Source organism: Haliotis cracherodii, unplaced genomic scaffold, assembly GCF_022045235.1.
Source record: "Haliotis cracherodii isolate W230 unplaced genomic scaffold, xgHalCrac1.p SCAF_6, whole genome shotgun sequence".
Taxonomy (NCBI): domain Eukaryota; kingdom Metazoa; phylum Mollusca; class Gastropoda; order Lepetellida; family Haliotidae; genus Haliotis; species Haliotis cracherodii.
The window spans coordinates 66858202-67002380 of NW_027266319.1; the positions used below are offsets into that span (position 1 = coordinate 66858202).

General features: G+C 42.2%; 6 protein-coding genes across 8 annotated transcripts in view; 1 reads left to right on the top strand and 5 right to left on the bottom strand.

The window, feature by feature from the left end:
- LOC139446622 (uncharacterized) overlaps nt 1-8103 on the bottom strand; it is an 11771-nt gene extending 3668 nt beyond the window's left edge. Inside the window, exons 1-4 of the mRNA XM_071227903.1 lie at nt 7919-8103; nt 1384-1421; nt 1107-1137; nt 742-916 (exon numbers count right to left, since the gene is read on the bottom strand). Of these exons, the coding sequence (XP_071084004.1) occupies nt 742-916; nt 1107-1137; nt 1384-1421; nt 7919-8103 (429 nt within the window). The remainder of the gene's footprint in view (nt 1-741; nt 917-1106; nt 1138-1383; nt 1422-7918) is intronic.
- A 5375-nt stretch (nt 8104-13478) lies between these two features.
- On the bottom strand, nt 13479-22361 carry LOC139446623 (uncharacterized; the record flags this gene model as incomplete). The annotated part of the gene is made up of 6 exons (XM_071227904.1): nt 13479-13712; nt 16063-16208; nt 18209-18420; nt 18919-19072; nt 20088-20259; nt 22327-22361. Coding segments are annotated over 6 exons (870 nt in total), but the record flags the coding sequence as incomplete, so codon positions are not given.
- Nucleotides 22362-29879: 7518 nt separating this feature from the next.
- Nucleotides 29880-48011, bottom strand: LOC139445108 (uncharacterized). Of its 2 annotated transcripts, none has more exons than XM_071226200.1 (8): nt 47913-48007; nt 46454-46491; nt 44789-44819; nt 43412-43583; nt 39661-39814; nt 38951-39162; nt 33494-33639; nt 29880-30113 (listed from the first exon to the last, which is right to left on the bottom strand). In XM_071226200.1, the coding sequence occupies exons 1-8, from the start codon at nt 47918-47920 to the stop codon at nt 29963-29965; spliced, it is 912 nt and encodes a 303-aa protein (XP_071082301.1). In that variant the 5' UTR covers nt 47921-48007; the 3' UTR covers nt 29880-29962. The 2 variants fall into 2 exon arrangements, with proteins under 2 accessions (XP_071082301.1, XP_071082302.1); XM_071226201.1 differs by lacking the exon at nt 29880-30113 and adding an exon at nt 32279-32429 and having other exon boundaries at nt 47913-48011.
- A 6396-nt stretch (nt 48012-54407) lies between these two features.
- On the bottom strand, nt 54408-69812 carry LOC139445300 (tRNA-dihydrouridine(20a/20b) synthase [NAD(P)+]-like). The gene is made up of 9 exons (XM_071226427.1): nt 69690-69812; nt 67541-67792; nt 66643-66764; nt 64474-64549; nt 60300-60341; nt 59491-59631; nt 57516-57724; nt 55977-56062; nt 54408-55266 (listed from the first exon to the last, which is right to left on the bottom strand). Exons 2-9 carry the CDS (start codon nt 67696-67698, stop codon nt 55102-55104), a joined length of 999 nt encoding a protein of 332 aa, XP_071082528.1. The 5' UTR covers nt 67699-67792; nt 69690-69812; the 3' UTR covers nt 54408-55101.
- Nucleotides 69813-70010: 198 nt separating this feature from the next.
- Nucleotides 70011-97215, top strand: LOC139444794 (conserved oligomeric Golgi complex subunit 5-like). Its single transcript, XM_071225755.1, has 22 exons — nt 70011-70051; nt 71238-71377; nt 72665-72722; nt 73529-73583; nt 74062-74131; nt 75005-75125; nt 76138-76268; nt 76816-76978; nt 78428-78537; nt 79734-79811; nt 81141-81228; nt 83824-84025; nt 84608-84769; nt 85706-85805; nt 86698-86808; nt 87484-87546; nt 87863-87966; nt 91114-91242; nt 91648-91833; nt 92319-92445; nt 94897-94976; nt 96507-97215. The coding sequence occupies exons 1-22, from the start codon at nt 70015-70017 to the stop codon at nt 96625-96627; spliced, it is 2436 nt and encodes an 811-aa protein (XP_071081856.1). The 5' UTR covers nt 70011-70014; the 3' UTR covers nt 96628-97215.
- Nucleotides 97216-97951: 736 nt separating this feature from the next.
- On the bottom strand, nt 97952-117345 carry LOC139445088 (4-hydroxybenzoate polyprenyltransferase, mitochondrial-like). Of its 2 annotated transcripts, none has more exons than XM_071226171.1 (8): nt 117289-117345; nt 115684-116257; nt 114117-114283; nt 113047-113168; nt 111206-111291; nt 104125-104258; nt 99591-99779; nt 97952-98282 (listed from the first exon to the last, which is right to left on the bottom strand). In XM_071226171.1, the coding sequence occupies exons 2-8, from the start codon at nt 116243-116245 to the stop codon at nt 98118-98120; spliced, it is 1425 nt and encodes a 474-aa protein (XP_071082272.1). In that variant the 5' UTR covers nt 116246-116257; nt 117289-117345; the 3' UTR covers nt 97952-98117. The 2 variants fall into 2 exon arrangements, with proteins under 2 accessions (XP_071082272.1, XP_071082273.1); XM_071226172.1 differs by lacking the exon at nt 104125-104258 and adding an exon at nt 108224-108354.
- Nucleotides 117346-144179: the final 26834 nt, after the last annotated feature.

The window sequence follows — 144179 nt, forward strand, 5'->3', positions numbered from 1 at the left end:
CTAAATCGCTTATATTTACCAGTTATAATGGGAGCGCGTCGTTTGATTAACGTGGAAGCTTTTATGACAGAATTGTATTGTGCACTTTTGCACACATTTATTTGTCTGATGATCCTCTGTGAAGCATGTCAAGGGATGATGAAAACAAGGCATTCCACTGTTTTCTTAAACGAGCCAAGGATGTGGGACATTATTTCAATGTCAATGTTGATTTTGTTGATGGTTCTGTACTGCTGGACCGTACAGAAATGAGTGTCAACCAAGCGAAGTGCCATATGAAATCGGCCCAGATATTTGTTACATATGACCACTTTCTAAATGGCATTGTGTATTCATAGTTTCATAGTTATTCATACACTTGTCAGAGGGGTACACAAAGTACGTGATCAAGACTACCAGTTGTCGGACTTTCATTTTTGTGGAAGCTGAGTGGGATAGATCGCTGACTTTGAGTGCTGACGATGAGGTGTGTGGGTTCGAATCCCGGATGGGACTCAACCCACAAAAATACTAGAATCTGTACTTTACTAAGAAAGTGTTATTCCAAATATAACATGTGGTACATTTGATCGTTTTCTAAATGTCATTGTGTATTAAATAGAATATACAAGAACCAGGTATCAATAATAAGTGTTCAATCGTAGATTGAGTGACAGATATTTGGAATGACACCTCACAGCAAAGGGGAACAGAGAACAGGTAATTCCGACCACCATGTGCTGGAACACACACAGACCTCACCTCATATACTGCACTGTCCGAACAGTGTGGACTACCTGCAATTTCAATCCAGTGACCAGAGGATTGTTTAGAGTCCTTGATGACCCCGCCTTCACCGACATACTTGACCTTGAACCCTGCCGGAAGTGCTACACGAGGTGAAGGAAGGCGCTCCAGAAATGTGTAGTCCTCTGAACTAAAACGTAACATGGAAGACGTCAATCAAGTTAATAAATACGTTACAGAAAATGTAGATTAAATTAACACCAGAAAAAAACCTATATTTTCTTCTCTAATGTACACACTCCGTAGGGTTATCGATGGTTAAATTTAAAAAAAAAACCCGTCCTTCTGGAGCAAAGAGGAAAAAATATGTTTTGTCTCACCTGAGTCTCGGTAAACCTTGCGTCAAAGTACCTACATGAGAAAATGAAAAAAAATCATAAATAACATTTCGTCAGTATTCAACAACCAATTATGTATTAATGTGTATGCGTAAGCGATTGACACCTTATATCTTAATGGACGTGGAAAAGTAAAGTAAGAGTGTTGAAATATATCTTTCTCAGTCTTTATTCTAATCCGTCCAACTTTCAAATTGTGACCGACCATGCAAGTACGACGACCATGTTAACCACGATCTAAAGAAAAGCAGGCATTTACCAGCAACGGTGGCGAGAAGCACACAAACAATCAGCAACCTGCAACAGACAACGAAACCATTTGCAGAGAAGGTTAAAGGGTCACAGTAATGTTACAAAAATATATCAAAGTGACATAGTGTAGTTACACACATATCAAAGTGTCACGGTGTAGTTACACACATATCAAAGTGTCACAGAGTTCTTACACACATATCAAAGTGTCACAGAGTTGTTACACACATATCAAAGTGTCACAGAGTTCTTACACACATATCAAAGTGTCACAGTGTTCTTACACACATATCAAAGTGTCACGGTGTAGTTAGACACATATCAAAGTGTCACAGAGTTGTTACACACATATCAAAGTGTCACAGAGTTCTTACACACATATCAAAGTGTCACAGTGTTGTTAGACACATATCAAAGTGTCACGGTGTTGTTACACACATATCAAAGTGTCACAGTGTTGTTACACACATATCAAAGTGTCACGGTGTTGTTACACACATATCAGAGTGTCACAGTGTTGTTAGACACATATCAAAGTGTCACGGTGTTGTTAGACACATATCAAAGTGTCACGGTGTTGTTAGACACATATCAAAGTGTCACGGTGTTGTTAGACACATATCAAAGTGTCACGGTGTTGTTACACACATATCAAAGTGTCACGGTGTAGTTACACACATATCAAAGTGTCACAGAGTTGTTACACACATATCAAAGTGTCACGGTGTTGTTACACACATATCAAAGTGTCACAGTGTTGTTAGACACATATCAAAGTGTCACGGTGTTGTTACACACATATCAAAGTGTCACAGTGTTGTTACACACATATCAAAGTGTCACGGTGTTGTTCGACACATATCAGAGTGTCACAGTGTTGTTAGACACATATCAAAGTGTCACGGTGTTGTTAGACACATATCAAAGTGTCACGGTGTTGTTAGACACATATCAAAGTGTCACGGTGTTGTTAGACACATATCAAAGTGTCACGGTGTTGTTACACACATATCAAAGTGTCACGGTGTAGTTACACACATATCAAAGTGTCACAGAGTTGTTACACACATATCAAAGTGTCACGGTGTTGTTACACACATATCAAAGTGTCACAGTGTTGTTAGACACATATCAAAGTGTCACGGTGTTGTTACACACATATCAAAGTGTCACAGTGTTGTTACACACATATCAAAGTGTCACGGTGTTGTTCGACACATATCAGAGTGTCACAGTGTTGTTAGACACATATCAAAGTGTCACGGTGTTGTTAGACACATATCAAAGTGTCACGGTGTTGTTAGACACATATCAAAGTGTCACGGTGTTGTTAGACACATATCAAAGTGTCACGGTGTTGTTACACACATATCAAAGTGTCACGGTGTTGTTACACACATATCAAAGTGTCACGGTGTTGTTAGACACATATCAAAGTGTCACAGTGTTGTTACACACATATCAAAGTGTCACGGTGTTGTTCGACACATATCAGAGTGTCACAGTGTTGTTACACACATATCAAAGTGTCACAGTGTTGTTACACACATATCAAAGTGCCACAGAGTTGTTACACACATATCAAAGTGTCACAGTGTTGTTCGACACATATCAAAGTGTCACGGTGTTGTTAGACACATATCAAAGTGTCACGGTGTTGTTACACACATATCAAAGTGTCACAGTGTTGTTAGACACATATCACAGTGTCACAGTGTTGTTAGACACATATCAAAGTGTCACAGTGTTGTTAGACACATATCAAAGTGTCACGGTGTTGTTAGACACATATCAAAGTGTCACGGTGTTGTTACACACATATCAAAGTGTCACAGTGTTGTTACACACATATCAAAGTGTCACGGTGTTGTTCGACACATATCAGAGTGTCACAGTGTTGTTAGACACATATCAAAGTGTCACGGTGTTGTTAGACACATATCAAAGTGTCACGGTGTTGTTAGACACATATCAAAGTGTCACGGTGTTGTTACACACATATCAAAGTGACACGGTGTTGTTACACACATATCAAAGTGTCACGGTGTTGTTAGACACATATCAAAGTGTCACAGTGTTGTTACACACATATCAAAGTGTCACGGTGTTGTTCGACACATATCAGAGTGTCACAGTGTTGTTACACACATATCAAAGTGTCACAGTGTTGTTACACACATATCAAAGTGTCACAGAGTTGTTACACACATATCAAAGTGTCACAGTGTTGTTCGACACATATCAAAGTGTCACGGTGTTGTTAGACACATATCAAAGTGTCACGGTGTTGTTACACACATATCAAAGTGTCACAGTGTTGTTCGACACATATCAAAGTGTCACGGTGTTGTTAGACACATATCAAAGTGTCACGGTGTTGTTACACACATATCAAAGTGTCACAGTGTTGTTAGACACATATCACAGTGTCACAGTGTTGTTAGACACATATCAAAGTGTCACAGTGTTGTTAGACACATATCAAAGTGTCACGGTGTTGTTAGACACATATCAAAGTGTCACGGTGTTGTTACACATATATCAAAGTGTCACGGTGTTGTTACACACATATCAAAGTGTCACGGTGTAGTTACACACATATCAAAGTGTCACAGTGTAGTTAAACACATATCAAAGTGTCACAGTGTTGTTACACACATATCAAAGTGTCACAGTGTTGTTAGACACATATCAAAGTGTCACGGTGTTGTTACACGCATATCAAAGTGTCACGGTGTTGTTAGACACATATCAAAGTGTCACGGTGTAGTTACACACATATCAAAGTGTCACAGTGTTGTTACACACATATCAAAGTGTCACAGTGTTGTTACACACATATCAAAGTGTCACAGTGTTGTTAGACACATATCAAAGTGTCACAGTGTTGTTACACACATATCAAAGTGTCACGGTGTAGTTACACACATATCAAAGTGTCACAGTGTTGTTACACACATATCAAAGTGTCACGGTGTTGTTACACACATATCAAAGTGTCACGGTGTTGTTAGACACATATCAAAGTGTCACAGTGTTGTTACACACATATCAAAGTATCACAGTGTTCTTACACACATATCAAAGTGTCACGGTGTTGTTAGACACATACCAAAGTGTCACGGTGTTGTTAGACACATGTCAAAGTGTCACAGTGTTCTTACACACATATCAAAGTGTCACGGTGTTGTACACATATATCAAAGTGTCACAGTGTTGTTAGACACATATCAAAGTGTCACGGTGTTGTTAGACACATATCAAAGTGTCACGGTGTTGTTACACATATATCAAAGTGTCACGGTGTAGTTACACACATATCAAAGTGTCACAGTGTAGTTAAACACATATCAAAGTGTCACAGTGTTGTTACACACATATCAAAGTGTCACGGTGTTGTTAGACACATATCAAAGTGTCACGGTGTTGTTACACACATATCAAAGTGTCACGGTGTTGTTAGACACATATCAAAGTGTCACGGTGTAGTTACACACATATCAAAGTGTCACAGTGTTGTTACACACATATCAAAGTGTCACGGTGTTGTTACACACATATCAAAGTGTCACGGTGTTGTTACACACATATCAAAGTGTCACAGTGTTGTTACACACATATCAAAGTGTCACGGTGTAGTTACACACATATCAAAGTGTCACAGAGTTGTTACACACATATCAAAGTGTCACGGTGATGTTACACACATATCAAAGTGTCACGGTGTTGTTAGACACATATCAAAGTGTCACAGTGTTGTTACACACATATCAAAGTATCACAGTGTTGTTACACACATATCAAAGTGTCACGGTGTTGTTAGACACATACCAAAGTGTCACGGTGTTGTTAGACACATGTCAAAGTGTCACGGTGTTGTTACACACATATCAAAGTGTCACGGTGTTGTACACATATATCAAAGTGTCACGGTGTTGTTAGACATATATCAAAGTGTCACGGTGTTGTTACACATATATCAAAGTGTCACGGTGTTGTTACACATATATCAAAGTGTCACGGTGTTGTTAGACACATATCAAAGTGTCACAGTGTTGTTAGACACATATCAAAGTGTCACGGTGTTGTTAGACAATATCAAAGTGTCACGGTGTAGTTACACACATATCAAAGTGTCACGGTGTTGTTAGACACATATCAAAGTGTCACGGTGTTGTTAGACACATATCAAAGTGTCACGGTGTTGTTACACACATATCAAAGTGTCACGGTGTTGTTACACACATATCAAAGTGTCACAGTGTAGTTACACACATATCAAAGTGTCACAGTGTTGTTACACACATATCAAAGTGTCACGGTGTTGTTACACACATATCAAAGTGTCACGGTTTTTGTTACCCACATACCAAAGTGTCACGGTGTTGTTAGACACATATCAAAGTGTCACGGTGTTGTTACACACATATCAAAGTGTCACGGTGTTGTTACACACATATCAAAGTGTCACGGTGTTGTTAGACACATATCAAAGTGTCACGGTGTTGTTAGACACATATCAAAGTGTCACAGAGTTGTTACACACATATCAAAGTGTCACAGTGTTGTTAGACACATATCAAAGTGTCACGGTTTTTGTCACCCACATACCAAAGTGTCACGGTGTTGTTAGACACATATCAAAGTGTCACGGTGTTGTTACACACATATCAAAGTGTCACGGTGTTGTTAGACACATATCAAAGTGTCACGGTGTTGTTAGACACATATCAAAGTGTCACGTTGTTGTTAGACACATATCAAAGTGTCACAGTGTTGTTCGACACATATCAAAGTGTCACGGTGTTCTTACACACATATCAAAGTGTCACGGTGTTGTTACACACATATCAAAGTGTCACGGTTTTTGTTACCCACATACCAAAGTGTCACGGTGTTGTTAGACACATATCAAAGTGTCACGGTGTTGTTAGACACATATCAAAGTGTCACGGTGTAGTTACACACATATCAAAGTGTCACGGTGTAGTTACACACATATCAAAGTGTCACAGTGTTGTTACACACATCAAAGTGTCACGGTGTTGTTACACATATCAAAGTGTCACGGTGTTGTTAGACACATATCAAAGTGTCACGGTGTTGTTAGACACATATCAAAGTGTCACGGTGTTGTTACACACATATCAAAGTGTCACAGTGTTGTTACACACATATCAAAGTGTCACAGTGTTGTTCCACACATATCAAAGTGTCACAGTGTTCTTACACACATATCAAAGTGTCACGGTGTTGTTACACACATATCAAAGTGTCACAGTGTTGTTACACACATATCAAAGTGTCACAGTGTTGTTACACACATATCAAAGTGTCACAGTGTTCTTACACACATATCAAAGTGTCACAGTGTTGTTACACACATATCAAAGTGTCACGGTGTAGTTACACATATATCAAAGTGTCACAGTGTTGTTACCCACATATCAAAGTGTCACAGTGTTGTTAGACACATATCAAAGTGTCACGGTGTAGTTACACACATATCAAAGTGTCACGGTGTAGTTACACACATATCAAAGTGTCACGGTGTTGTTACACACATATCAAAGTGTCACAGTGTTGTTAGACACATATCAAAGTGTCACGGTGTTGTTACACACATATGTTTAAGTGGAATGATGTTCTCAAACGTGTGGTTATGTGTTTTACGTGTATGTTAAAGTATAACAGCGACCTTACACTTATATAAAAGCGTAACAGTGTTCACATATGTGTGGTTAAGTGTAACACTGTTTCTACGTGTATGTTAAAGTATAACAGCGACCTTGCACTTATAGAAACGTGTAACAGTGTTTAATGTTTAATGTATATGTAACAGTGGAGATAAGATAGACAGATATATTTTTCGTTTGTTGTTTGACGCTGCACTCTGCAACATTCCAGCTATATGACGGCGGTCTGTAAATACTCGAGACTGGACCAGACAATCCAGTGATAGACATTATGAGCATCGGTCCATGCAAATGGGATACGGTGTCATCAACCAAGTCATCGAGCCTGACCACCCAATCCCGTTAGTCGCCTCTTACGTCAAGCATAGTCGCCTTTTACGGCAAGCATGGGTTGCTATCTTCTAGATAGATAGATAGATAGATAGATAGATAGATAGATAGATAGATAGATAGATAGATAGATAGATAGATAGATAGATAGATAGAAATTTACTTGAGACTGAACGCTTAAGCATGTTTCTTCCCAGCGTGTCTTCGTGAAACATCTGCAAAGTATTTCATCACATTATGTCATAAAGCATTTACCAGTAAAACGTCTTTTAATTTACATGCAATTATGTCAAAAGCTAATGTCATGACACATAACCAAACATACTGTGCATCCTTTCACTGACAAAAAAAGACATTTTTGAGATGAGTATTTACCATTCCATGCTGAACGACTCCGGCAGTTCTGTCTATCTTGATAATCAGCGCTGATTAACACACCTTTCACGTGACTTGTAGATAACGACAATGTTTTGTTTTTATCAAAATGGCACTGGGCGTTGTCGGTTAGTGTCATACTCTTGCAACAGATGTGCCATCTGTTCATCCACGTTCCATTTAAAAAAAACTCGTGTGGTTTCCGTCGAAGGGAAAGTTCCCAGCATGCAGTGTTTGTCTGTGTGCCTACTGAGGAGCATCACCTGGTCAGGTGGTGACCTGAATGATGTTGTGATGTCTTCCCGACGGTGCTGGCCGCCGCTCATGTTGCAGTCACTGACTTCCCTGGTCAACATTACATTACTGATAGGCCGCCATTATACAATTCATGGTCGAATTCTTTATTCTTATGGAACCACAAACGGTGGCACAAAGGCGTATTTTACCGACAAATGAATGTTCAAACAAAAGTGATCATTCAGACCGGAAGAGTAAATTTACGTATTATTTCATATTCTATATATATTATACAACTACTTTGTACAACGAACATGGCAGAATTGAAGAATTTGAAGTTTTGTCTACAAATACTTATATATACTGAGTCAAATTAAAGAATTCACATTTTTTAAAGTAATATGATATACAACGGACAAATGTATCAGGGAAGGTTATTTTTAATCATTAATGTCCAAAGAAGGATTTTAATTAACGGTGGTAACCATAATTTGTTCCAAGCACCTACGGTATTCGGTAATAACATCAACAGTTTAAATCATAAGTCCCAAGCACGAGAATCTGATGGCACACAAGTTCAGTAGCGTGTATGGCCACCATGTTGACAACTGCCAAACAACGCCTCCGCATGGACCTTGTGATGCTTGTGAACACATGATTGGGAAGACGACGCCATTGTTGCTGCAAAATGGTGCCAAGATCTTGCAAATTCTGCGGTTGGTTCTGGAGAGTGCGCAGACTTCTGCCAAGAGCATCCCAGACGTGTTCGATGGGATTGAGGTCGGGAGACCTTGACGGCCAGTCCATGACGTTGACTCCCGCATTCTGAAGGAAATTCCTTGTCATAATTGCTGTGTGGGGTCTGGCATTGTCGTGTTGGAAGATCAAACCGGGTTCATGTGCTGCCATAAAAGGCAGAAGTTCTGGTGCCAGTACCTGGTCGCGGTAAGCAGAAGCGTTGAGGTTGCCACGGATGACAAGAAGCCTGGAACGTGCATTGCCACAGAAAGCACCCCACACCATGACACTTCCGCCTCGAAATCTGTCAACTTGCTGTACACAACACTGGGCGTAACGTTCATGACAGCGCCTCCACACCCTCGCCCAACCATCAGCAAATCGAAGATTAAATCGGGAATCATCACTGAAGACGACTTGATTCCAATTCCTCTGAGTCCATCGTAAGTGTCGATGTGCCCACAATTGACGTTGACGTCTGTGTAATTGAGTCAGAATCGGCCCGCAGTATGGCCGTCGTGCGTGAAGGTAAGCAGTTCTCAGACGGTTTCGAACAGTTTGCGCACTCAGTCTACCCCTAAACAGTTCATTTCTGGTTGATGTAGCCGTCAAAAATCGGTTACGGAGGTGACGTAAGACAATCTGACGATCCTCTGCATGTGACGTCACACGTGGTCGACCTGGCCGAGGGCGATCAGCGGTGCTACCCGTTTGCTGTAGACGCGTCTGTAAATCATAAACAGTCCGTCGACTACAACCCATCGTCCTTGCGACTTCAGCTACGGACGTTCCCGTCTGCAACATGCCGATGGCACGTTCACGTTGCACATTTGATGGGCGTGGCATGACAAATGGCCGTAAAGACTTTTGTTTTCTTGTGTTTTTCTTTTTTTGTTAATGACTGCTAAAAAGTATAGCTGAAAACACGTGCGGTATTATGGCTGTGACCAGTTTCACTTGAAAAAACACTTTTGCCATTATAGTGCTGTGCACATGATTTTGATCGATTCACCTGCACTAAAACGGGTGTTATCTGAAGACAATACGTGGCCATTACTGTTTAAAAACACAATAAGAGCCCACAATGATAACTGGTCAAAATGTTAAAATTTTAGGATTGTGAAGTTTTTAATTTGGTTCAGTATATATATAGTTTGAGTTCGGGCAATTAATAGAAGACTGAGGGCTTCTGCAAATGATAAGGTCTGAAAAATAGCGTTACCGTTAATATAGCTTAAATTGAAAGAATTTGTTATCAAATAAAATTAAAAACAATAACATTTACTGCAATCAACACACAACGATTGTCACTGACCTACTTTTACAAATTCTATATATATTAGCTATAATACTCTTTAAGTGGCATTTAGAAGTTGGTATGGGGAACAAGGAAGACAGTCCTATGGATATACAACTTCTTTAGTATAATGAATGCGACGTTTCGGAGTAGATACTAACACCGTTATCAAGCACTTGAATTTCATTGCATTCCTGCATTGTATTAGTTATCAGGAATGTAGTACTATTTATTGTAAACAGTGATGAGGAAGTTATCATATTTAGATGCTTCAATTATATTTTAACGTCCGGAATAGTATGGATGGATGTCAAGCGTTATACAAACATGTCGAATATTCTGTGATGTTCTAGTGACACTGAACTGGTCAGGCACTGTGTGAAAAGTGCTGAAAGCTAGTCAGACTACTATTTAAGTGGAACGGGTCCCTTCCAGTCATCTGACATTTCATCCAGACCAGCTTTTATGTGAAGATCATTCATCATCCCGGATTCCCAGCCCATGCCTATCTCGGAAGCTTGACCACTGCTGCTGCTGAGTCAATATATCATTATCACTGACTTTTGCCATCATCACTGTTTTTGTATACTGACCTATCATATCATATATTGCCATTAATTATTGTACCCTACTGCATACTGCCATTGTAATTGCTGTACAGTAAATTGTACTGATTTGTAAAACCTAGTTGGTTGTGTAAAACAATTGTTGTTTGTATACCTTTTGTTGTTTGTTTGTTGGCTTCACACTAAATTATTTTACGTACAGATATATTTCTGGGTTAATTCAATTTTATACCGGAAACAGTTCAGGGTCTTTCACTCCGATGAGTACTCGTGAGAGGGTCAATAACACATTGCTGGAAACATTGAGAATCTCTACCGAATGTCTTCTTTAAGGGGCATTTAGAAGCTGGAGTACGAAGTAAGGATAAGATATATGGATGAACAACTTCTTTATTACAATTAGGAGCGACCGTTCGGTCTAGGTTCTAACACCGTTATCAAGCAAGTGATCTACCAGATGTCTTTAGCTATCAAATATATCAACACGAGTTGACAACAGTTGAACTTCCTTCAGGAAGGGATCGCCATGGAGAAGGATAGGAACCAATGATATGGCCATCAGCCTGACGAAGGTGTCCCTGGAGACGGACAACGGTCAGTGTATTTCTGACCTTACATCATCGCCTGTCACGTATTCTGTTGGCCTTGGCTGGAGTTAATTGGCGGACCATCTCGCTCTGAGATTTCTGCATATATTCTGCATATATTCTGTATTTGTGAATATTTCTGTATACGGTATGTGTGGCTGTGGCGTTGCTGGGCGGTACACCCGGACCTGAATGAACTCTTGCTTTGATGTGGTGTAATATTTAACTAGAAGTCCCTTGTCTCATTTCCAAAAGTTTGTGTAGGTAAACATCCACTGGACATCCGAATCTCGGATGGGACTCAACCCAAAAAAGAACACGAATCTGTACTATACTAAGAAAGTGTTATCCAATATATGACTTTAGTTGAATTTGACCACTTTCTAAATGGCATTGAGTATTCATAGACATCCAAAGTTACTATATCAGTTATGTTAATGAACTCGAGCAGCATTTTTCCACCATAGACAACTGAAATCCAGATTAGCTTGGCTCTTGGAGCAACACAAAGGACACTGGTGATTGCAATGATTGCTAGCTTGAAATTGCTTTTGCGTCTTTCATATCAAACATCTACGATGTCGAACTCTCAATATTCCAGCTATGACGGCAGGCTGCACCAGGCAATTACCAGGCAAGTCCAGCAACCACAGACAGCATCTCTTGGATGAGATGCAAAGACGCTTTGATGAGGTGAGTCCCAGGCACAGAACAGCGAATGACCTTGAACTTGCCTTAAGGCCAGATGTGGGCAGACATCATCAGGGAGACGGTATACGTCTTAATGCCCCAACGATGTGTCGAGGTATTTAACGCCGATAGTGGACACACTCGATATTGACTGATGTCTTACTTGAACAAGGCCTGCATATTAAAACAAAAGAACGGCTGAAACAGTTCCATGAATTTTTAATTCAAACATATCAAGGTACAAGGATGCAGTTTAGTTTTCTGCGGCTTCTCCGTCCGACAATGCGTCCGTGGCTGTCGACTGCAAGCTAGGATGTTGACGTCAAATGACGGTGATGTGCTAGTGAGGTCGAAACAATGGGCACGAGTCAGCTCGGAGGTCCATTTTCAGCGGAGATGGCCGATCATGTTCAGAGTGACCCGAATGGAGACGACTTAACGTTACAGAACTGCCGGACTTTGCCTTTGTTTGCAAGCATACGTGCCAGTATCGAAATCAAAGCCAGTGGAAGTCTTCCGGAACGATTTACAGATTATTGTGTCTAATAGTGAATATATCCTTTACAAGGAGGAGTATGACGAACAAATGAATATTTATTATAAACTTCAGTGTGGAAGACTGAGTTTTCTGAAGTTGGGAAAAGTGACATTTTTATTGCAGTGAACATAACACTTGATATTTCACTGCAGTGAACATAACACTTGATATTTCACTGCAGTGAACATAACACTTGATATTTCACTGCAGTGAACATAACACTTTGACGGAACAATTGTCATACAAGAGTTACCTCCACTCAAATTGTCTCCCTTTATCGTAAGTGTCTAGCCAGTACACAAACTGTTGACGTTCTTTTAACGTTAGTTCCACACTGACAAGGCAAAATATCAGATGGTCATTTATGGAGTTAATATCGCTTTTTGCCGTTTGTTATTCTCTTGAAAATGTTTCGTTATAAACCGTAAACTTCTCATTTTCCTCGGCAATCGAGATTGTTCGTTTCGCAAAGTACCATTTTGTTACTTGACCAGCTTGTATTTTTTCGATTCCAACAGCTGTCTCGTAGTTTTCAAGAATATTTTTGTTAAAGTTGATTTAATCATGTATCATGTATATGATCATATCTAAATGTATGATAAAGAATTTTTCTCAAGGGTGGTGAAACGTCCCTGCGTGTAAGGTATGGAGAATCTACGTTTCAAAGTTTAACATAATTTTCCAGTTCGAAAACTGCACACAAAACATATAATAAATAGGATAATCCATGTTTCTCGTGAAATATCATGTTTCTCTCATCTTGTTGTTGTTTGTTGTTTGACGTCCCACGAAGCAATATTCCAGCTATACACCGGCCATTTTGTTTGAAGCAAATGCAAGGGATACGAGGGGTGGACTCTGATTGGTCCATAGGAGAGGCATAGAAGGGACATAACTCGTAACAACAAGTGGTGGGGCTACGATCGAGTCCGGGAATTCAAGCCTAGTTCGGCAGGGTTGGAAACTGAACAATTAACTCTCTTGCCTCGGGAAGATGACACATTGGCGACAGGATGCGCAACTCACTCACTTAAATGAAAAAAACACGTTGTACATATCAGTGATATTTATTTGCTATTGGAATCACCGAGAAGCCCGTGTAATAGATTCGCTCCCCTGACAAGTTCACCCCTAGCTCCTCTGGCACACAGCCAGCTGGCTGGGCGTCTCGGGATGGTTGTTGGTGAAGACGTAAGTGAGGACGCTGTACAGCCTGTTGTCGTGGTGTTTGAGGTAGTTCCGAGCCGCAGTCTCACTGGTGCAGTAGTGGGTCCCGTCGCACCTGTAGTCCAAATTGACGATTGTACACCTCCCATGTATTTCTTATAAGCGACTGCCACCGTGGTCTAATGGTAGAGCGTCCGATCCCCGGCCGCGTCTTACCAAGAGACGTTAAGATCGTACTTTTGTTACCCTGGCGCTCAGCATTAAGGTGCTTCCTGACACTTGATAATATTACTTAGATACTTTGTACAGATATAATCTGACACTTTGCATTCTTTCTATTTGGGCCTAAAGTCGCACGTGCAGTGAACATGCCATGGAAAAATCCTTCCCTTCAATAAAGTAGTTATTTACCATCCAATTATTAATAGGTTTAGAAAAGATCAACAATTTTTACGAACCAATAGCACTCCATCATTGCGTTTCACAAAAGTTTCACATAAAAATCAGTGATGATATTTAGTATCTATCTATTTGATGATTGCCATTTTGAATTCTGGTGTTGATTCTAATGTTTGTTCCACTGGATGTGTTGTCTACGCCCGGCGTTCCTGGTTTAGTATCAGAAAAGTCATCCATTTATTATATCTCTGGTGTACCCCGCCATGATATTGCTGGGATATTACTAAAAGCGGCGTAAAACCATACTCACTGACTCACCCCTACAAGAACCTAGAACTTACCAAGTTTAGGAGACGTACACTATAATGAGACAACTTCGTTTGTTTGGTGTTTAACGCCTCACTCAGCAATATTCCAGCTATATGATGGCGGTCTGTAAATAATCTGTCTGGATCAGACAATCCAGTGATTGACACCATGAGCATCGATCCACCCAGTTGGGATACGATGACATGCATCATCAAAGTCAGCGAGCCTGACCACCCGATCCCGTTAGGCGCCTCTTACGACAAGCATAGTCGCCTTTTACGGCAAGCATGGGTTCCTGAAGACCTATTCTACCCCGGATCTTTAAGGGTCCAGGAACATGTAGAAATTGTATTCAGATGAGACTGATATGTTCAACAGTTGTTTTTTCTTAGGAGCAGAGTTTTTTTCAGTGTGAGAGGAGAGAAGGGCCGATGACAAAGATACCTCTTGGGATTACTACAGGAGTGTCTATCAGATGTTATAGCTAAAATGGATAGAATTATCATTAAACCGCCCGCACGTTATCAGAAATGAGCGGGCCACTGTAACTTGATAATGCCCTCATATTGCTTGACGACGGGCCATTATCACGCCCGTTGTTAGGTGACGTCATAGGATAGGGATGGGTGACGTCACGTTCAATAGTGACGTCTGGAATTGATCGCACAGATATGTTCGATACAAGTTACACAGGAGTGTAAGAAAAAATTAGCTCACATTGACGGTGTCAAGGTGATCTAACTCAAACCCGCCTATTTTGCTCCAAAAGAGTATTTGACGTGGCTTCATCAAACATTGAAGTCTACTTCTACTGTTTGGCCAACTCACTCACTCACTCAAACATTTGCCTCCAGCGTTGGCCTCTTAGTTGACAGTAAAATATGCCGTGGCCCACTCACTCACTCATTCACTCACTTGTCCATGCCTGCAGCGCTGGCCTCCTGGTTGACGTTGAAGTAAGCCGTGGCCCACTCACTCACTCACTCACTCACTCACTCACTCATCCACTCACTCACTCACTTGTTCATGCCTGCAGCGCTGGCCTCCTGGTTGACGTTGAAGTAAGCCGTGACCCACTCACTCACCCACTCATTCACTCACTCACTCACCTGTTCATGCCTGCAGCGCTGGCCTCCCGGTTGACGTTGAAGTAAGCCGTGACTCACTCACTCACTTACTCACTTGTTCATGCCTGCAGCGCTGGCCTCCCGGTTGACGTTGAAGTAAGCCGTGACCTACTCTCACTCACTCACTCACTCACTCAGTAGTTCATGCCTGCAGCGCTGGCCTCCTGGTTGACGTTGAAGTAAGCCGTGACCCACTCACTCACTCACTCACTCACTCACTCACTCACTCACTCACACACACACTTGCTCGTTCCTGCAGCGCTGGCCTCCTGGTTGACGTTGAAGTAAGCCGTGACCCACTCTCACTCACTCACTCACTCACTTGTTCATGCCTTCAGCGCTGACCTCCTGGTTGACGTTGAAGTAAGCCGTAACCCACTCACTCACTCACTCACCTGTTCATGCCTGCAGCGCTGGCCTCCTGGTTGACGTTGAAGTAAGCCGTGACCCACTCACTCACTCATTCACTCACTTGTTCATGCCTGCAGCGCTGGCCTCCCGGTTGACGTTGAAGTAAGCCGTGACCCACTCACTCACTCACTCACTTGTTCATGCCTGCAGCGCTGGCCTCCCGGTTGACGTTGAAGTAAGCCGTGACCCACTCACTCACTCACTCACTCACTCACTCACTTGTTCATGCCTGCAGCGCTGGCCTCCTGGTTGACGTTGAAGTAAGCTGTGGCGCCCTCCGCGAAGTATTCCTCGTAGTTGGCCATGGCGTACGCCGACAGCACCCACAGGTTCGCGGACTTAGCGTGGTTGTAGGCCGCATTGATCTGCCGGATTCACGAAAACAGATTCGTGATCTTCGTGGGAAACCCAATTTTCGTTCAACAGAATTTATACGGTTGAGTTGGTGGGTGGGTGGAGGGGTGGGGAATGTGGTGATGTGGAGGGGGGTTGGGGGTAGGGGGATGGGGGTGGGTGGGGGGCGGGGGTGCTGTGTGTGTGTGTTTGTTGAGTATGTGGAGTAGGGTTGTGGGGTGTATTGTGTGGGGTGTGGTAGTTAGGAGCACAGCTTCTTTGAAGATGTGAATTTGTTTAATTGTTTTAAATTAAAATACATAATGGAATTAGAACCCGGCCGGAATTGCGTTTGTTTAGTCAAGAAATAATCACGTAACTATTATTTTTGTTGAATGTGTCACCAAATGATTAAGTTGTATGATGTTTATTTCGGTAGCTAGTCGTTGGATTATTCGTGTTGGAAGGTGAGGTGAGGTGAGGTGAGGTGAGGTGAGGTGAGGTGAAATGGGGTAATTGCACTTATATAGCGACGTACATGCACGTGTGTGTGTGTGCTTGTACTGGTCCGGACTGATGCCGATTTATAGTGGTAGCACATTGAGATACCATGCCACGATATGGGTTTGACGCTGACAACTTGTGACCAGAAACATAATCAGGGCGAAGCTAAGATCATACAATTCTGTCATACAGACGCTGAAACAAATATATCCAATACAGCCCGTGCAAGTCTATAATATTTGGCAAGTATAGGTTACTGCAGTATCTGAAAATGAAGAAAGTCTCTGGGCTACTTTTAATATATTATATTATATTTCATCAATTGTCATTTAACAACTGTTGTTTTTCTGTAGTACAGTTCATTTCAGAGACTAGATATAGATTAAGCATGAAACATATTAAGCACCTAATCAATCTGACACAGGGCCATCAATACCTATGAATAGTGGTGGGAATCAATACCTGTGTATAGTGGTGGAAATCAATACCCGTGTATAGTCGCGGAATTCAATACCAGTGTCAAGTGGTGGGAATCAATACCTGTGTATAGTGATGGGAATCAATACCTGTGTATAGTGGTTGGAATCAATACCTGTGTATAGTGATGGGAATCAATACCTGTGAATAATGGTGGGAATCAATACCTGTGTATAGTGGTGGGAATCAATACCCGTGTATAGTCGCGGAATTCAATACCAGTGTCAAGTGGTGGGAATCAATACCTGTGTATAGTGATGGGAATCAATACCTGTGTATAGTGGTTGGAATCAATACCTGTGTATAGTGATGGGAATCAATACCTGTGAATAGTGGTGGGAATCAATATCTGTGAATAGTGGTAGGAATCAATACATGTGTATAGTAATGGGAATCAATACCTGTTAATAGTGGTGGGAATCAATATCTGTGAATAGTGGTAGGAATCAATACCTGTGTATAGTGATGGGAATCAATACCTGTTAATAGTGGTGGGAATCAATATCTGTGAATAGTGGTGGGAATCAATACCTGTGTATAGTGATGGGAATCAATACCTGTTAATAGTGGTGGGAATCAATATCTGTGAATAGTGGTAGGAATCAATACCTGTGTATAGTGATGGGAATCAATACCTGTGAATAGTGGTGGGAATCAATACCTGTGAATAGTGGTGGGAATCAATACCTGTGTATAGTGGTGGGAATCAATACATGTGTATAGTGATGGGAATCAATACCTGTTAATAGTGGTGGGAATCAATATCTGTGAATAGTGGTAGGAATCAATACCTGTGAATAGTGGTGGGAATCAGTACCTCTGTATAGTGGTGGGAATCAATACCTGTGAATAGTGGTGGGAATCAATACCTGTGTATAGTGGTGGGAATCAATACCTGTGAATAGTGATGGGAGTCAATACCTGTGTATAGTGGAGGGAATCAATACCTGTGTATAGTGGTGGGAATCAGTACCTCTGTATAGTGGTTGGAATCAATACCTGTGAATAGTGATGGGAATCAATACCTGTGAAATATCGAGGGAATCAATACCTGTGAATAGTGATGGGAATCAAGGCCATGGTGGTGGATGGTATGGGTGAACTCGTGAGCCAGTATGTTCTCATGATGATAATAGGGATCACGTGACGTACACATCACGTTGTCGTCAAGGATCACGGCCCTCGCTCCGCCGGCTCCAGCAACGGTGCTCCACTTCCGGCCGTCAAACGTACAGGAAGCAGAACAATGTCCGGCGCAGCTTCCTGAAATTTTTAAAACAACAATAACGGTTAATAACACTCAAGGCTCAGAGGTCACTAATTGTCGATATTCGGAGAAACCAAGGTTTCTGTTCTACGGCAGATCGGCTGGTACTGTGGTATGTGACGCTGTGTTGCTTCCCTTAGCCGTTTCAGGATCCGCTGATAACGTGAGAAGAACGGATTCGGCCTGCGATTGGTCAGTGGTCTATCGATGGGTTTCTCCATTGTGATAACGCAGTGACGTTTCCTTCCATATTCAGCTGGCATGCTATTTTAATACTCCCTAGAGCGACCTTACACCAATATCACTCACTCACTCTATGCCAGATCAGTAAATCAGAAAAAACAACAACAAAAAGGAAGCACAGAGTTACCAAACTACTTCAACTCATGAAATTAAACTTTTAAATATAATTCCAGATTTAAAAGTTAGCATTAAAGTAGGCTGTATTTGGCGTTACGTTTCGAAAGATTATTCTATGTATCTAAAGGGGTTACCATGACAGGCGGGCGTGTCCTTCAGTCGATAGTATTCCGGGTAGATGGCGAGTGTCTCTGTCCGTGTGAACACCCCCACAGACCCACCCGCGGAGAGCTTGGAGAATACTGCCGAGGGCATGTGGCGTGTCATTTTACTCACGATCAGTGCCGCCTACGTGGAAATATAATATTTACATATATGCTCTTAAAAAAGAAGGGATATACGGAAATAACTTCATATTTCCAACATTGTAAGAGATGTTAGTTTCTAGTAATAGTTGTATGGTAATTATGAACGAATTAGGAACACGTTACAACCGGTAGTGAAGTATGGCAGATGTTATGAGCGCCAACGATCTTGAAGGATGTGGGAAATTTCAAAGTTGACGTTTCTCAATCAGTCGTGCGTGACACCGCCACAATTTGTCAAACATCCATTCACCCGACGTGGCGTACTGGTTGGGAGTCTCTAAGTGGCGATTTGAGGGAGTCTGTCCCACTCCTCTTGCAGCGCCTGGCCAAGTTCAGTCACAGTGGACGGCACACGTCCCCCTATCATGTCCCAGACGTGTGCAATGGGGGAAAGGTCTCGGCTCATCTTGGTATACCTAATAGGTGCCAGTTTCGGACACAAGATGTCATATTACCTGATACTGTCAAGGCTCAGACACCCGGTGTTAAATTACCTCACAGTGCCAGGGTTGAGACACACAGTGTTAAATTACCTCACAGTGCCAGGGTTGAGACACACGGTGTTATATTACATCATGGTGCCAGGGTTCAGACGCCTGGTTTTATATTACCTATTTGTCCAAAGTTCAGACACATGTGCCATATTACATCATAATGCCAAGGTTCAGACACCCGGTGTTATATTACCTCATAGTGTCAAGGTTCAGACACCTGTATCATATTACCTCATAGTGCCAAGGCTCAGACACCTGTGTCATATTACCTCATAGTGCCACGGTTCAGATACCCGGTGTTATATTACCTCATAGTGCCAGGGTTGAGACACCCGGTATTATATTACCTCATAGTGCCTAGTTCAGACACCAGGTGTTAAATTACATCATGGTGCCAGGGTTCAGACGCCTGGTTTTATATTACCTACTTGTCCCAAAGTTCAGACACATGTGCCATATTACATCATAATGCCAAGGTTCAGACACCTGGTGTTATATTACCTCATAGTGACCAGTTTCGGTAGTTTTGGGACTCGCGGCGACCTCCAACCAGTGGCCGGAGGATTTGGTGTTCTTGATGACCCCTCCGCTACCCACATACTTGTATTTGAAGCCCGCGGGGAGGGACGCTCGGGGGGACCCCAGGCGGAGCAGCGTCTCGCGGTCCTCAGGGCTGTTCGTGAAAATACATGTGTATAGTGTCATTGATGGCTAGATAGATCAAGGTGTCGTTGTACAAGACAACCTTAGCTCTACGACTGTCGTAAGTCTATGTTACGGTATGGGAGTTATGATCACCTAAGTGCTAAATCGCTTTGTACAACGGCCCCAAGAAATCGTTCTTGCGCATCCATTACTCGGTCATGTGTAAAAGAACATAGTGATCAACAAACAACAGCTTTTGTTTGTTTGTTTGTTGTTTAACGCCTCACTCAGCAATATTCCAGCTATATGTCGGCGGTCTGTAAATAATCGAGTCTGGACCAGACAATCAAGTGACTGACATCATGAGCATCGATCCATGCAATTGGAATACGGTGACATGTATCAACCAAGTCATCGAGTCTGACCACCCGATCCCGTTAGTCGCCTCATACGACAAGCGTAGTCGCCTTTTACGGCAAGCATGGGTTGCTGAAGACCTATTCTACCCCGGGTCTTCACGGGTACACAGCTCTCGGATCAAGACATTTACAAGTCAGACTTTAATTTCTTGGCTTACAGATTTGCATGTGAAAAATGCCGATCTTTAGACGGGAAAATATTTTGAGTTAGATTTAAATTTAGATAAATATTATTTGTTTGTTCTTCAAAATGTTTTCTGAATATGTTGCCTTGCGGTGACGGGTTGTAGCTTGTCTCCATGGTTACCCACAACTAACCAATTGTTTTGCAGTTTTTAACTACTGTATACACAATTGTTTTGAGGTTAACATGTAATTTTGCATTCGTCACAATATAAAAGATCCCTTTCATTTTCTAAGGACGGCGGAATAGGTAAACCAAAAAAGAAAATCTCTCCTTAGAATTGTGTAGTCTCAATGAAATGAACTGCCCTGTTTTGACTATAAAGTAAGTCGACTTATTTTTCTGAAAGTGTTAACCGTTTAACACATAAACGTAAATTGAATATATGCCATCTCCTTTAGAAACATAAGTCCAGTCTGTGGTTAATGTGGATAGCTTTACTACTTTGATATCTGTGCGTGAGTGAGTATGGTTTTATGCCGCTTTTTGCGCTATTCCAGCAATATCATAGCTTGGGACACTAGAAATGGGCCTCACAAATTGTACCCATGTGGGGAATCGAACTCGGACCTTCAGCGTGACGGGCGAACGCTTTAACCACTAGGCTACCCCACCGCTCTTGCCACCATGTTCACTGCACAGACGCTATGTCGCCGATCAGATCCAGTAATGCATGTACCAGTGTGTGTCCAGGTAAGTAGCGTTCAATGCACGTCTCCCTCCCTACACACGCACACACGGTAGATATAATTGGACCAAGTGAGACCACATCATTCAAAGAATATTACATCCATTTTAACTGCAGAATATTTGTTCACGTTTAATCCCTCGCTAAACTTGCATAAATCGCAAGTACCTAAGGGAAATATGCAAATCCTGCTCGGGGACCATGCAGGTAGCCGAGGTATCATAAGTCCCCTTGTTTTGCTTGTTCAAGTCACAGTATGACTGAAATATTGCCGACGTTACATAAATTTAAATTCACTCTCTCAATGCTTGGACCAAATAGGTTCGAAGAATATTCATCGATTTGGAGACACCACAAATCACAATAACGAGTTGCGTCCTTTGTGAGTGCCAGAATCCTATGATCGCGATTCGCGCCAAGATTCGCTCTTTTTGTTTCTATATTTGTCAGCATCCTTCCCTTGATTGTTTCTAAGACCCGCATCGCTTAGGGCTTTCCTTCCTCATCAAGCTGATAATTCTTAATATGACTGAAATATTGTACAAAACGATGTTAAAATAAAATCACTCACTCACTTACTTCAATATGTGCGTCCTATAGTCAAGAGTACAATGAGTGAGTGAGTATAGTTTTAGGCCGCTTTTAGCACTATTCCAGCAATATCCCGGCGGGGGACACAACAACTAGGCTACCCGACAATGTGGCCTTTGTACATAGATGCTGGCTGAGAGAGGGTGATCCAGATCTCTGGTGTTAACTGTCCACGAAAAGGGCGAACTGCTCGGACACGACGCCAGTACATACCTCAACCGATGAGGGACGTCCCCAAACACACCTGAAGAAAGTAGAAAAAGCGATTACATCTTCTGTGTTGTTTTTTTGTTGTTTGTTCACCGTCACAACATAACCAAACATCAGTGTTCACCGTCACCATTTTACAAAATATGAGTGTTCACTGTTACAGCTCTAACAAACATCTGTGTTCACCGTTACCGCTCTACCAAACATCTGTGTTCACCGTCATCGCTCTACCAAACATATATGTTCATTGTTACACTCTACCAAACATCTGTGCTCACCGTTACCGCTCTACCAAACATCTGTGTTCACCGTTACCGCTCTACCAAACATCTGTGTTCACTGTTACTACTCTACCAAACATCAGTGTCCACCGTTTCCACTCTACCAAACATCTGTGTTCACTGTTACTACTCTACCAAACATCTGTGTTCACTGTTACCGCTCTACCAAACATCTGTGTTCACTGTTACCGCTCTATCAAACATCTGTGTTCACTGTTACCGCTCTACCAAACATCTGTGTTCACTGTTACTACATAACCAAACATCTGTGTTCACCGTTTCCACTCTAGCAAACATCAGTGTTCATCGTTACCGCTCTACCAAACATCTGTGTTCACCGTTTCCACTCTACCAAACATCTGTGTTCACTGTTACCACTCTACCAAACATCTGTGTTCACTGTTACCGCTCTACCAAACATCTGTGTTAACCGTTACTACATAACCAAACATCTGTGTTCACCGTTTCCACTCTAGCAAACATCAGTGTTCACCGTTACCGCTCTACCAAACATCTGTGTTCACCGTTATCGCTCTACCAAACATAAGTGTTCACCGTTACCGCTCTACCATACATCTGTGTTCACCGTTACCGCTCTACCAAACATTAGTGTTCACCGTTACCGCTCTACCAAACATCTGTGTTCACCGTTATGGCTCTACCAAACATCTGTGTTCACCGTTACCGCTCTACCAAACATCAGTGTTCACCGTTACCGCTCTACCAAACATCTTTGTTCACCGTTACCACTCTACCAAACATCTGTGTTCACATTACCATTCTACCAAACATCTGCGTTCACCGTTACCGCTCTACCAAACACCTTTGTTCACCGTGCATAACTAGAGATGGTTCCCCACTGACCAACTCAACTGCTGAGATAGACATACCTGTAAAACTGACTGCCAACACGCTGATCCACGCCAAGCTGAAACAAACAGATTCCAGTGGATGGTGAGGATTTGGGACTTTCTGAGCATTATTGATGTTGTCGGCTCCTTCAACTAGCGTGGGGTTGTGGGGGCCAAGGTAGGTCTAGTATCTACACTGTGCGTTGTTTACTCCTTCAACTAGCGTGGGGTTGTGGGCGCCTTATAGTGGGTCTAGTATCTACAATGAGTGATGTCGGCTCCTTCAACTAGCGTGGGGTTGTGGGCGCCTTAGTGGGTCTAGTATCTACAGTGGATGTTGTTTCGGTTCCTTCAACAAGCATCGGGCATTTTATACTGTTTCTGGAAGTGCATTTTAATGGTACCCGAAAAATCTTCAGCGATTTTTCACTGCTGCACGTGCATGATCCAAACCAACGGGGTTGTGTTTTCGACATTTTGCAGCCTTGTAACGTTTTGATAACATTTGTAATTTTTTGTCAAATCAAATTTTCGATCATATACGTTCTTTTGCCTTGCAGTATATATTTCATTCAACGCCTCATTTGAATCGGTTTAAAAGCGAAATCTTTATGCCATAATAAAATAGATTTACTATGGATAATCACGAATGGCCACGAAATATTTGATCTTTTTCGGAAAGTCAACAATAAAGTTTTGTGGTCATGAGTGTTTATTACTTTTGTATAATGAAGTAGTTCTTGATAAAATAATGTACATCATTAGAGTAACATTCGAGAGAAATGTAGTTTTCTTCCAACACCTACCCAAACATGCTGAGCGTCCTCAAGTTCAATCCCACTAGCCAAGCAACAGCTGGAGTTTTATCCTGAGATAAATAACATGCGATGTCGGTATGTAGGTGTCTAAGTATAGATAAAACATTTGTAGAACAGACAGATAGGCGCGTTTATTCAGTTTCTCGGCCTTGTTGTCCAGAGTACAATACAGTGAACAGAATAAAGTTGGTAGCTACGTGACTGACAGGGAATTTGCTAAATTAGCAACTCTTTGAGATCTTGTAGAATTAGTGTTTGATAAACATGGCTACTGACTTAATAGTATGTACATCATTTGAGGTGAGAAAAGTGTACATCACTTGGTGATTTACATACGTATTTTCTGAATGTGGAAAATATTTCTTTCTTGGGGAAGCAAAGGCATCGCAGATAAACAGAACATGGAAGTCAGATTTACAATATGTACAAATAATATTTCAATAGTCTATGTCTTTGTTCTTCCTAATATATTGTATTTGTAAACAATGTAAAGAGATTCTAAACGTCCACATCACTCGTTATCATTTGATGTCAAATATTTCTCAGGTTCAAACACAAATTTAATGGAAGCATAATGTGAAAGAAATTGAGGGGATCTAATTCCTTTCGACCAGTTTTGAACGAAAATATCAACGAGTCCTTGTTTAAAGGTAGTAATAAATTATATCTTATTCTCAAAATCTTGATCAATCTAAAACAAAGGAAAGCACACAAGAAAATAATAGTGTTCTGATATCAGATGCCCATGTGTGTATGTTATTTAATTTTAGAAATATTGACTTTCCTTTGCGTGTGTTTGTGACGAGTGCCACCGGTTGGGCAGGATATGCTCACCTATTCGCGAACATCTGGTATCATTTCTATTTGATCGTGATTCATACACACATACTCATGGTATACAAGCGACTCTGCTTGATGCTTTATGCAGAGATTTCTATTGGAAGTGGAAATGTTTTTGTCGCTTTATCTAAAGATACCAGTTTAGTGCTATAGTTTTATTTGAAGCCAACTTTCCAACAGCAAGAAATATTTTAAAATATGACACATGAACCTTTTCAAATTCTTCAAAATTCCTGGTGCCCAAAAACTCTGCACCATATACACGAATTTGTGATATGTTTTTTTTAAGAACGGATACTGGCTGTTGAAAATGTAACGAACTTTTTTTCTCTTTAAATAAATTAAGAAGTAGAACTTTCTTGGTCTGAGCAGAAAGCGTTTTGCAGGTCATTGACCAGTTTAAACGCAATGAAATAATAATAAACTTAATAATTATAATAGGAAACAAGTCGAACGAACATTTTTCCTTTTGCACAACTTTACCTCCATTTCCAAATACAACTATATTTGACTTGTCTAGGTTAAGCTCTAGCCCCCAAGTGTCACAAAACCGCTGTAGGGCGTTCAGTTGCTATTGTAGACCATTCACAGGATATTGAAAACATAACTATATCACCAGCAAATAAAAGTAAAAGTAAATCATGAACTTCTTGAGTTACAAATATCCATTACTGCATTTCTGATATATAACATCAACAAGTTCATTTATAAAGAAAATGAATAGTAGTGGACTCAGGACGCAGCTCTGTCGCACACCTGATGTGGTATTAACCGTCATGTCGTACCAGCGTTAGCTTTCACACATGCAGCCACTGACTCATACATGCTCTTTTTTTAAGTTACAAAAGTTTTTTTCTGTCTACAATTCGAATTCCTTCTGAAAGTCTATAAAGGCACAGCAAAGGATTGGTATCATATTGCCTTCACCCCACTTTGCCTACAGTCTTATAACAATAATTTATGGTCTGATAGTCACACACACGTCTACCCTTTGTGAAGAATGGACGGGATCATGTGGTATTAGACAAGAAGACAAACAGTGGGTATTAATGTAAGATATTTTATTCTTTATAATGCATAAAATAAATATACAACAATGATCATGGTCTAACAGAGAGCAAGTCACAATAGTTCAAATCACTAGTCATACACAAAGTCATTTAAACTTCAATAGATGGCCGGCAGCATCAAGGGACTGAAGTGGTGTCTTTATTCCAGTGGCAAGGTGCTCCCACAATCTCATATGTCTCTTGGACATGTGTAGAAGGCACCATCCAAGTAGACAGTGTATAGAGTCCGAGAGAATGTCCAGCATCTCTTTTGGCGAACGCGGGTATCTTGTTTACTGAGAGGATCTTTGGTAATGGAGGTAGAACCTCTCTGTGATGTCGGTAGAGTCTGGACTTCATGCTGTCCAAGGAGCGACGGTGGCAGCTGAAGGAGCATCGAGTTTTGACTATTCATCTTCGTAGATCTGCTGAATGGATGTTGTGTCTTCCTCCACACGTTGCCTAAGTCTGCTGGTGAGTCGAAACAGTTCTTCACGCTCAACTGATGGATGACTGTGATCATGGACTGATGAGACATGATCTCCAATGGTAGTTAGTCGACCTTTGCATCTACCGAAGACACACTTCCAATGGACAGCCAGCTGACGCCGGACGTTAGAATGATAGCGAAAGCCATCATGTAGGACCTGTTGACCACCACGCTGTGAAGTTTTGTATTCATCTCGCTGAAGGTTCGCCATAGTGAAATGAAATACATGTTTGTTGTTGTTGCTTTAAGTGTTTAGGAGGTCGCCTTTCACATTTTCGGCTGACCTGTCCCTCTTTGAGATTTGTGTGCGAGTTTGGTATACAGAATTTCTGTACTTGTATTGATTTCTATTTTCGTATATTGATATAATTTCAATTTTATCTTTGGCGGCTCTGTTTATATAAACTGACGTCCAAAAGAAACTTTACCAGAGTTTGAAATCACTCTTGCTCAAAAACAACAAAACATACATGCATGACGTAAAGTGTATTGAGAAGATCAATATATCAACATAATCAACACTGAAAATGACAATCATACCGCGACCGAGAATGACGTCAGAGTCCCCAAAAGTTGGGTGTGGTACAAAACTCGAGCTTTCAGAATCATGGACAATAGACACAGTACATAAACAATCGCTCACGTTCAATAACAAGTCATTAGTAGCGTGTGTGACCACCAAATGCCTCAATACACGCAAAAACTCTTCGACGCACAGAAAAAGTCAGTCGTCTGATGAGGTCACGTGGGATTTGACGCCATTTTTCTTGGAGGGCCAAGATCAGTTCTTGCCGATTGGCTGGAGAGTGTGGTCGTTGTCGAACACGACGATCCATCAAGTCCCACAGGTGTTCTATGGGGGACATGTCGGGTGAGCGTACAGGCCACGGCAGAACGTTGACGTTGTTGGCTGCGAGGAAGTTAGTGACAATTCAGGCTGTATGGGCTCTAGCGTTGTCATGCTGATAAATGACACCACGTGGCTGCTGTTGGAGAAATGGTAGGACAACTGGACGAAGAATGTTATCCATGTACCGCTGAGCTGTCAAGTTTCCGTCAACGATGACCAGCGGTGTCCTCTCCTGCCCGGTAAACCCGGCGGTAAACACGTTGTCTTCCATCAGCCCTAAACATACAGAATCGACTTTCGTCAGTGAAGACAACCCTCGTCCAGTCACGTCGTTGCCAACGTCGTACAGTCCGGGCCCATCTCAATCGCAGACGACGATGTTGCGCTGTCAATAGCTGTCCTCTGTATGGTCTAAAAGCCCTGATTCCATGAGCCCTGAGTCTCCTGGCCACTGTCTGTCGACTAACCCTGTGACCTAAGGCATTTGTCGCCGATGACGTCACTGTCAGGAAGCGATTTCGGAGGTGCAAGGTACGCAAGTATCGGTCATCATGGGGCGTGGTCACCCTGGGTCTGCCTGTTCTTGGCCTGTCAGCGGTCCGCCCTGTCTGTCTGTAACGTTGCATCAAGTTGGTAACGGCAACACGGGAGCAACCGAAGGTTCGTGCAATATGGGCGTGGGTTGCTCCCATCTGTAACATACCCAGGGCTCGTTCACGTTGTTCGACTGTGAGTCGTGGCATTTCTTTTGGTTTTTTTATCACTGTGGATGTCTGACTTGCCGTTGCAATCGTTTTATACCCTTACCCGCACGTGCATTTTCAGTTGTCCGTGGTGCACGTGTTTTTCACTTTTTCGCGTGTTATCTCGCAAACATGTAACAGACGATTAACTTTTTCTGCATACACTATTGTTGTATTTAGGATATGTGTTTTAGATAGACTTCGTCGAAAAAAAATTACTTTGTCTGAAATTTATATTTTCAGTTGGTAAAGTTTCTTTTGGACGTCAGTTTACGTTCGAGTAGCTGTCCATCTCTCAGAAATAGAGTTAGTTTGGCCTTCGCTATTGCATCTCTTGGCTTTAGGAGATCTATGACAGATAGCGGATCTAACTGCAATTCCTGTTTTAACCTAGCGCGGGCTGGGGCATGGTCTTGACATTCTAGTAACACGTGAGCAATGGTTTCAGCCTGATTGCAAGATGAACAAACCTTGTCACAGTGCTTTTTATGACCGAGTCTGGGGCGTAAGATGCCAATTTCAGCTTTCCTTTCATTTGAGTATGATGATGGCTTTTGTAGGACCTTGGGTTGAATGTTGTATAGCCATCTGCCGATCTTACTTGAGTCCCATTGAGCTTTTTATCTTTCTGCTATAGAGGCTTTGATTTTGATTTTTATCTCTAGTTTACTGAATACATGTTGTTGTTGCAGTAAGTGTTTAAGAGATCGCCTTCTGCCTAAGCAATATCGGCTGACCTGTCCCTCTTTGGGACTCCATAATTTCTGTTTTTGTATTGATATATACTGAGTCAAATTAAAAACTTCACATTTTTAAAAGTAATCCCATATATGATATACAACGGACAAATGTATCAGAGAAGGTAATTATTAATCGTTAGTGTCCAAAGAAGGATTTTAATATAATTAACGGTGGTAACCATAATGTATTCCAAGCACCTACGGTATTCGGTAATAACATCAACAGTTTAAATCATAAGTCCCAAGCACGAGAATCTGATGGCACACAAGTTCAGTAGCGTGTATGGCCACCATGTGCGTTGACAACTGCCACACAACGCCTCCGCATGGACCTTGTGATGCTTGTGAACACATGATTGGGAAGACGACGCCATGGTAAAGATGTATGATAAAGAATTTCCATGACCCTAAATATTTTTTGATACTTTTTAAGTCGCAATTGCAAGGGGTGGTGAAATGTCCCTGCGTGTAAGGTATGGAGAATCTACGTTTCAAAATTTAACATAATTTTCCAGTTCAAAACTACACAAAAAGCATATAATAAATAGGATATTCCATGTTTCTCGTGAAATATCATGTTTCTCTCATCTTGTTGTTGTTGTTTGTCGTTTGACGCCGCACGAAGCAATATTCCAGCTATACACCGGCCATTTTGTTTGAAGCAAATGCAAGGGATACGAGGGGTGGACTCTGATTGGTCCATAGGAGAGGCATAGAAGGGACATAACTCGTAACAGCCACTGGTGGCGCTACGATCGAGTCCGGGAATTCAAGCCTAGTTCGGCAGGGTTGAAAACTGGACTTTAAAGTCAATTAACTCTCTTGCCTCGGGAAGATGACACATTGGCTACAGGATGCGCTACTTGAACTCACTCAATTAAATAAAAAAACACGTTTTACATATCAATGATATTTATTTGCTATTGGAACCACCGAGAAGCCCGAGTAATAGGTTCGCTCCCCTGACCAGTTCACCCCTAGCTCCTCTGGCACACAGCCAGCTGGCTGGGCGTCTCGGGATGGTTGTTGGTGAAGACGTAAGTGAGGACGCTGTACAGGCTGTTGTCGTGGAGTTTGAGGTAGTTCCGAGCCGCAGTCTCACTGGTGCAGTAGTGGGTCCCGTCGCACCTGTAGTCAAAATTGACGATTGAACACCTCCCATGTATTTCTTATAAGCGACCGCCACCGTGGTCTAATGGTAGAGCGTCCGATCCCCGGCCGCGTCTTACCAAGAGACGTTAAGATCGTACTTTTGTTACCCTGGCGCTCAGCATTAAGGTGCTTCCTGACACTTGATAATATTACTTAGATACTTTGTACATATATAATGTGACACTTTGCATTCTATCTATTTGGGCCTAAAGTCGTACGTGCAGTGAACATGACATGAAAAAATCCTTCCCTTCAATAAAGTAGTTATTTACCATCCAATTATTAATAGGTTTGGAAAAGATCAACATTTTAACGAACCAATAGCACTCCATCATTGCGTTTCACAAAAGTTTCAAATGAAAGTCAGAGATAATATGTAGTATCTATCTATTTGGCGATTGCCATTTTGAATTCTGGTGTTGATTCTAATGTTTGTTCAAATGGATGTGTTGTCTACGTCCGGCGTTCCTGGTTTAGTATCTGAAAAGTCTTCCATTTTTTATATCTCCTTCTCAAATATCAGATCAACTCAAAATGCAACAAACACTTCGTATCAATCAAAAGGGTCATCGCTACAACATCGACATATTGCAACTGCCGCCTCCAGGGGCGGTCGGGTAGCCTTGTGGTTAAAGCGTTCGCTCGTCACGCCGTTCGATTCCCTACATGGGTAAAATGTGTGAAGCCCATTTCTGGTGTCCCCCGCCATGATACTGCTGGAATATTGCTAAAAGCGGCGTAAAACCATACTCACTCACTCACCCGTAGAAGTACCTGGAACCTACCAAGTTCAGGAGACATACACTAAAATGAGATATCTTCGTTTGTTTGTTATTTAACGCCGCACTCAGCAATATTCGAGCTATATGATGGCGGTCTGTAAATAATCTGTCTGGACCAGAAAATCCAGTGATTGACATCCACTCAGTTGGGACACGATGACATGCATCATCCAAGTCAGCGAGCCTGACCACCCGATCCCGTTAGGCGCCTCCTACGACAAGCATAGTCGCCTTTTACGGCAAGCATGGGTCCCTGAAGACCTAATCTACCCCGGATCTTTAAGGGTCCAGGAACATGTAGAAATTGTATTCAGATGAGACTGATATGTTCAACAGTTGTTTTTCTTAGGAGCAGAGTTTTTTTCAGTGTGAGAGGAGAGAAGGGCCGATGATAAAGAAACCTCTTGGGATTACTACAGGAGTGTCTATCAGATATCATTTATCTTACGAGTTGTTTCAAAACCGATCTAACGAGCGAAAGCTGTAAGATAATGGTATCTGACAGGCACGAGTGCAGTAATCTGCTTCTTACACATCTTAATATCGCACGTTTTTATCATGTTATCGATGCAGTTTTTTCTGTTCTCATGATCGCAATGGGACATCAATAGCTATTTTGTAATTGTAGTCACCGGTAGTGATGTCATGCGGACGTAAACATTTTGTAATTTCTTGCAGGTGAAAATGATAAACTTGGCATACAACTGGTCAATTCATGTGCTTTTGTCTTATCTAGTTTGTATTAGCATATCATCGCCTTGATAATCCACAGATACGTAGTGTGTAGTGTCACATTATTTCTGGGTAGTAAGCAGTACTCATGATCGTTGTGTTATGTATTAATGCGCCACTGCGTTTATGAGATTAGACAAATGCATCGATTCGATGCTAAAAGGGTACGATTTTAGGATGTGAAAGAACGAGATTATTGCACTCGTGCCTGTCAAATACAATTTGTATTACAATTCTTGGTATCTAACACGCGAAGGGTGATTTAGTAGTGTATACAAATAGTGAGGCTTCCGATGAACCTAAGTTTCTGAGAACATTTTCAATAATCTTGATTTGCCTAAAATGACAGTGGAGGATATCACAGAAGAGGGAATTTCCCACAGAATTCAAAGTGGTGAAGTGTATTAGTGTGCGTGATGTGTAGGATAAAACTCGTTCCGATGTTTTGGTTGAAAATGTAAACCCGCCTGGGAGGGAAGATCCTAAGGGCCGAAAGCCCGCAGCTGGATCTTTCCGACCAGGCGGGTTTACATTTTAAACCAAAACCGAGGATAAGTGTTTTATCTGACTTATAAACCGAAAAAAAAGAAACTAAAATCAACATTTATCAACATTTTTATGTTTCGAACATATTTTCCATGAACCTTAGAAAACGCGCGTAAAATATCTGTTGCTGGCGTACGGATCTTGAAAAGGACATTCAGTGAGGCTTATCAACACCTCTGTAGCCTCGTGGTACACTCACTGGGCTACAGATATGAAGGTTGCGAGTTCGATCCTCGGGAATATAAAGAAAACATTTGTCATTTGATTTTACATTTCATTACATGTTACAATCTGAACGGAAGTTATATTAATAAAATACCCAGGACTCTTACTTAATAGCGATCCCAATGAATAGGTTTATAAATAACGATGAAAATCAAGTCCCCGGGTCTTCCACAGTAAGTCCGGGGTTTCTACGCAAGTAAAACCTCATGTGGGTCTTTCTCAAGTTTGAAGAAACCTAACGATCAATACAAATGAACACTCTGAGGTTTATAAGTAATGTTATTCGAGGGTTGAAGAGGCGGGACATCCATGGCCCCCTGGCCTCCTGGGGGTTAACACAGACGTTGGTGAACATTCGACTGAAGCACGACTAACTTATCAATGACTGTGCGATAAGGAACGAAGGCCGTCATAATCTGACCTCAGGTCATCACCATGGATTAGCCAATCACGGGTCTGGAATTAATCTCACAGATATGTTCGATACAAGTTACACAGGTGTGTATGAAGAAATGAGCTCACATTGGCGGCTATTTTGCTCCAAAAGAGTATTTGACGTGGCTTCATCAATCATTGCAGTCTACTTCTACTGTTTGGCCAACTCACTCACTCACTCAAACACTTGTTCTTGCCTCCAGCGTTGGCCTCTTGGTTGACGGTAAAATATGCCGTGGCCCACTCACTGACTCACTCACTCACTGACTGACTGACTGACTGACTGACTGACTGACTCACTGACTCACTGACTCACTCACTCACTCACTTGATCATGCCTGCAGCGCTGGCCTCTTGGTTGACGTTGAAGTAAGCCGTGACCACTCACTCACTCACTCACTCACTCACTCACTTGTTCATGCCTGCAGCGCTGGCCTCTTGGTTGACGTTGAAGTAAGCCGTGACCACTCACTCACTCACTCACTCACTCACTCACTCACTCACTCACTCACTCACTCATTCACTCACTCACTCACTCACTTGTTCATGCCTGCAGCGCTGGCTTCCTGGTTGACGTTGAAGTAAGCCGTGACCACTCACTCACTCACTCACTCACTCACTCACTCACTCACTCACTTGTTCATGCCTGCAGCGCTGGCCTCCTGGTTGACGTTGAAGTAAGCTGTTGCGCCCTCCGCGAAGTACTCCTCACGGTTGGTCATGGCGTACGCCGACAGCACCCACAGGTTCACGTACTTAGCGTGGTTGTAGGCCGCAATGACCTGCCGGATTCACGAAAACAGATTTGTGATCTTCGTGGCAAACTTTAGTTCAACAGAATATATAGTTGGTTGAGTTGGCAGGTGGGTGGAGGGGTGGGGAATGTGGTGATGTGGAAGGAGGGTGGGGATGGTGTGTGTGTGTGTGTGTGTGTGTGTGTGTGTGTGTGTGTGTGTAGTAGGGTTGTGGGTTGTATTGTGTGGGGTGTGTGTGTGTGTGTGTGTGTGTGTGTGTGTGTGTGTGTGTGTGTGTGTGTGTGTGTGTGTGTGTGTGTGTAGTAGGGTTGTGGGGTGTATTGTGTGGTGTGTGTGTGTGTGTGTGTGTGTGTGTGTGTGTGTGTGTGTGTGTGTGTGTGTAGTAGGGTTGTGGGGTGTATTGTGTGGGATGTGGTAGTTAAGAGCACAGCTTTTTTGAAGAGGAGGGTGTGTTGTTTTAAAATAGAATACATAATGGAATTAGAACCTGGCCGGGATTGCATTTGTTTAGTCAAGAAATTATCACGTAACTATTATTTTTGTTGAATGTGTCACCAAATGATTAAGTTGTATGATGCTTATTTCGGTAACTAGTCGTTGGATTATTCGTGTTGGAAGGTGAGGTGAGGTGAGGTGAGGTGAGGTGAGGTGAGGTGAGGAGAAATGGGGTTTAACGCCGTGTTCAAGATTATTGCACTTATATAGCGACGTACGTGCACGTGTGTGTGTGTGTGTGTGCGTGTGCGTGTGCGTGTGTGTGTGTGCTTTTGCTGGTCCGGACGGATGCCGATTTATAGTGGTAGCACATTGAGATACCAAGCCGCAGTTTAACATGAATATCCCACTCAGAAACAGTATACTGACTCCGAGCCGACCAGTCCTTGTTTCAAACCCTTAATGCCGAGCGCCAGACAGGGTAACAGCAAGTACCATCTTTTCCCGCTCTCTGGGCGGACGCTCTTCCACTAGACCACGGAGGCGGTCTCGTGTTGGAAGGAATAATATACCTGTATGCTTTTACACCATTAGCTCTTCTGTCCGTGTGGCAAGCTCACGGAAACTCTTACACGTCCTTTTTTCTCAGAGAAGACGCCACTGGGAGGTGAAAATACACGCCTACACAAAACATGGTGAATGAGTAGGTGGGTGCGTGAGTGCGTGAGTGCGTGCGTCGCTTGACGCGGCTTAGAACATTGTTTCAGCTGTTCAACTCTAAGAGGTGCAGCTCACGATGTCCATCACTGGATTGTCTTGTCCAGACTCGGTTATTTACAGACCGCCGTCATATAGCTGGAATATTGCTGAGTGCGGCGTTAAACAACAAACCAACTAACCAACCAACTTTCGTGAAACCCACGATATGGCTTTGGCGCTGACAACTTGTGGCCAGAAACATAATCAGGGCGAAGTTAAGATCATACAATTCTGTCATACAGACGCTGAAACAAATATATCCAATACAGCCCGTGCAAGTCTATAATATTTTGCAAGTTTAGGTTACTGCAGTATCTGGATGAAGAAAGCCTCTGGGCTCATTTTATTAAATTATATTATATTTAATAAATTATCATTAAACAACTGTTGTTTTCTGTAGAACATTTCATTTCAGAGACTAGATATAGATTAAGCTTGAGACATATTAGCACCTAATCAATCTGACACACGGCCATCAATACCTGTGTATAGTGGTGGTAATTAATACCTGTGTATACTGATGGGAGTCAATACCTGTGTATAGTGGTGGGAATCAATACCTGTGTATAGTGGTGGGAATCAATACCTGTGTATAGTGGTGGGAATCAATACCTGTGTATAGTGGTGGTAATTAATACTGTGTATACTGATGGGAGTCAATACCTGTGTATAGTGATGGGAGTCAATACCTGTGTATAGTGGTGGGAAGCAATACCTGTGATTGGGTGGGAATCAATACATGTGTATAGTGATGGGAAGCAATACCTGTGTATAGTGGTGGGAATCAATACACATGACTAGTGGTGGGAATCAATACCCATGAATAGTGATCGGAATCAATACATGCGTATAGAGGTGGGAATCAAGACAATGCCTGTGTATAGTGATGGGAATCAATACCTGTGTATAGTGGAGGCAATCAATACCTGTGTATAGTGGTTGGAATCAATACCTGTGTATAGTGATGGGAATCAATACCTGTGTAAAGTGGTGGTAATCAATACCTGTGAATAGTGACGGGAGTCAATACCTCTGTATAGTCGTGGGAATCAATACCTGTGTAATGTGGTGGGAATCAATACCTGTGTATGGTTTTGGGAATCAATACCTGTGAATAGTGGTGGGAATCAATACCTGTGAATAGTGGTGGGAATCAATAGCTGTGTATAGTGGTGGCAATCAATACCTGTGTATAGTGGAGGCAAACAATACCTGTGTATAGTGGTGGGAATCAATACCTGTGTATAGTGAAGGGATTCAATACCTGTGTATAGTGGTGGGAATCAATACCTGTGTATAGGGGTGGGAATCAATACCTGTGTATAGTGATGGGAGTCAATACCTGTGTATAGTCGTGGGAATCAATACCTGTGAACAGTGGTGGGAATCAATACCTGTGTATAGTGGTGGGAATCAATACCTGTGTATAGTGGTGGGAATCAATACCTGTGTATAGGGGTGGGAATCAATACCTGTGTATAGTGATGGGAATCAATACCTGTGTATAGTGGTGTGAATCAATGCCTGTGTATAGTGGTTGGAATCAATACCTGTGTATAGTGGTCGGAATTAATACCTCTGTATAGTGATGGGAATCAATACCTGTGTATAGTGATGGGAATCAATACCTCTGTTTAGTCATGTGAATCAATACTTGTGTATAGTGCTGGGGAATCAATACATGTAAATAGGGGTGGGAATCAATACCTGTGTATAGTGGTGGGAAGCAATACCTGTGATTGGGTGAAAATCAATACATGTGTATAGTGATGGGAAGCAATACCTGTGTATAGTGGTGGGAATCAATACACATGACTAGTGGTGGGAATCAATACCCATGAATAGTGATCGGAATCAATACATGCGTATAGAGGTGGGAATCAAGACAATGCCTGTGTATAGTGATGGGAATCAATACCTGTGTATAGTGGAGGCAATCAATACCTGTGTATAGTGGTTGGAATCAATACCTGTGTATAGTGATGGGAATCAATACCTGTGTAAAGTGGTGGTAATCAATACCTGTGAATAGTGACGGGAGTCAATACCTCTGTATAGTCGTGGGAATCAATACCTGTGTAATGTGGTGGGAATCAATACCTGTGTATGGTTTTGGGAATCAATACCTGTGAATAGTGGTGGGAATCAATACCTGTGAATAGTGGTGGGAATCAATAGCTGTGTATAGTGGTGGCAATCAATACCTGTGTATAGTGGAGGCAAACAATACCTGTGTATAGTGGTGGGAATCAATACCTGTGTATAGTGAAGGGATTCAATACCTGTGTATAGTGGTGGGAATCAATACCTGTGTATAGGGGTGGGAATCAATACCTGTGTATAGTGATGGGAGTCAATACCTGTGTATAGTCGTGGGAATCAATACCTGTGAACAGTGGTGGGAATCAATACCTGTGTATAGTGGTGGGAATCAATACCTGTGTATAGTGGTGGGAATCAATACCTGTGTATAGGGGTGGGAATCAATACCTGTGTATAGTGATGGGAATCAATACCTGTGTATAGTGGTGTGAATCAATGCCTGTGTATAGTGGTTGGAATCAATACCTGTGTATAGTGGTCGGAATTAATACCTCTGTATAGTGATGGGAATCAATACCTGTGTATAGTGATGGGAATCAATACCTCTGTTTAGTCATGTGAATCAATACTTGTGTATAGTGCTGGGGAATCAATACATGTAAATAGGGGTGGGAATCAATACCTGTGTATAGTGATGGGAATCAATACCTGTGTATAGTGGTGGGAATCAATACCTGTGTATAGTGATGGGAATCAATACCTGTGTATAGTGGTGTGAATCAATGCCTGTGTATAGTGGTTGGAATCAATACCTGTGTATAGTGGTCGGAATTAATACCTCTGTATAGTGATGGGAATCAATACCTGTGTATAGTGATGGGAATCAATACCTCTGTTTAGTCATGTGAATCAATACTTGTGTGTAGTGATGGGAATCAATACCTGTGAATAGCGGTGGGAATCAATACCTGTGTGTAGTGATGGGAATCAATACCTGTGAATAGTGTTAGGAATCAATCCAAGTGAATAGTGGTAGGAACCAATACCTGTGAATAGTAATGAGAATCAATACCTGTGTATAGTGATGGGAGTCAATACATGTGTATAGTCGTGGGAATCAATACCTGTGAATAGTGGTGGGAATCAATACCTGTGTATAGTGGTGGGAATCAATACATGTGTATGGTTTTTGGAATCAATACCTGTGTATAGTGGTGGGAATCAATACCTGTGTATAGTGGTGGGAATCAATACCTGTGTATAGTGGTGGGAATCAATACATGTGTATGGTTTTTGGAATCAATACCTGTGTATAGTGGTGGGAATCAATACCTGTGTATAGTGGTGGGGATCAATACCTGTGTATAGTGATGGGAATCAATACCTGTGTATAGTGGTGGGAATCAATACCTGTGTATAGTGGTGGGAATCAATACCTGTGAATAGTGGTAGGAATCAATACATGTGAATAGTGGGATGAATCAATACTTGTGAATAGTGATGAGAATCAATACCCGTGTATAGTGATGGGAGTCAATACCTGTGTACAGTCGTGGGAATCAATACTTGTGTATTGTGATGGGGGTCAATACCTGTGTATAGTCGTGGGAATCAATACCTGTGTATAGTGATGGGAATCAATACTTGTGTATAGTCGTGGGAATCAATACCTGTGTATAGTGGTGGCAATCAATACAATACCTGTAAATAGTGGTGGGAATCAATACAATACCTGTAAATAGTGGTGGGAATCAATACCTGTGAATAGTGGTGGGAATCAATACTTGTGTATAGTGATGGGAGTCAATACCTGTGTATACTGATGGGAATCAATACCTGTGTATAGTGGTTGGAATCAATACCTGTGAATAGTGGTGGGAATCAATACCTTTGTATAGTGGTGGGAATCAATACCTGTGTATAGTGGTGGGAATCAATACCTGTGTATAGTGATGGGAATCAATACCTGTGTATAGTGGTGGGAATCAATACAATAGCTGTGAATAGTGGTGGGAATCAATACCTGTCAATAGTGGTGGGAATCAATACCTATGTATAGTGATGGGAATCAATACAAGTGAATAGTGGTAGGAATCAATACCTCCATGGAGTGTTGGGAATCAAGGCCATGGTGGTGGATGGTATGGGTGAACTCGTGAACCAGTATGTTCTCATGGTGATTATGGGGATCACGTGACGTACACATCACGTTGTCGTCAAGGACTACGGCCCTCGCTCCGCCGGCTCCAGAAACGGTGCTCCACTTCCGGCCGTCAAACGTACAGGAAGCAGAACAATGTCCGGCGCAGCTTCCTGTAAATTTTAAAGCAGCAATAACGGTTAATAACACTCAAGGCTCAGAGGTCACTAATTGCGGATATTAGGAGAAACCCAGGTAACTGTTCTACGGCAGACCGGCTTGTACTGTGGTATGAGACGCTGTGTTGCTGCCCTTAGCCGTTTCAGGATCCGCTGATGACGTGAGAAGCACGGATTCGGCCTGCGATTGGTCAGTGGTCTATCAATGGGTTTCTCCATTGTGATAACGCAGTGACGTTTCCTTCCATATTCAGCCGGCATGTTATTTTAATACTACCTAGAGCGACCTTACACCAATATCACTCACTCACTCTATGGCAGATCAGTAAAACAGAAAAAACAACAACAAAAAGGAAGCACAGAGTTACCAAACTACTTCAACTCGTAAAATTAAACTTTTAAATATAATTCCAGATTTAAAAGTTAGCATTAAAGTAGGCTGTATTTGGCGTTAGGTTTCGAAAGATTATTCTATGAATTTAAAGGGGTTACCATGACAGGCGGGCGTGTCCTTCAGTCCATAGTATTCCGGGTAGATGGCGAGTGTCTCTGTCCGTGTGAACACCCCCACAGACCCACCCGCGGAGAGCTTGGAGAATACTGCCGAGGGCATGTGGCGTGTCATTTTACTCACGATCAGTGCCGCCTACGTGGAAATGTAATATTTACATACACTGAACAACAGAAGTTCCTGTGACATTGAATAAGATTTAATGCAACGTTATGTTTTTTACCAAATCTGAAACAATTTCGGTTTGCAACAGATAAAAGACTCCTGTAAGTGTTCAAATGGTTTAATTTGCCATACTGACTGCGTGATTTCATAAAAAACAAAAACACATGAACATGCAAAAATATCAATTTACAAATCAATAGCGTGTGTGTCCACCTCTGGTTGCGATGCAAGCAACACATCTTCGTCTCATAAAATGGACCAGGCGTCGCACAAAGTCCTGTGGGATATCTGTCCATATCTGCTGGAGCATGTTTCGAAGTTCTTGGAGTGTCTGTGGAACACGTGGTTGACGTCGAAGGCGTTGATCCATCTTATCCCACATGTGCTCGATTGGTGAGAGATCAGGGGAGCGAGCAGGCAAGAGGGTGACATTCACGTTGTTTTGTTGAAGAGAATCCTGAACAAGTCGAGCAATATGAGGTTGGGCGTTGTCATGTTGAAAGGTAATGCCTGGGCCATGACGACGCAAAAATAGTAGAACAACAGGGCTGATGATCTCGTCGGGGTAGCGCTGTCAAATGAGATTTCCCTCTACCACTATCAAACGGGTCCTCTGTCTTGCTGTAATCCCACCCCATATCATAACGCTGCCGCCCCCGAAACGATCTTCTCCCATGACACAATGATTGGTGTAACATTCACCTCGACGTCGGTACACTCGAATCCGTCCATCGCTGTGGCTGAGGTGAAAACGAGACTTGTCAGCGAATAGAACTTGTCCCCACTGCATGGCCGTCCAGCGTAGACGCTGTCTACAGCACTGTAGACGTGCTTGACGGTGGTTTCCTGTCAAAATGGGACGTCTGGCGACAATCCCTGCACATCTGAGGCGACGACGTACGGTTTGTGAAGATATTCGTCAAATGCCAGGGATGCTTCTTGCAGTCACTGTTGCTGGCTGGAATCGATTTCGTAGGTGTGTTGTTCGAATCCAGTTGTCTTGTCGACTATTGGTTACGCGTGGCCTGTCACTCCGAGGATGGTCTCTGACTGCATTCGTCTGTTGCCAACGTTGCCATAAACACCAAATGGTGTTTCTGTGAACGTTAAATTGTCTTGCAACATCACGTTGACTCGATCCTGCTTCAAGCATGCCAATGGCTCGCAGTCGCTCATTGTCGGACAGGCGTGGCATTTCATACTGTTGAATACTTGCGTAATTTTGTTGTTTTTCTGAGTGGTTGTTGTCAGCACGATGCTTAACAATGCATATGGAATCCCGTTAACTTACATGTTTTTATACCCATTCTTGGGTAGTGAAATGCATGGGGCATGCATAAAAGTCAACTTTTGCATGGAATGCATGCATTTATGTAGCAGTTGCGTTTTTGTGACTTGATTCCATACATGTACTACAATACTGAAAACCAAACTTTACTTGTTTGAAAAATACACTCAAATATTGGTGTCACAGGAACTTTGTTGTTGAGTATTAATACTCTTAAGAAAGAAGGGATACTCGGAAATAACTTAAAATATCCTGAATTGTAAGAGACGTTAGTTTCTAGTAATAGTTGTATGGTAATAATGAACGAATTGGGAACACGTTACAACCGGTAGTGAAGTATGGCAGATGTTATGAGCGCCAACGATTTTGAAGGATGGTGGGAAATTTCAAAGTTGACGTTTCTCAATCAGTCGTGCTTGACACCGCCACGATTTGTCAAAAATTCATTCACTCGACGTGGCGTACTGGTTGTGAGTCTCTTAGTGGCGATTTGAGGGATTCTGTCCCACTCCTCGTGCAGCGCCTCGCCAAGTTCAGTCACAGTGGACGGCACACGTCCCCCTGTCATGTCCCAGACGTGTGCAATGGGGGAAAGGTCTGGGCTCATCTTGGATGTCATATTACCTAACAGTGACCAGTTTTGGACATACGGTGCCATATTACCTCATAGTGTCAAGGTTCAGACACCCGGTGTTAAATTACCTCATGGTACCTGGTCCAGACACCCGGCGTTGAATTACCTTATAGTGCCAAAGTTCTGACAACTGTGTCATATTACCTTTTGGTGTCAAGGTTCAGACACCTGTGTCATATTACCTCATAGTGTCAAGGTTCAGACACCTGTGTCATATTACCTCATAGTGTCATGGTTCAGACACCTGTGTCATATTACCTTATAGTGTCAAGGTTCAGACACCTGTGTCATTTTTCCTTATAGTGTCAAGGTTCACACACCCGGTGTTAAATTACCTTATAGTGCCAAAGGTCTGACACCTGTGTCATATTACCTCTTAGTGCCAAGGTTAAGACACCTGTGTTGTGTAACCTCATAGTGCCAAGGTTCAGACACCTGGTGTTATATTACCTTATAGTGTCAAGGTTCAGACACCTGTGTCGTGTAACCTCATAGTGCCAAGGTTCAGACACCCGGTGTTATATTACCTCACAGTGTCAAGGTTCGGACACCCGATGTTATATTACCTCATAGAGCCAAGGTTCAGACACCCGGGGTTATATTACCTCATAGTGCCAAGGTTCAGACACCTGTGTCATATTACCTCATAGAGCCAAGGTTCAGACACCCGGTGTTATATTACATCATAGTGTCAAGGTTCAGACACCCGGTGTTATATTACCCCATAGTGTCAAGGTTCAGACACCTGTTTCATATTACCTCATAGTGTCAAGGTTCAGACACATGTGTCATATTACCTCATAGTGCCAAGGTTCAGACACCTGTGTCATATTACCTCATAGTGTCAAGGTTCAGACACCTGTGTCGTGTAACCTCATAGTGCCAAGGTTCAGACACCCGGTGTTCTATTACCCCATAGTTTCAAGGTTCGGACACCCGGTGTTATATTACCTCATAGTTCCAAGGTTAAGACCCATGGCGTTATATTACCTCATAGTGTCAAGGTTCAGACACCTGTGTCATATTACCTCATAGTGTCAAGGTTCAGACACCCGGTGTTATATTACCGCATAGTGTCAAGGTTCAGACACATGTGTCATATTACCTCATAGTGCCAAGGTTCAGACACCTGTGTCATATTACCTCATAGTGCCAAGGTTCAGACACCTGTGTCATATTACCTCATAGTGCCAAGGTTCAGACACCTGTGTCATATTACCTCATAGTGCCAAGGTTCAGACACCCGGTGTTATATTACCTCATAGTGTCAAGGTTCAGACACATGTGTCATATTACCTCATAGTGCCAAGCTTCAGACACCCGGTGTTATATTACCGCATAGTGTCAAGGTTCAGACACCTGGTGTTATATTACCTCACAATGCCAAGGTTCAGACACCCGGTGTTATATTACCGCATAATGTCAGGGTTCAGACACCTGTGTCATATTACCTTATAGTGCCTAGTTCAGACACCCGGTGTTAAATTACATCATGGTGCCAGGGTTCAGACACCTGGTTTTATATCACCTAATTGTCCCGAAGTTCAGACACATGTGCCATATTACATCATAATGCCAAGGTTCAGACCCCCTGGTGTTATATTACCTCATAGTGCCATGGTTCAGACACCTGGTGTTATATTACCTCATAGTGCCCAGTTTCGGTAGTTTTGGGACTCGCGGCGACCTCCAACCAGTGGCCGGAGGATGTGGTGTTCTTGATGACCCCTCCGCTACCCACATACTTGTATTTGAAGCCCGCGGGGAGGGACGCTCGGGGGGACCCCAGGCGGAGCAGCGTCTCGCGGTCCTCAGGGCTGATCGTGAAAATACATGAGTATAGTGTCATTGATGGCTAGATAGATCAGGGTGTCGTTGTACAAGACAACTTTAGCTCTACGACTGTCGTAAGTCTATATTAAGGTATGGCAGTTATGATCACCTAAGTGCTAAATCGCTGTACAACTGCCCCAAGGACTCGTTCTTGCGCATCCATTACTCCATCATGTGTAAAAGAACATAGTGATCAACAAACAACAGCTTTTGTTTGTTTGTTTGTTGTTTAACGCCTCACTCAGCAATATTCCAGCTATATGTCGGCGGTCTGTAAATAATCGAGTCTGGACCAGACAATTCAGTGACTGACATCATGAGCATCGATCCATGCAATTGGAATACGATGACATGTATCAACCAAGTCATCGAGTCTGACCACCCGATCCCGATAGTCGCCTCATACGACAAGCATAGTCGCCTTTTACGGCAAGCATGGGTTGCTGAAGACCTATTCTACCCTGGGTCTTCACGGGTACACAGCTCTCGGATCAAGACATTTACAAGTCAGACTTTAATTTCTTGGCTTACGGATTTTCGTGTGAAAAATCCCGATCTATAGTCGGGAAAATATTTTGATTTAGATTTATATTTACATAACGATTATTTGTTTGTTCTTCAAAATGTTTTCTGAATATGTTGCCTTGCGGTGACGGGTTGTAGCTTGTCTCCATGGTTACCCACAACTAACCAATTGTTTTGCAGTTTTTAACTACTGTATACACAATTGTTTTGAGGTAAACATGTAATTTTGCATTCGCACTGCCAGAATCCTATGGTCGTGATTCACGCCAAGATTCGCTCTTTTTGTTTCTATATTTGTCAGCATCCTTCCCTTTCAAGGGAAACCTTCAAGAAGGTTTCTAAGACCCGCATCGCTTAGGGCTTTCCTTCCTCATCAAGCTGATAATTCGTGATATAACTGAAATATTGTACAAACCGACGTTAAAATAAAATCACTCACTCACTAACTTCAATATATGCGTCATATAGTCAAGAGTACAATGAGTGAGTGAGTATAGTTTTAGGCCGCTTTTAGCACTATTCCAGCAATATCCCGGCGGGGGACACAACAACTAGGCTACCCGACAATGAGTCCTTTGTACATAGATGCTGGCTGAGAGAGGGTGATCCAGATCTCTGGTGTTAACTGTCCACGAAACGGGCGAGCTACAACGCCAGTACATACCTCAGCCGATGAGGGACTTCCCCGAACACACCTGAAGAAAGTAGAAAAAGCGAGTACATCTTCTGTGTTGTTTGTTTGTTGTTTGTTCACCGTCACAACATAACCAAACATCAGTGTTCACCGTCACCATTTTACAAAATATGAGTGTTCACTGTTACAGCTCTAACAAACATCTGTGTTCACCGTTACCGCTCTACCAAACATCTGTGTTCACCGTCATCGCTCTACCAAACATATATGTTCATTGTTACACTCTACCAAACATCTGTGCTCACCGTTAGCGCTCTACCAAACATCTGTGTTCACCGTTACCGCTCTACCAAACATCTGTGTTCACTGTTACTACTCTACCAAACATCAGTGTTCACCGTCACCATTTTACCAAATATGAGTGTTCACTGTTACAGCTCTCACAAACATCTGTGTTCACTGTTACAGTTCTAACAAACATCTGTGTTCACCGTTACCGCTCTACCCAACATCTGTGCTCACCGTTACCGCTCTATCAAACATCTGCGTTCACTGTTACCACTCTACCAAACATCTATGTTCGATGTTACTATTCTAGCAAGCATCTGTGCTCACCGTTACCGCTCTACCATACATCCATGTTCACTGTTACCACTCTACCAAACATCTATGTTCGCTGTTACTATTCTAGCAAGCATCTGTGCTCACCGTTACCACTCTACCAAGCATCTGTGCTCAACGTTACCATTTTACCAAATATGAGTGTTCACCGTTACCGCTCTACCCAACATATGTGCTCACCGTTATCGCTCTACCAAACATCTGTGTTCACTGTTACCACTCTACCAAACATCTGTGTTCGCTGTTACCGCTCTACCAAACATCTGTGTTCACCGTTACCACTCTACCAACCATCAGTGTTCACCGTTACCGCTCTACCAAACATCAGTGTTCAACGTTACCGCTCTACCCAAGATCTGTATTCGCCGCTACCGCTCTACCCAACATCTGTGTTCACAGTTACCACTCTATCAAACATCTGTGTTTACCGTTATTACTCTACCAAACATCAGTGTTCACATTTACCGCTCTACCAAACATCAGTGTTCACCGTTACCACTCTACCAAACATCAGTGTTCACCGTTACCGCTGTACCAAACATCTGTGTTCACCGTTACCGCTCTACCAAACATCTGTGTTCACTGTTACCACTCTACCAAACATCAGTGTTCACCGTTACCATTCTACCAAACATCTGTGTTCACAGTTACCACTCTACCAAACATCTGTGTTCACCGTTACCACTCTACCAAACATCTGTGTTCACCGTTACCGCTCTACCCACAATCTGTGTTCACCGTTACCACTCTATCAAACATCTGTGTTTACCGATACTACTCTACCAAACATCAGTGTTCACCTTTACCGCTCTACCAAACATCTGTGTTCAACGTTACCGCTCTACCAAACAACTTTGTTCACCGTTACCACTCTACCAAACATCTGTGTTCACCGTTACCATTCTACCAAACATCTGTGTTCACCGTTACCACTCTACCAAACATCAGTGTTCACCGTTACTACTCTACCAAACATCTGTGTTCACCGTTACCATTCTACCAAACATCTGTGTTCACCTTGCATAACTAGAGATGGTTCCCCAATGACCAACTCAACTGCTGAGATAGACATACCTGTAAAACTGACTGCCAACACGCTGATCCACACCAAGCTGAAACAAACAGAGATTCCAGTGGCTGGTGAGGATTTGGGACTTTCTGAGCATTATTGATGTTGTCGGCTCCTTCAACTAGCGTGGGGTTGTGGGGGCCAAGGTGGGTCTAGTATCTACACTGTGCGTTGTCGGCTCCTTCAACTAGCGTGGGGTTGTGGGGTTGTGGGGGTCAAGGTGGGTCTAGTATCTACAGTGAGTGTTGTGGGACCCTTCAACTAGCGTGCGATTGTGGGGGTCAAGGTGGGTCTAGTATCTACAGTGAGTGATGTCGGCTCCTTCAACTAGCGTGGGGTTGTGGGGGTCAAGGTGGGTCTAGTATCTACAGTGAGTGTTGTCGGCTCCTTCAGCTAGCCTTGGGTTGTGGGGGCCAAGGTGGGTCTAGTATCTACAGTGAGTGTTGTCGGCTCCTTCAACTAGCGTGTGGTTGTGGGGGTCAATGTGGGTCTAGTATCTACAGTGAGTGTTGTCGGCTCCTTCAACTAGTGTGGGGTTGTGGGGGCCAAGTTGGGTCTAGTATCTACAGTGAGTGTTGTCGGCTCCTTCAACTAGTGGGGGGTTGTGGGGGCCAAGGTGGGTCTAGTATCTACAGTGAGTGTTGTCGGCTCCTTCAACTAGTGGGGGGTTGTGGGGGCCAAGTTGGGTCTAGTATCTACAGTGAGTGTTGTCGGCTCCTTCAACTAGTGTGGGGTTGTGGGGGCCAAGTTGGGTCTAGTATCTACAGTGAGTGTTGTCGGCTCCTTCAACTAGTGGGGGGTTGTGGGGGCCAAGTTGGGTCTAGTATCTACAGTGAGTGTTGTCGGCTCCTTCAACTAGTGGGGGGTTGTGGGGGCCAAGGTGGGTCTAGTATCTACAGTGAGTGTTGTTGACTCCTTCAACTAGTGGGGGGTTGTGGGGGCCAAGGTGGGTCTAACATCTAAAGCGTATGTTGTTTCGGCTCCTTCAACAAGCATCGGGCATTTTATACTGTTTCTGGAAGTGCATTTTAATGGTACCCGAAAAATCTTCAGCAATTTTTCACTGCTGCACGTGCATGATCCAAACCAACGGGGTTGTGTTTTCGACATTTTTCAGCCTTGTAACGTTTTGATAGCATTTGTAATTTTTTGTCAAATCAAATTTTCTATCATGTACGTTCTTTTGCCTTGCAGTATATATATATATATATATATATATATCATTCAACGCCTCATTTGAATCGGTTTAAAAGCGAAATCTTTATGCCATAATAAAATAGATTTACTATGGATAATCACGAATGGCCACGAAAAAGAAATATTTGATCTTTTTCGGAAAGTCAACAATAAAGTTTTGTGGTCATGAGTGTTTATTACTTTTGTATAATGAATTAGTTCTTGATAAAATAATGTACATCATTAGAGTTACATTCGACAGAAATGTAGTTTTCTTCCAACACCTACCAACACATGCTGAGCGTCCTCAAGTCCAATCCCACTAGCCAAGCAACAGCTGGAGTTTTATCCTGAAAAATAATGGAGCTTTCAAACAATGGAATGACGTCACAGATGTGTTCTAACCTGAGATAAACAACATGCGATGTCGGTATGTAGGTCTCTAAGTATAAATAAAAACATTTGTAGAACAGACAGATAGTCGCGTTTATTCAGTTTCTCGTCCTTGTGGTCCAGAGTACAATACAGTGAACAGAATAAAGCTGGTAGCTACGTGACTGACAGGGAATTTGCTAAATTAGCAACTCTTTGAAATCTTGTAGAATTAGTGTTCGATTAAGATGGCTACTGACTTAATAGTATGTACATCATTCGAGTTGAGAAAAGCGTACATCACTTGTTGATTAACATATGTATTTTCTGAATGTGGAAAATATTTCTTTCTTGGGGAAGGAAACGCATCGCAGATAAACAGAACATGGAAGTCAGATTTACAATATGTACAAATAATATTAAAATAGTCTATGTCTTTGTTCTTCCTTATATATTGTATTTGTAAACAATGTAAAGAGATTCTAAACGTCCACATCACTCACATGTGGGATCGATGACATGCATCAACCAAGTCAGCGAGCCTGACCACCCGATCCCGTTAGTCGACTTTTGCGACAAGCATAGTCGCCTTTAACGGCAAGCATGGGTTGCTGAAGACCTGAAGTCTGATGGCTTGAAGTGCACTTATCGAGTCTGATAGGACTGCCTTTGCTTCCGGAAGTTCCGGTATGAGTTTGAGTGCATGATGAATTGCCTCCAATTCAGCCGTGAATACTGACTGACCATCAGGCAGGCGAACTGAATGTGCTTGGGGTTTGGAGCTGTGGATGGATCCCGTAACCAGCACTTTTGGTGATAGGATTCTTGGATCCATCAGTGTATATATGGGCCCAGCTGTCCCAGGTAGTTTTTTAGCATTTTAGTGATAGCTACCGATCGTGGTAGGGTTGGGTTTTCTTTTTTAGTGACTTCTGATGTTAAAGCCAGAAGGGTGTAACCCTTTGTAATGACTTTCTGGAGGCTGAATGTCATCACAATTGTGACTTCGGATGAGTTCACGTACAAATATCCCAGATGGCTTTAGTGAGGGATTTTTTCGAGCTAGGGCTTCATCTCGAGTGTTTTTGTCTTGCCATATCTTTTTAACCAAAGGGTTTGATGTTCGTCCCCAGCTCAATAATATTGCCTGCTCTCTTCTTAGTTTCAATGGACCGCCTCCGTGGTCTAGTGGTAGAGCGTCCGCCCGGAGAGCGGAAGGTCCGAGGTTCGATCCCAAGCCGCGTCATACCAAAAGACGTTACAAGATGGTACTTGTTGTTACCCTGTCTGGCGCTCGGCATTAAGGGGCTAAAACAAGGACTGGTCGGCTCGAAGTCAGTATACTGTGTCTGAGAGGGGTGTTCATGTTAAACTGCGGCATGGTATCTCAGTGTGCTAGCACTAAAAATCGGCATCAGTCCTGACTAGTACAAGCAGCCACACAAACACACATACACGTCGCTATGTGTGCAATAATCTTGGACGCGACATTAAACCCCATTTCACCTCACCTTAGTTTCAATGGGTGTTCTCCCGTTTCTACTTGTAGTGCTACTAGTGAGGTGCCTGTTGCTGCACCTGTGGCCAGCATTAGGACTTTGTATTGTATTCTGTCTGGGCGGCTCAAGTCAGTATTTGATGCTACGTGAAAGGCTGAGAAGAGGCCCAGCTGAGTGTCCCTTGTTGTGCCACAAGATGTGCCTGAACTTGTCCGTAATATGTTCACGTCTTTTTGACATCTGTTTTCCACATATTCTATATGTTTGCGTGAAGTGAGGTGTTGATCAAGGATCACCCCAAGAAATATTGCGGATTTTTCGAATTTGATTGGTTTGCCTTTGAAGGAGACATGGGGTATCATAGCATCTTTCCCCCGGCGTTTGAATAGAACTCCCACAGTTTTTTCACTTGAAAGGATGAACCCCTATTTATTGCACCATTGATCTACTCCGTCCAGGGCTGACTGGAGTTTTTTTTTTTTTTCTGATTTGTGAAATATCTCTGTGCTTTACCCATATTGCTCCGTCATCAGCGAATTTAGAGGTTTGGGTAGGAGAGCTGACATGGTCAAAAAGATCATTGATCATGATGTTAAACAGGGTTGGGCTTATAATGCTGCCTTGCGGCGTGCCATTGTCCAGTGACATAGGATCAGATCAATTGTTCCCTATTCTAACTGATAGCTGTAATTTATTTTTTACTGTGAGTTAAGCTGTATAAACAGTCAATTTTTGTTGTCTTATCTACTGTGAAATGTTTTAATGAAATATCGGGACAGTCTATTTTTGACATAGGGGTGTGCCAAATCGCCTACATAAAACCTATTGGCGTATTGAAGCGTAGGCGAATTGGAGTGTAGGCGATATGGGAGTAACCCCCCGCAAAACAAGTCTTTGGTAGTTTGGGCCTACAGAGATATTTAGAACACAGAGCTTGGAACTATATATACTGTTGTATCGAAGCTAGACAGTAACATTGTATCTTTAATTTAATAATTCCTTATATATACCGTGGTCCTGTGGTAGAGCGTCCGCCCGGAGAGCGGAAGGTCCAGGGTTCGATCCCGGGCCGCGTCATACAAAAAGACGTTAAAAGATTGTACTTGTTGTTACCCTGTCTGGCGCTCGGCATTAAAGGGCTAAAACAAGGACTGGTCGGCTCGGAGTCAGTATACTGTGTCTGAGTGGGGTATTCATGTTAAACTGCGGCATGGTATCTCAGTGAGCTAGCACTATAAATCGGCATCAGTCCGGACTAGTACAAGCAGCCACACACACACATACACGTGCATGCACGTCGCTATATAAGTGCAATAATCTTGGACGCGACGTTAAACCCAATTTCACCTCACCTCACCTCCTTATATATAACGATAATATGTGTGTCGCAAACAGTGACGTTTTGCTTGACAACACTTACATAATACAGGGCGGTCGGATAGCCTAGTGGTTAATGCGTTCGCTCGTCACGCCGAAGACCGGGGTTCGATTCCCGACATGGGTAAAATGTGTGAAGGCCATTTCTGGTGTTCCCCGCAGTGATATTGCTGGAATAATGCTATAACCGTCGTAAAACCACACTCATTCGTTCACTCGCTTACATATAACTGTTTCCATGGAGACATTATGAAGATTATTTCCACAAATGCATATCACATTTTGCTGTACTTTGTGGTTTAAATAGAGGGCTTAATCTGTACGTAAGCCTACAGACTACTTCATGATATTTAAACACTGATAATGGAGATAGCCTTACAATACCTTTAAAAAAACACCTGTAGATAAATATATTTTGGAACACGTATTAATGTTGAGCATGTTTGGAAACATATGTCAGCTTTGACTTTTTTTTTAATACGTGTATGGTTTCTATTCTAAAGATTGTCTTGTGCAGACTCGATTATTTACAGACCGCCGTCATATTGCTTGAATATTGCTGAGCGCGTCGTTAAACAACAAACAAACAAACACAAAGAAGTGGTGTCTGTGAAGAGAAACTGAGAACTGTTGTCATACCTTTCTGTGATCAAATTGTAGTTGTTGTTGTTCGTTTAACGCCTCATTTAGCAATACTCCAGCTATATGACGGCGGTTTGTAAATAATCGAGTCTGGACCAGACAATCCAGTGACATCATGAGCATCGATCCACGAAATTGAGATACGATGACATGCATGAACCAAGTCAGCATGCCTGACCACCCGATCCCGCTAGTCACCACTTACGACAAGCACAGTCGCCTTTGACAGCAAGTACCCCGAATCTTCACGAGTCGATCAAATTGTAATTAAAATCGTACTAACTATCTTAGACAAATAAAAAATACACAGAGTCAGACAGGGATTATACGCCAATGATGTACTTTGATATCATAGAGATGCCACCCCTGAGACTTCGTTCCGACATAAGGTGCATATCTAAATCCATCAAAAGCTCAAGCTATGCACGCACGTACACCATTTTTAGCCTTGCGACCAATCTCGGACCTGATGACGTGGAGTGATGAGGCGGATCAAGCGAGAGTATTCAAGGGTTTTTACCCCTAAAATCTCAAACCTAGGAGGAAGGTGAGGTGAGGTGAAATGGGGTTTAACGTCGCGTCCAAGATTATTGCACTTATATGACGCTGTATATGCTCAAGCAGTCTGTTTACACCGTAATACCTCACGTGAACATGTGACAGGCATTGAAAGCATACAAGCACAGCAACTTCTTAAGCTAACATGAGGTGGGGTGAAATGGGGTTTAACGTCGCTTCCAAGATTATTGCACTTATATAGCGACGTGCATGCACGTGTATGTGTGTGACTGCTTGTTCTAGTCCGGACTGAGGCCGATTTATAGTGCTAGCACACTGAGATACCATCTAATCATGGTCACGAACTTTGTCCAAACCAAGTTTTTTCTGAAGCAGCGTGATGTTTCAAACGTTAAATTTAGCAAGGTTAAATCTACACGTAACCTAGCTCTACATTAAAAACACTATTCTACCATGACTAAATAAAACGCGAACTCTTTGGTGCTAGCAAATATATTGAGTGAAGCGGCATGGGTTGAGTCCAGTGTTTTGAGATTGTCGACTTTAATTACGGATTCACCGCCAACATCCTTCAAAAAAAATATGGCGCTGTATATGCTCAAGCAGTTTGTTTACACCGTAATACTTCACGTGAACATGTGACAGGCATTGGAAGCATATAAGCACAGCAACTTCTTAAGCTAGCATGAGGTGGGCACCCCTAAAGAAAACTAAGCAAGCTTTGCAAAGCTTTCGTTCTAGACCGCCGCGCGTCACCATTATGACGTCATATCGCTCATTGTGATGCCAACGTCACCATTATGACGTCATACTGCTCATTGTGATGCCAACGTCACCATTATGACGTCAAATCGCTCATTGTGACGCCAAACATATAACGTCAGTCACTGTCAGTAAAGCGCCAAATTCCAAGTTCTCTGTTGTCCCCAAAACATAAATATGTTCTCTCTGTTGATTTCTATGGTGTTTCCTGCACAAAATGTATTGCCACGCATCCTTTGAATTTTGTAGTAACCACAACTTTGCATTTTGTAACCTGTAATTGCAGGTATAATTTAAATACGCCTACTGACAATGACTAAAAAAAAGTACTATTCTAGGAACATTAGCTTCTGCGGTGATGTGGCGTCAAACCAGCGGTTTCAATCAGAGGGGGTTTATTGTGATTTAAAAGCCCCTGATTGACCAATCAGAATCGAGTAATTTCCAAATTCATGGTAGAATAGGGCTTATGTTCCCCTAAAAAGAACAAAATAATGCAACTCAAAATGAATTGTGTTATTGTAATTCATTTTGTGTGTTTTCCGCAAATACGAACCTTATCTGGAGCACTGGGTGGACCTGTACACGTTTTCTAAAATGAACAAGCAATGGCATAGTGCTGACAGACCAAGGACCACATCTAGGATTCGAACCTAGAACCACCACATACTCACACACTGGGGACATATAGCCTCAGTGGCCCCTTATACTGTTGGGCCATCAACCACTGATTTTTCCAGAAAAGAAGTAATAAAACAAGAATTGATTACTATTTTTTTATACTCACAACATATATATATATATATTTAGTTTGCCCTGATTATGTTTCTAGGTTTGTCAGCATCATACCCGTGCTCGTGGGTTTCACCGAACAGGTAAATGTCTGAGACCTGCATCACTTCGGGCTTTCCTCCCACATTAAGCTGACACGCCGTGATATAACTGGAATACTGTTAAAACCAGCGTTAAACCCAACTCACTCACTCACTCACACACTGTCTGTATAACATATAAGCATTTATACATGAAAACAGAACATAAATAGCAGTGAAGTTGATAAAAAAAAACAATGTTTTTAAAATGTGTACAATAGAATGATCTTATGTCAGTGACGATACCCGATAGGGCTGTGAGGGGTAGCTCGAATACACGGGGCGGGGGAGTATCGAGTAGTACCCACAGGACTACCCAGTTAGTCACATGATATATTGTTTAACGACAACAATTATCTAAAACTCCATGGTTACACTACAAGTACTAATGTTCGCATTTCTTTCTGACTATGCACACATTCCTTCTGACTTTCATGTTTGAATAAATATACAACTTCTGTCAACTTCAGTGTATGCATGACCAAATCGTTTAACTAAGACGTTTACATCTAAATACATTTTTCACAGTATGGTGATTTTGTACCTATCTCTTAATTGAGAGCGGGTATCCGGGTAAGGTAGGGAAATAGGGGTATGGGGACTCGATAGTAAATTTAGACTCGTCCCAGCCCTAACACCCAAAATCTGCCATACATCCTTCTAGTCTACAACCATACAATCATAAAATCAACAAAGCCCTTTCCATATTCATGAGAAATCTATTCATGTCTATTGTACAATTCTGACTATATCGTGAGCATGTGTATATGAATGACTATGAAATAGTAATGATTCGTTTAAATCATATGCATCTATACATTATACAAGATACATAATTCCCTTGATCCATTCAACCCCAAACATTACGTCCAAACGAAGGTCGCTGCATGTGTGCTAATAATTATAGAGTGAAAAGCAGCCATTCCCACGATATGGCATATTACTTACAGTTGTGAAGGAGATATTTTTTTATCACTTCTTAGGTATTTGCACACAGGAAGCTATCTTCATTAATTAATCAATCAATATTTCGTCATTCTATTAAGAGTGGCGAGGGCTGACTCTCTGTCACAATGTAGACAATCTGAATAGTGGCTGATTAACAATGACCTGAACAGTTTTATATTCTGGTGCTACGCTACTACTCTCCAGAATGAATTAATTTCAAGTTTACAGTGTTTTCGATTCAAGTCCTCGGTCATTACCCTGAACAATGGGAGGAAACTATGGTGCACTTCCGACACCAGTTATCAAAATACAGGATGGTGTCCACAGTGGTTGTCTGGTGGCGCCACAGTTGGTGTCAAAGCCCATGGTAGTCAGCTTCTGGACCTGGGATAGTTGTTCTTGGACCCGCTGTGGATGACGTGAGAAGCCTGATGCCAGAACCCGTAGTAGTGCCAGAACCCGTAGTAGTGCCAGATGTAGCTGGTGTCAGGAGACGCTGTAGTTGGTGTTGAGGAAGTCGAGGACGGATGACATGCTGGTGAGGGAGTTGAAGTAGCGCCGCTCCGCCCGACACAGGTTCTGCTCAAGCATGTACATGAGGTGGTGGTGGAAGTTGGAGAACGGTGCTCCCAGACTCAGCCCCAGGTCCACCTACAAGCAGACACTGTAAGTTGCAGCAGCATCACGAGGGGTACATGGGGTTTTATGCGTCCCTCGTTAGGTTTTATACCACTCGCCTCCGGCTCAAACTTATCTTACCGACATGTTTTAAAATGACATTGAAAAAGAATGAAAACAAACTAAAATTTGATAGAAAGCAGCTGTTTGATTGAGATGAGGTAACTTGTGTTATATCACGTGACTTACATTGACTCGGAAAAAATGCACAGCCTTTTGCTTGGAAGTGGGGTTGAGGGATTTATTCTGCCTCTCAGCAAAAATAGTTCAGCCTGATTTGCTCGTGGCGGGGTAAAAGGGATTTAATCACCCGCTGAGAAATGTATTTCCCTTAAAGACGAGAAACATCCTAAGGGATGCAACAAGTGAGTAAATGTTTGTTTGTTTGTTTGCTTGTTTGTTTGTTTGTTTGTTTGTTGTCTAACGCCACACTCAGCAATATTCCAGCTATATAACGGCGGTCTGTAAATAATCGAGTCTGGACAGGACAATCCAGTGATTGACATCATGAGCAAATGTATCTGAGAGAGTAATATGTGTTTCATTAGAGTACAGATGGAGGCCAGACATCACCGAGATGAACAACAGCATTATCCTACTGAGGATCTTTAGCACGTTCGGGACTTTAGCAACATATTCCATATAGGAGACGGCAACCATGACAGTGAGACGAGGACACCTACCCACTCCCTGACACACTGCAGGGGGGTCTCCTTGTGGCCGGCATACATGGCGGGGTTAGACAGCATGCCCCGCGCCGACATCACACCTGCAACAGCATCGCAACAACATTTTCAACATCAACATCACAACATCATCACATCACAAACACCAAATCACAATCTACTCCTGTCTTGTCACAGACATCAACTCACCATCTACTGTCTTGTCACAGACATCAACTCACCATCTACTCCTGTCACAGACATCAACTCACCATCTACTCCTGTCACAGACATCAACTCACCATCTACTCCTGTCACAGACATCAACTCACCATCTACTCCTGTCTTGTAACAGACATCATCTCACTATCTACTCCTGTCACATACATCAACTCACCATCTACTCCTGTCACAGACATCAACTCACCATCTACTCCTGTCACAGACATCAACTCACCATCTACTCCTGTCACAGACATCAACTCACCATCTACTCCTGTCTTGTAACAGACATCATCTCACCATCTACTCCTGTCACAGACATGAACTCACCATCTACTCCTGTCACAGACATCAACTCACCATCTACTCCTGTCACAAACAACTCACCATCTACTCCTGTCTTGTCACAGACATCAACTCACAATCTACTGTCTTGTAACAGACATTATCTCACCATCTACTCCTGTCACAGACATCAACTCACCATCTACTCCTGTCACAGATATCAACTCACCATCTACTCCTGTTACAGACATCAACTCACCATCTACTCCTGTCACAGACATCAACTCACCATCTACTCCTGTCTTGTCACAAACAACTCACCATCTACTCCTGTCTTGTCACAAACAACTCACCATCTACTCCTGTCTTGTCACAAACAACTCACCATCTACTCCTATCCTGTCACAGACATCAACTCACCATCTACTCCTGTCACAGACATCAACTCACCATCTACCCCTGTCTTGTCACAAACAACTCACCATCTACTCCTGTCTTGTCACATACATCAACTCACCATCTACTCCTGTCTTGTCACAAACAACTCACCATCTACTGTCTTGTAACAGACATCAACTCACCATCTACTCCTGTCTTGTCACAAACAACTCACCATCTACTCCTGTCTTGTAACAGACATCAACTCACCATCTACTGTCTTGTAACAGACATCAACTCACAATCTACTCCTGTCATAGACATCAACTCACCATCTACTCCTGTCACAGACATCAACTCACCATCTACTGTCTTGTAACAGACATCAACTCACCATCTACTGTCCTGTCACAGACATCAACTCACAATCTACCCCTGTCTTGTCAGCAGACATCAACTCACCATCTACTCCTGTCTTGGCCCAGACATCAACTCACCATCTACTCCTGTCTTGTAACAAACATCAACTCACAATCTACTCCTGTCTAGTCTTAAACATCAACTCACCATCTACTCCTGTCTTGTCACAAACATCAACTCACCATCTACTCCTGTCTTGTCACAAACATCAACTCACAATCTACTCCTGTCTAGTCTTAAACATCAACTCACCATCTACTCCTGTCTTGTCACAGACATCTAACACATCATCCATGGACTTGATGTCGCCATTGGCAACCACAGGTATGTTGACGCTCTCCTTGATGGTCCTGATGGCGTCGTAGTGGACAGGTTGGCAGCGTTCATCCTTCGTACGACCATGGACGGATATGAACGAGGCCCCGGCTCTCTCAACCTTCTGACAGAGGTCCACTGTATCCCTGGGAAGGAAGGCACAAGGTTTAACGAGACACACAAATGTAGAGAAGCAGAAAAATTATATACTGCGTCCAAACTCCCGAGGGATGCATAATAACATTCATTCTACCTACATCACATCAAGAGCAGTTATGGGTGTCTGTTATTTCATCCTCAATCATGACCACTGTCCACATGATCATTGATTCTGTCCAGGCTCTAAAGTAATTATCTAAAGATACAGTACACTACATCATTCCATTACTTCACAGGACCCTCATCAGAGCTCCAGATAAGCTTTTGGTGTTGTGGGTATTTTACCCATGCATTTTAAAATCACTGGGTATCAGTGATTCTATCTTGGTATTCAAATTTCTGTTACCCACTAGTTTTTACACATGTTGGTATTTAAGTTAAATATTTAAAAACACTATTCATCTAGTCCCTGCAAACTGGTGTTGTATGGGTTCGAGAGCTTTATAGGACCCAAAAATACCACGATACTTCCACAAGAAAGTGTGATGGCAAATGATCATGATGTAACTGTCATCGTGGAGTTTGGCAAGGTTGACGGAATGCCCGTTTATAATTTCAAAATAAGTTGCTGATTTGCTAATCGAATACGCAGAGTTACTTCACAATATTTTGATGACAAGCACAAGTTTCATTTTTGTAGTGTATCTGTAAAGTTCATTGCGTATTTGATATGCTTGGATTTTATTTTACTGCGTATTTCTGCATTTCTGATGCGTATTTCACGCAGATACGCAGCTTATCTGGAGCTCTGCATCATATTGCTTACAAGGACTCCTGGATCCCGACTTTTGAAAATCAAGGTAAAACCCAGCAGGTATATCCCAGGCGGGTCCGTGACCAACAACCATGTACGTGGTCACGATGGTCGATATAAACTTCCAATTAGAAGCAATCCAAACTTGCCATTATGCAGAACCTAATCATTTGCTAGCTGTCTCAACTGAGTGAGTGAGTGAGTGAGTTGGTTTAACTCTGCTTTTAACAGTATTCCAGTTATATCACGGCGTGTCAGCTTAATGTGGGAGGAAAGCCCGAAGTGATGCAGGTCTCAGATGTTTACCACTTCGGTGAAACCCACGAGCACGGGTATGGTGCTGACAAACCTAGAAACATAATAGGGGCGAACTGGCATTCGAACCCACAATCAGAGGTTTCTGGAGTGTTCAAGGGACGCAACTCTGCACAGCGAATTGCGTCGCCTTAGACGACTGGGACACCCGTGCACCCCTATCTCAACTGAACTCTACAGATGAGTTTATTGTTTACGGAGACTAAAACCAGTCTATAAAAGAGGAGTGCATGTAGTGAGTGAGTGAATTAAAATATTATGCCTCATAGGCATATTTCATCCATATAGCGACGAGAACAAGTTGATATATGTACAATTGATTCATGAATACAAAGTAATATTTGAAATACATATTTTATCATAACAATATTATTTACAACTGTAGGGAGTGAATGGAAGGAACACTCTGGCATGCACTCAAATCTCACAATAAATCAAACTTTTTTTCTCCTTTCATCATCCACCCGACAACACATTATTAATACCAACAACACCAATATTTTGTTTCCAAAATATCGGAAAACCACACTATCAAGAAGGATGAATTTAGGTTGTCATATTCCCCACAAGGTATTGAGTAACTTCTTACACATGAATGACAGTGTATGACTTGGTATGACACGACACACAGTTCCATGTGCATTGTGGGTTTAAGTGCGGACAGACAACAACTCCTCAAATTACCTGATATTTTTATGGATTCGTATCTTCACTGACACTGTAAATTCTTCCTGAGGTACCCTGGCTCTTGCTTCCTTCACGATGTCACACATCAGCTCGGGTTTGTTGATGAGGCAGGCTCCGTAGCCATCAGCCATCGCCCATCTGGAGGAGAACAATGTCACACAGGTCTTTGATAGACATTTAGAAGTTGGAAGAACACAAACACATGAAACTTTAATGATTGTAACAGGACAGCTTAAAACATATTACTCCTAATCACATTGTCAGCCCTCATCCAGTTAGAAGTACCATATTCGACGTAATAAGTGCCCAGAGTGTTCTCAAAATTAGAAATAGGGGGCTCTTATTAGAATATTATTTTGGTAAAAAAGACAGAGTTGAAAGATTGTTAATTTCGTGGTTTATGCTGACGGCCTGAAATGTTCATATACGACAGATAAATTTTTCCAGATTTTAATTGCCTATAATTAAGGGTGCATATAACACACGAGTGCGTATTATACACGAATAAATAAGTCTTGTGTACATTGATCAATCGGAAGGGGTGCTAATTGGGATTGTTCACTAGCCAATATATTAGCAAATATCGCCGTGGGCACTTATTACGTTGAATACGGTAATTTATTCCTTGAAAGCATAAACATGATCCGTGCCAACATTAAGTGTAGCAGGGAATATAATATGATTATGAAAACCACAACATCTCGACTGAATGTAGCTTGCAAAACAAACAATTAATTGAATCAGAATAAACAGCAGGCAGGTCATGCACCTTTCGTCTGCCACACATGGAATCCACACATATTTACCTTTGAGGACAGCCACAGTTGAGATCAACACCATCGGCATATCTTGAATAGAAAACCATCACAGTAACGTTATACTTAAACACAGCAGATCCAAGTCAGTATAGAAGTGCTCTTATACTCAAAAGCATGGTGACTGCAGAGTTTTATAGGATGCACATAAGCAGAGTTACAGATAAACTGCGTATTTGCATTAAAAAAAAACCAAACTATTCAAAACCCAATTACTTTCATTTACCTTGCGTACAGAAACGCATGCATTAAATGGAAAACGCAATTGTTTGAAAACAGCAAGCGTAAATACCGATAAAATGTTTTCAGCATGCGTACAACAGAGTTAATTTGCGACACAATTACGAGCTAATTTACTTTCCAAGTCAAGCCTCTACTTAGGACAGTAATATACATCTTAAACATTATTTCATTATTTTTTTTAAAATCATGCTGTGATGAATAGATGAGTGAAAATATATCAGTTACCCAAAGAAAAATGTCATAACCCAATTAAAATAGAAACCCTAGAGTAAAAACTCAATGGCTCAAAAAGATATCTGGAGCTCTGACATATGTGAAGAATGGATGCAGAGAACAAATAAACTGCATCCTGAAAGATGCACAAAGATTTATGATACAGTACAGCAACAGCAATTATGGGTGTCTGTTATTTCATCCTCAATCATGACCACTGTGCACATGATCATTGATTCATTCCAGGTTCTAAAGTTATTACTGTAAATCGGCATCTATGAAGCGACCCCACTAGAGGCGAATATAAAAAATATTGCATAAAATTTAAAAAATAGATTACAAACATAATTCCAGATATATGATGAACATTTCTTATAACCAGACAGTGTAATTACATGACCAGTTTGCGTACTCCAGTACAGATTTGTTGACATGTTATTTCCGGTGTTACGTGCTCACAGTAATGTCTTTGTGCTGGGGAAAAAAACATCAAAACACTTCAACCCTGTGTATAAGACGACCCCCCTTGAATGCCCCCTAATTTGAGGTACGGAAAAATTGCCTTATACACAGCGATATACGGTATCAAAATGTCGGGTGCCGAATCACCGGTAGATTCCAAGAATCTAAGAAAACGTGTGTACAGCTGATTGCTGTTTCCGGCTTGGTTTACGAGAAAATACACAGGGTAATCTTAATCCCTGGATGTAAAACAATGCCTTATAGAACAAAAAAATACAATCTAAATGGTAGATCAATATTCAAATTTGTTCTGACCAAGTTTCTTATCACCGTTCATTTACCGGAATTCGCTGAAGTTGTACGGTGTATTATTGTTTCTGCCCATAATATTCAAATTTCTATTTTTTCAAAATACTGAATCTGCTAGATGGGGTGCGCATTATACTCAGGTGCGCACTATACTCAAGAAAATATGGTACACTATGCCATTTCGTTACTTAACAGGACCCTTATATTGCCTGCAAGGACCCTAAAAATAATTATTGAGGTTCCCTGGACCCAACTTTTGTCAGTCAACTGCAACTGTGACAGGTTCTTCACATTGTGTCGCTTCACACGCACACACCTCAACACTGGTCTGTTTTCTGTGAAGATGTAAAGCATACTACTAGTCACGAACTGAGCTCAAGACAGATCTCCATAAATTTCAGTTTTATTATTCAACAAAAGTTTGATTAAGTTCTGCCTTGCAATTAAAGTGTTCTTACTGTTGTTTACTCAGACACAGACTACTTTCCTGTCAGTTATTCCCACTGAAAGATGCACAACAGTTGGGAGGGAGAGGCATCATTTGAGGAGTGACCATAGTGAGGTGAGGTGAAATGGGGTTTAACGTCGCGTCCAAGATTATTGCACTTATATAGCGACGTGCATGTACGTGTATGTATGTGTGTGGCTGCTTGTACTAGGCCGGACTGATGACGATTTATAGTGCTAGCTCACTGAGATACCATGCCGCAGTTTAACATGAATACACCACTCAGACACAGTATACTGACTCCGAGCCGACCAGTCCTTGTTTTAGCCCCTTAATGCCGAGCCTCAGACAGGGTAACAACAAGTAACATCTTTAAACGTCTTTTGGTATGACGCGGTCGGGGATCAAACCCCGGACCTTCCGCTCTCCGGTGGGACGCTCTAGACCACGGAGGCGGTCGGAGTGACCAAGGAAATTTGTTCCTGACCCCGCACTAAAACCACGAAAAACAGCATCCAGCTTCCGAAGCCTGTCTTGTAAGGTGCTTTGTTACGTCCACCCAGGCATATAGGAACTAGTCCATATCCAGGGAATTATCTACATCTGATCAGAGTCTGATATTCGGCACCAAGTCTGCAGCAAAGGTCAATACAAAATCCTACTCTGGAACTAAACATTTCGAAAGTAATGATGCTATATACTGTAAATCTTGAAATTAACGCGAGCGTGAATTAAATGTGAAAAATGCGAGTGTCTTTGCTTGCATTATTAAACATCGCATTTATATCAACAATAAGACATTTGGATAGCAGAAATACCAACTTAGACATACGCTGAAAACAAACAACTATGTATTCCACATCACTGTTTAATGAGCAGCACTTGTAATAAGTATATAAACAATGTATATAAAACACTAATTACATCCTGTGAATTGTCACTGCTGAGGTCGAGACAAGCGTTCTACTCACTCATGTCATCAGTGATCACACCTGCAAGTCCAGACAGATGCCACCCATACAACACAGTGTCTTTGCTCTTTGTGACTGCATCAAAGGCCGACACGAGCCAGCGCTCATGTATTGTTTTAGCGGAAGTACTCTACTCAGCGCTAATAATCGGTGCTATTTGGTGTGTGATTGGATCAATGTAAGGTTGGATTAAGGTGAGGATTCTCCTGTAAACCTGACAGAGGACATTTTGTTTAGATATAAATCCACTGATGCTTGAGAGGAGGGTGTGTCGCATTCATATTGAGTCACATTTTTGGCTAGGGGCCAGCGGTTCTTTTGGAGACGCATTAATTTCCAGATATAAGGTAGTCGTAACTATTGTTGTGTTTTGTTTCACTGACAGCAAGACCGATAAAGTGGGGGAGACCTTAGTCAGTTAATGTTTAGTTTAACATTATTGCATTGAAAGTAATATTACATGTATATTAAAAAGTTAAAATACCTTCAAATATAAGAAAAAAATATCTTTTCAAAAATCACACATATTCAACATATTACCATGACTCTTATGAATCACCAGATATAAAAAGAAGGCTAATGCCTCATTTGATAAATGATTCTACCTTAATTCTGTTAAATACTTGATTTTGATTGGTCAGTTTCTGTGAACACAGCAGACTAATCTGGAGTGGATTGTTTGTGATATTATGACTGTTTTATCTCCCACATATACAGTGAGTGAGTGAGTTGGGTTTAATGCCGCTTTTAACAGTATTACAGTTATATCACGGCGTGTCAGCTTAATATTGGAGGAAAGCCCGAAGTGATGCAGGTCTCAGACGTTTACCACTTCGGTGAAACCCACGAGCACGGGTATGGTGCTGACAAACCTAGAAACATAATCGGGGCGAACCGGGACTCGAACCCACAATCGTAGGTTTCTGGCGTGGCCAAGGGACACAACTCTGCTCAGCGAATCGCGGCGCCTTAGATGACTTGGCCACCCGTGCCCCCCCTCCCCCCCCCCGCTTATAGAAGTTATAACACTGTTGTACTTCTGTATGACTTGTTGTATGATCAAAAAAGGTAATTCATTTCTACAGAAATCTGACTCGACAGTCAGTCTTGTATCTTCAAGTCACTTCAAATTTCAAAATGGGTCAATCTCGTACAAAGTGTAAGAACCCGCCCATCCCCATCATTCCAAACATGACAATTATTTTAACAGTTTTGGGTAACAGATTCAGGATAACATACATTAACTATCAGGTCGAGACCTGGACTCGATATGTTCACCCTGGAGTCCCCCTTTAAATGTGCTCTGCATTTGGTGCACATGCACCATGCTGGAGTCCCCCTTTAAATGTGCTGCTGCATTTGGTGCACATGCACCATGTGGGAGTCCCCCTTTAAATGTGCACCACACTGCACATCAAACAGGGTACATGACAGCACTTGTGCCTTATGAAGTGTTCTGTTTAACATCTACAGACGGTACACAGTGGCACCTTGACACACACTCAACATTAATACATACGGGGAAACGACTTCTGCAGCATCAGCAAAATCTTTGGGTTTACTTGCAGCAAACTGTACAATCAGGGGGCGGTCACCTGCAAAACACACTCAGTGAGATCATCCTCAGTGGTCAAGTGTATTATATCTCTATGTTGATTAATACCCTGGGCTTATTCGCCGTGATAGCCCAGTGAAGATTCTGGTTCGACTGTCAGGGCAATACGGATTGCACTCATTCAACTTACTCTCGAAAGCGTGAGTAGTCCTGTGCTCAGATTTAGAAAGGATTGATAGAAGTGGCAAAGTGGCGATGGCACATTCGGAGAATGAGTCCTGTAGGGCTGAAACGGTATCCCGGGACACAGATGCATCGCGATTCACTCCATACGATACCTGCACGATTTGTCAGGTGCTTTATCTAGATTTTTTATGATATGTTTTTTTCAATAAACTTTTATCCCAGATACGTTTAAAATGTGTTTTAATGAATTTCAAATTCGAATCGAGTCTTCGAAAACACAGCAGCTATTCTAGCATTGTATATCAGAAGCAGTTCAAGATTTCTGATAGGCTGAGCGGTCCCTTACTCCAACAGGTCGGAAAAAGCAGGCACTTGTCCTTTGCTAGAGAAACCACCGGGGACTTACTATGAAAATGGCAAGTTACTGGTACTTATCTACCAAATGGCAGATGATTCATTAAGTTAAAATACTCATTGCAGTATATATATGTTTTATGACTCATGAACATTCATTCACTTTTATTTAATTTTTCATTTTAATAAACTAAGTTTTATTCATTTATCTCTTGTCTTCTCTTGTCACTATGTGTATTGTAGCGTATCGAGATACGTATCGAATCATGATGTAAGTATCGAGATACGTATCGTATCGTGACCTAGGTGTATCGTTGCAGCCCTAACATCCTGTGAATTTATCAAAGTATAATGGAGATATAATCATGATAATACAATGGATAATCGAGGATGCAATGACAGTATTAATACTTCCACTTATATGCACTTAAATGAACTGACATCATGTACGAGCAATTGCTTGTGGAAAGGGTGACATCACGTGTATCGATCATGTGTGTTAAATTTCAACCTCGCAGACGATATTCGTCACCCGAGTAGAAAATGAGACCTCTTGCCAACATTGTCACATCCTCCGTCCACAATGCACTCACGACAGCAACATGTTATCATTAAGGGTCAAAAGGTCGAGTGTCATGAGTGAGAGAGTGAGTGAGTGAGTGAGTGAGTGAGAGTATGGTTTTACAAAGCTTTTAGTATTATTCCAGCATTGTTTGATCGGCATTACTTAGAAGTAGACCGACGACAAAGTAGACACAATTTATGGATTACAACTTCCTTAACAGTAAAGGCGATGTTTAGGTATAGATCTGTATGCAGTTGTCAAGCACGGCATAAGGAGCTATACCAAAATGTAGTCTGTATAGTAAATAAAGTTGTTATCCATAAATTGTGTTCACTTTATAATATTCCAGCAATATCACGATGGGGGACATCAGAAATGGGCTTCACACATTGTACCCATCTGGGGAGTCGAACTCGGATTTTCGGTGTTACGAGCGAACACTTTAGCCACTAGGCTACCCGACTGCCCCCTTAAGTGTCATGATGGGATAAAGCACATGGGATATAACGTCACACTGACGTCTTCTCGAAAACAACATATGATGTCATCCATTGTCCACAACATCGAAAATTGATAACAACACATCATGTTAACAATAGACAGGCTTCAGTGAAGTTTATCTGTTGGGTTGGTTGTTTGTTTGTTTGTTTGTTTGTTTGTTTGTGTTTAACACCACACTCAGCAATATTCCAGCTCTATGACGGCGGTCTTAAATAATCGTGTCTGGACCAAACAACCCAGTGATTGACATCATGAGCATCGATGCACGCAATTTGGATATGATGACATGCATCAACCAAGTCAGCGAGTCTAACCACCCGATCCCGTTAGTCGTCTGATACGACAAGCATAGTCGCCTTTTACGGCAAGCATGGGTTGCTGAAGACCTATTCTACCCCGGATCTTTACGGCAAGCATGGGTTGCTGGAGACCTATTCTACCCCGGATCTTCACGTGTCTGTTGTGTTGACATTTCAAGTTTCTAATATAGGTTCTAAATGGTAAAATAATTTGTCACTGAGACTTACGTTGACACGTTGTGAAGTCACTGTCCCTGGCCTTCTGGGACTGTATGAAACTGTCAGAGATGATCATGGGGGTGAAGGCCACGTCGCAGTCGTACTTCCTGACCAGCAGCCGGAAGGGGAGCCTGAGAACACGAGGATGACACATCAATACATTGGATAACAGTTCTTATGCCCATGATTCCACCTTGAGATGTGAGGTAATTGTATGTATACATGTTTCCCACTTACGATAAGACCAGTTATAGTCTGGAAGGTAATTTAAGGTACCGACGTTTACTGCAATGTCTGAAATACTATCGGACCTACTCCAGTCAAAGTTGGTATGAGATTATTGGGAATCACGCACGCACGAATATGGTGTTATCGTTGGGCGTCTCAACGTGCGGGATTCCCGTGCAACCTTTCGAGTTGAGTTGATTGGTTCAACTGTGTCATATGGCCCTGTGACGCAGGGGTAGCATTATGCAGATGGCTGTTTTAATGAATGCTCATTCCACCCGTGACGAACAGGTCTGGTTGTTGATGAAATATAGTGATAGCTAAATAGACAGATTTTTTATTCATGCATCGATTGTCTTTAAATGTAATATCCAGTTATGTATGACTGTTTAATAATCTCAGACCAACTTTGACTTAAGTAGGTCCGATGTTTTTTTCAGATATTGTAGTAAACGTCGGTACCTTCTCTGTTGTTTCTGAGCGCTATGGCATCCACACCCAAAGCGAAGATAATCGAAGAAACATTTGTGTTCTGTGTGGGTTTCCATTTGTCTTAAAATCAAACTTTCTGAATCGAGAATAAAGGATTCTTAGCAGGTGTCCTCATATCTACATAAAGTGAGGTATCAGATTGGATTAAAAGACTGTAAAGAGAAAGCAGTATGATTGAAATACTTACTTGGAGTATCTGACCATGGGGGCACACATCTTGACCACTTTCTTCTCAGAAAACAGTTCAAGTGGTTTCTTCCATGTAAATTCTTTTTCCAGATCGCCATGGTTACCATTGTCACAGCCCAGGGTAACACCGGACATTTCTGTCCTTAAATTTTCCATACTCGTGGACTACTGGAGCAGGTGTTGTCTACGTCTTCCTCATGTTCCCCCTCAATCATTCCCCATCACAAGGAACACCTGTCATCTGTAACACCTGCAGCAACACAAAATACATTGCTTCAGTAAGTTGCAGGGGGCACGGGTGGCCCAGTCGTCTAAGGCGCTAGATTCACTGTACAGAGTTGCATCCCTTGGGCACGCCAGAAACCTATGATTGTCGGTTCGAATCCCAGTTCACCACGATTATGTTTCTAGGTTTGTCAGCACCATACCCATGCTCGTGGGTTTCAACGAAGTGGTAAACGTCTGAGACCTGCATCACTTCGGGCTTTCCTCCCACATTAAGCTGACATGCCGCGATATAACTGGAATACTGTTAAAAGCGGCGTTAAACCCAACTCACTCACTCACTAAGTTGCAGTGCAAGTGGTGACATAGACTGTCACAGACAGAAGTCTGACACAGTTACAGCATATGTACAGCTTGAAGTGATTAACATGTGTTGCCATGGTTGCTGTTGGTTTGTTGTTTGACGTCACACTCAGCAATATCCTTGCTATATTAGGGCAGTCTGTAAATACTCGAGTCTGGACAAGACAATCCAGTGATTGACATCATAAGCATCGATCCCCGCAATTGGGATACAATGACGTCTATCAACCAAGTCAGTAAGCCTGACCACCCGATCCTGTTAGTCGCCTCTTACGACAAGCATAGTCACTCTTTAGGGCAAGCATGGTTTGCTGAAGATCTATTAAGCCTGGGTCTTCACAGGTATTACCGTATTCGACGTAATAAGCCAAATTCGTCCAGGGCGCTCTCAAAATTAGAAATAGGGGGCTCTTATTAGAATGTTATTTTGGCGAAAAAAACAGAGTTGAAAGATAAATTTCGTGGTTTATACTGACAGCCTGAAATGTTTATGTACGACAGATATATTTTTCCAGAATTAAATGCCCATAATTAAGGGTGCATATAACACATGAGTGCGTATTATACGCGAATAAATAAATCTTGTGCATATTGATCAATTGGAAGGGGTGCTAATTGGGATTGTTCACTAGCCGAATACGGTACTTATAAGTGAATCAGGTTCAACATATCTAGTATGGTCAGCCTACCATAGAAGGAAAATATAACTTAACTTAAATTTAAAGCAAAGATGTTTTGTGGGATTTAAGGGCACAGTGTGAATGATGCAGGCAAGGGCCGCCACGCAATGGTCCTACCGCAGATCCATTACACGTTTACAGTCCCTATCGTGGGTCAAGCTGTTCCACCACCGAGTAAGGCAGACAGGACCCAAACTAAAGATCCTGTCACTCCCCTCGCGTAAAGAGTTGGCAGAATTTGGCTTTGGACCTCTCTATATTTAACAGGCACCCAAATTGTCATACCAACACCAGCATTTGCACAACTAAAGCCCCATTTGAACAATAGCCACCTTACAATATTATACCAAATTTAATAATCAAATATTTATATCAAATTTAGATAACAGTAATCAGAATATCATACATGTACAAATGAATAATATTGTGCTGACATACCCTGCAATCATGGACACTACCTCTGCGATTCGAACCCACTGACAATGCTATTGATTGCAACAACTAGGACCATTGGACCTCATCCATTTAATGTTTTTTTACCTGCTCCCGAATGATGGATCATAACAGATCCTACTGGCCATGGGGCAATTAGTAGGTAAAACCGGTGAAATACACTGTGTTATAACTGACTGATGAAACTGACAACTAATTATATATAATAAATATATGTAAAAACTTGAAATGAAATGAAATGAAAACAAATATATACAAGTTCTACACCAGCCACGGAAACATCTGTGGCAACTTGACACTCGTAAAACCAAGACCAAATTTCCTGATTCACTGATCAGCTGTGACTCTACTGTCGTATGAGGCAGTTATAGCCCACATGCAAAAAACAGAGACATCGGCAAGAGTACATTTCGAACTTTATCTTACATTAATATGTGGTGCTATAGTAACGAACTGCAAATTCCAAACAAGTTGATTCAGATTATGACCAGATAACGTTTCTGCAGTTGTGGAACTGCAGGCCACATGGTTGTGTTGTCTTTTTTAGAAACGTCCTTCACCTTCATGGACAAATCTTTTTCAGGGAACGCTTAGAGGTGTTTTTGTGCGAACATGTTGCCTTCATAATTTGATTAAATTTAATGTCATTACATGAAAGACCGGCATTGACAAAATGTATTGTAATACATTTAAAATATAATAAACGTGTAATTCGGCAAACTCCGGCTACATTCGGAATCACGGAAGTAAGATGGATGCCGACGTGTTACATTTGTTGGAAAGAGATGGTAGGTATCTTGACTACGGGATAATTCCATGTTGATGCACATTAAGTTCATCGTCGATTGAAACCTTTATGCTCTAGAAGATGTCTGCCAAAGCATTCTGAGTGTGGCAATCGTAATTCATCTGATATAGCCTGTGAATTTTGACAGGGAGAGTGTTTACATATTTTAGCAGATTTATCTCCCTTTGCGGACATGTTCTAAAGATTTACACTCTACAGAATTAGGTAGTTATGAATATAATGAGCTCATTTAATTATACATGACAATGAAAACCTGAAAAACAGTGATCAAGGTAAATGAACCCGTATATAGCCTACTTTATGTGAGAAATGACTACACCAGTGCAAGCTCATTTTTGTGGTACTCAAATCATTTTATCTGTTTAATGCACGTCATCTCACTAGATAGGTTACTAAGAACTAGGTATCGGTAATCACAAGGTCATTGGGCAGTATCTCCTTAATCCTGCAGTTAAAAATGATGATATGTATTTGTAGCAGGACGTGGAGTCATCCCACAGATGACATCCTTACCTTGTCTTCAGTCATGTGGACAAGGCGTCCGACCTATGATCAGCTGATGAGAAGTCTGTGGTTCAAATCCAATCATGGGACTTGGAGTTTTACGGCCGCAACATTGGCGCCCAAAGTGGGGCTGAGCACATTGATATTAAATTTGAGCAAAATAAGTCTCAGTACCCTACTATGCCGCCCCGGACATGCCTTCTGTTGACAGGGAAGTATGTAGCAGGGCGTGGAGTCGTCCCACAGATGACATCCATACCTTGTCAGCTTGCTGACAGGGTTAACCTCTTTGATAATGTGGACAAGGCGTCCGACCTCTGATCAGAAGGTCCATGGTTCGAATCCAATCGCAGGACTCAGAAATTGTATGGCCGCTACTTATTTATGTTTTTTGTTCCAATTTGGGAAGATTTACTGATATTTGTTTCAGACATGGGGGCTAATATCAGCCTCTGAGCACGTCTAGATAAATTAATCCATGTAAATCATGTATTATTCCCTGGTGACACTAACAGTTGAGATTATTTAGTGATTTTGCATTATTTTGTATCAAAGCCTTTGGTGAAAATTAACATGATTAAGATTTCAATTTTTACATATCTGGCTGTCAACAAGATCAAACATTTTTTGGTCAGGTGAGTGAAATATTCTTGTTGTTTCAGATGTTTTCAAGAAGTTTCTGGAGGAGTCCTTTGATGTCAAGGCCCACGCTAACCGAGCCATACAAGGCCTTGCTATCTCTGAACAGCTGGGGAAGCTAGCAGAGGGCATCTCACTGTTAGACAAGGAAATACATTCACAGGTAAAGTAGAGTACTTCGTGTCAAGCAATGATAAGCATGACAAATTACACAAATCATGTAGGTAAGGTCAACAAAAACAAATTATTTGCTTTTGATAAACCATTTTTTTCAAAATTCCAAGAGGCAGGATACATATAATTATTGACAAAAAATAATGTTTCACATTATCAAAATTACAGAGTTACTTGAATAGAACAGTTTTGATCATTTTTCATAGCAAGTGTTTATTTCCCACCAAAATATCATTATCAATGATTTGGATGACATTGATTTAAAGCAGGCATCGGTTTCGCATACGTCTTTGCTATATCCAAGGTGCACCAGTGCAGGTAAAACTTTGCATGTGCAGGTAACTTTTATTGCCCGGTTGCACCCAGTGCAGGTAACTTATTCCACCACAATTGCACAGCAGCAGTTATATTTGATAACAGTGGAAAACTGAAATCTTTTAGAACTAGCTGCAAATCTTTTAGAATCCAGGACACAAAAGTTCCTTAAAATACTGAAATACACATGTCTGAATGTAGCGAACTTCCGGAACTAATTCTTCACAAATACCACATGAACAGTCACTCATGTGGTTACAATCACAACAAACAGTTACTTTGAAACTTCTGTTTCAGGTTGTTTACTGGATATCAAGATGTGAAAAGCCATATATAGATTTCCTCAAAATAAAATACTGAATCACATTCTCAAGTTTATTTTCTCTTTGAATTTATTTAATATTCAACATAAATGAAAATACAGTATTTCAATTTATGATGAAGTCGTGCAGCCACTATTTTGGTGGTGCAACCTAATTAATTTACTTTGTTGCACCTTGTGCAGGTGATAAAACAATGAAATATTGTACCCTGTAAGATGAGGTGAAATGGGGTTTAACGTCTTGTCCAAGATTATTGAACTTATATAGCGACGTGCATGCACGTGTGTGTGTGTGTGTGGCTGCTCGTACTAGTCCAGACTGATGCCGATTTATAGTGTTAGCTCACTGAGATACCATGCCGCAGTTTAACATGAATACCCCACTCAGACACAGTCTACTGACTCCGAGCCAACCAGTCCTTGTTTTAGCCCCTTAATGCCAAGTGCCAGACATGGTAACAACAAGTACCATCTTTTAACGTATTTTGGTATGACGGGGTCGGGGATCGAACCCCGGACCTTCCGCTCTCTGGGCGGACGCTCTGCCACTAGACCACGGAGGCGGTCTCTGTAAGGTTATCAAGTAGTTGTGAGGCTATCTGTAGCAAGTGTTGATGTGTGAGGAATCCCTGTTTTCAGATTGTGGAACACCATGAAGACCTGCTGTCACAAGCTACAAGTGTGGAAACCCTCGAAGGTAAAGTTATGTTTATCAGGATTGTCAAGATGTTTCAGGTCTACTTCTTGCTCCATCATCAGGTGAATAACACTCGTATTCACCTGATGAAGTAGCTCTGAAACGTCGTGACAAAGAATAAGTTGCTATCCATAAAAAGTGTCATGTATTCGTGTTTTCAAAGACTTAACTCTGTTGTTAATTTGACAACTCTGTTGTTAATGCAATCTCATTAAAATCAGATCTTAGTTCTCGCTTTCCCTAAACAAAGATCTGAGGACATCCCATTACGGGTCACGTCAGAACGACCTTTCATCCAACCAATCAGAGCGTTGCTTACCAGATCATGAAAGTGACAGACATAATGTGTTTTCTAATCATGCAACCCTGAAATATTTAACAGAGGGTATTCCGAAGGACAGTTACAGGTTTTATGATTATATCCATACAATTTAGGCCATCTGTAAGCCATTCCAGAATGTTCTTTATATCAGTTTTAGAAATTTTAACCAAGAACATGTCAAAATTTGTTTCGAAGCGTAGTCACCAGTTTGAAACTAGTATTGTAAAGCTCGAGAAAGCTGCCTTCTGATTGGCTAATGTCGATTTCTTGTCAGTTATTTCTTTGATCGGTCAAAGTTTGCAAGAGGTCGTTCTGACGTGACCCATAATGGGATGTCCTCAGATCTTTGTTTAGCGGCAGTGAAAACTAAGATCTGATTTTAATGAGATTGTTGTTGATGTGACCACTCTGGTGTTAATGTGACCACTCTGTTGTTGATGTGACCACTCTGTTGTTAATGTGACCACTCTGTTGTTATTTGCAGGAGTTCTGCAGATGATGCAGACCCGTACACAGTCTCTCCTTGCAGCCATGGACAGGTGAGTCAGGCTGTGTAAATAACACTGTCATGTATATAACACTGTCATGGGTTAGAATACGACTTCAGCAACCCATTCTTGTCGTAAGAGCCAACTAACGGGGTCGGGTTGTCAGGCGCGCTGACTTGGTTGATGCCTGTCATCATATCACAATTGCGTAGATCTATGCTTATGATGTCAATCACTGGATTGTTTGGTCCAGATTTAATAATTTACTGAACGCCGTCATATAGCTGGAATAGTGCGAAGTGTTTCAGTAAACAACAAACAAACTGAAATCAATGGTTGACGAACACTAAGACCTTATGTACAACAGGTTACAAAGTTTACATATTATTTTTTAATAATGAACTCCAGGTTTAGATAATCTCAATAAGTGCTCAAAAATATTTCGTTTTAGTGATTCCAAAAGGTTACGAGGCATGAGTTAGTCATAAGCATTATGAACGAAAATTTATAAAGCGTATTTGCTTTTCAGAATCAGGACAAAGGTGTCTGAGCCGTACAGCAAGATACTGGCACGGACCACCCAGCTCAGGCATTTACAGGTATGGGTTGGAGAGTATTGATACCCAGCTCAGGCATTTACAGGTATGGGTTGGAGAGTATTGATACCCAGCTCAGGCATTTACAGGTATGGGTTGGAGAGTATTGATACCCAGCTCAGGCATTTACAGGTATGGGTTGGAGAGTATTGATACCCAGCTCAGGCATTTACAGGTATGGGTTGGAGAGTATTGATACCCAGCTCAGGCATTTACAGGTATGGGTTGGAGAGTATGGATACCCAGCTTGGGCATTTACAGGTATGGGTTGGAGAGTATTGATAGCCATCTCAGGCATTTACAGGTATGGGTCGGAGAGTATTGATAGCCAGCTCAGGCATTTACAGGTATGGGTTGGAGAGTATTGATACCCAGCTCAGGCATTTACAGGTATGGGTTGGAGAGTATTGATAATAAGCCCAGACATTTACAGGTATGAGTTGGAGAGTATTGATAACAAGCTCAGGCATTTACAGGTATGGGTTGGAGAGTATTGATACCCAGCTCGGGCACACACTCCGGCGCAGTGGTGACTAGCATAACACCACTGCCAAAGGCTCATTTGCATATCACGTGTCCGGACTTTTCTCTTGTTTGTAAACAAACACGCTTTTTCAGAAATCAGTATAAATCGGACTAATGCAAGTAGTTGGGGGCGCTTTACATATTGTTTTGCATAATTATATAGATATGCTACTACAACTGCGACAGTGAGTTGCATGGCAATATAAATTTATACACTCACTCACTCACTCACTCACTCACTCATGCACCCACTCACGCACACACTCACTCACGCACCCACTCACGCACCCACGCACTCACTCACTCACTCACATTAGGCTGACATAACTGATGTGCTCCTCCCCTCCGCAGGAGACGTGTGACCTGCTGCGTAGAATCATCCGCATCATGTACCTCAGCCGGCGCCTCCACACCCAGCTGCAAGGTGGATCAAGGGAGATAACCAAGGCTGCACAGAGTCTCAATGAACTGGGTAGGATTTGTCACAGTCATGTACCATTTGCAACGTAATTAGCGCCCTACTCTAATAAGCTCCCACAGTAATATTTGCTCATGTATAGGGAAGTGAACAATCCTAATAAATGCCCCTTCCGATTGACCATTGTACAAAAACCGTATCTCGAGACCTGCGATTGTATCTCAAAGATGGGTGTCTGCAGTGTAAAGTGGAACATTAAGATAGTTAACAAGTAATTAAAATAATCTGATACCTAGAACACTTTTTCTGAAAACAAAAATTCTGTAGTAGGTGTATTTAAACATTATTGTTTGTTTTTATCAAATTGATGAAACCATCCAATTCAATCCAAGTTCAAATGTATTTTAAGAGGAATAATATATCCATGTTTATAAACTGTGATACCGTGGCAATCGGGTTGGTCAAGTTGCTAGTTTAATTACTTGACTGTGTAGTACAAGTCATTGCCATTGGGAAATACTGCTCTGAAGGCAATGACTTGGACTACACACTGTCAAGTAATTAAACTAGCAATTTGACCAACCAGATTGCCACAGCATCACTAGGTCCATGAGAAAAACAATTTATGGATGTTATAAGGACCAAAACGTTTCACAGTATATACTTCTTGTTTGTGAGGAACATAATGTTTTGGAGTATATACCGAATTCACCTGATGAAGGAGTAAGTGTTTACTCCAAAATGTTGTGTTCCTCATTATAAAAAAGTTGATATCCTTAAATTCTCTTCCTTATGTGAATCACTTCTAAATGCCATTCAAAGACTACTGCATCCCAACTGACAGGGTGTCATTGCAGGTTGCACTGATGATTGGTTGCACTGATGATCGGTTGCACAGATGATCGGTTGCAATGATGATCGGTTGCACTGGTGATTGGTTGCACTGATGACCGGTTGCAATGATGATCGGTTGCACTGATGACCGGTTGCAATGATGATAGCTGCATCGAGGAATGTTTGTAGATTGTTGACCAGTCGCTGAAACAGAATGTTTATGTCTTTACAGATTATGTGTGTGAAGGAGTGGACCTGAGTGGTATCGAGGTGATTGACACGGACCGGCGGTTCATCAAGCAGGCGAGGAAGGAGGTGGAGACACAGGCACAGAAGATGCTGGAGCAGGGGATGGAGACTCAGGTACCAGTGCCACTCCCACACTTGTCTCCCACTCACCTGTCTCGCACACCTGTCTCGCACACCTCTCTCTCACGCACCTGTCTCACACACCTGTCTCACACACCTGTCTCACACACACCTGTTTCCCATACCTGTCTCCCACTCACCTGTCTCACACTCACCTGTCTCACACACCTGTCTCGCACACCTCTCTCACGCACCTCTCTCACACATCTCTCTGTCAGCTAAATGTCTAGTGATGATTGCAGTAATATTCAGCCCTCTAAGTAGCGCCAATTTTGGTGGCCAAATGCCTTAAATCTAGGATCTGTAACCTAAATTTATCTACTGCTCGCCACATGGCTACCAGAAAGTCAACATAACTGGCAACAATATCTGTTTAAGATATTTGTTGACTCCTAAAAACTTAGGTTTGGCTCCCTACCCAAAAAAACGAACTTAGAGGGTTGACGCTGTGGACTGTTTGAAACTCATTGAATTGAATGAATTATCCGTGTATTTTGTTCACCTGTGGAAATGTCCACTACATGACTGCCATGCTCCACAGAACCAGACCCAGGTGGCCACAGCACTGCAGGTGTTCCACAACCTGGCCAGTCTCCACACAGTGGTGGAGCGAGTCATCAACGGCTGCAAGGAGGCACTGCACGGCAGTGTGAGGAGTTGTCTCAACGTGCAGACCTTGTCACACGCACAGGGAACTAGCAGAGGTTAGACACGTATATAGAACAGGGAACTAGCAGAGGTTAGACATGTATATAGCACAGGGAACTAGGAGAGGTTAGACATGTATATAGTATAGGGAACTAGCAGAGGTTAGACCTGTATATAGCACAGGGAACTAGCAGAGGTTAGACATGTATATAGCACAGGGAACTAGCAGAGGTTAGACACGTATATAGCACTGGGAGGTAGCAGAGGTTAGACACGTATATAGTACAGGGAACTAGCAGAGGTTAGACATGTATATAGCACAGGGAACTAGCAGAGGTTAGACATGTATATAATACAGGGAACTAGCAGAGGTTAGACATGTATATAGCACAGGGAACTAGCAGAGGTTAGACATGTATATAGCACAGGGAACTAGCAGAGGTTAGACATGTATATAGCACAGGGAACTAGCAGAGGTTAGACACGTATATAGCACTGGGAGGTAGCAGAGGTTAGACACGTATATAGTACAGGGAACTAGCAGAGGTTAGACATGTATATAGCACAGGGAACTAGCAGAGGTTAGACATGTATATAGTATAGGGAACTAGCAGAGGTTAGACATGTATATAGCACAGGGAACTAGCAGAGGTTAGACATATATATAGCACAGGGAACTAGCAGAGGTTAGACATGTATATAGCACAGGGAACTAGCAGAGGTTAGACATGTATATAGCACAGGGAACTAGCAGAGGTTAGACATGTATATAGCACAGGGAACTAGCAGAGGTTAGACATGTATATAGCACAGGGAACTAGCAGAGGTTAGACATGTATATAGCACAGGGAACTAGCAGAGGTTAGACATGTATATAGCACAGGGAACTAGCAGAGGTTAGACATGTATATAGCACAGGGAACTAGCAGAGGTTAGACACGTATATAGTACAGGGAACTAGCAGAGGTTAGACATATATATAGCACAGGGAACTAGCAGAGGTTAGACATATATATAGTACAGGGAACTAGCAGAGGTTAGACCTGTATATAGCACAGGGAACTAGCAGAGGTTAGACATATATATAGCACAGGGAACTTGCAGAGGTTAGACATATATATAGTTCAACTACAAACGTCAACATCTATTTTACCCTGGTAAGCTGTACCATGAATGGGATTGTGTGCATAATCTGATTGGTTGAAAAACATGATTAAATGGTATTAAAAACCAAATCTGAAATACTCAACATTTTTCTTCTAAATAAACATGGCAGTCTATGGTTGTTAATATAATGAATCACAGAATAAGAATAATTATTACTAAGTAATAGATTTATATAGATAACCAATCTTGGTCTTGGGTTTTTATTGATAGGAAAAGAATTTGTTGTAATTTGAAGTTAATTGTTAAGTTGCTGACATTATCTAGTCCAGAGCTACCTGCAGAACAAATACAGTGTGTGACTTGAACAGTATTCTACAGCTCTTGACGTTGTGCTTCAGGTCCTGGGAAAGCGGCCATGCCGGCACCGGGCAACACTGCCGCCATGAGAGCCTCACTGTGGACAAACATGGAGCAGCTGATGGACAGCATCTACGCCTCGTGTGCCCAGGTGGGTAGGTGGGGGGGCGGGGGGCGGGGGGCGGGGGGAATTAACAAGGAGGGGGGGCGGGGGGAATTAACAAGGAGAGGGGTGACAGGGTGAGCTATTCTAGCTGTGTTTATCATTCTCGTAACAACTTCTATGTTAAGTTGCCTGTGTGAGGTGTTACTTGAGTGAGTGATGGATACAGTGAAGGTTGTCTGTTGAAATGTCATAATAAACAGGGGGCACGGGTGGCCCAGTCGTCTTAGGCGCCGTGATTCGCTGTGCAGAGTGGCGTCCCTTGGGCACGCCAGAAACCTATGATTGTGGGTTCAAATCCCGGTTCGCCCTGATTATGTTTCTAGGTTTGTCAGCACCATACCCGTGCTCGTGGGTTTCACTGAAGTGGTAAACGTCTGAGATGTGCATCACTTCGGGCTTTCCTTCCACATTAAGCTGACACGCTGCGATATAACTGGAATACTGTTAAAAGTGGCGTTAAACAAAACTCACTCACTCACTCATAATAAACATGCTATATGTTACCCTTAAGTATCAGTTATTACATTCTGACGAATCTTAGAAAAGTTATAAACACTTGAAGATACGTCAGTTTATTAAGTTCTAATCCTGCAATGGTTGTAACATTAAGATATCAGGGGTACCAGGAGTGTTGAGTGGCATCTTTCCGAGGCAAGAGAGTTAACTGACTATAAAAGTCCAGTTTCCACCCTTGCCGAACTAGGCTGGCATTATGGAGTTACATTTTTGCTGGACTAACAAGTCTATACATAGTCCAATCAAAATAGCGAACCAAAATCGAAATCCGGTTCGTAAACTGTCGTGCAGATTTCGGTCGATTGAAGGATTTGCAAAGCAAGTGCACCGCCAACTCGTTGTCAGCAGATATTTTCCAAATCTTTTCATGTTTTTAATCAAGGTGCTCACATGATTTGATGTAAGACCCGTTTTATCACAATATAGATCTTGATTATCTCAGCCTCCCCATTAGTCTGTCCCAAGGCTGTGTTTTGTGCACAGAAGAGACACTAAACATGTTACAATATCAAGTGGCAGTTATGTTGTAGGTTCATTGAAGACAGCGTTCTCTTTTAGATTTTGATTGATTAAACTTTCAGTGTGACGTTTTGGATCAGATGTTGGTACCTTTATGAACCAGGTGTTAAGCACACATTATCTTGCATGTTTGTTTGTTTGTTCAGATTCAGCATCTCCAGAAAGTGCTGGTGAAGAAGCGAGACCCGGTCACCCATGTGTGCTTCATAGAGGAGCTGGCCAAGGTAGGGATGCAGGGAGCCGTCAGCTGGGGGTGGGGCAGTGACCATCAGGGAGCAGTCAGCTGGGGGTGGGGCAGTGACCATCAGGGAGCAGTCAGCTGGGGTGGGGCAGTAGTGACCATCAGGGAGCAGTCAGCTGGGGGTGGGGCAGTGACCATCAGGGAGCAGTCAGCTGGGGATGGGGCAGTGACCATCAGAGACAGTCAGCCTTGGGTGGGGCAGTAGTGACCATCAGGGAGCAGTCATCTGTGGGTGGGGCAGTAGTGACCATCAGGGAGCAGTCAGCTGTGGGTGGGGCAGTAGTGACCATCAGGGAGCACTCAGCTGGGTGTGGGGCAGTAGTGACCATCAGGGAGCACTCAGCTGGGGTTGGGGTAGTGACCATCAGGGAGTAGTCAGCTGGGTGTGGGGCAGTGACCATCAGGGAGCAGTCAGCTGGGGGTGGGGCAGTAGTGACCATCAGGGAGCAGTCAGCTGTGGGTGGGGCAGTAGTGACCATCAGGGAGCAGTCATCTGTGGGTGGGGCAGTGACCATCAGGGAGCAGTCAGCTGGGGGTGGGGCAGTAGTGACCATCAGGGAGCAGTCAGCTGGGGGTGGGGCAGTAGTGACCATCAGGGAGCAGTCAGCTGGGGGTGGGGCAGTAGTGACCATCAGGGAGCAGTCAGCTGGGATGAGGTAGTGACCATCAGGGAGCAGTCAGCTGGGGGTGGGGCAGTAGTGACCATCAGGGAGCATTCAGCTGGGGGTGGGGCAGTAGTGACCATCAGGGAGCAGTCAGCTGGGGATGAGGCAGCAGTGACCATCAGGGAGCAGTCAGCTGGGGATGAGGCAGTGACCATCAGGGAGCAGTCAGCTAGGGGTGGGGCAGTAGTGACCATTAGCCTTTTGAGGGTTTTGCACTATTGTGTAAAATGCATCCTGTTCGTAGCCAGCAGGTTGGCACCCCCTCTGCGACTGATATAGGTTCAACACTCTCAAGCTTTGAAGTCCATATCATCTTTGAGGGGTCACTAACATATTCTTGACATGGTCTGAGCCAACTGAATATTTTTGAGCTGCGTCGTGATTATTCCCTGTAACTCATCACCCTATGATATGATACATGATGTGCTAGTTTCCTCATTTAATTATTCTACAAATTCAGTTTGTGTCGTGAAATTGTGGCCTGAAATTTGAAATTCTCTTCGTCCATTCAATCATGAAATCTTTTCGGATTGAAGTTGTTTGACACGACTTGACTCATTTGTATTGTGTTGACCCCAAGATGTTTGGGGTATGATAAACTCATAATACAGAATACTTGAAACATATCAGGGTTAATCTTCTTGCAGCATCGCCATGGAGACGTGAACATAATCCAGGAGTTCTGGGAGAGTGTTACCAACATGTTGAAGACAGAGTTCAATGGTGCAGCTGAAAGTAAGTTGAGAATACACACATTTCCCGACCGTTATAACCTTCACTGGGATCTACTTCATTATAAAGCCATTGTGAACCTGGGTAAGGCCCGAGTTCCCAGTACAACATGGGTGGTCAGACTCTGTGATTTGTCTGGTTGCGTGTCGCCGTGCCCTGATCACGTGGGTGGTCAGACTCTGTGATTTGTCTGGTTGCGTGTCGCCGTGCCCTGATCACGTGGGTGGTCAGACTCTGTGATTTGTCTGGTTGCATGTCGCCGTGCCCTGATCACGTGGGTGGTCAGACTCTGTGATTTGTCTGGTTGCGTGTCGCCGTGCCCTGATCACGTGGGTGGTCAGACTCTGTGATTTGTCTGGTTGCGTGTCGCCGTGCCCTGATCACGTGGGTGGTCAGACTCTGTGATTTGTCTGGTTGCATGTCGCCGTGCCCTGATCACATGGATGGTCAGACTCTGTGATTTGTCTGGTTGCGTGTCGCTGTGCCCTGATCACATGGATGGTCAGACTCTGTGATTTGTCTGGTTGCGTGTCGCTGTGCCCTGATCACATGGAGGGTCAGACTCTGTGATTTGTCTGGTTGCGTGTCGCTGTGCCCTGATCACATGGATGGTCAGGCTCTGTGATTTGTCTGGTTGCATGTCGCCATGACCTGATCACATGGGTGGTCAGACTCTGTGATTTGTCTGGTTGCATGTCGCCATGCCCTGATCACATGGGTGGTCAGATTCTGTGATTTGTCTGGTTGCATGTCGCCGTGCCCTGATCACATGGGTGGTTAGGCTCTGTGATTTGTCTGGTTGCATGTTGCCATGCCCTGATCACATGGGTGATCAGACTCTGTGATTTGTCTTGTTACATGTCGCCATGCCCTGATCACATGGGTGGTCAGACTCTGTGATTTGTCTGGTTGCGTGTCGCCGTGCCCTGATCACATGGGTGGTTAGGCTCTGTGATTTGTCTGGTTGCGTGTCGCCGTGCCCTGATCACATGGATGGTCAGACTCTGTGATTTGTCTTGTTGCATGTCGCCATGCCCTGATCACATGGATGGTCAGACTCTGTGATTTGTCTGGTTGCATGTCGCCATGCCCTGATCACATGGGTGGTCAGACTCTGTGATTTGTCTGGTTGCATGTCGCTGTGCCCTGATCACATGGGTGGTAAGACTCTGTGATTTGTCTGGTTGCATGTCGCCATGCCCTGATCACATGGGTGGTCAGACTCTGTGATTTGTCTGGTTGCATGTCGCCATGCCCTGATCACATGGGTGGTCAGACTCTGTGATTTGTCTGGTTGCATGTCACTGTGCCCTGATCACATGGGTGGTCAGACTCTGTGATTTGTCTGGTTGCATGTCGCCATGCCCTGATCACATGGGTGGTCAGACTCTGTGATTTGTCTGGTTGCATGTCGCCGTGCCCTGATCACATGGGTGGTCAGACTCTGTGATTTGTCTGGTTGCATGTCGCTGTGCCCTGATCACATGGGTGGTCAGACTCTGTGATTTGTCTGGTTGCATGTCGCCATGCCCTGATCACATGGGTGGTCAGACTCTGTGATTTGTCTGGTTGCATGTTGCCATGCCCTGATCACATGGGTGGTCAGACTCTGTGATTTGTCTGGTTGCATGTCGCCATGCCCTGATCACATGGGTGGTCAGACTCTGTGATTTGTCTGGTTGCATGTCGCCATGCCCTGATCACATTGGTGGTTAGGCTCTGTCATGTGTCTGGTTGCATGTCGCCATGCCCTGATCACATGGGTTGTTGTTGTTGTTTTCAGTCACGGGTTTGTCTGGCCCACATTTGATCATTTACAGGTCGATGTGATATATCTGGGTATGCCTTCCTGATCAGCACTTGTTACTAGGCATTGGTATTGGAGGTTTAAAGTGTATCACAATATTTTACACTGCACAAGGCCTTATTGCGTAATGTATCATGATATATTGTATAATTCTAAATTTTTAATTCAGAAGCAACCTGATACATTAAGGTATGAACTGAAATTCATAAATGGTAGTACAACATAACGTTCACTCATTCAATAAATACGCAGCCATCTTGGGGCCCTGGATGCTCGCTCCAGTGCAGCGAAGTTACCACATGATAAAAGTCCTAATTCGGTATCAACCAATATATCGAGCATGAAAAAAATATTTTGTGATACGTATCATGGAAAGAATAAACCTCAATTTACCGATATGCCGGTAATACCTCAAACCCTTACTTGTAGCTTACCTTGACCTCCAAACTCTTCTTCACAACTGCTGAACAATATCATATTCCTATAACTTTTTCTACCCTGAAAATTGAACTTTGTATTTGCAAAAATGCAAAATGACTGCTGCCAGTGCAGAATACAACATTCAAGCCAACCTCTTCTGCGAAACCACTGGACATATTGCTTGAAATGTTTGGATAATGTCCAAGCTATGACGTGCGTCATGGCGGGAAAACTCGCTTCTTTCCAACATCTAACCACCAGAGGTAGATGAATTTGGGAGGTGGGTTGAAGTACTCCTGATGTAATAGAGGTAGTATTCTTAGAATTATTAACAATGATAAATATTGTTCGATGTTTGCCATCTTCTCCAGCCTCCATGTTCCTGAAGCAAGCGTTTGAGGGTGAATATCCCAAACTGTTGCGTCTGTACAACGATCTGTGGAAGCGACTACATCAGTTCAGCATCAACATGATGGTGACCCCAACAGCTGCTCCGGACATCCCCTCGATAGACGACACCAAAGAAGTAGACTTCTTCGTACAGACTGCCAGGAACAAGGAGAATGCTTACGAGTGAGTTTTGAGTCACAGCCCTGTCTGATTGGTCCATTACAGATAGCCCCGTGGAGGTTCAGGTTAGAGTAGATCCCCTCTAACCTAAGCTGGTCGTAAGAGGATCGGGTGGCCAGGCTCACTGACTTGGTTGAAAGCGTGTTCTCGTAACACGGCGACGTTGATCGTTGCTCCCAATAACGATCACTAGATTGTCTGGTCCAGACTCAATGTTTACAAGCAGTCATATAGCTGGAATATTGCTGGGTGTGGCATTAAACAAACGAACAAACATTACACAAACACTTATCTAAAACTGTGGCGGTGTGGTAGTCTAGTGGTTAAAGCGTTCGATCATCACGACGAAGACCCGGGTTCGATTCCCCACATGGGTACAATGTGTGAAGCCCATTTCTGGTGTCTCCTGCCGTGATATTGCTGGAATATTGCTAAAAGCGGCGTTAAACCATACCAACTCACTCACTCACTCTTCTGAAACAGTACTTGGCACACCATGTATTGAGTGAAAAGGGAGGCTGTAACTAACAAGCGTGTTTCTGAGAACCCCTTGTGAGGATAAATGCTCTTGCCACATTGTTTTAGCTCTGAGAAGGCGTTGAGAGAGACTCTGTCCCACTTTGAGAATGCGTACCTGTCCAAGTCTCTGTCGCGGTTGTTCGACCCCATCAATCTGGTGTTCTCCAGCGGAACAGCCAACCCACCAACACACGAAGAGGTGGACAACATTGTCAAGACAATAACAAGGTAATGTTTGGCTGATGCTTGCTACTTGTTCAAACTGAAGGTGACCGCCTCCGTGGTCAAGTGGTAGAGCGTCAGCCTGGAGAGCGGAAGGTCCAGGGTTAGATGCCCAGCCGCGTCATACCAAAAGATGTTAAAAGATGGTACTTGTTGTTACCCTGTCTGGCGCTCGGCATTAAGGGGCTAAAACAAGGACTGGTCGGCTCGGAGTCAGTATACTGTGTCTGAGTGGGGTATTCATGTTAAACTGCGGCATGGTATCTCAGTGAGCTAACACTACAAATCGGCATCAGTCCGGACTAGTACAAGCAGCCACACAAACACATACACGTACATGCACGTCGCTATATAAGTACAATAATCTTGGACGCGACGTTAAACCCCATTTCACCTCACCTCACCTCAAAATGAAGGTACTATTTGGAGTAGGACAGTGTTACATGGTATGTTTTGTGTAACACTGTACAGTGTTTCATGGTATGTTTTGTGTTACATTGTACAGTGTTACAAGGTACATGTTTTGTGTTACACTGTACAGTGTTACATGGTATGTTTTGTGTTACACTTACAGTGTTGCATGGTATGTTTTGTGTTACACTGTACAGTGTTACATGGTATGTTTTGTGTTACACTGTACAGTGTTACATGGTACGTTTTGTGTTACACTGTACAGTGTTACATGGTATGTTTTGTGTTACACTTACAGTGTTACATGGTATGTTATGTGTTACATTGTATAGTGTTACATGGTATGTTTTGTGTTACACTGTACAGTGTTACATGGTACATGTTTTGTGTTACACTGTACAGTGTTACATGGTATGTTTTGTGTTACACTTACAGTGTTACATGGTATCTTATGTGTTACATTGTATAGTGTTACATGGTACATCTTGTGTTACACTGTACAGTGTTACATGGTATATCTTGTGTTGCCAGTGAGCTGAATGTGGCCAGTGTGGATGGAAAGCTTAGTGTCACCGTGGCCAAGAACGTTGCCAAGACTGTGCAGCTGTTCTGTGTGAAGAGTGAGCAACTGGTAGGTATTTCCCATTACATGGTCACACATGTTGATCACAGGTGGTGAGTTAACTACATGAAAACCCAGTAGTTTATAACAATAAATATGCTGTTTCTGTGATGATATATCGGGTAGCCTAGTGTTTAAAGTGTTAGCCCATCACGCCTATACCCGGGTTTGATTCCCAAACAATGTACAATGTGTAAAGCCCATTTCTGGTGTTCCCTGCAGTGATATTGCTGGAATATTGCTAAAAGCGGTGAAAAACTCACTCACTCACTCTGTGATGATACCAAGTTTGGTTGATATTTTGGAAATGTCCTAGACACAAAAATAAAAAAAAGCAAGAATAAACTGCTGACCCTGGATAGCACATATGTTTAGAGAAACAAAAGGAGACCACACTTGCCAACTTGACTAATATCAGTTCTTATTTTTCAAGACCGCCTCCGTGGTCTAGCGGTACAGCGTCCGCCCGGAGAGTGGAAGGTCCGGGGTTCGATCCCCGGCCGCGTCATACCAAAAGACGTTAAAAGATGGTACTTGTTGTTACCCTGTCTGGAGTTCGGCATTAAGGGGCTAAAACAAGGACTGGTGGGCTCGGAGTCAGTATTCTGTGTCTGACTGGGGTATTCATATCAAACTGCGGCATGTTATCTCAGTGAGCTAGCACTATAAATCGGCATCAGTCTGGACTAGTACAAGCAGCCACACAAACACAGACACGTGCAATAATCTTGGACGCGACGTTAAACCCCATTTCACCTCACCTCACCTCTTATTTTTCAAAGTCTTATTATGAGTGACAATCTAGGGCAAATCATATAGCTTGGTTCAGTGATACAATCACAACACTTCGTCTCATCAAGTGTATTATATTTACATGACATTGCTTCACGTGTTGACACAGCTATCAACGGACGGCGAGGCCAGCCAGGTGATCGGGGCGCCGACACCAGGACAGTCCAGGAACTCCTGCGTGGTCAACACTCTCTACCAGCTGCACCAAGCCGTTCTAAGGGTAACCCACGTTGTGTGTTCAAATGTATCTAATAGTTGTCCAGAATATAGTACTTGGGCCCTCATGGTTAGAACTAGTACTCAACGACAGATGCTGGTCACAAGAAGCGACTAATGGATCAAGTGACTTGGTTTATAATGTAGTAGGGCGTGGAGTCGTCCCACAGATGACATCTTTACCTTGTCAGCTTGCTGACGGGGTTAACCTCTTTGGTCATGTGGATAAGGCGTCAGATCAGAAGGTCTGTGGTTCGAATCCCATCACAGGACTCGGAAATTTTATGGCTGCTACAATTGCATGTCATTGTACTCTGATAGCATTGATGGTTGCACATATCATTCACTGTATTTTCTGGTTTGACGCGATTATTTGCCGTCATATTGCTGTATTATTGCTGTATTATTGCAGAATATGGCAAACAAACAAACAAACAAGTAATCGGAATCATATTACTACAGGCTGGGGTATAATAGCCCAGTTGTTGAGGTGTTTGCTTATCATAGGAGCTGGATTCAGTTGCCTATCTCCATATGATGTGTGAAGCCCATTCTTATTGCTTGGTAATGAATAAAGTGGCAAGAAATATCACTGGCTCTCTCACTCGTACATGTAATTATATCTTATATACAATTTGAGCCCTGAATTGTTCGAGTAAACACCTGTACCTACTTCCAGGTGATGAGTGGAATGGATGCCTACCCAAAGGAGGCCATGAACAGCATAGAGTCAGCTCTACAGGTATGTCTCGTTAGTGTCACATCTTCAGCTGTACAGGTATGTCTCGTTAGTGTCACATCTTCAGCTGTACAGGTACGTCTCGTTAGTGTCACATCTTCAGCTGTACAGGGTAGACACAATCTTGACAAGGGTGTCAATACCGAAACGTCGCATTTTTACAGTATTAAAGAAGTTGTTATCCATAAAAATTGTGTCTACCTTGTCATCCGTCAACTTCTAAGTAATGCCTATCAAACAATTCAGCTGTACAGGTAGTTCCTGCTAGGGTCACATCTTCAGTGCTACTGGGTGTTGTAGAAGGCGTCTGTTGTTTCAGGGAGTCGTGGCCCTGATGGGTGCCGCCATCAACCCGCTGCTGTCCTCCATCTCGGACGCCCTGGAGGCAATCATCCTCACCATACACCAAGAGGATTTCTCCGGGTAGGTGGCACGTCATGTTTGTCCTGTATGTCCTGTATGTCCTGTATGTCCTGCGGGGTCTTGTAGCCCCGCCCCCAGTGACAACCAGACTGAGATACTGTGTTCTCTATATATTGTCCTGTCTATTTCTGTCTTGTAGCCCCGCCCCCACTGACAACCAGACTGAGGCTCAGTGTTCTCTACATATTGTCCTGTATGTCAGTCTTGTAGCCCCGCCCCCAGTGACAACCAGACTGAGGCTCAGTGTTCTCTACATATTGTCCTGTATGTCAGTCTTGTAGCCCCGCCCCCAGTGAGAACCAGACTGAGGCTCAGTGTTCTCTATATATTATCCTGTCTATTTCTGTCTTGTAACCCCGCCCCCACTGACAACCAGACTGAGGCTCAGTGTTCTCTATATATTATCCTGTCTATTTCTGTCTTGTAGCCCCGCCCCCAGTGACAACCAGACTGAGGCTCAGTGTTCTCTACATATTGTCCTGTATGTCAGTCTTGTAGCCCCGCCCCCAGTGACAACCAGACTGAGGCTCATTGTTCTCTATATATTGTCCTGTATGTCAGTCTTGTAGCCCCGCCCCCAGTGACAACCAGACTGAAGCTCAGTGTTCTCTACATATTGTCCTGTATGTCAGTCTTGTAGCCCCGCCCCCAGTGACAACCAGACTGAGGCTCAGTGTTCTCTACATAGTGTCCTCTCTATTTCTGTCTTGTAGCCCCGCCCTCACTGACAACCAGACTGAGGCTCAGTGTTCTCTATATATTATCCTGTCTATTTCTGTCTTGTAGCCCCGCCCCCAGTGACAACCAGACTGAGGCTCAGTGTTCTCTATATATTGTCCTCTCTATTTCTGTCTTGTAGACCCGCTCCCAGTGACAACCAGACTGAGGCTCAGTGTTCTCTATATATTGTCCTGTGTGTCTGTCTTGTAGCCCCGCCCCCAGTGACAACCAGACTGAAGCTCAGTCCTCTATATATTGTCCTGTATGTCAGTCTTGTAGCCCCGCCTCTAGTGACAACCAGACTGAGGCTCAGTGTTCTCTATATATTGTCCTCTCTATTTCTGTCTTGTAGCCCCGCCCCAAGTGACAACCAGACTGAGGCTCAGTGTTCTCTACATATTGTCCTGTATGTCAGTCTTGTAGCCCCACCTCTAGTGACAACCAGACTGAGGCTCAGTGTTCTCTATATATTATCCTGTCTATTTCTGTCTTGTAACCCCGCCCCCACTGACAACCAGACTGAGGCTCAGTGTTCTCTATATATTATCCTGTCTATTTCTGTCTTGTAGCCCCGCCCCCAGTGACAACCAGACTGAGGCTCAGTGTTCTCTACATATTGTCCTGTATGTCAGTCTTGTAGCCCCGCCCCCAGTGACAACCAGACTGAGGCTCATTGTTCTCTATATATTGTCCTGTATGTCAGTCTTGTAGCCCCGCCCCCAGTGACAACCAGACTGAGGCTCAGTGTTCTCTACATAGTGTCCTCTCTATTTCTGTCTTGTAGCCCCGCCCTCACTGACAACCAGACTGAGGCTCAGTGTTCTCTATATATTTTCCTGTCTATTTCTGTCTTGTAGCCCCGCCCCCAGTGACAACCAGACTGAGGCTCAGTGTTCTCTATATATTGTCCTCTCTATTTCTGTCTTGTAGACCCGCTCCCAGTGACAACCAGACTGAGGCTCAGTGTTCTCTATATATTGTCCTGTGTGTCTGTCTTGTAGCCCCGCCCCCAGTGACAACCAGACTGAAGCTCAGTCCTCTATATATTGTCCTGTATGTCAGTCTTGTAGCCCCGCCTCTAGTGACAACCAGACTGAGGCTCAGTGTTCTCTATATATTGTCCTCTCTATTTCTGTCTTGTAGCCCCGCCCCAAGTGACAACCAGACTGAGGCTCAGTGTTCTCTACATATTGTCCTGTATGTCAGTCTTGTAGCCCCACCTCTAGTGACAACCAGACTGAGGCTCAGTGTTCTCTATATATTGTCCTGTCTATTTCTGTCTTGTAGCCCCGCCCCCAGTGACAACCAGACTGAGGCTCAGTGTTCTCTATATATTGTCCTGTCTATTTCTGTCTTGTAGCCCCACCTCTAGTGACAACCAGACTGAGGCTCAGTGTTCTCTATATATTGTCCTGTATGTCAGTCTTGTAGCCCCGCCCCGACTGACAACCAGACTGAGGCTCAGTGTTCTCTATATATTGTCCTGTCTATTTTCTGTCTTGTAGCCCCGCCCCCACTGACAACCAAACTGAGGCTCAGTGTTCTCTACATATTGTCCTCTCTATTTCTGTCTTGTAGCGGGGGCACGGCTGGCCCAGTCGTCTAAGGCGCCGCGATTCGCTGTGCAGAGTTGCGTCCCTTGGGCACGCCAGAAACCTATGATTGTGGGTTCGAATCCCGGTTCGCCCCGATTATGTTTCTAGGTTTGTCAGCACCATACCCGTGCTCGTGGGTTTCACCGAAGTGGTAAACGTCTGAGACCTGCATCACTTCGGGCTTTCCTCCCACATTAAGCTGACACGCAGTGATATAACTGGAATACTGTTAAAAGCGGCGTTAAACCCAACTCGCTCTGTCTTGTAGCCCCGCCCCCACTGACAACCAGACTGAGGCTCAGTGTTCTCTATATATCGTCCTCTCTATTTCTGTCTTGTAGCCCCGCCCCCAGTGACAACCAGACTGAGGCTCAGTGTTCTCTACATATTGTCCTGTATGTCAGTCTTGTAGCCCCGCCCCCAGTGACAACCAGACTGAGGCTCATTGTTCTCTATATATTGTCCTGTATGTCAGTCTTGTAGCCCCGCCCCCAGTGACAACCAGACTGAGGCTCAGTGTTCTCTACATATTGTCCTGTATGTCAGTCTTGTAGCCCCGCCCCCAATGACAACCAGACTGAGATAATGTGTTCTCTACATATTGTCCTGTCTTGTAGCCCCGCCCCCAGTGACAACCAGATTGAGGCTGTGTTCTCTATATATTGTCCTCTCTATTTCTGTCTTGTAGCCCCGCCCCCAGTGACAACCAGACTGAGGCTCAGTGTTCTCTACATATTGTCCTCTCTATTTCTGTCTTATAGCTCCGCCCCAAGTGACAACCAGACTGAGGCTGTGTTCTCTATATATTGTCCTCTCTATTTCTGTCTTGTAGCCCCGCCCCCAGTGACAACCAGACTGAGGCTCAGTGTTCTCTGTACATGCGGGAATTGCAGGGCTTCGTGTTACGATGTCAGGGCGACTACCTCTCACAGTTCCGGTGTCGAGACTTCATAATGGACAGGTGAGCACACAGCAGTACAACTAGAATAAGGTCCGTCTTTGTAAGTACTTTCTAACAGGTGGACCATTAAGCAGGAGGCATAGAAAGATGTCACATTGTCAGCAACTGGTTTGTCTCGTCCAGCCCCTTGATTGCCAGTAATGTCATAGAACCAACCAACTCACTCACTCACTCACTCACTCACTCACAGGGACTGGAAGTTACATGATTTACCAATCCAAGCCTCAATTAAAAAAAAAAGGTAATTACAGTAAACATGAACACTGGTCGTCATAGCCTACTTTGTTCAGAGAGTCTTTTGTAAAATTGTTGGACAATACCTATTTCTTTTCATTCACGCTATAGAATCCCTGTTTATTATGTTTTATCATAAATTTAGAATCCTTGTATATTCTATCCGTCCAGTATCCACTCTGTTGCCTGTCGGTGTGCTGATCTGTTTATCCGGCACGCCAGTCTCACGCGACCTCTCGGTGAGGGGGGCAAGCTACGATTAGCTGCTGACTTCGCACAGATGGAGCTAGCGATCTCACCATTCTGCAGAAGGGTGTCCGATCTCGGCAAGGCATACAAACTACTCCGGTCTTTCAGGTAGGAACACAGGAACACCCAATATGGATTAGAACAAGGTGCTGGGCACATCCTATGCTGTTGTAAGCTGTGGTTGAAGTATAGGAGTTGGATCACCTTAGACCTAAGGCCGCTTTGTGGAATGGGCCCCAGATTGCCAGAGTGCAAGCCGAGTAATTGGCTCGTGAGTCGTTTTGCCTAATTTTGTGTAAGGTGTTGTCATTTTCATCATCGGGTTACCCAAGATCCCTCTGATGATGAGGCCTGCTTTGTCTCTGTAGCAACTGCAACACATTGGGGCCCTGATTATATTCAGCAACACCGGTCTATGTACCAGTAACTCCTGTACCTAGACGCAGTCTTTTGAGTCATGTTGTGGAAATTGTTTTGTTCAGATAGCTGTTTGGTTATTTTGCCATAGGTCACTGTTACATGCCTATTACGTTATCATTAATTTATATTTTTGAAGGACATGTTTTAATTAGAAGTGTGTTTTTTCCCAACAGGCCATTGTTGTTCCAAACCAAAGAGCATATTGCTCAGAGTCCAGCTCTAGGGGAGATAATCCCGTACAGCACGGCCATACACTTCCTGTTTGCACGGGCACCCCAGGAACTCAAATCTCCACATCAGGTAACTAATGTCATCCACAGATTACTAATGTCATCCACAGGTAACTAATGTCATCCACTGATAACTAATGTCAATCACGGATAACTAATGTCATCCACAGATTACTAATGTCATCCACGGATAACTAATGTCATCCACAGGTAACTAATGTCATCCACGGATAACTAATGTCATCCACAGGTAACTAATGTCATCCACAGATTACTAATGTCAATCACGGATAACTAATGTCATCCACAGATTACTAATGTCAATCACGGATAACTAATGTCATCCACAGATTACTAATGTCAATCACGGATAACTAATGTCATCCACAGATTACTAATGTCAATCACGGATAACTAATGTCATCCACAGATTACTAATGTCAATCACGGATAACTAATGTCATCCACAGATTACTAATGTCATCCACGGATAACTAATGTCATCCACAGGTAACTAATGTCATCCACGGATAACTAATGTCATCCACAGATTACTAATGTCATCCACAGGTAACTAATGTCATCCACAGATTACTAATGTCATCCACAGATTACTAATGTCATCCACTGATAACTAATGTCATCCACAGATTACTAATGTCATCCACTGATAACTAATGTCATCCACAGGTAACTAATGTCAATCACGGATAACTAATGTCATCCACAGATTACTAATGTCAATCACGGATAACTAATGTCATCCACAGATTACTAATGTCAATCACGGATAACTAATGTCATCCACAGATTACTAATGTCAATCACGGATAACTAATGTCATCCACAGATTACTAATGTCATCCACGGATAACTAATGTCATCCACAGGTAACTAATGTCATCCACGGATAACTAATGTCATCCACAGATTACTAATGTCATCCACAGGTAACTAATGTCATCCACAGATTACTAATGTCATCCACAGATTACTAATGTCATCCACTGATAACTAATGTCATCCACAGATTACTAATGTCATCCACTGATAACTAATGTCATCCACAGGTAACTAATGTCAATCACGGATAACTAATGTCATCCACAGATTACTAATGTCAATCACGGATAACTAATGTCATCCACAGATTACTAATGTCAATCACGGATAACTAATGTCATCCACAGATTACTAATGTCAATCACGGATAACTAATGTCATCCACAGATTACTAATGTCAATCACGGATAACTAATGTCATCCACAGATTACTAATGTCAATCACGGATAACTAATGTCATCCACAGATTACTAATGTCAATCACGGATAACTAATGTCATCCACAGATTACTAATGTCAATCACGGATAACTAATGTCATCCACAGATTACTAATGTCATCCACAGGTAACTAATGTCATCCACAGATTACTAATGTCATCCACAGGTAACTAATGTCATCCACAGATTACTAATGTCATCCACAGATTACTAATGTCATCCACAGATTACTAATGTCAATCACGGATAACTAATGTCATCCACAGATTACTAATGTCAATCACGGATAACTAATGTCATCCACAGATTACTAATGTCAATCACGGATAACTAATGTCATCCACAGATTACTAATGTCAATCACGGATAACTAATGTCATCCACAGATTACTAATGTCATCCACAGATTACTAATGTCAATCACGGATAACTCATGTCATCCACAGATTACTAATGTCAATCACGGATAACTCATGTCATCCACAGATTACTAATGTCAATCACGGATAACTAATGTCATCCACAGATTATGATGTCAATCACGGATAACTCATGTCATCCACAGATTATGATGTCAACCATGGATTACTAATGTTATCCACAGATTATGATGTCAATCACGGATAACTAATGTCTCTACGTATGTAGAGGGGTGTGATTTTTTTCTAAACGAATATATTATGTTATACACACTATCACCGAGTTCCTGTGCATTCTACCTAATCCAGGCCTCGTCCAAACCAACCCAACTTAAAAATGGGCGATCTATCATCCCTAACAGAACCCCTACAAATCCTCTCGCTTCGAATGTAAATAACGAATTGTGCATGAGTTGAATGTTTTTCATTCATCAACTTCTGTAAAACATGAAAAAGTTTGTTCCGGTTTGGAGACCCAAATACTGTAGTCCTCCCACACATATACCTGTTCCTCCTGCCGTATCCCGAAGATAAAGAGTAGAACAGGTCTTGAGCAACCCATGCTTGCCGTAAATGGCGACTATGCTTGTTGTAACTGTAAGAGGCGACTAACAGGATTGGGTGGTCAGGCTGGCTGACTAAGGTTGATGCATGTCATTTTCTGAATTGCGTGGATGGATGCTCATGTCAATCACTGGATTTTCTAGGCGAGACTCAATTATTTACATACTGCCGTCATATAGCTGGAATATCGCTGAGTGCGGCGTTAAACAACAAACCAACCAAAACCTGTAGTATCCCACAATGCTGTGTTGCAGGCGTCCGACTGGTCACTGAGCCGGTACTCCCAGTGGCTGGATGACCACCCTGACGAGGTCGACAGACTGAAGTTCATCAAGTAAGTAGGCAGTCAGTCAACTATATAAATCTATGTTTCTAACACTAGGAAAATTTTGCATGGTCACAAGTATTTTGCATTGCTTCCAGTTGTAAGGGGACATTCTATATGAATATGTAGAGCAGGAATTGTCATTGGGATTTGGAATATGTGAGTGCGGTTTAAGGCCTATTTATCATCCAATACTGGCACCACAAGAAATCTAACTTGGGCGAGATCAATAATGAAACTGCATCACAGTGCTTTGCAGACCATTGTGATGTCATTGGTTGCCAAGATGTCACTATGAAATGACATCACAAATATCTCTGCCACTGAAGTTGCAATCTCATTAAAATCAGATCTTAGTTCTCGCTTCCACTAAACAAAGATCTGAGGACATTCCATTACGGGTCAAGTGAGACCGACCTTGCGTGAAATGGACCGACCAAAGGAATGACCAATCAGAAGGCAGCTTTTTCGTGCTTTACGGCACAAATTTCAAATTGGCAACATGCTTCGAAGCATATTTTTACAAATTCTCGATTACAAATTTGAAACCTGAACAAAAGAACATTCTGGAATTGCTAATAGATGGTTTAGATCGTAAGGATTCGGTCGTTGAACCCGTAACTATCGTTCGGAATACCCCGTGTTAAAGTTTTCGAGATTGCATGATTAGAAATCACATTCCTACTGTCACTTTCATGATCTGGTAAGCGACGCACTGATTGGTTGGATGAAAGGTCGTTCTGACGTGACCCCTAATGGGATGTCTTAGATCTTTGTTTAGCAGTAGTGAGAGCCAGATTTTAATGAGACTGCTGTAGTTGGTACATAGTTTTTATACTGAAGATATATTTCATATGAAAAGACATGAGGGTGAGATTCTCTATATATAAGCACCATCTTAGGGCCATGACCCAAGCTGCTAATGTAATGACTTGTGATGAACAAACGCCTTAACATATGGAAGCTCCTTAGACCCATATCCTTTTTCTATTTTTTCTTGAAAATTCTTGAAAATTCAAGATAACATGTTGAAATTACAAGATATTATAACTTCTTTGAGAGGCATTTAGAAGTTGGACTACTAAGTAAGGATAAGATATATGGATGAAAAACTTCTTTATTACAATTGGGAGCAACGTTTCGGTGTAGGTTCTCAGTGTCACTTGCTTAATAACGGTGTTAGAACCTACACCGAAACTCGCTCGCAATTGTAATAAAGAAGTTGTTCATCCATATATCTTATCCTTACAAGATATTATGTTGAAAGTTCATGATACTATGTTGAAATATCAATATAATAATTTCAAATTTCAAGTACCAACACGGTATTGTGATTTTTCAAGAAAAAACTTAAATGATAATGGGCTAATGGGCTTCCGTATCAACATCAGAGTAAAAGAGGTATGGTTTCTCTCTTATTCTAAACATTGCGATATGGGTGCAATATTGCCGATCCGATGTAAAATCTTAACTCACTCACTAATTCTAAAATCTTTGTAGTAACAGGGCTTCACCAAAGCATGTTCTTTTTCTTCCCAGGGGTACATTAGAAGCCTACACCAAGCTTGTCCGACAGAGACAGAGCAAGGAGTACGCCCCCATCTACCCGGTGATGGTCGACTTGTTACAACGGGGCCTGCAGCAAGGGGCCGGGTCATGACCCCATCGTGCAGACCGGGGATCAGATGGGGACGTTGACGGGATCATAATGTTGGGTAATATTCGGGATTAAGTTCCTAGAGCGGTGATACCGAGATCAGGGGCCATCGGACAATGTGGGACGACGTGATGTCCCGTCTACAAGTGGGAGAAGTTACAGTGTCCTATCAGTGTGAGCACTTTATGAAACACGACCGTAGTGACAGTTCCTGGGTGTTAACATCAAATTATTGTTTACATGTAAATTTTATCAAGTTTTGAATTACAATGTAGGTCCTCTATATTGGTGTAAATTATTCCAAGTGTATGGAACTACCTTTATTAATGAGATGTACATTGTCAGGCAGGCAGACAGACTGTTGTCGGAACTGTTGACATCCAAGTTCTATTACATGATTTAGGACCATATTGTCAGTTGTCTAGCATTCGAAGCTGTAGTATCATTGAAGACAGAGTTAGTTCATGGGTTTCAACTTCTTTTCTCTCTCAATGCAGTGTTTTGGTATATGTGCTTGTATATCTTCATGAAGGTCGGGTAGCCTAGTGGTTAAAGCGTTCACTCGTCACACCGAAGACCCGGGTTCGATTCCTGACAATGTGTGAAGTCCATTTCTGGTGTTGCCCGCCGTGATATTGCTGGAATATTGCTAAAAGCGGCGTAAAACCATACTCACTCACTCACACATGAAGGTCCCTGTACACCCTGTTCATTTGTGTCAGTGTGAATGGAACTTTTGACACAGTTGTTTTCTATATCCTGTTTGTTGAGGCTGTATGTATGTAAATATGTACAAATGACCGGGGGCCACCATATAACGGCAACATATTTATCAGTGTGCAGTTGCATCTGGCTGTTCACAAAGTGTATGTCACCAGTGCAGAGGGAAATAATAAAATATTGACCAAAACATTACCAGTAGTTTTGTCATACCTCATGTTCATGAAGAAGAACTTTGGTCCTGATCATCGGTGCACCAGTAGTTTTGTCCTATCTCATGTTTATGAAGAAGAACCTTGGTCCTGATAATCGGTGCACCAGTAGTTTTGACAACCAAGTCGCCTCTAAAAATGGGGAGCTACTCTAACCTGTACATCACAAATATAAGATATACTGTAGAATTGATTTGAATTGTATGATTGCGTAATCTCATATTCTGCAAAAACTGCTCACTTTTCAGAGCATATAATACGTAAGTGAGACCCTCATCACTCCAGATTTAACTGGTTATCTTTGTTTACCCAAGGTTGAAAAACAACAACTTTTAGTAAATGCATCATATTTTATTGCATCAATATGTCTTAGACAAAAAACATGCAGGTGTCATTTGACAAATATGTCATAGTAAGCAAGACATTTTATAGTTTCATACATATAAAAAAAAGTCTTCAAAAAAATTGAAAGACCATGGAATCTTTTCATCTTTACTAACATTGCTCAATGCAATCGATTCATCAACAAGAAAGCACACCAAGTAGATTCTGAAAGACGTGTCACGGTGTGGTCCCAGCGCGTGTGTCAGTCGGGGCATGTTTAGCCTTGTCTTCTCTCAGCAGCGTCCCACACATGATGGCGATGAACATGATGACCCCGATCTGGGTGTTGGAGCGGAACTTGGCGGCACAGTCGTCAGGGTTGTTGAGATCCACCATGTACAGCTGGAACACAGGGGCTGATGTAGAGGATCAAGCACGCCTCCAAGGTCTTGGTTGAAAATGTAAAACCGCAAGCAAGGGAAAGCCCGAGGGCTTTTCAAGGTTATACACTTCCAACCAAAAGCATGGAGGCGTGTTTTATCAAACTTATGAACCAACTAAATGCAAGAAAAACCTAAAAAAATAAGGTGAGGTGAGGTGAGGGGTTTAACGTCGCGTCCAAGATTATTGCACTTATATAGCGACGTGCATGTACGTGTGTGTGTGTGTGTGGCTGCTTGTACTAGTCCGGACTGATGCCGATTTATAGTGCTAGCTCACTGAGATACCATGCCGCAGTTTAACATGAATACCCCACTCAGACACAGTATACTGACTCCGAGCCGACCAGTCCTTGTTTTAGCCCCTTAATGCCGAGCACCAGACAGGGTAACAACAAGTACCATCTTTTAACGTCTTTTGGTATGACGTGGCCGGGGATCGCACCCCGTACCTTCCCCTCTCCGGGCGGACGCTCTACCACTAGACCATGGTGGCGGTTAAAAAAATAAAAAATAAGGAAACATCAACATACCTTATAGTAAAATAAAACAGTGCATCGCGGTATATAAAGAATTTGTTCAAAGCGTGCGAGAGAAATAACATGTACAAGCATCAACTAGCTGGAGTCATGACATGACCTGCCCCGGTAGCTCAGTGGGAAAACAACTCTGTCTCGCCCATACAGACATCTTGGTCCACTGAGCCATCTATTCCCCCCTGCATGTCCAGGGTCTACAGAGATGCTAGCTGTGCACACGTTATTATCCCCCATCACAAGGTGGGAAGGGGATATAGGAATGGCCGCTGTTCTTGCGTCAGGTTTTGTTTCCCGAGCAGAACTCCGAAAAACATTTAATGTTTTATTATGAAACTATGCATATGTATCAAACACATGCTGAACTGTTTTTGTATTTCTGAATGTTTTCTATTTTTCGTGTTTCCTTGTTTTACTTAGTGCATAGAGGCTGCATTGCGGACAAGTTTTCTCACAAACTTCTGAAGTTGAAACTTTGCATGCTTATCTATGACTTACTTGTCAAGACAGAATTAAGAAGCAAATGCCATAATTATTTATTTTTTCCAGAGCATCTTCCCTCTCTCCATGCTTTACAATTTGTGCATCCTGTTTGCAGTGCAAGCTTTTAGATAATCAGCTTTAAGGTAAACACCTCAAGGTCTAAGTGCCCAATGGCAGGGGATAGTGATAACGTTGCTTTCTTGTTCCACACGGGCTTCCAATGACGTCCACGGACACCTGTCAGTACCCACCTGGTGCGTGAGATGGGCTGCTGTGGCTGCCACGCCCACATAGAAGGGCCAGGTCTGGTCACACAGGTAGCCGGACAGACTCAGACCACTGACCATCAGGCTGGAGAACCCCGCCAGCCACGGCTTGGTCTGATCCCCCAGCTTCAGCGCCGACGACTTCACGCCGATCAACATATCATCATACTTGTCCTACACAGAAACAACAACGATTTACATCAAGAATGACGACAGGTGATGGCCATGCAAGAATACAATATTGAAACCTGATCACTAATCTTTAAGATGCTTTACCGACTTACATCATATTGTGATATACTGACAACACAGACGTTTTTGGAGAATTTCCTAAGTCAATAATATATATGAGGTGAGGTGAAATGGGGTTTAACATCGTGTCCAAGATTATTGCACTTATATAGCGACATGCATGTATGTTTGTGTGTGGGGGCGGGCTGCTTGTACTAGTCCGGACTAATGTTGATTTTATCGCCCACTGAGATACCAGTTAACAGGAATACCCCACTCAGATACAGTATACTGACTCCGAGCCGACCAGTCCTTGTTTTAGCCCCTTAATGCCGAAAGCCATGCAGGGTAACAACAAGTACCATCTTTTAACGTCTTTTGGTATGACGCGGCCTTTTGCCCACCAGGCGGACGTTCTACCACTAGACCACGGAGACAGTCAAGTAATATATATGTAATTTCTTTGTGCTGGGATATGTTACAGGAATGAAGAGCTTTGTTAGATTTGGAATGAAATACAACAGAAACAGGGATGACATATGGCAAGTCCAACAATTTTCCAACTCTGATAAATTTGTAGTATTTGATCTGTTCAAAAGATCTTCAGATTACTTATGACCAATGTCCTAAATGCCTGATGATTCACCCTCACATGGCCAATATGAATTTCCCCCAGATTTCAAATATATAAGATGATCGATTTCATTTTTCTCTATTACATTTTCAGTTAAATATAGTACAGGGCCCTTTACAAAATTGCTGACGAAGCAAAAAAGCATCATTAACTTTTATTCTGTCTTCACCCCGACAATATGTCTAGCTGGCGCAGAGGAATGTGGACTTTCTCTGACTCGTCACTTGGGGGGAGGAGGGACAGGATGACAACATATGTAAGGGATGCTACACCTACCATGAAGAAACTAATCACTGGTAATATCAAATTTATTCTTTTCAAAATGTGGGGAATGTTAGGGTGTGTTCCTGCTCCATGTATTGCATAGCTTGCTGTAAGCACTGCTAAAGACTCCAGAACTAATCTAGTCATTCTAGAAAGCTTGCATCAAGAAAACTTGTAAAATTACAAATACATGTAAGAAATACAGCCTTTTTGAAATAAATCAAAAGTCAACAAAATGCATGCAGAAATTGAAGAATACAACTATAATCAAAAGAATGCCAAAGTAAAACTTGTTGATTGAACCTGAGCTGTGCTCAGGTTTCTGGACTTTGAAATTCAGCATGTTAGCAAATTTACAAGATATTACCGTATTCGACGTAATAAGCGCCCAGGGCGCTCTCAAAATTAGATATAGTGGGCTCTTTTTAGAATATTATTTTGGTGAAAAAAACAGGGTTGAAAGATAAATTTCATGGTTTATGCTGACAGCCTGAAATGTTTATATACGACAGATGTATTTTTCCAGAATTTATTTGCCCATAATTAAAGGTGCATAAATGAGTCTTGTGTACATTGATCAATCAGAAGGGGTGCTAATTGGGATTGTTCACTAGCCAATATATTAGCAAATATCGCTGTGGGCGCTTATTAAATCGAATACGGTATTTAATTAATTAATTTTGACAAGAAGTGTTGGGACATGAACATATGAGAAACGTTGTTAGTTTATGATAACAGGGTAACCATGGTAACAGTGAAGCAAACTATGTAATCATCATTATTCCCCAATCAGTTTTAGTTCTTTGTCTCCGCTCTTTCACTTGGTCATTATCAAGACGAGAGAGAGAGAGTGAGTGAGTGTGTGATTTGATGCAGCTTGGAACAGTACTTCAGTTATATCACCAGGTGTGAATTGTCTGCTGGTGGACTGTAGACCAACACGTATGGTATCGTGCTGACAGAGCAGACAAATCTGGGACAAAAACAAGAGGATCCTGGCATGTCTAAGGGACATAACTTTGCACAGTGAATTGCAGCACCTTACACCCCAACAGATGAATTTTGAAATTGTGTCAAAGAGCTTTTGTCACTATCTGAAAGCGGCAATTGATTTTTTATATGATAAACTGGGAAATAATTTCTCCATTAAATGTTTTGTATTTATGCAGTGAAATTTCAAAATGAGTCTTCCATAATTACCTCCCCTTTTAAGACAAGCCTCATTTAATATTAGTGGAAACACATGATATCAAAGTTTTTCATGCATAGGACAATACATCTTCCCGAGGCAAGAGCATCCACTAGCCTTTTTATCAAAGTCCTGTTTCCACCCTTGCCACATCAAGTCCACTTTCCTGTGCTAAATATGATTGGACTATCGCACATATCGATAGTCAAATCAGAGAACATTTCACATAATCAACATCCACGACTGGTACACCTTCATATGAAAGTGATTTAACACTGCCCGTCTTTGTTGACACGAATATATGTCTTTTTTTTATTTTCTAAACCCCCCATCAATTGCCTATGTTTTTGTGTCAGGGATAAAATTGGGATTGTTTTTGTTATCTGATCGACTAGGTTGTCGCTTATGGCAGTCGCCATCTTTGTGAAGCTATACGAGATAACAATGATCTGATTGGATATCGTGTTTTCATTACAAGGGTCACAACTCATGATCTAGTGAGTGAGTGAGTGAGTGAGTTGGGTTTAACGCCGTTTTTAACAGTATTCCAGTTATATCACAGCATGTCAGCTTAATGTGTGAGGAAAGCCGAAGTGATGCAGGTCTTAGACGTTTACCACTTCAGTGAAACCAACATGCACGGGTATGGTGCTGACAAACCTAGAAACATAATCGGGGCAAACCGGGATTCGAAACCACAGTTATAGGTTTCTGGCGTGCTAAAGGGATGCACAGCGAATCGCGGCGCCTTAGAGGACTGGGCTACTCGTGCCCCCCAACTCATGATCTACGAGGCTGCACAAGGGTGGGGCCAGGAAAAGTTGGCTTGATGTGGCAAGGGTAGAAACTAGGCTTTGACATAGGCTAGTGGAATCCCGAGCCTCGGGAAGATGAGGACAACAAGAATAGAAAGCAGAAGAATCATAACTGTCTTAGAATAAGAAGGAACACAGTCTTAGTCAAGTTAAAGCAGAGTCTGTCTTAATGAATCAACAGTGTTCCTGGGGTTAACAGGGGTTACAACAGTCTTGGCCTGAAGATTGCTATTCAACATTTCCAGAATATCTGAGCAATAGGTAGGTACTGAGCTGCCAAGTCCTGAATAACAAGTCCCAGCTGACTTCAACTGACTTCAACTAACTTCAACTGAATGATTGCAGAATTTCAGAACCTCGTTTTCTAGCATTATCCAACTTTGTGACTTGCACAGTTGCCTGAATACATTCTATGACCAGTCTTAGACTGGCAAATACAAGAATTGCATTTAACTGCCATGTAGGGTCAGAAATTATTTTATATTGAAAATACAAAATATAAAATATTATTGAAAATACAAAATATAAAATAATTTCTAACCCTGCATGGGTTATTTTGAATTAAATTATTTTATATTGAAAATACAAAATATAAAATAATTTCAAACCCTGCATGGGTTATTTTGAATCAAATTATTTCATATTGAAAATACAAAACATAAAATAATTTCAAACCCTGTATGGGTAATTTTAAATTAAATTATTTTATATTGAAAATATAAAATATAAAATAATTTCTAAACCTGCATGGGTTATTTTAAATTAAATTATTTCATATTGAAAATACAAAATATAAAATAATTTCTAACCCTGCATGGGTTATTTTAAACTAAAATATTTTATATTGAAAATACAAAATATAAAATAATTTCTAACTCTGCATGGGTTATTTTGAATCAAATTATTTAATATTGAAAATACAAAATATAAAATAAATTCTAACCCTGCATGGGTTATTTTGAATTAAATTATTTCATATTGAAAATACAAAATATAAAATAATTTCAAACCCTGCATGGGTAATTTTAAATTAAATTATTTTATATTGAAAACATAAAATATAAAATAATTTCTAAACCTGCATGGCAGTTTAATGCATATTTTTATTTGCCAGTTCAAGACTGGTCACTGAATGTATTCAGGCAACCTGTCCACAAAACTAATCGGCTACAGAGAGGCCATCCTCCTAATCAAAGGCAATAGTCCACAAGGAAAGTTCTTCCTGAATTCTAGTTTTGGACAAACGGACCTAATCACTAGCCCTGACTTGTTGCTGCTCTTGACAAAACTGGAAGAGGAAATCCCAACTAAACCAACTACTCCAACCCAAAGCTATTGGCACCCCCATCCCCACCCCCGGTGATCGTTGCAAGTACCAATACTCACTTGGTGAGCATAGATGGTGTCATATATAAGTGTCCATGCTATACTGCCTGCGTACATAGGCACTAAAACCGACCAATCGGTATAGCCCTTCACTGCGGACCACCCAAACAGCACGCCGTAGTTGAAGGTGAAACCTAGCAGGGACACCAAAAATTGTCTGTGAAATAGGAAAAGCTATATTCACACTGAAGGTGGGTAACATCCATTTTGGTGTCTTTACAAGACAACACTTGGGGATTAACTGTTTGGAGATACCATGGACCCTAAATATAGAGTATTAAGTGTCCATGGCGATACAGATATAGACCTATTTTCTGAATCATCAAGTCACATCCTTATTTGGAATGCTACAATTAAACAAAATGCTTCTAAATATTTTTACATTGATCATTAGTTTCAAATAGTTGAGAATTTGATGCTCCATGAATGTTAAATTTCAAGTGTCCTCTTGTAGGCAGAACCAAAGGGACATAACCCTTGCGAGTGATTGGCTGCAGACCAGCACAAAAGATGTAACTGCCTCTTCTAAATGATGTAAAATTTTCATCTGAAACACAAACTGTAAATTCTGGGTAGAGATGGGGTGATGTTAGTTGCAAACTCAAAGACAAGCTGTGCATAAATCTGTACAAAAAAACAAGTACCATTATATTCTAGTAAGTATGTTAGCATGCATGTTGCTAGTGCTAGGCGTTCTCCAATCATTGCTTCATGACGATAAACAGACTGATACTTATATCAATGATCAGAGATGTCAGTTGATCAATTACTAGTTGTAATAAGTTTCCGTTCATGACATAATACGACCGAGGTGACACCTCAATCTCATTAAAATCAAACCTTAGTTCTCGCTACCGCTAAACAAAGATCTGAGGACATCCCATTAGGGGTCACGTCAGAACGACATTTCATCCGACCAATCAGAGCATCGCTTACCAGATTATGAAAGTGACAGTCGGAATGTGATTTCTGATCATGTAGCCTCGAAAACTTTAACTCTGAACGATAGTTACGAGTTTAACGACTTAAAACCATACAATCTAGACCATCTATTAGCCATTCCAGAATGTTCTTTTGTTCAGGTTTCAAATTTGTAATCGAGAATTTGTCAAAATATGTTTCAAGGCGTAGTCGCCAATTTGAAATTAGTGCTGTAAGGCACGAGAAAGCTGCATTCTGATTGGTCATTCCATTGGTCGGTCAAAATTCGCGCAAGGTCAGTCTGACGTGACCCGTAATGGGATGTCCTCAGATCTTTGTTTAGCGGTAGCGAGAACTAAGATCTGATTTTAACGAGATAGGGTGACACCTATACCTCCATGCACTCAATGGCCGCCTATGAAGATGCCAATTGCAGCTGAATCAGGTCTGTTCTCTGATGTACCACAACTAGCTCACACTGTAAACATATTACAGACATGAGATCCCCCCCCCCCCCCCAATACTAGTTTCCTAAACATAATCTCTTCTTAATTTTTCAAGCCACCTGCCTCACCACCAAACAGTACTCTAACATCATCTTATTGCCCACAAGTCCCTTAAAGATGAAGAAACATAATTGAATTGATTGAAGCCTTATCATTAATAAAACTATAGACAATGAATAATTGTTTTGACTTTCCCAATAACTGATTGAATACTACAACTTTTTTGACAAACTGATCTTATTGTTTTGACGACAACCCTCTCTATCTATACTATGAATGTACTTAATGCATCTGTGTCCTCGCATGTCTAAAAATAAAAATGACTACAAAGTAACCAAGGTAACAGCTCATTCCATCGAAACCATGGCAAAGTGCTACATACGATTTTCATGCATTTCTAATCTTCTACTTGAATCACATATTTTCATTCGTAAATATAGCAACTGAATGTGAACTCACCGACACAGAAGTACACTACATGCACCAGGTCGAAGCACAAAACATGTGAGACAGGTAGAGGCACAAAACACGCAGGAGAGACGAGTGCAGAGAAGGGAAGGAACAGTGTACCCTGAGTAGTAGCCATGGTTACCAATCCCCTATTTTGTGCATCATCATCAGCCAATCTCTACATCACTCGCAGGGGCTACCGAACGACCCGTTACAATAGTCTGCCTATTTGTGCTGTGGGATTTAAAACGCACTTCTACATCTCAAGACAAATCTTTCGAAAAATATAAACCAAAAACTGTAAACGTTAATGCGAGTATAAGATCTGACTTGTGTAACACTTGGAACTAAAACAATCTATGTCGGTTGACCTGACCTGTTGCCTGTCATTGTGTTTCCTACATTGAGTTCCATGGAAGTAGGATCACATGCCAAGTGGGAGAAGCAAACGCTATTAATCAAGTGAACAGTTAGCATATCCAAGTTTTTTGTTTGTTTGTTAAACACCGCATTCAGCAATATTCCAGCTAAAAGACGGCGGTCTGTAAATAATCAAGTCTGAACCAGACAATCCAGTGATTGACATCATGAGCATCAATCCACGCAATTGGGACATGATGACATGCATCAACCAAGTCAGCGAGCCTGACCACCCAATCACTTTAGTCGCCTTTTACAGCAAGCATGGGTTGCTGAAGACCTATTCTACCCCGGATCTTCACAGGTAGTGAGAGAAGTAAACGTTGTTAATCAAGTGAACTCTTAGCACTCCATGGCATATCCAAGTAATCTTTTTTTTTTCCAGATTAACAAGTAAGTGCTTTCAGATTTCATGAAACATAAATTTCCTGATTTACAGTATACCAGATACTTTTTGTTACATTATAGTGCTGGGATGAGTCCAATTTACTACCCGGGTACCCACCACTTTATTACCCGACCCTACCCGGGTACCCACTGTAGATATTTAGAGATAGGTACAAACTGTCCGATTTGGAAAAGTTTGACCTTAGCCCTGAAAAAATGTATTTTGATACACGTGTAAAATGATCTGGTCATGCATACACTGAAGTTTACTGCATGAAGTTATATCTTTATTCAAACATATAGAAGTCAGAAGGAATGGCTGCATTGTCAGAAAGAAATGGGAACATTAGTGACTTGTAGTGTAACCATAGAGTTTTAGATAATGTTTGTCATTAAACAATATATCACGAGTACCCGAGTTACCTGTCCCAGCACTATTACATTACTTGGTTGAACATGAACTATGGATAAGTATTCTGGACAAAACAAACACAACACCAGTGTGACAGTTATGTGGGGTCTGCCATCTAGGTTAAAAAAGTCAGTATCAACGAACAAATCAGGGATCAGTAACCATGACGACCCGGGCTGGTGCGTGGGTGAGGAGCAGGCAGGATGCAGACAAGCAGAGCGGGATGGCAGCGTACTCCGAGCACAGCTTCCAGGCCTTACAGTTCAACTGTTCCTATTGTTTGGATTGTTATTCAGGTTTGGCAGATCCATCTAATGATGCAGTCAGTCCCTGGGTGTGGGCTTGAAGGGTCATTCAGAATGTTTGGTAGGAGTGATGTGTGGAAACACATATAATTTCTAAAAAATTAAATTAGAATACCTCTATTGCAAAAAAAGAAACCATCTATAAATATCAACACAATAATAAAAGTTCAGGCATTAAAAAATAAAGAGTATAATAATTTTTCAGGCCGTGACAACCCAATGACACAAAAGTATTTCTTCACTACCAAAAAGTAGTTCTCTACTACAAAAAAGTAGTTCCTTACTACCCAAAAGTAGTTCTTTACCATCCAAAAGTAGTTCCTTACTACCCAAAAGTAGTTCTTTACCATCCAAAAGTAGTTCTTTACTACCAAAAAGTAGTTCCTGAGTACCAAAAAGTAGTTCTATAGTACCAAAAAGTAGTTCCTGAGTAACAAAAAGTAGTTCTTTACTACCAAAAAGTAGTTCCTGAGTACCAAAATGTAGTTCATTTCCTTTTCACATACATAATAGATGAGAAGGCAAAAAACAGCATCTACAATTTCTATTTAAAAAAAAATATATATATATATGAAATATACAAAATATACAAGATATAAATAAGAAAAGAAACACAATCTACCAAATATTCTCAACCACCTTCCAACGCGGCCATCACGGAGACAACATAAATAAGTAACGAGATGGTCTGCAAGTACCTGGTGCGAATAGATTGTGTCATAGAATACAGTGTACACAACGCACGCCAGGTATAGCGGCACTATGGTGGGGTCCAGAGTGCTGCGGAGTGCCGACCACGCCAGGAGGACACCCCAGTTTAATGTTACACCTGAAAACATACGACCATCCTCACGCTTCATTCGTTATTTTAAATATGTGAAATCCGATATAAACATCAACTACCATAATGATTATGCAATACATTAATCAAACCAACCAATAATATACAGTGGAATCTGTCCAAATCGGACTGTAAAATTTGAATTTCGGTGAAGCAGACTCCGGTCTCCTCAGTTCCTTAACAAATTATCATTACTCAAACTGACCTACAACTCTCTCATTAAGACTTTTCACACTTCGGACTTCGAACTAAAATTACGGTCCCAACAACCAATTTACTATTGTAAAGAACCTGTCTAAATCGGACTGGACCAGACACTTGGTTGTCCGCTTAGTTATTTAGAATTGTAGAATTGCTTTATGAGATTTGTCGTTTTGTCTTATTGTCCTCTGTGTGATCCGGTCCTCACCGTAAACTGGATCTTTTTACCAGTCCCAACTGAGTCCGAATTGGACAGATTCCACTGTATAGCCAGTCATCAAATACACTTCCTAACATTGACTGAACATGTTTCCCATAGTTTCATCTTCCTGGTCAATACACTTTCATTCTGACACAGATACCATCTTCCTGAGGCAAGGGAATTAACTGACGACAAAAGTCCAGTTTCCACTCTTGTCGAACTAGGCTGGAATTTCTGGGCTCGATTGTAGCGCCACCAGTGGCTATTACGAGTTATGTCCCTTCTATGTCCCTCCTGCTGACCAATCAGATTGCATTTGCTTCAAACAAAATGGCCGCCCAGTCAACACGATCTGATCGAGAATCAAGATATATTTTGTAATAAAACAGGTCTTAATTTGCGAAGTGCATCAAATCACGTGAGCACCTTGATTAAAAACATGAAAAGATTTGGAAAATATCTGTTGACATTAAGTTGACAGTAGACATGCTTTGCAATTCCGACAATCGAATGAAATCTCCACGGCAGTTTACAAACCGGATGTCAATTTCATAAAGCAATATTGATTGGACTATGCATAGACTCCATAACTCCATAAGTCAAGCAAGGGTGGAAACTGGACTTTTAGGGTCAAGTAACTCCCTTGCCTAAGGAAGATGCACAGACACCTGCACAGCCACATCAGCTGTATTGTACTGTTAGTGTTATCAGTGTGTTGCTCTACTCATGCACACAGGAAGGTGTGGTACACTCTGCAGGTTGCCTAGACTACAACACCAGTAACCATGGTAACCTGTCACACAAGGAAAGCAGGGATACTAATGGACGTCCCAGACCGGCACACACACTTCTCTAACAGGACCAAATTTTGAACCAGTTAAACTTCATTTTAGGCCAGTCCAATTTAATTCTTGTCTTCAGGACTTAAAATGAGGAAAACACGAATTAAAAACACATTTGAATTAAAAACACATTTGAATAAAAATGGCTAAATTTGTTATTGAATTGTATCTATTACAATATATATATATATATTTTTTTTTTTCCACACACTAGCATTTTAGCAGTTCCATCTGGGTGGGCAAAAATTCTGTTTATTAGCTTCAGGTGATGACTTTGTCAATATAACACAAATTTTGAGATAATTGGTTACAAGACACAATTATTCCTATTACATTGTTTTAAAAAGGCTAAAAGGTGAAAGTCAGACCTGAAACACAAGGAATGAAAGAGATTGGCCGTTCCTTACTTGCAAACAAACATCCGGGGTAGAATAGGTCTTCAGCAACCCATGCTTGCCGTAAAAGGCAACTTTGCTTGCCGTAAGAGGCGACTAACGAGATCGGGTGGTCAGGCTTGCTGACGTGGTTGATGTATGTCATCGATCCCAATTGGATGAATGCTCATGATATTAATCACTGGATTGTCTGGTCCAGACTCAATTATTTACCGACCGCCGTCATATAGCTGGAATATTGCTGAGCACGGCGTTAAACAACAAACCAACCAACGAACCAACTCATTAAGCCAAACCATTTCTTTTATAAATGAACCCATAATAAATTCTGAAAAAGTGAACAAAAAAAATCAACATTCTGAGGTCAACAATTAGTGATGTATAATTATTTATAATGCATTTTATGAGGTGAAATGGAAAATGTGCCAGTTCCATGGCAATATTGAATACTCTCATCGAGCATTCCTCCACAACCTGTGACAATACAAATATCCCTATCAAGAGTTGAGAAGTATACATGAGATGACTGGGATGTCCACTCTGTGTATTGCTGCCTGAAGCCATGGTGAGGTTAGTCTAGTAAATGCCATTACAGTGGACATAAGAGTATAAACCTGATGAATCATTGCTAACATCAATATCAATGCTATGAATATTGAAAAATAACCCAAACTTACAGAACGTTTGCACACAGAGAATTCAAACCTTAAACGATGTGCTGATTATTGTGATTAACATAATTGCAATTTACCTAAAGTATGATTTGATCCAATGATCAGCAGACCCTAACACAACAAAGGGACATAACTCTAAAAAGTGAAATTCAGTAGGCTTACATACAGTATTAACATCCAATAGTAGATAACGGTAGGCTTATATACCGTATTGATAGTTTCTGGCAGATGATATCCACAATGAGACTTGAAGACTGTCATAACGTCACAAAATACTGCAAACAATTTACGACAGATACTCTGAGCTGTTACAGACGAAAACTGATAAATATTGCTTTAACCAACATTGGATTATTACAAATCATAGAAACAATCAAACTAATGTTTTATCACCTAAAACTGTTGATCTTTTATTATAAAATATAATGTAATTTTTTTACTTTGCACAAAAAAATCACTTGTTCAATAGTATGGATAGTGTAACGGTAAAACGTGGACTTCATCCGCAAGGCTGAAGAATCTCACCCAGCATCAGCTGTGGCCAGTACGTGTACCGCTTGGCCAGCGGGTAGGTGATCACCAGGCCCATGGACGCCGCCCCCAGGAGGATGCTGGGGAGAAGAAGGTGGAAACTTACTTTTGAAGTTGCCTAAAAAAGATAGTTACTTGCCCTGTATGTGTTAAAACTGAACCTCATTTGTATGTTCTAATGTGAACCTCATTTGTATGTGTTAAACCTGAACCTCATTTGTATGTGCTAATGTGAACCTCATTTGTATGTGTTAAACCTGAACCTCATTTGTATGTGCTAATGTGAACCTCATTTGTATGTGTTAAACCTGAACCTCATTTGTATGTGTTAAAACTGAACCTTATTTGTATGTGTTAAACCTGAACCTCATTTGTATGTGTTAAACCTGTACCTCATTTGTATATGTTAAACCTGAACCTCATTTGTATGTGTTACAACTGAACCTCATTTGTATGTGTTAATGTGAACCTCATTTGTATGTGTTAATGTGAACCTCATTTGTATGTGTTAAACCTGAACCTCATTTGTAAGTGTTAAACCTGAACCTCATTTGTATGTGTTAAACCTGAACCTCATTTGTATGTGTTAAACCTGAACCTCATTTGTATGTGTTAAAATGTAACCTCATTTGTATGCATTAAACCTGAATCTCATTTGTATGTGTTAATGTGAACCTCATTTGTATGTGTTAATGTGAACCTCATTTGTATGTGTTAAAACCGAACCTCATTTGTATGTGTTAATGTGAACCTCATTTGTATGTGTTAATATGAACCTAATTTGTATGTGTTAAAACTGAACCTCATTTGTATGTGTTAATATGAACCTCATTTGTATGTGTTAATGTGAACCTCATTTGTATGTGTTAAAACTGAACCTCATTTGTATGTGTTAAAACTGAACCTCATTTGTATGTGTTAAACCTGAATCTCATTTGTATGTGTTAATGTGAACCTCATTTGTATGTGTTAATGTGAACCTCATTTGTATGTGTTAAAACCGAACCTCATTTGTATGTGTTAATGTGAACCTCATTTTTATGTGTTAATATGAACCTAATTTGTATGTGTTAAAACTGAACCTCATTTGTATGTGTTAATATGAACCTAATTTGTATGTGTTAAAACTGAACCTCATTTGTATGTGTTAATGTGAACCTCATTTTTTTGTGTTAAAACTGAACCTCATTTGTATGTGTTAATGTGAACCTCATTTGTATGTGTTAAAACTGAACCTCATTTGTATGTGTTAAAACTGAACCTTATTTGTATGTGTTAAAACTGAACCTCATTTGTATGTGTTAAAACTGAACCTCATTTGTATGTGTTAATGTGAACCTCATTTGTATGTGTTAATGTGAACCTCATTTGTATGTGTTAATGCGAACACTACCTGTAAGTGACCCATGAAGGATCGGGTGGTCAGGCTCACTGAATTGTAATCTTATCCTAATTGAAGCTCATGATGTCAGTCACTGGATTGTCTGGTCCAGACATGATTATTTAGAGACCACCATCATATAGCTGGAATATTGCTGAGTGCGGCATTGTACAAACAAACTGCCTGAACATGCCTGAATGTGTTAATGTGAACCTGCTAGCCCACTAAGATACCATGCCACAGATTAACATGAATACCCCACTGAGAAACAGCATATTGATTCCGAGCCATGATCTGTTTTAGCCCCTTAATGCCCAGCGCCAGGCAGGGTAACAAGTCTTTAGGTATGACGAGACCGGGGATCAAACCCCGACCTTCCGCTCTCCAGATGGACATTCTACCACTAGACAACGGAGGCAACGGAGGCAGTCTTATGCTTTAATGTGAACATTACCTGTATGTGTTGAACTGTAGCAGGATACCAAGGGCCAGACCAAGCTGAGTTCCAAGTAATGCTAACGCCTGGAAAGAACTTAGCTCTCCTGATGCCAAAGGGCGGGTCTTTGTCCTTTCAACCTGGAAACATTAATTAAAAGTCGATCATTTACTTATTCTTTGATATGTTTTCCTTTTATAGCTTCTTCTAGCGATATCAACATTTTATCCATGTGCAATATTGGGTCCTCAGGAATTTCTTGTTAATCCTAAATAAACATCAACATTTTTTGCTAATTGTGTTGAATGTGCTATTTAAAAAATCTGTGAGTGAGTTGGGTTTTGAAAAGATGTTGTCAGCTTGGTGTGAGAGGTGAGGTGAGGTGAGGTGAAATTGGGTTTAACGTCGCTCCCAAGATTATTGCACTTACATAGCAACGTGCATGCACGTGTGTGTGTGTGTGGCTGTTGTACTAGTCCGGACTCATGCCGATTTATAGTGCTAGCCCACTGAGATACCATGCCGCAGTTTAACATGAATACCCCCACTCAGACACAGTATATTGACTCCGAGCCGACCAGTCCTTGCATCTTAAGCCTCTTAATGCCAAGCGCCAGGCAGGGTAACAAGAAGTACCATCTTTTAACGTCTTTTGGTATGACGCAGCCATGGATCAAACCCCTGACCTTCCGCTCTTCGGGCGGACGCTCTACCACTAGGCCACGGAGGCTGTCCCTTGGTGTGAGAAAAAAGCATAAACTGACACATGACCACATGAGAATGGTGCTGACAGTCCAAGTGTGGAAGCTGGGATTTGAACCCAGACCAGCAGATGCTACCCTAGGATTCAACATGGCATTTCTAAAAAGTGAGTGAGTACTGTTTTACGCCGCTTTTAGCAATATTTCAGCAATATCACAGCAGGGACACCAGAAATGGGTTCAGACATTGTACCCGTTTTGGGAATCGAACCCAAGTCCACGGTGTGACGAGCGAACACTTTAACCACTCGGCTACCCCACCACCACAATTCAAGAGATCAATAATAATGTGATTATTATTAAGAATAATAAGACAATACAACTCACCATCTTGTCAAAGTCTTTGTCCCACATGTCATTGATGATGCAGCCCGCGCCCCGCATGAGAAAGGACCCTGCACCGAACATGAACAGGAAGTAGGGGTCGGGGAGGTGACCAGGGTCAGCAGCCATAGCGATGCTCCATGTACACGGCCAGTACAGCAGGTAGGTCCCTGCAGGCACACAGACACGTCCATTACAAACATGGCCCTGCTCGACAACCCCATCTTGCCGAGGCAAGGGAGTGAACGAACTATAAAAGTCCAGTTTCCCCCCTTGCTGAAATAGGGTGGAATTATGGAGTTATATTTAGCTAGAGTAATGAGTTATAGTCCAATCTAACTGCATTGCGAAATTACCATCTGGTTCGTAAACTGCCAGGAAGATTTCGGTCGATTGCAGGATTAGCAAAGCAGGCATACCGTCAACTTAGTGTCAACAGGTATTTTCCAAATATCTTCATGTTTTTAATCAAGGTGCTCACGTGATTTGATGCACTTCGCCAAGTGATCAATACAGATCTTGTATACAATATAGATCTTGATTCTCGATCAGATCGTCTTGACTGGGCGCTGCCATTTTGTTTGAAGCAAATGCAAGTGATATGAGAAGTGGAATCTGATTGGTCAATAGGAGGGACACAGAAAGGACATAACTCATAATAGCCACTAGTGGCGCTAGGATCGAACCTACAAATTTTGGCCTAATTCTGCAAGGTGATCGAGTTACGACAGTTATAGTGTAAGACCATCGTAAGTCTATATTGAGTGTAAACAGGAGTAAATATGGTCATTATTGGTTTTGTAAAGCTCACTAAACACATAACACTGCATCCTCAATTATCCTCTGTATCATATTCCTCCATTCTATTAGGATAAATACTCCATTTCCCACCATAGCTTCGTCTAGGACGTCACGTCGCCACCTTCTTCACTACTATGTCTAACTTCATACTCAATTTCTTTCGATCATAAGAGTAACTTGATTGGATGACTATATTTAGTGTTATGCTGTTAGAGTCGGAAAAAAACAAAGCAGTGGTAGCAAATGGGTCCTGGGTATAAATCAAACAAGAACGGAGATCTCTGTATAAAACACTGGATACTTGAGGATTTTATTGTTTAATCATGTTAATGCCGCACTCAGCATTTTTTCAGCTACATGACGGCGAGCCTGTAAATAATCGATTCTCAACCAGACAACCCAGTGCTTGATATTGTGTTTGTTTGTTTCTTGTTTAACACCACACTCAGCAATATTTCAGTTTTATGAGGGCGATCTGTAAATAATCGATTCTGGACCTGACAACCCAGTGATTGACATCATGAGCATCAATCCATGCAATTGAGATACGATGACATGCATCAACCAAGTCAGCGAGTCTGACCACCCGTTAGTCACCTTTTACGACAAGCATAGTCGCTTTTTACAGCAAGCAAGGGTTCCTGAAGACCTATTCTACTCCGGATCTTCATGGGTCCAACAATATTGGGAATGATCAACTGATAACTGATGACTGACATGTAACACACAAAAACCAGAAGTATCAGCTTAGTATGACCTGATGCCCTACCTATAGGCTTATCAAAGCGGATGAGCCTCAGGTAAGGTTTGACCGACTGCGGCGAGGACTCGAGGATGGAGGTGGTGAAGCTGATTGGACGTCTTGTGCTGACCAATCCGTGTCGTGTGTTTAGGAGTGGATGGGTCTGGAACACTTGCTGTGGGCGGCGCAGGGAATGAAACGCCCGCGATGGAGAAGATGTTGATACATCTTGTCCCAAGGCTGGTGACATCGCCCTAAACTTGGTTAGCTGCATCTTTGATCCATGCTCCACTGATAAACTGTTCTTCAAGTCTTCATAAGGAATTTGTCTTAGTGGATGTTTCCCATGTTCAAAATGTCTTGATATGAGAGAGTTACTTGATGTGTGGACATTTACATAGTTTGGAATTAGATGGTTCTTTGGGGCAAGCTTCCAGTCTTTGACCTGTCCTCTGGTTGATGCCCAGTGGTCAGAATGTCCCCGGCAGCTTGACCAGTGATAGCAGGTGCCCTGAGCAGTGACAGGGAGGAGACAGGACAACACCCTGGAGTGACCAGCCAGCTGTCTCCCGGCCAACACCGACATCATGGCAAACTCTCTCTGCAACACAAGGACACTGAATATTGCTGACTCAACACTGATTACCGTACTTCCTCTATTAGACGCCGGGTCTCTAATAGAAGCCGGGTCAATTGTTCAGTGCAAAAATAGAAGCTGGGCCTCTAATAGACGCCGGGTCGATCAATTGATACAATTAATTATCCCTTTTTGGGACCTAAATTACACAATGAGGACTCCCTTTCTCTTCCGGTAACTCCAAGTGTGTCTGAAAACGGTCCTCGATCCGATATGTCACGAGTGCGTGGCTTTGACTTAACGTTTGAAAGTGGTCATAGTGAAATGGGTGTATTAATAGACCCCGGGCCTGTAATTGACGTCGGGTCAAAGGCTTGTCCGAAATAAATAGAAGCCTGGGCGTCTAATAGAGGAAATACGGTAATGTGTAGATTCTAGTGCGTGTCGTCTACTCTCCAGAACACAGCGTTAGAAATTGGCACTAGTCCTGTAGTCCTTGCCAAACTGCCCAATAGTTAAAGTATCATAAGGATTAGTAGAAATTTTCCATTTTTAAGAGTATTGTTACATGTTATCATTATAAGGACTAGTGGACTAAAACTGTTAGTTTCTACCGCTGAATAGGATAAATGATGAATAGTTATTATGCTCCTGTCTAATTTAAATTAGTGTACATGCTCGACTCCCTTGAAATTTAGTTAAAGTTGACTGTAATCCACGCACGCACGCACGCACGCACACATACAGACATAAGAAATAACATATTTACTCATTAGTAGATGATTAACAGAAGATGGGCACATACACGGTAGTTGTATTTCTTTAATGCTAGACCTAACAATCGCTACTGAATTAACAAGTTGTTGGCCGTAATCTCTTACTAGGAAGAATGATCATTTGATCGAAAACTGGACAACCCTAACACAGTTGAGTAGAGTATTCTATGTCCAATATATGCAAACACTAAGCTCTTTTTATTCAACCCTAACATCACAATATGCAACATCAACACCCTGCAATAATTATCCATATCGCAAAAAGTGCATTAATTGTACCTGAATGTGCTATTTCAATTCAGGAACAAGCAGGAACGCTACCAGGGCAGCCTTGACCTAGACTTTAGAGTTATCTCCCTTGGACCACTTTGCCTTGTTCTTATCATCGTTGAAGGTCTAACAAGGTCATATTTCAGTACAACTGCTTCTACATTTTTAGAAACTTAACTTCGGACAAGAAAAGACTTTAGTTGGATAGATCTAATTGACACACTAAGAGTGTCAATGACCTATTCAGTGCAATATTTTTGTTGACGCACGTGGACAATCAAAATAATTACGATAATGTAGATTTTTAGAAGGTTTGACAATTTTACTGAAACGTATCAGTTATTCATATAGATCTACGTGTGTATATTACTTGAAAATTATATTTCCACATCATCGTGGATTAAACGGGTGTAAGTTGAGTAAAACCATACGCATCTTAGTTCTCGGTTCTAGCTTAATAGTAAACAAGAGGAAATTGGTGAAAACTAAAAAAAACCGAACAAACTGTTCTGTGAAACGATTCAAATGAGGCGTTTATAAAATACAATAGTAAAGAAACATGCGCAGTACTGTACGTAAACAATGTCAGCCTTAATTTGGTCCTTTGCTTAAATATTTGCTCTGCTTAAAGCCACTTTTCAGATTCTTGCTGTGCAAGCTATAATATGTAGTCATAAAATACTGTAAAAATCAATGTTTTTTCTTCTAATTGTTTTCCTGTTAGCCCACAGTTATATCAGAAATCAATTTGCAGTCTGTACAATGTAAATAATATTTTCACTTTCACTTCTCTTAATACTTTATAAAGCTCAAGTTGAAGTGACGAAACTAAACCTTAAGAACAATCTCATGGGGATAATACTCCACTGTAAGGTGCAAACTCTGAATATTGTATTGTTTGTCGGGGTTTTTTTTACAAACGAAGTAGTTATAATCAGTATAAAACGTAATTAAAATACCCAACAGTATTTACGTACTTGAAAATATTTAACTTACAAAGATATCTCATGTTTATGTCATGTTTGTACTATAATGGAAAAAAAATAGAAAAAAAACACCGAGTGACGTTTACAAATAGTTTTGCTTCATTTTTTTCACAAACTTGTGTATTTTACAGCTAACGAACGTGCTTGGAGACGTGGCAAATATCTTCCTGCTACGCATGATTATAGAAATTGGCTGGATATTTCTTGATAGCTTGGTAGACCGCCTCCTTGGGCTAGTGGTAGAGTGTCCGCCCGGAGAGCGGAAGGTCCGGGGTTCGATCCCCGGCTGCATCATATCAAAAGACGTTAAAACATGGTACTTGTTGTTATCCTGTCTGGCGCTCGGCATTAAGAGGCTAAAACAAGGACTGGTCGGCTTGGAGTCTGTATACTGTGTCTGAGTGGGGTATTCATGTTAAACTGCGGCATGGTATCTCAGTGAGCTAGCACTATATTTCGGCATCAGTCCGGACTAGTACAAGCAGCCACACAAACACACACAGGTACATGCACTATACAAGTGCAATAATCTTGGACGCGACGTTAAAACCCATTTCACCTCTTGATAGCTTGGTGGTATTTTCCATTAAATCTTGGTACAGTACATTTGCAATTGTACCTCGTTTTTACAGCAAATAATATGTATATTTATGTAACAAATGTTATATTTGGGATAACACTTTCTTAGTAAAGTACAGATTCTCGTACTTTTGGGTTTTTTTCGGGATTCGAACCCACACTTGCCAGAGTGAGGCACCTAAACGCCAGCACACAAAGTCAGCGATCTAACCCACTCAGCCACCGAGGCTTCCACAAAAATGAAAGTCCGACAACTGGTAGTCTAGATCACGTACTTTGAGTACCCCTCTGACAAGTGTAAATTGACACGGCTCCCATGGCCGAAAGCGGGCGGGACTCAACCCAAAAAAGTACGAGAATCTGTGCTTTACTAAAAAAGTGTTATCCCAAATATAACATTTGTTACATTTGACCACTTTCTAAATGGCATTGTGTATTCATTTGTATATGTGTTTGTTTTATTATCAAAAAGAGTTTTATCCTGATCAGTTATTTATTTACATAGCATGGCTAATAATCGATCAACATTTTATCGTTTGCTTCGTTTCAAATTCGATCAGAACTTACTTTAAAACGTTTCGTAAAACCTAATCAATATTCACGAACCCTGTTTTGGACCAATCAGGAAATTCATTGTCTATTATGACGAACTTCCTATAAGATGTCAACCTTTGATCACATGACCGGGAACTACCTTTTTTGGACTCGATGGCAATGTAATCTGAAAGTCTCGTCACTGGTTCAACATAGGAAATGTGTCATATGTCCTATAAGCACAGACGTGTAACTTGTACAGAACTCATTAAGTGCGTGACTGGCTTGTGTTGTTTGTCTTGTATAATGGGAAGTTATGTATATTTGTAATCAGCAAATGACATCTCGTGTCAATAACTGCTTGTCCTGGCCCGGGTTATTTACAGGCCGCCGACATGTTGCTGCAGTATTGCTGACTGTGGCAGAGAGAAACAACAAAGACAACACGCTGTAGACATGACGCACGCTCCTAGCTGCACCAACACTTCCTGCTTAACCGGGGAAAACAAGTGCCAACTTCCCCGTGAAGAACCTGAAAGCAGGACACGTTTATGGATAAAAAAATCAGCATTGTTCTTTATTTGTTTGTAACGGCTTTTCAGGTTACTTCTGGCTCCTTCATCAGGTGAATAGTGCGAAGGTGTCCCCCCCTCCCAACAACACACAGGTCACATTTTTTTATGTTTTACAATACATACATATATATATTTGTAGGTCCTTACAACAGTTGGAGGCACGGGTGACCCATTCGTCTGAGGCGCCGCGATTCGCTGTGCAGAGTTGCATTCCTTGGACAGGCCAGAAACCTATGATTGTGGGTTCGAATCCCGGTTCGCCCCGATTATGTTTCTAGGTTTGTCAGCGCCATACACGTACTCGTGGGTTTCACCGAAGTGGTAAACGTCTAAGACCTGCATCACTTCGGGCTTTCCTCCCACATTAAGCTGTCACGCCGTGATATAACTGGAATAATGTTAAAAGCGGCGTTAAACCCGACTCACTCACTCTTACAACAATAACATCATGATTATGTCAGAATTCAATTAAGGTGGGATATATCATCAGCATACTGGATTGGTGTTTTGCGGCTTCTGCGAGATGCCGTAAGCGTATTGAGGTAATATACGCATGCTAATGTGTTTACACGAGGTAGGATGTACAAAGATAACAATATAACGAGGACGTAACGGGAGAGCAGCCAATTCCGTACAGTGAAAGTAGAGTGATGGGACCGGTTGTAATAACAGGGAGCTGACAATGGTAACACCAACAATAGTTTATTTGTTGTTTAACACCGCACTCGGCAATATTCCAGCTATATAACGGCGGTCTGTAAATAATCGAGTCTGGACCAGACAATCCAGTGATTGATATCATGAGCATCGGTTTACGTAATTGGGATACGATGACATGCATCAACCCAGTCAGCCAGCCTGACCACCCGACCCCGTTAGTTGCCTCTTAAGATATACATGGGCTGCTGAAGACCTAACATCATTAACCGCAGATGGACAATAAGACAATGACGATGTACATCTGGTCAACGATAGGGTGGAGTACGCGCGGGAAAGGTAGATGCCTTGGTCCCTGTCTCTCTAGGACCCTCCTATTGACCTATCAGATTCCACCTCTCATATCACTTGCATTTGTTTCAAACAAAATGGCGGCGCCCGGTCAAGACTGTCTGATCGATAATCAATACTATATTGTAATAAAACGGGTCTTACTTCGCTAAGTGCATCAAAGCACGTGAGCACCTTGACTAAATACATGAAAAGATTTGGAAAACATCTGCTGATACCGAGTTGGCGGTACACATACTTTGCAAATCCTGCAATCGACCGAAATCTTCATGGCAGTTAACGAATCGGATGTCGATTTCGCTACGCGATTTTGATTGGACTATGCATAAACTCTTTAATCCAGTCATAATATAACTCCATAATTCCAGCCTGGTTCGGCAAGGGTGGAAACTGGACGTTCATAGACAGTTAACGCCCTTGCCTCGGGAAGATGACCGATTGTAGCTCTACTACTCTCGAATGCCTGAGTCAAAGAATGGGAGTTAAGGCATGCAGAAGTATTGCAGATCACTTTGTGTACAACAACTAGACGCGGGCAATCTAGTGGTTGAGCGCATGAGCATCGGCCTACGTAGTAACACAATCTCAGCCAGGTCACACAACCAGCCAGGCCATGCACTCAGCCAGGTCATACAACCAGTCAGGTCACACAATCCCCTCAGGTCATACAAACACCCAGGTTACATAATGTGCCCCCGGTCCTCACTAGACACGCATGTCTGTCGGGGTCCTCGCGGGGGATGCAGTGTAAGAGAGTAGTGGGTACACACATGGAAACTGACCCATACTTTGTGGACACGAGTTTGAGGTCGCTAGCACTTGTTAGAGGCGACTTCATGAAGCGGTCGGGTCAGATGATCTGGCTGACATTGCGTGTCTCCCTGCCCTGGTGGATTGGCTCATTCGTGTTTTCTGTCACTTGTTTGCCTGGTCAAGAGTCGATTATTTACAGACGTGATTTGGCTGGAATAGTCCTGAGTGCGGCGGTCCACGACATCGTGGGGGCCGAGGGGGGACATCGCTTTCTCGCCTTCAGTTACGGCCGCGAGAATGCGATAAAGCTATAACACAAGACGAGAAAGCGATAACACGAGACGAGAAAGCGATAGCACGAGACGAGACAGCGATAACACGAGACGAGACAGCGATAACACAAGACGAGAAAGCAATAACACAAGACGAGAAAGCAATAACACAAGACGAGAAAGCGATAACACGAGACGAGACAGCGATAACACAAGACGAGAAAGCGATAGCACGAGACGAGAAAGCGTTAACACGAGACGAGAAAGCGATAACACGAGACGAGACAGCGATATCACGAGAAGAAAAAGCGATTGCACGAGACGAGAAAGCGATATGAATATATCGTCTCGTGCTATCGCTTTCTCGTCTCGCGTTATCGCTTTCTCGTCTCGCGATATCACTTTACAGGACAAACAAGAAGTGGGTGATGGTTTTACCAGATAGTGTTGGAAGGTCACTGTGCCTTGTTGCTTCAAGGTAATCTTGTAGGTCATTCGCATAAATAGTGAACGAAGTAGGACTGTAGGTAGTTCCCTGTTTCATACCAATATGTGATATCCCTTTTGAAGTTTGTATTACAGAATGTTTATTTGAGTACATATTACTGAGTAGATGGTAGACCTTGCCTTACATGCTTTGTTGCAGTATCTTGCAACGTAGACCGTCTCTCCAGATGGAATTAAATGCTTTGCTAAGCCAACAGCAATGTGAAGTAATTGTACTGGGTATTATTCGCCTTTAAAATAAATTTACAAACTGACGACAGTCTAGACCCCGGTAATCCGGAATCCTCGCAATCCGGACACTTACAGTTTGGAATGTGTTATTCCCGACGAGATCACCCGGGACGGCTCCGTCCGGATTAAAGGGGTTTTGCTGCATAGAGGTTGTCAAATAGATGTTCCATAACGTAAACTCGTGACAAATTATTAAATTTAAATCCGCGTGGAACATTATCACGGCGTTATAAACACATATTGATTGTCTGATCGATGGCTGTGACGTACCCCTTTAAGTCTCTCTGTGTCTGAAAGGGTGCTTTGGATTAAACTTCAACACTAAGTGATGTTCTGATAATTAAGATTGAGTGCAACTCTACGCATGCGCGTCACTGAACGTGAAAGTTCGAGCAAAGAATCATGGGAAATAAATTGACATTAAAAGGCTTTCCGACATCATGACTCGGCCCTGTTGTCTGGTTAAGAGGGATGCCTATTTTAGAAAACATTTAACCTTTGAAGCTTGTAAAACGTAATTAGGATTCCCTTAACAGGATATTTTGAAATATGGGTATTTTTTTCTAATGGCATCTGGTGTATGACGTAGGAGCGTAAAAGTTAGCGCGAGTTCCACGACACCACTTCACACTGTAAGACCCTTGCACCTCGCACGCAGGAATTTGACATTTGAGACTACCAAAATAGGCTGCTGACTTTGGTGAATATTTAACTCAGTCGCTCTGACCTAACAACGATGTTAATACTCGATGAGGGGCCCATGTTGACAAGGCTGGCCCTTAGTTAGTGTATATATGAGCATCACATCAAGCATGCGTCGAAACTCTCCGAATGCTTGATCGGGGCGTCAGGGCTAACATGTTTTGCCCGAAATGAGGATTCTTATGCGCTCAACAAGTATGTTTCGACAAGTTGGTCGTGTCTCGAGTAGGTCGCAGCCATACAGGAGGTAATAAGTGTGGATGCTTTTATTGCTTCTTCGGCTGGTTGTGATTCGATTAATAGAAGAAAACAGCAAGTCAAGTGTGATATTTCCCTAGACAATTGGTGCCAGGAGTATTAATTTATCTGGTTGAATTCAAACAATAACATTGATCACTGTCTGAAAAGCCGAGTCAGACAAAATTGATGCGTTCACTTGATTGGATGAAAATGATGTTCTGCCATTCTGATTGGACGACAAGATGGACGCCCCCTGTCGATACAATCGTTACGTTTGTTAGCCTAGCCGACTGATAATTCGTGTATCAGAAAGTGGTTTTAAGAGATTAGATTGATTGGCCCGTTACGTGTGTTATTTAAGGGGTTCTGGTCTGGCTGCAGCGTGTGATCTAAGCCACTGAGCCGTGTCATGTGACAGGGAGACAGCGGTCACGTGCCGGTGCTGCAATACGTTCTACAATTGACTCAAGAGCGCTTGCTTCATTAACATTATGAAATATTGCACGCACCACACGCAAATGTCAAGTTGTTGCCACCGCCAGGGGAACTGGTTCTTATAATTTATTTATTGTTGTGTTGTGTCTGGTCTTGATAACTAGCTCTATAAGGACGAAACATTTTGGTCAAGCGGTTCAGTTTATACTACAAACTTTACATCAATGAATGTTATTCCTAAACCTTTAGACCTTTAGATGTAGCTCTCATAAACTTAGGATCGAAGTGGGCAGACTCGAAACAGAGCCAGAGAATTCAGAATATGTGAGCAATGTGGTTTAAATGTGCTTGAAGATGAGTTTCATTTTCTGTTAGTCTGTCCGAAACACGACCATCGAAAAGTAAATATATAGCACTGCCTTTTTATGTGCATCCCACTCAACAAATATATATATATATCGAACAATTGATAAAGATTCTCTACAAAACTATCAATGTTCATTTATCATGCTATGTTAATTAGAATATGACCTGTTAAACATATCTGCAACCACTCCCGAAAACAGAATTGTACTATGGGCCTGATGCCTTTCAGTATGGAATAAAACTTATATTTATCATAATCCTAAACCTTTACATCAATGAATGTTATTCCTAAACCCGATACTTAACATATATTAGACTACACTATTGGGTGAGTGAGTGAGTTGGGTTTAACGCCGCTTTTAACAGTATTCCAGTTATATCACGGCGTGACAGTTTAATGTGGGAGGAAAGCCCGAAGTGATGCAGGTCGCAGACGTTTACCACTTCGGTGAAACCCACGAGCACGGGTATGGTGCTGACAAACCTAGAAACATAATCAGGGCTAACCGGGATTCGAACCCACCAATCAAAGGGACGTAACTCTGCACATAGAATTGTACCGCCTCAAACAATTGGGCCACCCATGACCCTACTAGACCACGAGTATTATATTGTGTTGTTGAGAACTCACGTGTAAATGCCCCCAGCGTATTCGCATGTAGTCCTAATCTCAAGTTTGTCTCACAATCCCCGAACCATATTGTTGTCCCTTCCACACAGCTCCTCCTGTTATGCCCTACCCAGCCTAACACCTATTCTCTGAAATGAACATTTTCTAAAGAAAAAAAATGTTGATAAATTATCTTATTTTCTGATACTGCAGTAATCTGGACTTTCCCATTATTATAGACTTGCAAGGGCTGTATTCGATATATTTATTTCCGGGTTTGTATGACAGACTGTGCACTACCCCCGAAATAAAGTAAGTCTAGATTTTCTACATGTTCAGAATATCCCATTTCACTGGGACGCCTTTTGAAATTAAATGGAGTTGTTTCTTCCTATCAATATCATATATTTTCAGAGACTAAGCGTCAGTCTATCATATTCTCATACGTCTTGCATGTGCTCTCAATGAGAGCACATCACATGTCTGCATGTACAGTGCATGAAGACAGGGTTACCTCCCCTTCATCTCCCCCTTTGACTTGTGCCGTCTTCATCTCTGAATAACTGAAATACAACAGATGCAAAACATCTGTTCACCTTAGATCACATTTACAAAGCATTTATTCACCCTATACCACCCTTACAAAACATCTTTTCATCTCAGACCACATTTACAAAACATTTGTTCACCTTTGACCACACTTACAAAACACCTGTTCACCTTAGACTACATTTACAAAGCATTTGTTCACCTTAGACCACACTTACAAAACACCTGTTCACCTAAGACTACAATTACAAAACATTTAATCACCTTCGATAACATAAAACATTTGTTTTCTTAGACCACACATACAAAACATCTCTTCACCTCAGACCACAAATACAAAACATTTGTTCAACTCAGACCACAATTACAAAACATCTGTTCACCTAAGACCACACTTTACGAACATTTGTTCACCTTCGATCACACTTACAAAACATCTGTTTACCGTTGAACACTTACAAATCATCTGTTTACCTCAGACCACACTTACAAAACATCTGTTTACCTCAGACCACACTTACAAAACATCTGTTCATCTTAGATCTTACTTGAAACATCTGTTCACCTTTGACCACACTTACAAAACTGTTCACCTTAGACCTCACTTACAAAACTGTTCACCTTAGACCTCACTTACAAAACTGTTCACCTTAGACCACAAGCACAAAGCATATATATAAAATAGATTATTTATGAAATACACTCACCATACCTTACATCTGGCATGAATAGAATCGCTGTATATACTGCCCGTACATCAACCTCAGCTTAAGCAATTAAACACATTCAAATCTTGATTTACTCTTGACGACACATCTCCATTCTTACCTTAAATCACATACAAAGGGTTTAACCATGACAATACTAGTACAATATACCAACGAAGCACTTGTAGACACATTGTACAGAATAGAACTCGGACCTTTTGCGTCACGAGCGATCACTTTAACCACTCCAACAAGGTGTCAACAGAGAAAGCCCTCACAACCACACGGTCAAAGCAGAGACGCTTTCCGGCTCATATTTCAGTCTCCCCTCCGTTGGTGGGAATGGCTTATGTGAATATTTGTCTCCCATGGGAAAACACTCGGGCCTTTAAACTCAGATGAACGCATGACTTACCATGGTCAAGAACTATTACGGTGATGGCAGATCATCAGTCCCCGGCGTCCCGTCCGTCTGGTCAAGCTCGGTGACTCGGCTGATTGCCTGTCACTCTGGCACCAGGGCGAGGGTCGTCAAATACTGGAATATTTACAGCCCGGGGACATAGCTGGGATATTTCTGAACACAACACTCACTCACTCACTTGACCACCCACCCAACCACCAACTCACTCTCACACTCGTTCGTTCCCCGGCAGTTCGGTGTGACGAGGTCCCGCTGTTCACTATCCCCATCAAACCTTCTAAATCAAATGAAATAAAACGTCTGTTGGGACAGAGCTCTATCTACCATTTCAGGCCGCTCTATCTACCATTTCAGGCCGCACTATCTACCATTTCAGGCCGCACTATCTACCATTTCAGGCCGCTCTATCTACCATTTCAGGCCGCTCTATCTACCATTTCAGGCCGCACTATCTACCATTTCAGGCCGCACTATCTACCATTTCAGGCCGTTCTATCTACCATTTCAGGGAGCACCATCTACCATTTCAGGGAGCACCATCTACCATTTCAGGTGCACTATATCTACCATTTCAGGGGCACTATCTACCATTTCGGGGCACTATCTACAATTTCAGGGGCACTATCTACAATTTCAGGCCGCACTATCGACCATTTCAGGCGTACTATCTACCATTTCAGGCCGCACTATCGACCATTTCAGGGAGCACTATCTACCATTTCAAGACGCACTATCGACCATTTCAGGCTGCACTATCTACAATTTCAGGGAGCACTATTTACCATGTCAGGCGCACTATCTACCATTTCAGGCTGCACTATCTACCATTTCAAGCCGCACTATCTACCATTTCAGGGAGCACTATCTACCATTTCAAGCCGCACTATCGACCATTTCAGGCGTACTATCTACCATTTTAGGCCGCACTATCTACCATCTTGGGCTGTACTATCTATCATTTCAGGCTGCACTATCTACCATTTGAGGCGCACTATCTACCATTCCAGGCCGCACTATCTATGATTTAAGGCTGCACTATGTACCATTTCAAGCCGCACTATCTACCATTTCAGGCTGCACTATCTATCATATCAGGGGCACTATCTACCACTTCAGCGGCACTATCTACCATTTCAGGGGCATTATCTATCATTTCAGGCCGCACTATCTACCATTTCAGGCGCACTTTCTACCATTTCAGGCCGCACTATCTACCATTTCAGGCTGCACTATCTACCATTTCAGGCTGCACTATCTACCATTTGAGGCGCACTATCTACCATTCGAGGCGTACTATCTACCATTTGAGGCGCACTATCTACCATTCGAGGCCACTCTATTTACCACATCAGGCTGCACTATCTACCATTTCAGGCTGCACTATCTACCACATCAGGCTGCACTATCTGTCATTTCAGGCTGCACTATCTGTCATTTCAGGCCGCTCTATCTACCGTTTAAGGCAGCTCTATCTACCATTTCACTCAAGTCTTTCAACTTTTATTCTAGAAAATCAAAGGTCTGGTTGCCACTGGAGTACCTTTGCCCTCAAGCGGCCGGGAAGTGTTATTGACTTTAAATCGATTTATGTCGTGAAGTAATGTACTTCTTAGACACATTACAGTGACACTTGCTTCCTCGGGCCCGGCTTTGGAAAGAGTCTAATTCTGCCTTCAGTTCGCATTACCCACTGTCTGAGAAAAAACACTGGCTATGTACAGTGCCGGATCGTAGAGAGGGGGTGGATATTGTTTTACGCCGCAGTCGGCAATATTCCTGCTATGTGAGTGAGTGAGTTGGGTATAACGCTGCTTTGAACTGTATTCCAGTTATATCTCGGTGTGTCAGCTTATAATGGGGTGGAAAGCCCGAAGTGATGCAGGTCTCGGACGTTTACCACTTCGGTGAAACCCCAAGCAAGGGTATGGTGCTGACAAACCTAAGAACCTAATCGGGGCGAACCGGGATTCGAACCCACTATCATAGGTTTCCGGCGTGTCCAAGGGGCACAACTCTGCGCAGCGACTAATCAAGTCTGGGCCATGCAAACGCTCCTGGTTGATATGCATGGGTAACGGATCACGCCATGCGCAACGAGGACCAACATTCTGACATGTGGCAAATTGTAGACACATCTATATTGATTCTTACAGAATCAGCCCATGAAGATCCGGGGTAGAATAGGTCTTCAGCAACCTAAGCTTGCCGTAAAAGGCGTTTGTCATTGTCGTTAGAGGCGACAAAGGGGATCGGGTGGTAAGATTTCCACAGGTTCCCATCTCACTGGGACTCCTTTTCAGTTTGAATGTAGTGGCTTGTTTCTATACAAGTCCTATATTTTCAGAGACAGTGTGGATACGTTAAGGCCCTTGTTTGTTACAGCAGTGTTACGACCGCTGTGGTTCATAGTTGTACCAAGTGACCTTAGCTCTACGTTAAGGCCCTTGTTTGTTACAGCAGTGTTACGACCGCTGTGGTTCATAGTTGTACGAAGTGACCTTAGTTCTACGTTAAGGCCCTTGTTTGTTACAGCAGTGCAATGACCGCTGTGGTCCATAGTTGTACCAAGTGACCTTAGCTCTACGTTAAGGCCCTTGTTTGTTACAGCAGTGTCATGACCGCAATGGTTCATAGTTGCACCAAGTGACCTTAGCTCTACGTTAAGGCCCTTGTTTGTTACAGCACTGCAATGACCGATGTGGTCCATAGTTGTACGAAGTGACCTTAGTTCTACGTTAAGGCCCTTGTTTGTTACAGCAGTGCAATGACCGCTGTGGTCCATAGTTGTACCAAGTGACCTTAGCTCTACGTTAAGGCCCTTGTTTGTTACAGCAGTGCAGTGACCGATGTGGTTCATAGTTGTACCAAGTGACCTCAGTGCTACAATGTTGTAAGTACATCTTATGGATAGTCTTAGCATTAAATGGATTTGTGCAACCGGGCCTTGCAAATAGAGCACTTAGTGAAAATGATACCTTCTATTAAGGGACGGTGACCGCTAGGTTGAATAGATCGAACACACGAGTACAATGTCGTTAGATGGAATAGATCGAACACACGAGTACAATGTCGTTAGATGGAAGAGATCGAACACACGAGAACAATGTCGTTAGATGGAAGAGATCGAACACACGAGTACAAAGTCGTTAGATGGAAGAGATCGAACATTCGAGTACAATGCCACTTGATTGAACTCATTCTGAGAACATGCAGCTACGTCAGTCCGAACACATGATTACAGTGACCTAGACTTACACCTAGTCTGTCACTGGCACCTAGACGTACACCTAGTCTGTTACTGGCACCTAGACTTACACCTAGTCTGTCACTGGCACCTAGACTTACACCTAGTCTGTCACTGGCACCTTGACTTACACCTAGTCTGTCACTGGCACCTAGACTTACACCTAGTCTGTCACTGGCACCTAGACTTACACCTAATCTGTCACTGGCACCTAGACTTACACCTAGTCTGTCACTGGCACCTAGACCTACACCTAGTCTGTCACTGGCACCTAAACTTACACCTAGTCTGTCACTGGCACCTAGACTTACACCTAGTCTGTCACTGGCACCTAGACTTACACCTAGTCTGTCACTGGCACCTAGACTTACACCTAGTCTGTCACTGGCAACTAGACCTACACCTAGTCTGTCACTGGCACCTAGACTTACACCTAGTCTGTCACTGGCACCTAGACTTACACCTAGTCTGTCACTGGCACCTAGACTTACACCTAGTCTGTCACTGGCACCTAGACCTACCTTTAGTCTTTGAAAATATGTAATTTTGACACAAATAATCAGCTAATTAAATTCAATTAAGCATTTATATAGCGCTACTTATCCAGATATACTCGCTGCTCAAGAGCGCTCTGTAGTATGCTCTTTTGAAGAGGATGGTCTTGAGTTTTGATCTGAAGGTGTTGACATCTTCAGATCCCCTGACATAAATGGACAGTGCATTCCATAGAGCTGCGCCTGCTTTTACAGTAACTAAGAGTCCCAGTGAGATGGGGGATTCAGAACCTGAACCTGAAAAATTTAGACTTGCTTCATTTATATCTATAAAAATACAGTAAAGTAATAAATGTTATGTTTGGGATAACTCTTTCTGAGTAACGAGCAGATTCTCGTCATCGCTGACTTTATGTACTGGCGATTTATGTACTGCCTCACTCTGGCATTGTGGGTTCGAATCCCGGATGGGACTCAACCCCCAAAGTACTTGAATATATACTTCACTCAGGAAGCGTTATCCAAAACATATCATTTGTTACGTTTGACCACTTTCTAAATAACATAGTGTAATGAATACATTAACTGCCTTTCGGAAGGGAAAATAATATGGATCAGGGACTGTGAGAAAGGCTAAAGGGCACATTGTGTCATTTGCTGGCACAGATTCTCCACAGGTCACAGTGAGTGCCCCTTGACCCCTGGTACAGTGACCCAGCAGATGCCGCCCCGGGCAGCAGCGAGCGAGTGTCAGCCTGTCCACTAATTGTGGGAAGGCAATTACAGGGGGCAGTCGATACTCTCCCCACCATCACCTCCCCGCCCCCCCCCCCCCCCCCCCCCCTCCTCCCAGCCAGCCGGGCCATTGTCTCATCCGTAATTAAACGACTTTCTATAACAGTATACCACTAATTGTTAAAAGGGCCGAACCAACCACATAGGAATCACGTGTAATCTAATCTCCTGGAATCTAGTTTAGTTAATCCAATTATACCTCTGATCGCGAGACATCGCTTGTTATTTAGCCTTGGTAATCTCATTTGGACGGTTTGTATAGGCAAAGCAAGGACATTTAAAATAAATTCATTTCTATAGATTATTTGCAGTTTGTTTGGTTGTTTGTTAGTTTACTTCACAGTCAGCATCATTGTAATTACAGCTAAGTGACCTGTGACCTGTAACTCAACGAGTTAAACCAGTGATTGATATCAAGAACACCTTCTCACGCCGTCGGGGTCCGACTGCACGGAATCGAGCGAGTGATCGAACCTAAAAAATCGATCTATTCAGTCGCCCCTTACGGCAAGCTTAGGTTACTGGGATTCATGAGATTGTAGGGGGCGGTAGGGTGGTCTAGTGGTTAAAGGGTTTGCTCGTCACGCAAAAGGCCCGGGTTTTGATTCTCCACGTGGGTACAATGTATTTAACCAGCCACCGCCATGTTTGGATGAACCTTTGGTGAAACAGGTCAAAACCATACTCATAAGATTATTATTTAAATCAGCCATCTGTATCAACAGCAATTATATTTGTTTGTTTGTTTGTTTTTAACGCCGCACTCAGCAATATTACAGCCATTTGATGGAGGTCTGGAAATGATCGAGTCTGGACCAGACAAGCCAGTGATTGACAGCATGAGCAACGATCCAAGAAATTGGGATACGATGACATGTATCAGCCAATTTAGCGAGCCTGACCACCCGATTCTGTTAGGCGCCTCTTACGACAAGCATAGTCGCCTTGTACAGCATGCATGGGTTGCTTCAGGCCTAATCTACCCCGGATCTTTACGGGTGCACCAATTACAATCTGTTAATGTATATTGGTTGTCCAAAATGGCTGCTGATGTGTGCTATTTGGGAATGTAGCCTGGGTGATTGTGTGTCATTATACCCCGACAGCGTGGACCGATCCCTCGTTATAGAACACAGCTTTGACTTTTCCCGAACCGAACGTATTCCGTAAATGGATCGAAGCCTAATCACCCGATCCCACACAAGCAGCGAAGGCTTCATGGCAACTCTGACGGTTGTAATAGTAGTTGAACATTAATCAAACCGTGAAAACAGTATTTATATCACCATGCCAACTTCCAATATATGAGGGGGCACGGGTGGCCGAGTCGTCTAAGGCGCCGCGATTCGTTGCGCAGAGTTGCGTCCCTTGGGCACGCCAGAAAACTATGATTGTGGTTTCGAATCCAGGTTCACCCCGATTATGTTTCTTGGTTTGTCAGCACCATACCCGTGCTCGTGGGTTTCACCGAAGTGGTAAACATCTGAGACCTGCATCACTTCGGGCTTTCCTCCTACATTAAGCTGTCACGTCGCGATATAACTCGAATGCTGTTAAAAACGGCGTTAAAACCAACTCACTCACTCACTAATATATGACATATAGAAGAGAAAGGATAAAAAAGGTAAGTGCATCCGCCCAGCCCAATAAAATCCATTACGTATGACCGGACGTTGAACCTCAGTTCTACATGTGACCGGAAGTTGACCCGAAGCAATACTTGTGACCGGAAGTTGACACAAAGCACTATTTGTGACCGGAAGTGGGCCATCGCCTCTATATTAGAAAGGATACATAAGAGCTCCTTATATCGTGGATTGTCCAGTTGTTTTAGGGGCTGCAATAGGGGCTGTTAGGCGAAATGTGATCGTGGGTTCGAATCTCTGAATCTAGGTTTGTAAGCACCATACCAGTGCTCGTTGGTTTCTTTCGTCGAAGATCAATTTCATTACGGGCTTTTACAGCTTTACCGGATGTTGTCCCTCAGCTCTACATGTGACCGGATGTTAACCATCATCTCTTTATATGACCGGATGTTGACCCTCAGCTGTACGTGTGACCGAACGTTAACCCTCAGCTCTTCATGTGACCTGATGTTAACCCTCAGCTCTTCATGTGACCTGATGTTAACCCTCAGCTCTACATGTGACCAGATGTTGGCCCTCAGCTCTACATATGACCTGACGTTGACCCTCAGCTCTACATGTGACCGGATGTTGACCCTCAGCTCTTCATGTGACCGAATGTTGACCCTCAGCTCTACATGTGACCGGATGTTGATCCTCAGCTCTACATGTGACCGGATGTTGACCCTCAGCTCTACATGTGACCGAATGTTGACCCTCAGCTCTACATGTGACCGGATGTTGATCCTCAGCTCTACAACAGTGACCGGATGTTAACCATCATCTCTTTATATGACCGGATGTTGACCCTCAGCTGTACGTGTGACCGAACGTTAACCCTCAGCCCTTCATGTGACCTGATGTTGGCCCTCAGCTCTACATATGACCTGACGTTGACCCTCAGCTCTATATGTGACCGGATGTTGATCCTCAGCTCTTTATATGACCGAATGTTGACCCTCAGCTCTACAACAGTGACCGGATGTTAACCCTCAGCTCTTTATATGACCGGATGTTGACCCTCAGCTCTACGTGTGACCGGACGTTAACCCTCAGCTCTTCATGTGACCGGATGTTAACCCTCAGCTCTACATGTGACCGGATGTTGACCCTCAGCTCTACTGTGACTACGCGTACAACTGATACTTGCTCTCTTTGTATCAATCACCCGGCAAGCATGCCTGCAGATCATCTATAGGTCAACATGGCGTCATCTCATCATTTGCGACTTTGCGACTAACTGGACCGAATGGTCAGGTTCGCTGACCTGTTTGTTGCATGTCATCGTATCCCAATTGCGAAAACGATGCTCATGGTATCAATCACTGGATTGTCTGTTCAAGATTCGATTATTTACAGACCGCTGCCATATAGAGGGAATATTGCTGAGTGCGGCGTTAAACAACCAACCAACTTAGTATGTAAGTACAGATAGTGGCCACCAATTCTTCAAAGTGTGTCTGTCATTGTTTGATTAAGGGATGAGACGTTGATCAACAAGCAAAAACAAGACGTCATCATTTCCTTTAATTACATGTACCGACATTTCTTTTTTCACTCGACATTATCCTTGATATTACAGCATGTGATTTCTGCGGCTTCAAAGATTGTGCTATTATTGATTCCCAGCCGAACACAATATTACACTCATATTTATTGACAGCCACAGTTAATCAAAAGAAAATTCTAAGATACCCAAAAAATGAAAATATCATGTCAAAATTGAAAAGTATTTCACGCAATATCCTGATTGACATATTAGTTAATATTTTAATATAAAAAAATATTTAAAAAAACCTAATAATCAAACTACGAAGGATGTTACGAAGATATCCGCAGCAGATATTTTAAAAAAATAGTCCCAAACTAATTTCCTCTTCCTGTTTGTATTTCAACGCCGGCGGATGAATTGCTAGAAGTCAGCCCTATGCCAGATGTCACAGGACACCATCGAGTCACGGACCCTGTGGGGGTATTTATCACCATGGAAAACAAAATTTAGGGGGAATCCGTGAGTTTGTCGCCCTTTTTTTCTCAGACAAATCGTCAAGAGGTTTGCCGAGTTTCTTGCACCAACCCTTGGCGGTCGATATGCAGGCAGACGAACATGTCAACGTGATTCTACTGCGGTTGTAACTCCGTCCGTGTCACCCCGACCCCCACCGTCATCCTGTGACACGACGACACAGGTTGGGTCAATATTTTGTTATTTCGAAGGTCATGTTGTTGATTTTCTGAAAATAAAGCTTGTTTTGGATGGCAGCGGGCAAGCAGATTCTCTCTCGTCTTGTTTAGGCGACGTCGTGACGAAGTTTTGAAAAACGTAAGACGAAGGTTTTCTTCCATTCACAAGTTGGTGTCACTGATCCGGGCGTCCCAGGCCTCTACATAACTCGACATGCTCTAGTTTCGTCAGTTAGAAAAAATATATTTCAAAACAACACATGGCCTCCAGGGCATGTTGTGAGGGTCTATTTGATCCCCCGTATTGTGGATTAAGTCCTTTATTGTCAACTTTACGAAGGCAGCGCAAATGTACCTGTTAAAAATGGGAAAAAGTTTGCCACTGCTTGATCCAGCATGATTGATTTTCTGCACCAGACAAGTGTCAGTCACACACTGTGGTTTGTCTTGCTCCGAAGTTGTTTGATCAAGGTTACAACATTCAAGACCTCAGTAAAGATTTCCAAAGGTTTTATGGTAAACACGTGGTGGGCATTTAGTGACTAAAATGATGTCCAATGCATTTCCCTATTTTGACTTGTACCATAAGTTCCCGTGCTTTTTCAGGTGAAGATTTGACTTGTCTTTGCATGTGTTTGTGACGAGTGCCACCGGTGGGGCAGGATACACTCACATTTTCGCGAACACCTGGTATCATTACTATTTGATAGTGATTCATAAACACATGCTCATGATATAGTCGGAATCATACAATCGACTCTGCTTTTTGTTCAGATTTCTATTGGATATGGAAGGGGTTTTGTCGCTTTTTTTATTGTAAATACAGTTGGAGATAAACTCTCCTGTTGGCCACACCAGGACAATACTGTATATCGTCTGAACTGAAAGGAGAAAAGAATCGATTTTAAGAAATTCATAACGGAAAATATTCCCTAGGTCACCGTAGAAGGTTAAATTTATTTTCTTACTGAAGAAGTCCGTGTGATATCGCTTGGAAGACAACTATCACAAAGTCAATTCCAGAGATTGTTGTGTTCTAGTGTATCTCAACGTTTGGGCCCCCTAAAACTCTAGAGAAAGTATAAATTGCAACAAAGGGTAACTAAAGGGAAGTTTGTCTGTTTAGTTGTTGTTTAACGTCGCACTCAGCAATATTCCAGCTATATGACGGCGGTCTGTAAATAATCGAGTCTGGACAGACAATCCAGTGATTGACATCATGAGCATCGATCGACAAACCAAAGGTAGTGCTTCCCCCTGTCTTACTTCCAGAGCAGTTAGTGTTATAGGAAGGTGTCGCATCTTACTTGTTTGAGTTGTTTGACGAATATACACATCTCCCCGAGTGTCTTGTAATATTAAAAAATACATCAACTCAAGTTAATACAATTCATAAAATCTCGGCCGTATCGGATTTTCTTTTTTATAGACTTGTGGATTCAATACGACACGAGCGGTGTCTTTTTAATCTATTACCCACGTTATTTTATAGGAAGAAAACCTTTTACGAGCATATATTTAGAGCGGATTAATAGGTTATACGTTTATGATTGGGCACAGACGATGTTTATATAAATTCAATACTTAGCACAACAATCTCGAGTTATTTTATCTAATTGACGGACGCAGTCTGAAATATAACCCTTGCTAATTAACCTATCAAAGCGAACAGCAAACGAAAGAACAAAATCAATAATTAGAAGAAAAATATCGCCAAGATATTAAAAAACACACCGCAATGAATCTAGTGTTACATGATAGAAAAGAATATTGGCAATTGTTTGTTTTTTTGTTGGGTTTTGGGCTTGGGAAGTAAGTAGGTTATTTAACCCTGTCAAAAGTGGATATTGCTTGATGTAGACGCTCTGGCAATCAGCTCCATCTTTGGGACGAACTGATGCTCTCATTAATGTCAGGGGCTTTCAATATGTACATTTCATTACAATATACAATGAATGATAACTGAATTTAACATATATTTTTTATTTCATCGTGTCAATATTGAAACTGCGACTAAGGGACATGATTTAAGAAGAAAACTGACCCTGCAGCGATGTGAGACTTATGATCAGCTGATTCAAATTAATAAAGGGAAATGTATTTAAGTCGAGTGCTCCCCAACCCGGAAGTGGGTGGGAGAAGGTTCAACCACTGCACAGAAACGAGAACGCTCAGAGTAGGATCACTGACGTCATCGTTCCGCCACAACGTGGAACAGCGTATATACCCAGAGTTCCATGCGGTCACCCTCTGCCACAGGCCAGCGAGATTCACGGTCCATTAAACAAATAACATGTTTTCAATTATTTCATTAATGAAAAGTTTACACGTAGACAAACATATGTCAGCAAATGATTAAGTTTCATTGAAAAAAATCTTGAAACGTGAAAACTTATTTTCCATTTGTGTATTTAGTACATCGGTTGTACGACGTGCTGTCATCGACGCCCTACGGGAGAGCTAATGGTACGGTCACTTCAATTTATAGTGAGTGAGTGAGTATGGTTTTACGCCGTTTTTAGCAATATTCCAGCAATATCACGGCGGGGACACCAGAAATGCGCTTCACACATTGTACCCATGTCGGGAATTGAACGCTCAAGGCTACCCGGCCGCCCCCTATAATTTATAAAAAAGGTATGGTGCCATATATAGTCCTCACTGCAACAGTTGTAGATGCATGTCTATAAAATTATGCAAAACATGAAAAACGCACTAAAAGGCTTTTTATTAAACCTAACTGCTCTGATATCCGATGAGCAGCGTTTGTTTACGAACGAGGAAAGTCACGTGATATGCAAATTAGCTTGTGGCAATGACGTCATGCGAAGTCATCACTGCGCCGGCGCCTGTGTGTGCGAGCGAATGTCAGGGTGCGATCTCTTTGACATTGTGTCAGTTGGCGCTATCTCCCGAGAACATTGGACTATCATATGTCAAAACAACGGGGTTTCCTGCCGTTATTTCTAAAAGCCACATGCCAAGTACCTGGTGCGCCAAAGTACCACGTGTCGCATATGCTACCCAGTACAAACCGGTTGAGCTTTCACGCAAATATCGCGAGATATGTTTGGCACATGGCGAGATCTCATCAAAAGCGCTTCAGATAATCCTTGGTTTGGTGGAATGTTACAACGACTCCAAGTCTCGCATGTAACGGAGAATGGTCTGCAGAAAACCTGGAACTGACGTCAAAGGGAGGGGGAGAGGAGTAGTGTTGAAACTGTTTGATGTCACGGCGTGTCCGTGCTTTTACTAAAGGTGATGAGGCATCGCTTGTAGTGCAGCGGTGATAATGACGTCAGCGTGAGGGAAGGTGACAGAAGTAGGTTATAGTTTGTGAACACAGAGACCATATAATAGATATGGTCTCTGGTGAACAGTTTCATTTCTCGCCCAGAACTCCCAACATGTGGGTTAACTAATTTGTAATCACATCCACTTATATTATAACCGATATACTCGGCATCGTAAAATACAGAGCCGGGTGGTCTCTCGTTTAATATGTAGGTAGACGGGGTGGTATGTGACGCTAAAGATATATATGGGTATAAATCGAGGTAGACGGGTGGTATGAGAAAATAAAGACATAGATGGGTATATATCGTGGTAGACGGGGTGTTATGAGAAGATAAAGACATAGATGGGTATATATCGAGGTAGACGGGGTGGTATGAGAAGATAAAGACATAGATGGGTATATATCGAGGTATAGACGGGATGGTATGAGAAAATAAAGACATAGATGGGTATATATCGTGGTAGACTGGGTGGTATGAGATATAAAGACATAAGATGGGTATATATCGAGGTAGACGGGGTGGTATGAGAAGATAGAGATATAGATGGGTATATATCGAGGTAGATAGTGTGGTATGAGAATATAAAAACATAGATGGATATATATCGAGGTAGACGGGGTGGTATGAGAATATAAAGACATAGATTGGTATATATCGAGGTAGACGGGGTGGTATGAGAAGAGAAAGACATAGATGGGTATATATCGTGATAGACAGGTTGGTATGAGAAGATATAGATGGGTATATATCGAGGTATAGACGGGGTGGTATGAGAAGATAAAGACATAGATGGGTATATATCGAGGTAGACGGGGTGGTATGAGAATATAAAGACATAGATGGATATATATCGAGGTAGACGGGGTGGTATGAGAATATAAAGACATAGATGGGTATATATCGAGGTAAACGAGGTGGTATGAGAAGATAAAGACATAGATGGGTATATATCGAGGTAGACGAGGTGTTATGAGAATATAAAGACATAGATGGGTATATATCGAGGTAAACAAGGTGGTATGAGAAGATAAAGACATAGATGGGTATATATCGAGGTAGACGAGGTGTTATGAGAATATAAAGACATAGATGGGTATATCTCGAGGTAGACGGGGTGGTATAAGAATATAAAGACATTGATGGGTATATATCGAGGTAGACGAGGTGGTGTGAGAAGATAAAGACATAGATGGGGATATATCGAGGTATACGGGTGGTATGAGAATATAAAGACATAGATGGGTATATATCGAGGTAGATGGGTGGTATGAGAAGATAAAGACATAGATGGGTATATATCGAGGTAGACGGGTGGTATGAGAATATAAAGACATTGATGGGTATATATCGAGGTAGACGAGGTGGTATGAGAATATAAAGACATAGATGGGTATATATCGTGGTAGACGGGTGGTATGAGAATAAAAAGTGATAGATGGGTATATATCGAGGTAGACGAGGTGGTATGAGAAGATAAATACATAGATGGGTATATATCGAGGTAGACGAGATGGTATGAGAAGATATAGATGGGTATATATCGAGGTAGACGGGGTGGTATGAGAATAAAAAGACATAGATGGGTATATATCGAGGTAGACGAGGTGGTATGAGAAGATAAAGACATAGATGGGTATATATCGAGGAAGACGGGATGGTATGAGAAGATATAGATGGTTATATATCGAGGTAGTGAGTGAGTATGGTTTTACGCCGCTTTTAGCAATATATCCAGCAATATCATGGCGGGGGACACCAGAAATGGGCTTCACACATTGTACCCATGTCGGGAATCGAACCCGGGTCTTCGGCGTGACGAGCGAACGCTTTAACCACTAGACTACCCGTCCACCCCTATATATATCGAGGTAGACGCGGTGATTTGAGAAGATAGAGATATATATGTATATATATCGAGGTATAGACGGGATGGTATGAGAAGATAGAGACATAGATGGGTATATATCGAGGTATAGACGGGATGGTATGAGAAAATAAAGACATAGATGGGTATATATCGTGGTAGACGGGGTGGTATGAGAATAAAAAGACATAGATGGGTATATATCGAGGTAGACGAGGTGGTATGAGAAGATAAAGACATAGATGGTTATATATCGAGGTAGACGGGTGGTATGAGAAGATAAAGACATAGATGGGTATATATCGTGGTAGACGGGGTGGTATGAGAAGATAAAGACATAGATGGGTATATATCGAGGTAGACGGGGTGGTATGAGAAGATAAAGACATAGATGGGTATATATCGAGGTATAGACGGGATGGTATGAGAAAATAAAGACATAGATGGGTATATATCGTGGTAGACGGGGTGGTATGAGAATAAAAAGACATAGATGGGTATATATCGAGGTAGACGAGGTGGTATGAGAAGATAAAGACATAGATGGTTATATATCGAGGTAGACGGGATGGTATGAGAAGATATAGATGGGTATATATCGAGGTAGTGAGTGAGTATGGTTTTACGCCGCTTTTAGCAATATATCCAGCAATATCATGGCGGGGGACACCAGAAATGGGCTTCACACATTGTACCCATGTCGGGAATCGAACCCGGGTCTTCGGCGTGACGAGCGAACGCTTTAACCACTAGACTACCCGTCCACCCCTATATATATCGAGGTAGACGCGGTGATATGAGAAGATAGAGATATATATGTATATATATCGAGGTATAGACGGGATGGTATGAGAAAATAAAGACATAGATGGGTATATATCGTGGTAGACGGGGTGGTATGAGAAGATAAAGACATAGATGGGTATATATCGAGGTAGACGGGGTGGTATGAGAAGATAAAGACATAGATGGGTATTTATCGTGGTAGACGGGGATGTATGAGAATATAAAGACATAGATGGTTATATATCGAGGTAGACGGGGTGGTATGTGACGCTAAAGATATATATGGGTATAAATCGAGGTAGACGGGTGGTATGAGAAGATAAAGACATATGGGTATATATCGAGGTAGACGGGATGGTATGAGAAAATAAAGACATAGTTGGGTATATATCGTGGTAGACGGGGTGGTATGAGAAGATAAAGATATAGATAAGTATATATGGAGGTAGATGTGGTGGTTTGATGATTTGTTTGTTGTTTAACGCCGCACTCAGCAATATTCCAGCTATATGACGGCGGTCTGTAAATAATCGAGTCTGGACCAGATAATCAAGTGATTGACACCATGAGCATCAATCCACGCAATTGGAATACGATGACATGTATCAACCAAGACAGCGAGTCTGACCACCCGATCCCGTTAATCACCTCTTACAAGCAGGAAGACTTCATAGGCTGTTCTGGATAACAAACTGCTCTTCAGACTTAATAATGTTTCACACGGTGCAGAATTCAAAACGTTCATTTACATCCCCAGATATTCTCTCCTCAAAGCTCGTTTGAAGGTACTACGCAAGCAGCTCTGAGCAATACGATCGACTGACTCGGCGAACGCAGGGATCAGCACACAGACAGCGGTCCTCTGACGTAACACATAAGGTTTATCGATATGAAATGGTTCTGGAAATCACACAAGTTGTGCCAAAATAAACTAGACCTTGTGTGGATGCTCATCCGCTGACGTCAAGGGCATGGGGCCCAGCGATATTTTCGTGTGGAGAAATACATAGACCCGTTTCGGAGGAGTATTTGTCTGTGATATTGACAAGTGACGGTATACAGGTATATAGTCGCATATAGTGCATGTTCGGCACACGACCCCACCCTCGTGCAGTATGTTCTGGGCGACGCTGTAGAGCAAAGGGGAAGGGGTGGGGGCGTGGCCGTCATCTGGCGCAGGGTGATTAGATAAGACATTATGGTAACATACTAATCCCAGAAATAATGTTCTTTTTTAAAATACATATCTACAAAATGAAGAAAAACATAAAATCCAAATGGCGCCCGGAACAATGTTTAATTTCTAGACTTGCCAAACAATTCTTAACTGGTGTTTTCTCTCTGGGGTCGGGGTCTTTAACCCCTTGGGGATATGGGACCGACTGGATCGCCAATACCCCGTGCTTGTCGTGGGCGTCGACAAATGAAGGTCAGGAGGTTACATGGCCTGCTAGCAGTCCGGCGGCGTTGTTGACGATGCTGTCACGTACTGGCCAGGGTTCGGTCATTCATACAATGCGTAACATCTTCGTTCAGGTACATATAATTAAAAATGTAAATTCAGGTCATGTTCATACAACTTCCCGTGGCAAGGGCGTTAACTGACTATAAAAGTCCAGTTTGCATGTTGCGATCAAGGAACTCAGTGTGCCCTGGCTTTCATCTACTTTTACAGTCAGTTAACTCCCTTGTCCCGGGAAGATGTGTTCGTATGATACAAACACCTTCAGGTCATGTTCATGTCACACAAAACACCTTCAGGGCATGTTCATATATCAGAACACCTTCAGGCCATGTTCTTATAACACAGAACACCTTCAGGTAATGTCTATATGACACAGAACACCTTCAGGTCATGTTCATATAATCCAGAACACCTTCAGGTCATGTTCATATAACAGAAAACCTTCAGGTCATGTCCATATGACACAGAACACCTTCAAGTCATGTTCATATAACCCAGAACACCTTCAGGTCATGTTCATATAACCCAGAACACCTTCAGGTCATGTTCATATATCACAGAATAGCTTCAGGGCATGTTCATATAACGGAACACCGTCAGGCCATGTTCATATAACACAGAACATCGTCAGGTCATAATCATATAACCCAGAACACCGTCAGGTAATGTTCATATAACACGGAACACCGTCAGGTCATGTTCATATAACACAGAACATCGTCAGGTCATGTTCATATAACCCAGAACCACGTCAGGTCGTGTTCATATAACACAGAACACCTTCATGTTATGTTCATATAACACAGAACACCTTCATGTCATGTTCATATAACACAGGACCCTGTCAGGTCATGTTCATTTAACCCAGAACACCGTCAGGTCATGTGCACACAACACAGAACACCTTCAGGTCATCTTCATATAACACAGAACACCGTCAGGTCATATTCATATCACACAGAATACCTTCAGGTTATGTTCATATAACACAGAACCCTGCCAGGTCATGTTTATGTAACAGAACACCGTCAGGTCATATTCATATAAGACAGAACACCAAATCATTAGCGAATTTAAGCTTAGGAGTTCATATTCAACTAGTTATTACCAAACCGATCACTTACACTACAATGGAAGAGCTGTCTCCTACTGACGCACTGTATTTTCACCCACTAAGATGGTGTCAGTGTCACGTCAATAAACACAATACAAACATTGATATGTACTTCTGCTATGGTGTGATGCATGCTGATATTTTCACCTCGTGTTTTGACAGGTGGCACCTAAATGCGTTTCTATCTCATATTGCCATCGAATAAAACAAATTCACCGAATGTCCGCCGGTATTGATTTTGTTAATAGTGTGGCATGAGCCGAGTGGCAGGTGTATTAGTGGGTTTCTATAAGCACAGCAGATTGTGAAGAAATGTTTGGATTTTTTTCTGTCAATTACAGGCTGTACATGCCGTGTATAATGTCGACATGATTTATCTGATAGTATGACGGGTTAGTTTTTGAACAGAAGAATATAACATCTTTTAATGAATAAACTGTCGCGGTTCACTAAATATTCAGTACTTTGGGTGAACGAGAGTTCACTGAATGTACAGGACTTCGGGTTAACGACTGTTTACTGAATGTACAGGACTTCCGGTTAACGGGT

Bases quoted from the DNA above. Each gene is read 5' to 3' on its own strand.
- LOC139445088 (XM_071226171.1), bottom strand. From the start codon at position 116,245: ATGATGTCGGTGTTGGCCGGGAGACAGCTGGCTGGTCACTCCAGGGTG. The intron at 104,259-111,205 runs GTGAGATTCTTC...TGTCCCTGCTAG, and splicing joins CTGGCCACAGCTGATGCTGG to GTTTCACCTTCAACTACGGC. The intron at 99,780-104,124 runs GTGAGTATTGGT...GTTTCTGTGTAG, and splicing joins ACACCATCTATGCTCACCAA to GACAAGTATGATGATATGTT.
- LOC139445300 (XM_071226427.1), bottom strand. From the start codon at position 67,698: ATGGAAAATTTAAGGACAGAAATGTCCGGTGTTACCCTGGGCTGTGAC. The intron at 56,063-57,515 runs GTGAGTTGATGT...ATGCTGTTGCAG, and splicing joins TGACAAGACAGGAGTAGATG to GTGTGATGTCGGCGCGGGGC. The intron at 55,267-55,976 runs GTAGGTGTCCTC...GTCTGCTTGTAG, and splicing joins TGCAGTGTGTCAGGGAGTGG to GTGGACCTGGGGCTGAGTCT.
- LOC139445108 (XM_071226200.1), bottom strand. The intron at 44,820-46,453 runs GTATGTCTATCT...TACTTTCTTCAG, and splicing joins GTTGGCAGTCAGTTTTACAG to GTGTGTTCGGGGAAGTCCCT. The intron at 39,815-43,411 runs GTAATATAACAC...ATTTCCACGTAG, and splicing joins CCGAAACTGGGCACTATGAG to GCGGCACTGATCGTGAGTAA.
- LOC139444794 (XM_071225755.1), top strand. From the start codon at position 70,015: ATGGATGCCGACGTGTTACATTTGTTGGAAAGAGATG. The intron at 71,378-72,664 runs GTAAAGTAGAGT...CCCTGTTTTCAG, and splicing joins ACAAGGAAATACATTCACAG to ATTGTGGAACACCATGAAGA. The intron at 79,812-81,140 runs GTAGGGATGCAG...ATCTTCTTGCAG, and splicing joins TCATAGAGGAGCTGGCCAAG to CATCGCCATGGAGACGTGAA.